Source organism: Podarcis liolepis (assembly GCF_965112155.1).
Source record: "Podarcis liolepis genome assembly, chromosome: 5".
NCBI classification, from domain to species: domain Eukaryota; kingdom Metazoa; phylum Chordata; class Lepidosauria; order Squamata; family Lacertidae; genus Podarcis; species Podarcis liolepis.
Window position 1 is genome coordinate 22,557,321 of NC_139556.1, and position 144,179 is coordinate 22,701,499.

Sequence of the window (144,179 nt, forward strand, 5' to 3'; positions counted from 1 at the left end):
TCCTGCTTGGGTCAGTTCAACCGACGATTCTAATGAGGAGGGGTTCTTGTAAATCACATAGAAGGAAAGTAAAAAAGGTCGCCCCCCCCCCATTCAGTCCCGTTGTGAACATACCCAGCCTTTGGTGTATCTTCATCGTAAAATATTCCTGTTTCTCCAACCCGTCGTCTTCTTTCGCAGAGGTCACTTAAATTAGCAGACTTCACTCCCCTTCTTCACTTGAAATATGTGCATTTGCTTCTTTTGTAATTAATTATTCCAAATTGCTGCAACTAGTGCGCGATCAGAGACAGCGTCCAGGAGAGCCGAGGTCCACACGGGGGCATTCTGCCTAGGGCCCTCACCCCCTTCTTTCGAATTAGGGGGTGATTTATGGGCACAGCAGGCAAGCGCAGTGTTCCCCATTTCCTTGGGGCAACAAGGGACGCTGCCTACTCCCATAACAGCCTCTTAATTACCCCGTGTGGGTCGGAGAGATGGTATTGTCGGCCATCTTCCAACGCGCCCCCTAGTGGCCCCCCTGGAGAAGCATTTCTTAGTGGACAATAGTGAGCTAGAAGGACTGGTTAAGGCAGTTTCATATGTTCATATATGTTGTGGCATCTGACTTCAGAACCAGCAATGCATTATCAATACTTGTAGATGGGGAATTAGCTTTTCTGCAGTGGACTATTTCCTTTTAGTGGGGCTGTTGGTTTGATTGATAGGTTGATTAACTAAGGAAGGAGCTAATTTAAGCAAGAGCATATTTTGGATGAGGGTAGACTTATTTGTTATGAGTGAGGGCACATTTAATTATTTTGTGGTATTTCTTCACGTATCCACTGTTTACTGAAGAGGCCATGTAGAATTTTTGGCTATGCCCAATACGATTTAGCAGCAGATTTAAAGATGCAAGTATTACACCAGGCTTCCTCAAACTTGGCCCTCCAGATGTTTTGGGACTACAACTCCCATCATCCCTAGCTAACAGGACCAGTGGTCAGGGATGATGGGAGTTGTAGTCCCAAAACATCTGGAGGGCCAAGTTTGCCTGTGCCTGTATTACACACATAACCCACAATGTTTCCGTTTTAATAATTTTGTTCCTGAATTTTTAATCTGAGATAACAGTTCCTGCACACTATTTCCACATGCATGACGGACATCTGGAAAAAGAGCAACTCAAACAATTCTAATTATGGAAAGCCCTGTTTGGTTATTTAGAGGGACAGAATGATTCTCATTCATTACTCTGGCATCTAAGAATAAATTATACTTGCTGAATGACAACATACGCAGCCACGCTGGAGTGGAACTTCATAAGCAGTGAAACTCCAGAGATTATTCTGCACCTCCTAGGAACGTTCTTAAGGCTAAACACAGTCCTTCAGACTGATACAGATGGATGGAATTTTTAAAATCTGGGAGTGACTTAGGGCAGCCTTCAAATTGTAACATGAGAAATGATCTTCATTGGTTGCCTTACAAAGGAAGTTCTGGGTTCACTGGCTAGGTCTGGTGGAAAGGAAACTGGCAACAATCTCTCTGTGTAAAACTAACAACCAGCATCTTATTTTTGTTCACTGATAAAGAATTCCTGTCAGGAACTTCAGCCCGACTCCAGACTGTTGCTTCCTTTTAAGATGTTGCTTCCATTGGCTGAACTCTCCTGCACCCCTCATAACTTACTGCCTTGCCTCTTAGGTTGTTTCCAATGTTACTTTATATTGATATTAGTCATGAGATAATATATAATGATGATGATGATGATTAGTCATGAAATCCAGTGTCGCATAGCAGTGTGTTCAAATTCCTGCTCACTGGGTGACCTGGGTCTGACACAGCCTCTCAGCCCAACTTATTTCACAGGGTGGTTTGGATAAAATGGGGAGGGAGAGACCCAGCTTTCTGAGGAAATGTGGGGTATAAATGTAAAAAACAACATAGTCATTTATCTTTAAAAGGGTTATATGCTGGAAGCATATCAGAGGGCCCAATGAATCACAGTCCCATGTTTTCGAACCGCATAAGGGTTTGCCTGAAGTGTAGTACAATTCATATTGCACATGATATAATGTTTATGTGTCACCGGGCTCCTTGGGTAGAAGGGAAGTATACAAATTTAATAAATGTCTACCTACCTAACTACTTACAGCTGTGTGGATAGTTTCATTATATATTCTAGTCACTAGCGGGTGGCGCTGTAGTCTAAACCACTGAGCCCCTTCAGCTTGCTGATCAGAAGGTCAGCAGTTCGAATCTGCATGACTGGGTGAGCTCCCTTTGCTCTGTCCTAGCTTCTGCCAACCTAGCAGTTCAAAGCATACCAGTGCAAGTAGATGAATAGGTGCCACTGTGGCAGGAAGGTAAACGGCGTTTCCGTGTGCTCTGGTTTCCACCATGGTGTTCCGTTGCGCCAGAAATGGTTTAGTCATGCTGACCACATGACTTGAAAAGCTGTCTGTAGACAAACGCCGGTTCCCTTGGCCTGAAAGCGAGATGAGCGCTGCACCCCATAGTCGCCTTTGACTGTACTTAACCATCCAGTGGTCCTTTACCTTTACCTTTTACTGGACTGAATGGTATCTGTGTGGAGTCTGGAGTTTTCTGTTGTTCTGTTCTTGTTGAAGAAAGACAATAAAATTCTGTGTAGGGGCAGATGGAACTCGTCAACCTGGGTAGCCCATCTAGCGGTAAGAAGAGTAAAACTCGGGTCTTATACCTCCGCTGCCTTGCCGGATAACTTTGAGATAATAAAGGGCTAAGGCAGGCTTCCTCAACCTCGGCCCTCCAGATGTTTTGAGACTACAATTCCCAGCATCCCTGACCACTGGTCCTGCTAGCTAGGGATCATGGGATTTGTAGGCCAAAAACATCTGGAGGAAACCTGGGTTAAGGAGTAAACCCTACACAAATCTGGAGTGGAGCCCCTAAAGCGGTTGGATTGTGCCTTGTACATGTACTTCCTAAGGACAGTCACCTAAAAGAAAGTTACTTGCCACTCTTGATTCCAGATTTGATTAATACTGTATTCATTTGATTTGCCCAGTTTGACTTCCAGGGTGGTTCAGTCATTATGTCACTAACTGATTTCATGAAAGAATGCATTTCTAAAAGTGAAAAAGACTTCAGCAGAAAAATAAAATAGTGAGGATTTTTCCATTTTGGAAAATCATTCACCCTGCATCACCGCTTATACACAGCTCCTCATAGTACAGTAACTAGAAATCTTCTTCTTTCAGTCCAAAGATGTTCCTGAAAGTGAGACATCTATATGTTGCACAATCTTATTTCTAAGGGAAAAAATGAAGGAACTGTTTAACATACAAATTTCAACAAATTCAGTCGTGGTCTTATTTAGCTCACACACTTTCTAGGGTGGGCCACTTGAAAAAATGCTATTCTTCCAAAAGAAGAAATTGCCCGGTTTGAATAGTGCTATATCCACTGATTGTGTTACAAATTAATTTCATGTAACTTTAATTATTAGAAATTGGAATTTTCCCTCAGAAAAATATAGCAGCTTTCCATTCTGGAAAATTTCCCGCTTCCTGTCACAGTATGAAAATCCTGCACTCACCCCAGACATTGTCCAGCTATTGTCTTCTCCACTATGTACAGAGTGAGAGTAGGGAGGAAAGTGCTTCATGGGTTCTCTTTTTGTTATTGCTGAATTCACTGGATAAGTATCTCCACATGTATCTACTTAAAAACTACATGTTATCTGATTTTGGCTAGTATTTCACTTCCCTGTGAAGGTAGCGGGCAAAGATAAGAGGCAGCAAAAACCGCAAATGCAACGAGTTATTAACTTAATTTCAAGCCCTAATTTTGCCTGCATAATTAACTTCAGGCTTCAAGATATATTCTTCTGTCCCACTTAGGAATGATGAGACCAAGCTGAGAGTGTAGTTGTGGATCCATTCAGCTGAGATTTAACAAACTCAGGGGTGTTAAAGCCTGATTTATTTATTGACAGTCCTAGATTGTATAGCCAGAGATTCAAGATGGGTTCAAGTGTTATATGTAAAAGAGCAAAAGCTGGAGGTTTGGTTTCTCTGTGTGCAGGTTCACATTGTGTGTGTGTGTGTGTGTGTGTGTGTGTGTGTGTGTGTGTAGATGAAAAAAGGGAGGGATGTACCTCTTTTTTTCTTTTTTTCTTTTTTGCAGAGAGTGCCCATGCACAATTCTTACTGTAGCACAACTGAATCCAATAGCCAGCATGGGCCAAGAGAAGTGTTGTGCTGTGTTAACCTATCCTATACTATTTTGTCCTGCTATGCTGCTTTTGCTTGTGCTGCCACTTGCACAACAAAAATAGCTTGCACAACATTGCAGACTCTCCCACTTTTTGCACTAAATGGTTCTTGCCAAGTGACCTCGGGGCTTCTTCCTCCAACTTGCACTCCAGGTCTGGATTCAGGCATGGTCCCAACGCATAAAAGATGTAAGAGGCACAGAAGGAAACAAACTGGAGAACACTATCGTTTGTTTTTGCAGTATTTTAATACAGCATTAAACTGCTATAATGCTAAAAGCAAGCCATATACTATTCAGCAAATAAGGCACATGTCGGAATGCCATTTTATGGACAATCCACAACAGAGGTTTGACAGTCTTTTAAACAACCCAGTTAACCAGTTATCACCTTCGTGGCTGAAATAAGCCTGGCACCCCTGAGGCCTATGTCCATAGAAATGTTATCATTATTATTATTATTAAGCTGTACAAATTAATTACCAGTTACAGAAGAGAAAAATTATACGACTGAAACTGAAAAGAAGTCTGTTGGTACAGCTATGGTGTTTTTTTCTTTAAATTTATAAGTAATTGAACTAATCTAAACTGGTAGGCGTTAATATGATAAAAGGGTTAGTTTTATACAATGTAGTGATTGCTGCTCTAAATAACCTTTGTAAAGGAAAAACAAGCCCAGTACAGGATTGAACCTATCTCCTATTTTAGCATGGTTTAAGAATCACACAAACAATCTTAATATAATGGAGCTATGTGAAACCATAAAGCGTAAAATGCATATAATACGTGCACATGCATATTGTATCATTTTATGAATTCTAAATAAAAAATAAACACAAAATGCTTGTGTCGCTCTAACTCTTTCTTGATTATGGCCACTGATTGATAGTACTGTATTGTTTTACTGCTAGCATGGCATCGCAAATCCCACAGAGTCTTTGCAAACTGCTGTGAGCCTTCCTTAGCAAAACAATGTCTCCCCCCTCCTACCCACCCACCCTGAAGAGATAGTGTGAAAATAATAATAATCAGATAATATAACCGTGTTACAGAATTTCTGAAAGCCAAATCTGGACTCTTTGGATCATTTCACACATTACATTGCAACAAAACCAGGGAGCTGCAGCAAACCCTGCTGTCGAATCTAAATGATGTTACATGTTTGTCACATTTACCCCCTTGCATGTTAAGGTATGCAGTAGGTTATTAAAAAAAAACTAGATGTACACCTGAAAAACATAATGTGTGAATAAGTCCTTTGAGCATTTGCACTTCAAATCTAACTCTTTGCACCGGAGTCCCTGCTATGCTACTATAAAACTGTGCCGACATAGAAGTCATTATAGCCCCATCCTAAGCATAAGTTTTGGGAGTGGGCTATACAGTGGTGCCTCGCAAGACGAAAATAATTCGTTCCGCAAGTCTTTTCGTCTTGCGATGTTTTTCGTCTTGCGAAGCACGGTCCGTCGCAACTGCGCCTCTTCAAGCGGCTTTAAGAAAAAAGCGCAAGACGTTTTCGTCTTGCGAAGCAAGCCCATAGGGAAATTTGTCTAGCGAAGCAACGCAAAACCGAAAAACCCTTTCGTCTAGCGAGTTTTTCGTCTTGTGAGGCATTCGACTTGCGGGGCACCACTGTAAACAAGTGTGTCTTTCACAAGGTCATAAAGTGATAGTGTAACATCTGATTCTTACCAAATCAGTTATAGCTTCTCTAAAAAGGCAATACTTTTCAAAATACACATATAAATAAACCAAATAAGCATATTAATATAAGTTCTAAACACCTGAATAATATACTGGTTACTTAATACTGATATTTTCATCCAAAGAAAAACAACAACAACAACAAAAACAATATGGCTTAAAGAATTGCAAGGTTTTTTTTTCTTCATGTCAGAATTATGTACCAACTTTCATATAATATTCTATGTAGACAATATTTCCTTCTTAATGTAGTTTTGTTGCATACTTTATACAGACAAAAGCATTGTAAAAAAAAGAAAAAAGCAAAAGCAAAAAAGCAAATTCCTTTCATAAATATTTTCTTGAGGATACACCCTTAATTTTGTATAATACTTAAGAAAACTCTTAGCTCTGTTAGTATTCTAGTAAAAAAATCCAAGGCCCTTTTTGAAAGCTTCAGAGTTGTAAAAACACTTTTTAAAAAACCCAAACATAACAAACGATAGTTTTTTTTTAAAAAAAAGGCCCTCAAATATATACAAAAAAGGTTACTGCAAAGAGTTTCCAGATAACAATTCAGTATTACAAAGAAATATTTGTAACCATTCAAAAATTTAAACACCTAAAAAGTATTTTCCCCAAAATACACACACAGTATTAAAAAGAAGAAAGGAACTCTATGTCAAGTATAACTCAAGATAAATACACATCTGCAAGTAAAACTGTAAAATATTTCATAACAGGGGTAAACAGTAATATCAATTGACTACATCTATTAACTGCACACGATTGTCCCTTTGATATTCATCCTAAGAAAACACAAACCTTCATTTGTATAGCTACAATTTCAGTCGTCTTACTGAGTGCTACAGCCATTCAACAATACTTCCAGAGGCAGTGGTTTTTGTAGACATAAAACAGATAGGCACTGAGATCATATATATATATACATACACACACTGCCTTAAAGAATGACAGTGTGGATCATTCCGTTAAGTCTGAATTAAAACCCGATATCTGCTTGCTTAAATTTTAACAAGGTTTACATGAGGATGACTTAGCACTTGCATGATCAGAAGCCTGAATAATGTGTAGAACAACGTAGTGGGCACCATGTAGCCAAAGGTAAGCACTTCTAAGTCCCACTGATTACAACAGGTTTTGGGAGTTGCCTCATACAAAACCAAATAGTTGGCCCACCAAGATAAGAGCTCTCTAGTCTGCCTGGCAGTAGTTCTCCAATGTGGTGGGTGAAGGCATTTCTCAGCCCTGCTATCAGAGAACCCTTTTTTAAAGGTGCCAGATATTTATCCTAGAATCTTAGGCATGCAACCCATAAAGTTTGCGCTCTGGCCTATCCCCTGATGTGCTTAACTTTCCCATTGAAATGGATGGGACCTAAAAAGTGCTTCGCTTTGGCTGGATCATGTTACAACTAGTTTGGGGGGGGGGGAATCTAACTCCATAATCCTAAACTCACATTTCATTTTCACTGGAATTTCCAGGTTCAATCAATTAGGCTCAAAAAGATTTTACACAAACAGGGGTTACATGGAACAGCAGGTGGTTCTGTGACACATAAAGCATGGCACTTTTCATGCATAGATCTCTATATTTTATTTTGTCGTTGGCACGTTTGTTGGAAAGCCAGTGGCCCCACATACCAGAGGTAAATATAACATTGGCACTGGTAGGAGAGTTGCTGGAGACCTGCGAGTTGCCAATTCACAGGGGTGAATATGCACAACATCTTTTCAGATGGGCCTTCCAAAATCAGCACTTAGTACTCCCTGAAAAGCCACTACTGAATATTAGAGGGGGCGGCAGCGGCTCCAGAGTGGTTTTTAAGACTGCTCTATGTGCTGCTGAAAGAAGTCAAATTTAGAAGCGTCTTTATATACCAGTCAAAATAATCCTGCACATGTACCTATAGGAATGGCTTATCTTCATATGTAAAAAAGAAGTGTGCAAACTGCCCATTATTTTTTAGCACATGCTGATAAACTTCTAGATTTTCCAGGTGTGTTGTTTACAAAGCGTATTTTTGGCATTTTCTGCAAGTGGATGTGATGTAAGAGCACTAAATTTGCACTAGAAATGTATTTCTTAAAAAGAGACAGATTGTTTTCTGAGAAAAGTTGGGCATTGCAATCCCAGTTACAAGCTATCTTAGTTCATATTTCACTTTTCCTTATTAGATATGGAGATATTACTGCTAACATTTTATAAATGGTCAAAGAGAAATACTGTATATGATATAACATATGGCTCTTTTGTAACCATATTGTTAACTCTCTTGCAAGAGTGAAACAGAATTAACACTAAGAGTTCAAGTTTTTAAATGCCACCACTCACCTCCACGTGCCCAAGATAATGAGCCCTGTACTGTTCTTTACACAGTCACTTAATCTGGCAATGAAATGGAAGGAAAGTTAGAACTTTTTATACAGGAGCAGTCTTCCTTGCTTTCTGCTTTTGATCAGCCCCTTGATCACGTAAACAAAGTAGATAAAGAAGTTCAGGGTTTTCTGCCTCAGGATAACTGCTCATGTAAACAATATCTGATGCAGAAATGGCCTGATCCCTTGCTTTTGTATAATCACAATATCTTCAAGTGGTCACTGAGTCACTCATAAGTCACTCAGGGAACCATATTTGAAAACAAAAGCCACACTGGCTCTACAGTTGCATTTGACAGAATCCATAATACCCACAGAAGGTAGGCATAGTGATTCATGTCACACCCATTTTATTGAGCCCTAGGGAGAATTCATGACTTGTCAAATTTGATAAAATCAGTCATTATTGCAGGATCTAGCCCAGAGATACTGAGGCACAGTCACATGCAGTGCTGCTAGATGGTGCTATAAACTATTTAAATTAAGTTAATTAATTTCTACGGATTCTGAATGAATACCACCTGCCATCCATATGAGACTTATTTGCTTAATGGAATTAGGAAAATAAAAGGAATTTATGTTTTCGGCAACAACATGACAGGTTCACAACGAAATTTGTTACTGGAATAGGGCTTCTACTATTAGAAAGAGTGCACCTGTTTCTTTAAAGAGCTCTGCAACATTCAGCTTCAGATTGGCTTGCGGCTGTACTTAAGTGCTGGTGTCCTCTGCTCCTAACCACTGTGGCATGGAACCAGGATACACAGCAATTATTTTCAGAGTGTTGGTGGCGGTATGAGAAGCATAATTTCTCATGGTGTATCCAGTTTTGTTAAAGAGGTTTGGCAGGTTTCATAGTGCTTCAGAAACCTGCAACATCTCTTTGGCCAAGGTAACAGTGAAAAAGACACCTCCACCGTAGCACTTTCAATGCTCTTCAAAACCACTGTCTGCCTTTAGGCCCACATCCCACAGGTGGGACCATAGCTCAGTGGTAGGGGATATGCAGAAGTCTGGAGGAAAGTGTTTACTGCCTGAGATCCTTGAGCGTTGCTGCCAGACTGACTCAGCAGAAGACAAACTCCTGTGTTTACCACGGGAATGGAAGGAGCCTGAGCTTCTGGACCACTGCAATGATGGTTGACGATCTGCCCAAACTCTCTTTGCCCTGCAGCCCACTATTACCCTACTGGGTTCCAGATGTGAAACATCTTTTAAGCATTGTTTTCTTATACATGATGATAATCAGTGAAGCACTTCACTGCTACTGCTGACAGAAATACTCACCGTGTTTATGGATAACATGGCATCATCCCTAGCTGATCTGACATGAGATGATTTGACACAGAAATGATCCTGCTTTGCCAGGAACCAAAACATCCCCGTTGAAGATCATCTCAAGTGAATATTACCCAGAGCCACAGTCCACCTGTGATTCTCTGTAGAAACAGGTTGTGTAGGCAAATGGTCCAGTCACTTGCTTTATCCCTGCTCTTAAATTTAATACATAATACAGAAAGGAGTTAGAGCAGCTCCAATAATTTATCTGCTTCACAAATAACACTTGAAAATTCTCTCACTTGGTGCAATTATTACATTTCCCCTAAACTAATATAGTAAAGTTTTAGAAGATAGGAAGAAGGGACAGCTTTGCAATGGAATTTCCTTTATGCATTCCTATGATATCCCTATGGCTACTTAGATATATTATTTGATATTTAATAGGAAATTGGTGTAGTTGTTTCCTGAAAGTGTCACTGAATACACAATAAGTAGGCCCAAGTATATATATATATTTTCAGTTAAGGTATGGAGAATATGTCTCCCATGATTCACAGTAAATTTACCTCTGCCCACCCTGGTCCTAAATATTTGTACTGGCATATATTCTGCAGTGATGTTGAAGTAGCAACCCTGTAATGGCATGCAGTATGGTTTGGGTATTCTAAACAGTTTGGGTGCTCAGTCTTGTGAGTGAGCTTTTTTTGGTCTTATGTGTAACAAAAAGTAGGCCACATAGAAGCTCATAAGCAGTGATGAAAGCAAGTGAATGAGGTGTTCCTTGTCCCAAACTCCCATCATGCTTTTTTGCTGGTCTAAGCTCAAGGCTGATTAAGGCGTTATGGCCCCCACCAAAAATCTTTGGCGTAGTGGCACATGAGGATTCTCCATAACCATTTTGCAAAATCATAGGGTCTGCTGTTGTGAACATGGAGAGCTTCTGAACTATTACATTGCTCTGCATGCGCCTTTTTGTGATGAGCTTGATTACAAACATGCTTTGTGCAGAGTACCACCATGCCACAACAATTTTCAGTGGACCCTATCTACTTGAGGGGTGTAACGTATGAAATTTCCTTCATTTATAATGTAGGCAAAATTGTTGGTGCCATATTGCTTGGCAAGTCCCAAGTGTATAGCCATTCCTGCCCTCCGCCATCACTGTCTTTAAGTCATGTGTGGCTCAAGCACAGTTCAAACAGAGCTCATAAATGAATACATCAACAATATTTTTTGTTTAGGAACCGCTGAAGGGTTATGGGGAAGCTCCCACTATCTATTGTTTAGGAGCTGATGTGTGTCTTTAGATGTGGAGAGTACGTACATCTTGAACATAGTGTGTGAGCAGATCAGTTAGTGACACCTCATTTCACTGCAGGAAAAATCTAACTGCACTACAGAGTATGTGAATGAGAATTATAATGGGGCAGGGAGGGCTTGGGATAGCCTGCTATGGTGAGACAAAGAAAGTTGAATTTATCGTGTTGGCTATATAAGGTGGTTGGTTATGTGGCATTCACAACAGTCGGAATTTCAGCCACCACTTGCATAGCAAGTACATAAAGAAAGGAAGGAGAAGCTTTAGAAATTGTGACAAGGGAACGGTATTGGTCAACAACGCCCTGAAACAACAAATGCATCCTAAGCGCATTTGCTCAAAAGTAGCCTTATAGATTTCAGTGGAACTTCTTCTGAGGAAGCATGCTTAAGACTACTGGCTAAGAAAGATGAATTCCTGATCGACCCTTCCTGTTCTACCATTATACTTCCATGCAAAACACTCCCTCAAACAATTATTCACTTGTTCTTTTTAACCCTCAAGATTCTATTAATCAAAAGCCTACCAAAAGTCTCATTTCAGTGGCCCTGGACTCTTGGAAAGCAAGCAATCAGATGCAACTCTCAGACCAACCCTAAAGTCAAGGAAAATGAACATTCCCCCCTCCCACACACACACACATGCACACCTTTTTCTAGCTTAGCCCTCTTTGTATTAGAAAAATATATCGTTTGTGGCATTGGCTAGAACCCACATTTAACATTTCCACCCATTTTGTCTAATGCCTGCAAAAGCCATGACGTTATTATATACCTCTCTTGACAAACAATACTGTTTCACCTGGGCAGGATATTGGAACTGTGTAAACAATCAACAGAAACCACGTCGGTGATTTCATCATGAACATGATGGGCACAGCCCAGCAAAAACTGCTACTGCACAACCACCCCCCCCACCTGTTTTAATCTGGCTTGTGTGAGGCTGTTATGCAAGACTCACAGGAAAGGATGACGGCAGTACAGCAGCAGCAGCGCTTGACAATTTGTGCCCTACATCAGTAACATCTGTTTCATATATATATATATATAAACACACCATAGTCCTATAAATACAACTTGCACGTATACACATACACAGGAAAAGGGTTACATTCTATTAAAGGTAAGGCGTATTATTAGTTTGTTGATAGGCAATATTGGTGATGTTTGGGGTTCTTGTCTGATGTTCTTTTTTCCTCCCCTCCTCTTTCCTTTTGACTGTTTGCTGCCAGAGGATGTAAAAACGTGGTGGCAGAGGTGATCCCTGTGTTGATTTATTGCACACGGCGGCAGTAGTACCCCAACACTTTACATTTCTCACAGAGATGCTGAGGGTGTTCTTTACTTTGATCAGAAACATCCAGGCCGTCGGGCTTTTCCAAGGGTCTCTGCATAAGGAAGGTAAGCACAGGCATAGATTCATGTTAATGTGAACTGAAATGCAGCTCTGTTCCAAAGACACATGAAACCATAGCAATATGCAGCCATTCTAAACATTGTAGGTTAGGAGATGAACAGAGAACTTTTATAGACGGCTGCCCACTGATTAAAGAACATTCAATGTTGATCATTGCCACAAATTCTTAAAACACATAGAATCACCGGGTACCACATACAAATTAAAAAGGCAAAGGGTGAATGTTTAACAGTAATCTGTCTCCCATGTGGTTTACCATTTAAAATATTTGCATATTGCCAGACTCTCAGGATAAGTGGGCTGTTGAAATACCAAAATTGTCAAGAGCCACCAAAGTTAGATCTGGGAATCCTCAGATGATGATATTATTATTATTATTATTATTATTATTATTATTATTATTATTATTATTACCCCAACTGACTGGGTTTTCTCAGCCACTCTAGGTGGCTTCCAACATATATGAAAACATAATAAAACTTTAAAAAGCTTCCCTATACAGGGCTGCCTATACAGAAGTCTTCTAAAGGTTATACAGTTACTCATCACCTTGACATCTGCTGGGAGGGTGTTCCACAGGGTGGGTGCCACTGCCAAGAAGGCCCCCTGTCTGGTTCCCTGTAACTTCACTTCACGCCAGAAGGCTCTTAGAGCTGGATCTCAATGTCTGGGCCAAACATGGGGGTGGAGATGCTTCTACATGTATACAGTGCCAAGGCCCTTTAGGGCTTTAAAGGTCAACACCAACACATTGAACTGTGCTCAGAAATGTACTGGGAGCCAATGTAGGTATTTCAGGACCCAGCGGCTGCTCCCAATCACCAGTCTAGCTTCCGCATTCTGGATTAGTTGCACTTTCTGAGTCACCTTCAAAGATAGCATGGCCTGCACAACAGCTTTCCCTACTTGGTGTCCTCAAGATGTTTTGGACTACAACTCCCATTAGTCCCTGCCAGTGTGGCCCAGTGGTCAGGGACAATGAGAATCCACAGAATCACAGAGTTGGAAGGGACCATGAGGCTCATTTAGTCCAACCCCCTGCATTGCAGGAATCTTTTGGCAAGGTGGGTCTTGAACCCACAACCCTGAGATTAAGGATTCTTAATCTCATGCTCTACCAACTGAGCTATCCCAGAAGGGTTCAAATCACCTGGAGAGCACCTTGTTGAGGTAGTCATTTGCACAAGAGTGCAGAGCACTCTCCTTTTCCTTGCTGACATTAACCCTGGATGTCCCCCATCTGCAGTGAACACTGGGAAGCTAACCATATTCCTTTACATGTAAAAGCATGATTCAAATCTTGCCTCAGCACAGAACACAGCACTAAGAAAAGGGGGAAAGGGATGTAGGAAAGGTTGTAGAAACCAATTTAAATGCTCTTTATGGCGTCAGAATTGCACATCTATCTCTCACTGCAAAGAATTATTGTCAGAGCAATGTATAGGTTTTTGGAGTACCACATATATTCTATGCAATCATCTGTTTCCTGCCTCCCCATCACCCCGAGCAATATGCTCACCATCCTCCCCCCCCCCCCGCCAAATATATGACCATGATTTTGGCTGCAGTACTTTAAACGTTTTTATTCTAGCGGAGCAAGAGTGTTTCAGATTGCAGCCTTCCTGCTCTTTCCTCACCAACCCTCCCCGAAGCAGCTTTAAAATCTTAACTACAAATAAGACATTTTTGAAGAGAGACATAATCCAGAAATGAAATCAGCTGTTTATTCCCCAGCAGTTCACTTCAAATGTCTATCATAAAAACAAAAGTGCTGTCTGAAATTACACACCGTGTAAGTGAGATGGAAACCAACCACTAGCTAAGAGTCGGAAAGAACAACCCTAAGGAAATGAGCAAAGGTCTACTACATTTTAAGATTTAAGCAAAAAATAAATACCCAGCTTGCTCTTGTACCTGAATAGCTGCACTGCCATATTTCTTGAAATAAGTTAAAATTATGAATGAACTTGATAAAATCTGAGGGTTTATATCTTTTCTTCCCGGCATTCACAAAGAGAGCCCCCCCCGCACCCCGCAAGGGCCTCCTTTATTCTGTGCTATGAAAGGTCTGCTTAGGAACTGAAGGTTTGTGCAATTTCCTTCTCCTTCCCACTGGCTCTGCTGCAATGGTAGCTCCACTGCTTTGGCCAAAGTGGCCTATGAGGTTCCCAGCCAGGGGGCAGAGGGGACCCTGCCCAGTCCATGATAGAGGGGGCCAAAGGGCTCTAGCTCAGGACACTGTGCGAAAGTGCCTGGGGGAGAAGCTGCCGTGACCTGACCCGAGAGAGACAAATGCAGCAGTTATCGTGTTTATTGATATAAACTAGCTTAAAGCAAATTAACACAAATACGCAGGAATAATTTTTTCCTGGAAGTAGAGCAAAGGATGTTGGGGGTGCCAAGAGTTTCTTGGACCGCAGTCAGAAACAATATCTTTCCCTGGTTTGCTTTTCCCAGGCATTGGTTGATTTCAGTTTTATTGGCCTGCAACCCATTTAGATCTCAGAAAATGTTATTGTTACCAGCACGTTATGACATACTTGCAGAGGACAGACGTTGCAAACACAGGAAATCAGGTTGTTATGGGCCAGTTGGAGGCCACAAAGCAGTGCTTGGGCTGCATGCATCTGGTGAAGTGCGGCTGAGGTTCAGGCTCCAGAAACAGCACAAAAGCAACAGGCATTAAACCAGTATGCAAACCAAAGCATAGTAAGCAAGCGCAGCATTTTGTGAGGGTAATGATGGCCATAGTCTAGAGCAGTAGTGGGGTGGCCCAGGTTTTCTAGTGGAAGGAAGCACTGTCCACATCAGTTCATTTGCCAACTACGTCCTAGCAGCTTGGATGAAGGGATGTACGCCATGGTGGAAGAGAATTTGGTGCAATGCAGTGGGTTCCAGGGCATGGTCAGTTCATGTGGGGCACCAGCCAGGATTTGGCTGTTGCCTGATGTGTATCAGAGGCGAAAGCTGACAGTGCAGATCCATGTGTTTAAATGTGGATCTCTCCCATCACATAAAAAATAAGGCATGGGAGCCCAACTTCAAGAGCAAAAGGGGTGAGGGACACTAAACCTTTTCCTTGCCTGCCGCCTCCCTTCTGGTATCACTGGAATAAAAGTGAAGCTGAGGAGCAGACCAAAAGTGGGCAGAGGGATTAGCATTCCTCAGAGGGAGTGCAGGACCAGTGTCAAGGGTTGGACTAACCACAGCCCAGCAGAGGGCCCCCTGCAGATGAGAGATGCGTAACCAGTCTTCCATTGAGAAGTCCCCAGCAGAAGTAGAACAAACACAAGGGGAGTGGTCATTGCAGGATTCCTTGCAATGATCACCTGTTTCTCTTATGGGAAGTGTTCCTGCAGGTTGCAGGGCAGGGATTGAAACAACATATGATTCTTTAGTACAGTGCTATTTTTCTAGAAAAAGAGATGCCAAAACTCACCACGAAACCTCCTTGTTCACTTATAATAGCAATGGTGCCCACCTGAGAGGTACTGGAACTGAGTTCTGGTGAGTTCTGGCTGAAAAAAACCTGCTTTATGTTGCTATATTCCCATAATAACTATTATATATCCTGTAATAATTGCCACAGCAAGAATGTGTATGTGTACACCAAGACTGAGGATGCCTATATCATACCACTCAAATTTAGTTCACATTTCTTCAAAATTATTGTTCATCCCCAACCAAAGTTTCTTATGGTTTTTTGTGATCAATTAGCAACTTTTATATGTGTTTATGTATCTGAGGCTTAAATCCCCCCAGTCCCTTTCATCTTGTTTGTATGAATAAATGTACACTGTTAATATGGAATGCAAATTGAGAGAGAGCTGTTCTTTGCACACATGTGCATTCTGACCAATGCACACTCGCATTACACACCAATTTAAGCCAGGGAAAGCACTTTAAGTCATGTGTGAAATGCCCCAAGTAATGGAAGGATTTGGCTCAACCCTGCATTTCATACACAGATGATTTCTCTGATAGTTTTCTGGATGCCAAGCAGGTAATGTTGCAGGTAGTTTATATGTATTTTTCCTTCTGGAACACAGGACAAGAATCTTTTAAAGGAGAGAAATATTTTTGGTGACACGTCTGGAATTCTGTGAGCAATTTATATGTTTCCAAAAACCCTTCACTCCCAATAAAACAGTATCCAGCAAAGCAAAGCAACTACCAACTGGCTGAATCTGAACCCAGTTCTGCAGCTGTCGTTACAGAAACAGCAGAGAAGGCCAAAATAACAACAGTTTTTTAAAAAGGAACTTGACAGGAGGCCAACCAGGAAGAAGCCACGGCATTGATGCTTCTCCTAGAAAGTGGCAGGAGGGAGTGGGGACATGACCATTCAGAGGCTGGCATCTGGGTGGCAACGCTGCCAAGAACACCCAAGGAAATGGATATACATGCCAGCTCAATCACGAACCCACTGTGACGTCAAACCAAAAGGGCAGCGAATAGCTAATTGAAACAAAAAGCAGCAGCCTCCTGGGAAGGAGACCTTGTTTCTTTTAGAGCACCACCACAGTGCTGTTGGTGGTGGGGTGGGGTGGGGGAAATACAGCCCTAACTAACCACACTGAGAAAGAACTATGTGTTAAAGGGCGACATGGAAACTTCCCTGGAGCTGTGTGAATGGTGAGCTGCGCTGATCTGAGGAATGAAGGCTGCAATCCTCAGCACACTAGCCTGGCAGTAAAGTCGCCTGAGCTGAGTAAAATGTGCACGACGTAAATGTATTGGAACATATTGTGTGAGAGAGGGCTACGGTTAATTAGCATTTGTGTTTGCATGTAGTCAAGAGTTCCAGATGAATAGATCAGGTGCCAAACCGCAACTGATTTGACATGCCACAATTAATTGCATGCTGGTTTGAATCATGCCTTGAAAAATATTGATACAGTCTTAGAAATAACAAATGTCAGTAGGAAACAATACTATAATGAATTTAAACTACATTTTACTAACTTCTTTGGGTTCAGATACATCCAGGTTTTTGTCATCTGATGACATCGAGGCGAAACAATTGATGGATGTGGATTCCAGAGGGAAGGGTGCCACTTTCCTGCCTCCAATGTCAGTCCCATGAGCTGCGTTTGCACATGGGTTGTTCCAACCAAACCATGGTTTAATCGGAAGGAAGAGTGCTACATAGAAGTTCCCGTAATGCTGACCCCTTGCTCCTGCCATGTCTCTGAACCTAAGCCCATGGTTTATGTTTCCCCCCCAAACAAACCACAAGTGAAGATCCAATTTTGGAATTTTGTGGGAGTTCCCATATGTCATCTTTTCCCAGGGCATGGCATCTTTTTCATTAAAAAAATGTCCAGTAGCACCTTAGAGACCAACTAAGTTTGTTCTGCTTTCATGTACATGCACACTTCTTCAGATACACTGAAACAGAAGTCACCAGACCCTTATATATAGTGGGAAGGTGGGGTGGGGGGTTTCTAAGAAGGGTAGTAGGAGATGGGTGATTGACTCAATGGGTATGGTAAACCTGTTGGCAACTGTTAAGGACTGCAGCTAGTCCTACAAGAAAAAGCAAGGGATAGTATGCAGATTACCAAAAATAGCTTTAGCTATTTATATTTGGATATATTGGATTAATGGATTAATGTGTGCAAAAGTGACTACTTTGCCCATCTCTGCCAAGATATATATGCAGACTGCTTTGCATATGCAGACTACTAAGATTTTGCCTTCCTGCCTCTGTCATCAGAGACTGTGTGTGTGTGTGTGTGTGTGAGAGAGAGAGAGAGAGAGAGAGAGAGAGAGAGAGAGAGAACTTGTGTGCTGTTGTTTCAGCTGTAGACGGGATGCACTTCCCTTCATATGGAGCAAGGAACAATGGAGAAAAGCCGTTTTCATATTTAACCCAGGTTCTCAGAATTTGATCTTAAATCATCAAGATGTCAAGCACAAATAAGCTGGGTAGGTTTCACAATTTCTGGGAAGATCATTTGAGAGGGGTCAGAGATTACAGTTAGAGAATGAGGAGAGCCATGTCCCCCATTTCTAAACTCTGCATGTGATTATCCGTCAGGATCAGCTATAGTTTTGGCTACCTTATGGTTCTACACACTATTTTTACATTATTATTTTTTTAAAAAGCTTACTATCCCTCCTATTTTTACAAGAAATTTAGTTGTTGACTTTTTTAAAAAAGAGCAACAAAATATAAAACAATCTACAATTCAACCAAATCATGTATAAAAACACAATACCGCAATATCAGTTCCAAAGCAACTACCTGAGTTAAGCATCAATATCAAAAGGAGGAAATATTAAGTGGAAGGGCTTTTTAATCAGCTAGGTATTTTACCAGTCATCCAAAAATATATATATTGCAGGGGCCTCGGGCAAGGCTTCTCGCAGGATGAGCACTGCTACTGAGGAGGCCGTAGCACTGGTAATTTCTTAGCATGCCTGGACCAGTACCTCAGATGACTATTGTAGCATGTGGGGAGGCTCATATGGAAGAAGATGGTCCTCAAGGTGCCCAGGTGCCAAGCCTTAAAGATTAACACCAGCACCTTGAATTGATGCTGAAAACAAACCTGCAGCCTATTCAAATCCTGGTATGATAGACTAAAAATTCCTAACACCCATCAACATCCTTGCTGTGACACCAGTTGCAGTTCCTGAATGCTTTTCAAAGGCATACCCACCTAGAGTGTTTTGCAGTAACCTAATCCATAGGTTACTGTGGCATGAATGACCATGGCAATATTCTACTCCGTCAGGAATGGAAAAGTCAGGTGCTACCTGAACATCTAATAATAGCATTGGATTCAAGGAGTACCCTCCCCCAAACCGTGAGCCTGATTTTTCAAGGGGTGTGTGACCCCATCCAGAACAAGCTGCGAACCCAGACTAAAAGTCGGACACTGTACCTACCAACAACATGTCTGTTTTGTGTGGATTATATTTCAGCATATTCTACCTCATCCAGTCTTTCACAGCTACCAAACAGCAGTTCAGCCATTCAACTGCCTCCCTAGGATCATATAAAACTAAGAGGTAGGGTTGAGTGACACACTAGGATACTGATGACTCCATGACCCACACCCCAACCAGCATTTTCATGTGCAGTGTATATTAAACAGCACGGGAGAGAGAAGGGAACCTTCCAGGACCCCAGGGCCCACAAGCAAAGGGAAAGAACAGCAGTCCCTTGGCACCATCTTCTGGGTCCAAATTCTCATGAATCAATGGAGTTGGTTCAATACTGTGCTCCTAATCCCCACCCTTTCAAGATGGTCCAGAAGGGTACCACAACTGATGGACTTGACCACCACTAAGAAATCCAGGAGAACCAGCAGAGAACCCTCCCAGTCCATTTTCCATTGCAGGTTATCCACCTGGATGACCAAGGCAATTTCCGTGACAAAACAGACAACATCGAGCAGATGCCATGCTGGTGGAAAATGAAGATTCCTTTGCTACCATCATTGTCACAAAACAGGCTCAATAACTAGTTCTAAGCTGTTTTGGTTGGGCTCGCTATGAATCTTCCTGTACTTTCACTCTAGTGGTCTGCTCACTTGTTTCATTGCTCCTCAGTAAACCAAAGAGTTTTATAATCTCCAGGGGAGAGCTAAGCTCCACCAGGGGCTTAGAAGCAATAGAATTGATAACTGGGCCACTTCTGTATTTCACAGACTGACCACGACAGTGGCAGAACTGCAATCTATTTCAGTGGGAATTCTCCCACCCACACAGGGAGCTATCAGGATTCTACCTGGATTCATCAGTCTCCAAGGATAGACAATTTCAATAGCTCCTTCCTGCAGAGTTGGGCAGTTGTCCAGAGACTAAACCTAACCAGGCAGTGATCTGTCAATGACAAGGGAAGCGCACCGACTTCCTCCGCCATCAGACCATATTGTCCCAGCCCAGGACAAAGCAGCAAGTCAAGCGCATGCCCTACAATTTGTGTGTGGGACCAGGTACCATTTGAGGCAGGCCCACAGTTGTCATGGTAGCCATGAAATCCTGAGCTACTCCAGTCAGGTATGAAACTCACCCAAGTTTGTAAACCCTGGAGAATCCAGCATCACTATGAAGATTATCATGGCCAGCTTTGGTAAGCAGTCTGTTAGATGGTCCACCAACAGAACTGCTATCATATCCTGTGTTTTCAACACCATATGCAGACACACAGACCTAGTGGGTTGCCTGGCAAGAATGATGGCATCATGGCAGACAGCAGCAATCCCTGCATAGTGTAGTAATGATGACTACTTGACTTGTGGTGATATAATTGCTAACAGTTATGAACCATTAAAAATCCAATTTCAAAATGTGTGGTATTTAAGGTTGAATATATCCAACAGCAGGCTTTTAAACCATGCTGAGAATCTTGCTGCCTTCTATTGTAATTGCTTAGCTCCCCCTCACATACGGAAATCTAAAATGGCAACTCTGACATGCAGGAGGAAAGGGTAAGTCGTCAAAATATACTACAATTCCCTTTCTGTATAAATATATATTCAAGGTGAGGACTACAACCCACAAGCAACTTTTTATTTATTTATTGAATTTATATACCATCCTATACCCGCCAGGTCTCATATCCTAAATTTGGTAAACAAGCCATTCATCAAAATGTCTGGTTTTACCTAATGGCTATAGCCCTTTTGCTGAACCCCAATAATCTTGGAGAACTACACAAGGGATTTCTTTCACTCTGTTTCTGCTGTTGCTGCCAGCAAAGGAGCAGAGACTGTGCTTTGGAATGGATTCTAAATTTCTGGCATGGTGTCATCATTTGCTAGTCACACAGCCTCCAGTCTCATTTGTAATGGATCAGTTTTCATTTTGACCTACTTTAAAATAATCTGAAAGCTTTATCTGAGCACTGAAATATTTTCTGTGGCTAGGGGAGGTCTTTGCTCTGCTCTTCCAAATGACCTTTTCTTCGTACTTAATGTCATACAATTTCCCCAACATTACCTCTTACAACTGACACTCTTCCACCCTTCACCTTCCCGATTAGACAAGCACAGATCCTTGTCAAGATTTAACGACTGCAATTGCATCAAGTATAACTCTCAAAGAGATTGGTAAATACACCCCACATTCTCTGCCCATGAAAGACACAAATATCATCATATTTTTTCAGTCACAGCATCCACACCGAAGTTGACTATCCTTAGGTAAAATGTCCCAATCTAGCAATGGAATTTCATACATGCAAATAATACATGTGAAAATGTATTGCAGTGCTCTCCAGTCCCCACTGAATGCAATGAATGTGTCTAATGGGATAGATAAATCAGTCAAATTCTGCTCCATGTCTGTCTCCCGTGTGTTTATTCATAAGTTATTCCTCCTCATTTTCATATCGCTCTGTGATGATTTTTTTAAAAAGGGAAAAACATGCATGGAAATTTGCATTATTTTTCAATGCATTTTATTATTTTCACAAAATGCAGAGTTGTGTGCACATTTTACCCAAAGCACACATTGGGGGGGGGGAGGCTGTATTATACCTAAAACACAAGTTTTCAAGACATTTCGGTATACTTCGTTTAGTCAAGAACTTGCAGAAGTGCAAAAACCAAAAGATACCTGTGTTCCAATCTATACATTAATCCAGGCCAGGAAATGTGAATCAGATTCATTCATTTTAAAAATACTATATGGACAAAACAAAACCCTCCACTCTCCCTACTAATGGGAAATTCTCATCCCCCCCATCCAGATTGCACATAAGAAAGCAAAAGCAGCACATTACAATAAAAATGAGTTCACTTTTCATTTTAAAAAATAATAAATGGGAAAAGTGTGTGAATAAAATCTCCTATAGGAAACCCTATAAGAATTAACAGAGTGTTATTTTAGACCCCAGTGTACCATAAAAAATAATCCCAAACATTTCTTATTCTTTGACATTAACTAGAAGTAATTGTCAAATACATCTAATTGTTTTTTAAACTAAACTATGACTGGGCTCAATATCAGATAACTGAAACAACTATAAGAGGATTAAAATGTTACTTAAATTCTTGACAGTTGTTTACAATTACTTTAGATATTCTGAATAAGAAGAAAATGTCTCTTGTTTGTTTGAAAAGTTTTGTTGTTGTTGGCTTTTTTAAAAATTAAAAAGTTTTGACATTGTTTCTAACATTCTTCATGTGCTTCCCATAATAACATATGAATAAGCATTACTGGAATATACAATTTTCAGTAATCATGTAAGCACTCTTGCTCATAGTCTCAGTCTTGCTATGTCTCAGTCTATTGCATTGAAACTTACTTGGCATTTCACTTCTTCCAATATATACGTTTAATTGAGGGGAGGGAAACCTTTTCTGTCTCTGAAAGGCCTAGTGTGATAGGTGGCTGGGGCTGCAAGAGCAGCATGGGGATGCTTGCCAAAGCCCTCTTGCAAACAGCCCATCATGCTGCACTCTGTATATCGAGTTTTTGGAGGCTCACTTGAACCATATGGAGGAGCACCTGTAACACCCCTACCTGCTTGTGAGGATACACATTGATGTGGCACTTGATACATTCTTGTCCCATGTTGGCCCAGGAGTTTCCACTCATCCATTTTCTCTTGCACTTGGGGCATTTGTATTCACCAAAGCAGCGTTTTTTCCCCTGGTACGGTGTCAGGCCTTCTCCTTTTGGACGTGCCTAAAATGTGAAGAGGAGAGAAATAAATGTAATCATAAATGAAGGGGAGAACAGGAAGTGGGAATGGATTGCACAGTGAGTTCTGCGTGCCCAAGGAGGCTTAGGCCCTCTCCCCTTCCTGCATAGCTCAGGTTCTCAGCTACTATGCTATACCAGTGTTTCCCAAACTTGGGTCTCCAGCTGTTACTGGACTACAACTCCCATCATCCCTAGCTGGCAAGACCAGTGGTCAGGGATGATGGGAACTGTAGCCTGAAAACAGCTGGAAACTAAAGTTTGGGAAAATCTGTGCTATACCATCTATTTCATAATCTAAACATAGTAATCTAAGGAACACTCAAATAACAAAAGACAATTGAACAAAAAAGAGCAGTGAGATTTTTAAGCACCTCTACAAGTAAGAACTTCCCCCCAACATTCTCTCCCCAAAAGATATCCCATCCTACCATGACCAAGACATGGAATCCAGGGCAGGACTACATAGATAGGGGCTGGGTTGGCTCTCAGTGGCTCCCACTGAGCTGTGTGGAATAATGCAAGCTGGCTACAGTAGGCAACATGATTCCCCCGGTGTCATTTTCCCCCCCTACTGTGCCACTACAACAGCTGGCATCTTGCTCATTAATAAATAGCAGAGTAAATGCAATCTTAAAATTCATTCCTTTATCCAGTACCAAAGGCCAGGTGACACTAAAACAGTGCAATCTACTTCCGAAGCATAGGGAGAAATAGAGAATGTTGGGCTTCCTTGGGAGGGAATTCCAAATATATGGTGCCACTATGAAGATGTCGCTTCCGTTTGCAGCTGTTGAAGGAAATTCCAGTATTGAATGTTCCCCGATGGGATTATATGGCCCAGACTGTTTAAGGCTTTTAATGAAAGATGGTAACCAGCACCCTGAATGGTGCCCAAATTAGTGCACCCACAGAGAGCATGTCAGTAGGAATTCCTTGTCCCAGAGGTGCTTAGCACTTTTGATTCTGTGCTTGGCTTCCTCTGTAACTACCCCCCCCCCCCATGACGATGGACTTGCTTGTGAATGCCTTCTCTCTGCTTTCATGGGTAGTAAGCATGCAGGGAAATGCCTGCTCTCAAAAACCCCAAGGCCCATATGGTTTTTGTTTCATGTGTTGTCATTCTATTATCCAACTCCTGGAAACTGTGAATCACGGCCCTTTGTGGGGCTGACTGTGCTATGATCCATTTATGTTGTTGTCTTCTGAGGTTGCTTAACATTCCCTGATGAAATCCTCAGTGTTTCTTAACTGTGCGGGGCGCCACTTTTCTCGGTCGGCAATATGCATGCACGATGATTTGTTTTTATTTGCGATACTTCAGCTGTTTTATACATACAGATGGCCTGTTAATGAGGACGTGAGTGGTGCCTTTTTCCTCACTTAGACAAATCTTTGGATTTTGCAAGCCACATAACTAAACAGAATATGGGACTGCTAATTATATGAGAAAATACATTGCAGTTGTGTTGATAAAATGCATGAAGAAGATAATCCAGATTTGCATTAAAACTAGGGGTACTAATACAGACGTCTGAATAAGTAGGCTATACTAAGTACCATGCTAGCACAGCAATGTTTAGGTACTGAAACAGATGCCACAGTTGGTGTCCATTTTTACAGGGTCTCCTGCTGTCTCCTCTTTCGCTCCCCTTCTCTTGTGCCCTGCTTCTTCCATACCTTTCCCATTCCATCCTTGTTTCATCAAGCAAATGCCACACTCACACTCTGGTCATAACAAGCTCCAGAGTATTTCATAATGATATTTCTAAACTCTCCCAACACTAAATATCAGAGTTACTGAGTAAGTTGCTCCATGACTGCTGCAGAACGAGTCTTAAGGTCCCAGCAGGCGTGAGATGGTTAAATTACAGTTAAGGCCATTTGGTTGCTTGGCAGTCTGTCGGTTCAGCTGACATGTCAGCTAGCACTGGGAATTGAAACTAGTTTTAAGAAAGAAAGAAAGAAAGAAAGAAAGAAAGAAAGAAAGAAAGAAAGAAAGAAAGCGTTGGCTCAGTTTCTTCGAAATGAGTCCAAATTACAAAATGGTATTTTGACATAATATGCATGTAAAGGTGGAGTTCCTGGCTGCAGAGGTGCTGGCAAATCTCCCATTCCCTGATAATAGCTGACCCCGATTCCCAGATAAGATTTGTGCCTGAACTTAAATGTTTCTAAAATTATCACACACACACACTTCTCTCTCCTGGAAGCCTGTAGGGATTAACTGTCTTTCCTCAAAGGCTGTTGGTAACCCACTGTGACCTGAGCAGGCCAAAGGCCTCTTTGTTACCCATTCATGTAACTACACTTCTGTTCTGCTGGAGACATTTTATAAGGCTCCCAGAATAAATTTAAGCTTTCCGAAAGCCAAGTGGGTCCTTAGCTTTAAGAAAATCTCTGCTTTGCTCTGGGAACTTGTGCACTATATCTTGGTGTAGAGGTCCAAATAGCTCTTGGTTGTTAAAACTGTGTAGAAGGAAAAGCAGGTGTTTGGCACGAAAACCCGAACTTGGCAGGGATGGGAGATCCCATGGCCAATGGCGATAGCTCGTGCTGTGTTGTGTGTATGTGAGAACTTCAGAAAAGTACATTCAGCGTATCTGGCCCTGTTAAAGGAGGCAATGAAACAAGGTGGGTATTTCCCTTGTTTTATTGCATGGGGATAAGGAAGGCCATAAATGCACAACTTCCAATGAGGAATGCTATATTTTCCACTTAAAGGAGCCAAAAAGCTTGCCAGAAGGGTAAGTTGGGCTACTGGGGTCAGGTGGGGCTGGGCTGCAATGGGGGTGTGAGTGAAGCCAGGCAGACAGGGATCAAGTGGAAATTCTGGAGTAGCAGAATTCAAGACTACTAACTGACATGTGCCATGAGCTAAGTCAGTGTTTCCCAGTGGTCAGGGATGATGGGTATTGTAGTTCGAAAACAGCTGAGACCCAAGTTTGGGAAACAATGCTAAGTGAAAGGATGAACAAGGCAAAAGAAGGAGAAAACAGGAAGCACAAGCAGGAGGTTCAACAGGCATAGCCAGATTCAAGTTCCTGATTTGAACTGTTGCTCATCCTTCCAGCAGCCACAGCCACTACAGCTTCTTTCTTAGCTCAAGAGCCAGATTGTGTTCTGGGCAATATTCTAAGGGCCATATGCCTGTGGTGGGGGGAAAGGAAGGACCTACTGACAAGAGAGCTTGGGGATCCACATTTGCACCCAGAATCTACCTTCCTTGGATGCCCGTGCAAGAATGCCACTTAGTGGTTTTTATTCACAATGAAGCGGTAGTATCAAATTGTTGTGAAATAAAAGTAAATAAATAATGACTTCTCCTTTGGGCAAAAATAGAAACTATTTGCAGAAGGTTGGTGACAGCACAAGAAACCCTGGACGTTTCTTGTGAGTTAAAATGGGCATTTATTGGGAGCTAAAATGGGGTGTTTCCTACCCTTCTGGTGAACCATCTTCCTGGTCCCCATGGCAGGCGCCCCGCTCCACATTGCCATGTTACTCTTACGCCAGGAAGACCCAGTGTGTGATCCTAGCTCTTCCCTGAGGTGCTAATTAAATCCAAGCTGAGGTGTACATGGAGAAGAGGAGCTCCTGTTCTTTATGCTGCATCTCTTTTACTTTGCTGAGAATCACCCTGCTTTAGCCAGACAATACAGATGAACCACTAATGGAGGCTTCCTGACCATGGTCCCCTCCTTTTCTTGACTGCAGCCAAGAAAGAGCTATTAAGATAAATAGTGACGTTTCTGCACAGGATGGACTGCAGGTTTTATATATATATATATATATATATTTCTGGCTCAAATCCTTCTTCCCTAGAGCAAGCTGGGAGTGTCATGGTGACCCTCACAGCTGTGCAGGGTTCTCAGTGAGATGGGTTATCCCACACCGCTAGTAAATTTGTTGCATCATCACCCCTACTTGGGGAATTGCTCCTGCTCCCTCCTGCCAAGCAATAAATACTCAGTGTAAATATGGAAGGAAACACGCACATAAAAATTGCGTCTCCCTTCCATTTAATAATAATCAGCATTTTATACAGTGCTTGAAGCTACACAATATCTTGTAATCCTTGCAGGAACCAAGTATTATTATAAGGTTGGTGTTACTATTCTGATATTGCAGAGGAAGGTTTGAGTCTGAGACAAGAGTGGGGTGAACAAGGTGACTTCGTGGCAAGAGACTAAATTTACACCAGGGATTTCCTGATTTGTAGTTTAGAAGTAACTGAATCTTACTTCAGCACTAATTATAGGACCAGGGCTCCCCCCCCCCAGCCAGAACTCACCAGAACTTAGTTCTGGCACCTCTCAGGTGGGCTCCATTGCCATTCTAAGAGAATGAGGGAGGTGTTCAGGGTTCATGTGCCTTGGGCACAAATATTTCCACATGCCTTCTCCTTCCCTGGCACAGGAAGATTTTGCTTCTCAATTACCTTAACCACAGTTTAGTGTGTCATCAAACCCACACTGGTAGTTAATATGTGTGTCGCTCTCTGGGTTCGTAGTGTGGCTATCCTTAAGTTCTCCACACTTCAGTTTATCTAAGGACATCTTGATCTATTTTATTACATTGTTTTTAATCCTGACCTTCATCCAAGAGGGTCACGGTGACATCTCCCCCCCCCCCCCACTCCTTCCTTCTGCTACAAGCAGCACTTTAAAAACAGCGAATAGAATGAGTTTTGGACTGAACCTCCACTATAGCCATAAATTCAGTGGGTGGACAAAGATAGGCCTCTCGCATTTCTTCATTCTAAGTTTCTCTGTGTTAAAGTAGGAACCCTTGACAGAGTTGTTGTGAGGATAGATAACAAAAACATTGAGAAAAATATACTCCAAAACCATCCTCAACTACACATTATGCAGACTTCCAAGATTCTTCCCTTCAGGTATGTGGACATGGCGGTGCTGGTGGTTGTTTTGCATTGTGAGCTCCAAGCAGATAAACAGATGGTCTGGCTTTGGGACAAGGCAGCTTCCTTTGTTATTTTCATATACCCCACCTACCCTTTCCCCTGTCAAACCACAAATGGGCTATAATAAGATTTCTGAAGCATCTAATCTCCCCCTGCCACTCCCCTCCCCCACTTTGGTGAGTGGCCAACTGGGGCCCAACTGGTCCGTGTATCTCATGGGACGGCTTTGCCAAGCATCTTGGCAGAATCAGGCATCATAAAGGATCTATTTGCTTCCCTTGGGACAATTCTCCAAAAGTATCCATTTGCAGAGTCTCAGTCATGCCTGGATTTGATGCTGGACTTTTACAAATGCAATAACGTGCACAAGCATCCTCTGAGGCTGGAAGGCAAATTGACCACTGAGGGTGTATCTTCTACTTCTGAAAGCTCCAGGGACAAAGCAGAGTACTGGAATATACAAGCATGTAGCCAGCAAGATGCTGGACTCACTCCACACAGAGATCTGCGTCGATGGGAATATTTAATAAGCAAATGCTTATCCCTCAAACGTCAGAATAAAATAAACGAATGATTTGAATTGCTGGATGACTGCTGGATAAACCCCCTGTGTACAAACACTGCCTTGAAATGTGACCATTTGCCATAGCATGAAGTTCAGTTGTCAAATGCTAATGGGATAAATGATAGGCTCCCCAAATCATGACAGATGTGTGGTCATCTCCAAAAGCAGTGGCGCCATGTCTCCTCTTCCTTTCTCTCTCCCGTAATATTTTGTGTTGGGATCATGATGCATGATATCTCACCCACCTACCCACCTGCACCAACTATACATTTTTTCACCCTACATGTTTTCGTGCAGGCTTCCTCAACCTTGGCCCTCCAGATGTTTTGAGACTACAATTCCCATCATCTCTGACCACTGGTCCTGCTAGCTAGGGAACATAGGAGTTGTAGGCCAAAAACATCTGGAGGGCCGAAGTTGAGGAAGCCTGTTTTAGTGGAACATCGTCTTCCGTGGTTTCGTGGGTGCAAAAGATTCTATGTCATCCATGGAAAAGAACCCATGCAGTCTTGAACTGGGAGAAGGAGACATTGGGGTGTTAAGCTTTGAACCTCTGCCTATGCTGAAGCCACATGTGTGTAAACATATGCAAATATTAGAAGACACCAATAAGCCTCCTGTGACCTTTTTCCGAAGGGGACCAAGCCCAAGAAAGTGCTGTACCCCTGAAATTTCTTAAGAGAATAGAGGTGTGCATATAACAGCTTAGTAAGGCAAAAATGTGTGACACGACATTGTGTTGAGGGTTTGCAACCCCTACACCACTTCACTGGCTGCACCATGAAAAATCTTAAGATGATGACCTCATAGCAAGCAATTTGTCCTGTGAAATACTAAGGGGAAGAGTGGAGGAAGAGATATTTTAACTGCGGTTGTGTGGTGAATGTAACTTGCAGAACCTGTCTTAGATTACCATATAAATAAGAACAAACCAGTCTATTAAAAGCAGCATTAATGTAACAAAAGAATATTAGTTTAAACTACTTTAAAACATTTGTTGGGAAAGCTATTACATTGCCACTTCAAGTCTAGTATGATTATGGTCTTGCAGGAGTCCCTTAAGAGGATATTCCACAGCTAGGGCACCATAACAGAAAGACTGCCTGGGCAGCCAATGATTTAAGTAGCTGAAAAGAAAGCACGGCAGCAGAGATCCTTTGGATCAGGGGTCTGCAACCTGCGGCTCCAGAGCCGCATGTGGCTCTTTTACATCTTTGCTGCGGCTCCGGGGCGGATACTAGCAAGGGGAGGAGGCGCATTATGCGCCCCAACACTCCTCACTGTGGCGGGCGCTGTACTGGCTGTGACGTCGCATGGGGGCAGTGCGTGCGTTAGTCACGCACCGTCCCGACGTCACCTTCCCGCCCGCTGTCAGATCGTGGCTCCGGAGATATATTTGTTTTAAATGTCGCAATGGTTTTGCGGCTCCCAGTTGTTGTTTTTTCTTCGGAAATGGGTCCAAGTGGCTCTTTTTGTCTTAAAGGTTGCAGACCCCTGCTTTGGATGTTCTTAGACTGTAGGGCAGCTCACAAAGGAGAAAAAGTTCTCTTGAGTACTGGCTGCAGAAGTTTTAATCTATTAGGGCGGCTTTCAATTTTGTTTTACTCAGATATGGTTGGCATCTGTCTATTTTGGGAGACAGTGGAATAGTGCGCTTTCGGAGACAAAGTCACACTGTTGATGAGTAGATCCATTGAAATCAATGAACATTTGGTCTATAGTTACCGGTAAGTGGGTCTACTCTGAGTAACACTCAGTTGAATACCACCTTTAGGATTTCAGTGGGTTTTCCTGGTGGTGTTGATTGCATTAATTAAAAGGTATTTAGATACAAATATTTGATCATATTCCCTATGTGATTCACAAGAAAGAATAAAACAACATAGTAACTACGAACAGAATATAATACAGCAGAAAGGCCACAAGTTCACAAAATGCTCATAAAACAGCAATTTTAAAATTGTATTTAAAAAGTGTTTGGGGGGAAATGGTTTTGCCTGGCAAAAAAAATATATTAAAATGGCACCAGGTGAAACTCTTTGGAGATAGTATTGTGTTATTGGGGAGCCATCAATAAGAAGGCCCTCTCACTCGTAGCCACTTGCCTCAACCCAGATGATGGGAGCACCTGAACAAGGCCCTTCTCTGAATATCTTAATATAATTTGGAAACATTATCCCAAAAGTTGTTTCAGAAGGGGGGGAAATATACATCTCTCTTTTTCTACAATGATGACTGAGTGGCACGATTTGGCAGTGCTAATCTGGAACTGCTAACACATGTTTCCAGATGCTGATTAAAGCTGCAAGAGATGAACTACTCAGGAGCCTATAAACCTAAAGTGCTGGCTTGGCAGATGCCTCAGTATTCAAATTAAGACCTGTGCTACAAATCTTGCAAATGCCTTGGCCACAATATTTTGGAAATAAACTATGTAGTATTTAATTGGGCTGATCATTAGGCTCATTTGAGGGTGAAAGACATAAATGCCAAAGCTGGGATTCTACTCACTATGCCAGCAGAAATGTCAAGAGAGCTGTTTCCCAATGCTTCAGTCAACGTGAAATGTCAGGAAATAGGTTGTTTTGACTGTACACAGGAATATTTTTGACAGCACCCTGTTCCATTACATCAGGGGTGGCTAACCCATTTCATGGCTTTATGCTAATGTGGGCATGGTCACAGCTAAACATTTGGTGCGATCAAGCTGGAAAGCGGACGTTGCCAAAACAGAAAATAAATGCCACTTTACATGCTGAACCATAGAATCATAGAACTGTACAGTTGGAAGGGACCACGATGGTCATCTAGTCCAATCCCCTGCAATGCAGGAATCTTTTGCTTACGTGGGGCTTGAACCCACAACACTGAGATTAAGAGTCTCTTGCTCTGGCAACTGAGCTATGTATCACAGCACATAGATAACACTGCATGACTAGGAAGAACCAGTATGGACCCTCCCCCAATTTCATCAAGTTATGTTTTCCCTAAGACAAGCCCCCTGCGAATTGGTTTGTTCACCCTCACAAGACCATCAATTCAGGTGTGTTACAAAGTCCTCCCGCAGCATGCTTTTATTACTAAGTGGTGAAGTGCTGGCTGCAATGCTTGTCCCACTATGATGCCGTTGGTAGCACTCAGGACAAATTGCTGAAGATCATTGGTCTTCAGTTGCTGACAGCATTGCAGGCAACTACTAATATTATTAATAACACTACCATTTTAACAACATGGATCTAAAAACTTGGGGAAAGGGAAGTGAGTTTTCTTGAGTTGTTCTGCTGTTGTAGAGAGGGGTCCTGAATATGTTTATGGCAGCTTTTGGAAAGGTGGAAACGGCTGTGGAATAACCACCAAATAATAGGCGGCATAATTTTCCCAGCATAAGCCCCCACTCGGACAAGTGATGGCCCAGGAAATAGATAGGCACCACATGTTTCCAGATGTGTGCCCCAGGATCTCTTGCAACCATGTGCATTGCTTTACTTTCTAAGACTAGAGATTCAATAAATGCCTTTAACAATTGGTAAGTGGCCAGCCTCTCTTTTAGAGCAAGACAGAGATCTACGTTATAATTGTACTTATTCAAGTAATGTTAATAATTGTACTTATCCAAAATACTTGGTTCCTGTTTTAATCATTCTGTTGACTGTATGCCCAAGGACCACTTAGAGACGGAATCATTTTAGACTTCTTTTTGAAGTAGTTTATCTTTTTGGAAACATTCTTGAAAAGGAAAGGAAAATCACTGCGATAAGAAGCACGGTTGTATTCAAAGGTAAAAAAAAATTCTGCTACAAGCTGGCCTTCTTAAAATATTTCAAAGCAAAGTGCCCATCTGTTACCAGACAAATAACTTGTCATAGAGTGGCAGGGTAGATTTAGAGGCAATGTAATTCTGCATTTAATTTTGCAAGTTATTAAATTTTGACTTAAGTGGAATGGGTGGAAAATACGGTAATTTATACAACACGTACATTGAATCAGCTGGGTCTGCTTCTCATTCAGCTGTAGAAACTCAAATGGCTGTAACCAAACAATCTCAGCAACAAACAAGATGGTGACAAAGCCCTCTGAAACACCTCACAACACAAAAGCCAGCATGGTTTAGTGGTTGGAGTGTTAGACTAGGACCTGGGAGCTCAAGGTCCAAATCCCACTAAACCACTACTCATTGGGTGATCTTGGGCCAATTGCAGTAGAGGACAGTGTGATATGGCAGCAATGTTCACCTGACCTCCTGACCATTGAGTCACCATTGGTTACCATGAAGAAAAAGAGGATGAAGAAGGAGTGGCAGGGAGGCCACTGTGGTGCAAACACACTGGCGGGAGCACTGCAATGGCTCCAATGATGTGTTTACACTATGCTGAGCTCCCTGCTGCCTCATCCTCTCCTTCCCAGTAAGGAGAAGGAGGTTCACTGTCCCTTTGCCTAACCTGCTTCACAGTACCATTGTGAGAATAAAATGGAGGAGAAAGACGTATGCCACCTTGATGTTCTTGAGGGAAAGTTGGCATATAAACTCAATAATAAAATAAAATGTTTGAAGAGGCACCATACCAAAGTTTCTTGTCTAAGGCAGAAGTCTGGTCTTTCTTGTGGATTTTTGGCCGGCCTGCCAAAAAAATATTAATCTGTAAACTCAAACAGGATCACCCGCATGCAAGTTCTCAGGTGTGTGTGAGAGAGAGATTGGGAGACAGAAATGGAGGGCATATTCAGGGCTGTTTACAGCCATGTTCAAAAGAATTAAAATTTGAGCACATTATTCTAAACATAAGGGCTAGAAACTTCAACTTTGTCCTTTTGTTAGAGAGAGAGAGACAGAGAGAGAGAGAGAGAGAGAGAGAGAGGATTACCCAGAAACTGAATTTTGTACATAGTGCCATGTACTATCTGCACTTTTCCCATGTTGCAGTAGAATCATGGTGCATTGTTGTAAAACCAGTGAGTGCTGGGCTGCTCTGGTTGTAGATTTAGCAGCAAAGCAGCAGGGTTACCCCTTCCAGCTGGATCTAGTCTTCGGGTTTCAGCTGCTAAGGAACAGAGAAAGGAAATGGAGACCAGATGAGCAATCTCCCCCATGCCTCCTTTTCTCTCTCTCCCTGAGATGATACATGAAAATACCAATTGAGTCGGTCAGCCTGCTTTAAATCATAGCAGGTTAAAAAAAAAAGCCTAAAAAACTAAAAAAGAAAATGCTTGCTGTGAACAGCCCAAGTATGAAAAATGATTTGGCCTGCCCCCAGCAGATTTAGAGGCAAAACATACACCACCAGCAGCCTCATGTGATGTATCTGTTGCTGGGCTGTGTGACCAAGCTGCAAGTTTCTGTTTTGTGTGTGTGCGCGTGTAAAATCTTCAAATGTTTTCCCATCTGAAAAAACTTCTTGCACATCCAAAATTCACATGCCAGGGAGAATGCTAGCCTAGCCTATTATTTTCAAGCAACTGTCTTGTTGTTTGTGACTGCAACTCCCCTCCTGCACAGCAACAGCAGACCTTTTGTGTTGGTGTGTGCATGCCCGTGTGTGGGGTGGTTACTAGAGGTGTGTAAAATCATTCCTTTTATTTTTACAGATATTTCTGCCCTCCTGTATACTGGTTGGCATTGCAAAAACAGATAGGTGAATTTTAAGCATGTTGTGGGCGGATGTTATCTGGGCCTTTTTGCTGTGTTGCTGCATTGCGGCCAAGGTTTGTCTTAGCATGCTTTCAGGAGTCAAGGATAAGTTCTGCACCAGACAATAGGACCTGCATGTCTATGACTCACTTTAGCCTTTTTACCACATTCACATATAGTAATGGGCACAACCACATTCCCAACAATTAATTCCTGTCTTGCTCTGAAATAGTTTGCAGTGCAGATAATGGAAGCATAAAGTCAAAGTTATCCTCACAATACTTTCTCTGTATCCATTTCCCCTCCAACTCACACATATTCTGCCCTAGACACTAGCTGAATGACATTTGCATGCTCTCACACGCATATGACAATCACATGCAGACAATCTAACAAGTGACTGTGCTGCTTTGATAGTTTTGCTTATGCTTTTCTCTGTCCCTAAGCCCAGGGCACTGATTCTTTTTAACCTCTGAAGTTGGGGTGCTTATAGGCATTCCATAGCACCACACAGGGTGAGCCAATGGCTAAAGAGGTACCCTTTCAAAATACTGAAACCGGAGCTCTTGCACTAGAGCACGGCTGTCCAGCTTCCAAGAGACTGTGATCTGCAACCACTGTGATCTATTGTTGCAACCACTAGCAGTGATCTATTGTTGAGCTTTTTTTTAGGGAAGTCAATGTTGTTGGGCTTTTTTGGGGCGGGGGGGGGGAGAATCCTGCAATCGACCAGGACATTGACCGGTAGATCGCGATCGACCTGTTGGACAGCCCGGCACTAGAGGTTTTGAGCACTGTTCTGTGCCATCTTCTTTCCACATCTCTCACCTGCAGTAGTGTAGATACTCCCACCCTGGCTCTCAACCAGAGGAACCTTATGTCTACTATTGTGGGTTCTCACTCCACATGGAAGCCAGTAACTTCCCTTCCATACTCTCCAATCAAGCAACATCCAGGGTGGGGGCCACAAACAAGGTCTTGAGGGTAGTGTCCTTGGCCTCATGGTGAGCTCCAAAGGTAAAATTATTTGTGCTTAAAGCCACATTGTAACTGCCACCACTTCTTCTGCACCAACACTTCATGTCATCATAGTACTGCTACATTGTTGGCAAAGCCCCAGTTGATGGCATGTCTCTTCAGTTCTCTTCCCAAATTACTGAAGTAAGCAATAATATGAGCTGTGAGCCAGGGTGTCTGTAGTTCATATCTTAGCTCAACCATAATCTGGCTGGGAGTCCTAGGTGAAGCACTATTCCCTTAGCCTCAACTACCAAATGCAAAATGGGAACAATGCAGTTTTGTTTGCAAATATTACTTGTGTTAATGCATGAGAAAACTATATAAAGCTGCTTTCTGATGAGTCGAACCTTTGGTCCATTCCCCCCACCAATATCTATGCTGTCTGGCAGTGGCCCTCCAAGTTCTCAGGCACAAGATTTCCCCCAGATCTACCTGACCCCACTTTCACAGGAAATACCAAGGATTCAACCTGGGGTGTTCTGCATGCAAAGCATTTCATGGTCCTCCACTATGATATAGCCTTTCCGCATTGTGTTTTGAACACTTGAAAAGTGCCACAGAAATGGTCTGTGTTATGTATGGAGAAGCACTCGCCACTCAACACAGGCAGTCCAAATCTCTAGATAAGGATGGATGGATGGATGGATGGATGGACAGATGATAGATAGATAGATAGATAGATAGATAGATAGATAGATGATAGATAGATAATAGATATAGATAAATAAAGTGCATTATCAAGTCAGCATCTGGCTTTAGAAGAAGATGCCATTCCCCCAGCATCATAAATGTGGTCACTTTCTGTATTGGGTTGACCCTCGGCTTCAGGGAGTGGTTCTGCATAGTCCTGAAATGAAGAAATGTACATCAAATTGGGGATGGTCCCGCCAATTGGCTTGCTCTCAGACTTTTTGCTGCCAGCTACACTTTCTGCTTTGGATAAAGAGAGGGCTTTGTTTCCTAAGCTTGTCATACGTCTGCTTTATACAAGCACTGGATTCTGTTTACTGTGAATGATGTAGCAAAGTTCTAAAATGACAAGGAATGGTAACTTGGCCGCAGGTACCTTTCTGTCCCGAGGGAGCCTGCAAGGTTCACTCTTTGTTGGTGATCTTCCCTGGTTACACTGTTGCTATGGTTGTAATGATATCACCCCAAACCAGCAAGGAAGATCTGCCCACACAATGAAGCAACTAATGCTGTGGGCCACTGGTGCAGCTATGCATCTGCAACAATGTGCAGATTATATGCATTGACTCCCACAGAGATGGCTGAATGAATCTCATTATGAATTAGGCATCCTTCGCCAGGCAGTCAGGGCACTTGACTGAACACACGGAGTGCCTTACATTGAACCAAAGGCCCTTTCCGACCCAACCCAGCAGCTCTTCAATATGTCAACGGTGATAATCAAAACCCTGGGACTGAACCTCAGCGTTTCTACTTGCAGCCCACTGAGCAGGGGTAGAAACATACCAATTTGTCTATTTTGGGTTGTCCCAGTTTCTCATTTTTCCACCCTTAATTTCAGTTGTTTGCATCACTGCTGCCACCCCCCAACAAGTCCTCATGAAAATCCAGCATAACTTTATTGCGGAGTTCTCCTTATATACATCTCTTCAAATGCAGACCCAACTTTCACCTTATAGAATACATTTTATCAGTGCTTCTTTTTCCTATAAAAATAGGTGCTGTTACTCACCATGAAATTGTTACAGTAAGTGTCGCACTTTTAAACAAACAAACAAACAAACAAACAAAAGTGCCGGTACTGTGTACCCTTGAGTATGCACATGACGTATATGTATTTTTGCACACATTTTCTTTACTGGAAAACTGCATTGCAAAATTCAGAGAAGAGAGAATTTCAAAGTGTGGTGCTCTGTATGGGTCAACATCCTGTTTCACAAAGTATGTAAGCTTAAGGGTATCAAAAAATAGTAGAGCTGGAAGAGATCCTGAGGGCCATCTGGTCTAACCCCCTGCAATGCAAGAATCTGAGCTAAAAGGCAAAAAAAAAAAAAAAAGGTAAAGGACCCGTGGACGGTCAAGTCCAGTAAGTCCAGTCAAAGGTGACTATGGGGTGAGGCACTTATCTCGCTTTCAGGCCGAGGGAGCCGGTGTTTGTCCACAGACAGCTTTCCAGGTCATGTTGCCAGCATGACTAAACCGCCTCTGGCGCAACGGAACACCGTAATGGAAACCAGAGCACATGGAAATGCTGTTTACCTTCCTGCCGCAGCAGTACCTGTTTATCTACTTGCACTGGCATGTTGAAGAACTACTAGGTTGGCTGAAGCTGGGACAGAGCAACGGGAGCTCACCCCGTCACGGGGATTTGAACCGCCGACCTTCTGATCGGCAAGCCCAAGAGGCTCAGTGGTTTACACTACAATGCCACCTGCGTCCCTCAGGAATCTCAACTAAAGCATCCATGACAGATTGCCATCCAACCTCTGCTTAAAAACCTCCAATGAAGGAATCCCAGGTACATCACCACTGTGACAAACACATTTGAAGAACACTCCCTTTCCCCCATGGCAGCAATCAGGGCCAACTGCAAAAATCTATTTATCCCCCACTTAGCACAACAGATGATGTTAATCCTGTCACAATTGCACAGAAGAAAGAACAGCATATTCTAAGACATGATATTGATTGTGACACCTACTAGTCAAGAACATGGTGAGCTTTCTTGATAGGGCTGAGGAGAGCAGGAGGACAACAGTTGGCTTCAGCCATCCAATGTTTTTACAGAGGTGTTTTTGTTTTTTAGTTTTTTAAAAAAGGGTTCCAGCTGTACTTTAAACTTAATCCACTTAAACTTGTTTCATGATAAGTGATTACAGCTCCCCTTCTGTTTCTTCTCCTCCTCCTTGAAACTCAAAAGCAACGGTCAAATGAATACATAATTAAAATTCCAACCAATATTTGCAAGATGAAAATAGATGTCAGGGTCTTGATTCAGGAATGTCCTGGTCTAGAGCTGCAACTGAGCCAGAGACAGGGTGTGCTCAAGTCTCAAAACCCTTCTCCTGGCACAGTGTGGTACAGTGCTTAGAGTCCTGGACTAGGACTGGGGGAGATTCTGGGTTCAAATTTCTACTCAGACCATGAAGCGCTCACTGAGTGACCTTCAGTCAGTCCTTGGGGCTGCATGTTTGGGCATGACCTGTGGCAGGGCCTTTTCAGGGGCCATTGTGGAATGCTGAATCCCATCCCTCATTACTGATATTCAGGAGGCATTTGAAAAAATTCCTATTTACCCAGGCATTTGATGGCTGAAGAACACTGTTCCTAGCAACCCTGAGATCACTGAATGAGATAATGTTTTTAGCTGCTTTCAGAATGCTTTTTGAAAAATGGTTCAATAATTAATAATAGTAATAATAATAATTTTAGTACACATTACAGGACCGGGGAATGCCACTGCCAAAATTGGAAAAGTGCAAACTACAAAGGGTGGGTTTGTTTCAGTTTGTGGATTGTTTTAGAAAGTGTGGATTAGGTGAGTTTGGCTTTAAATGCGGATTGAATTGAATTACCCCACCTTCCCTAACAAGTTCCAGGGTCAGCAGGGGACCCTTGCTGGAGTGTGGACCTCAGGGGAAGCCCAGAAAATGCAAATCCCTGGGATAAGCTCTGACTTCAGCTTGCCAAGTTGAGTTTAAAACAACGACAACACCCTGTTTATATATCACAGATCAGTATGCGGAGAAATAAGCTGTCATACATATTTAACATGAAGGATCATGCGATCTTTTTATTTGGTCTGCTATCTTATTGTTGCTCGGTTGCCTGCCCAAGTGATAAGGGTCTCATGGCTGCAGTGATAAGAGTGAAAATATGACGGCAAAAATGTGAAAGACAATGCAAAGGAAACCCACACACCACCAGCTGCCAATGCAATCTCTTCCACTATTAGCTGACACCAGGCTATAGATGTGCACACCTCCTGCACAACTTTCCCTTTTGTTTACAATTGGGTGCTGTGAGTTGAGTGCTGAAGAAGCGCATGCACTGGCACCTCTGGCTCGTTTCCCAGTGACGCAAGCCAGAGACATTGTAAACAAGCGGTATCACAGGCACCTGGGCAGTGTCATCAGCAGTTGGCTCATGGCACTTGATAGCAAAACTCAAAGGGAAATATTAGGCTTTATCCATATCTACTGCCTGCACAACTTTCCTACACAATATGCCTTCTGGATATGAACTGGGGTGGTGGCAAATCATACCATGCAAATTAATCTTTGGCAAATCATACCATGCAAATTTGCTCTGTCCCTGCATCTTCTTCTTGTCAAATTCAAGAGGTCTTGAACTGGAGACCCAGGTGACATCTCAGTGGATTATTCTCCCATGGAAACTTGCCCATTAGGGGTTGGTTGATACAATAAAGTTCCACCTGGTCTTGTAAACCTTTTCGGCTCCTCAGTCTGAGCTATTTATCACTTTGGTACTTCCCGTCCTTGTTTACCAGTATAGCTGCCTGCCTGCTTGATAACCACTTGCCTCCAGACTACTACCGTGACAATAACCTACTAATGTAGTTCGCAGTGCCAAGACCCTTCCCAGTTCCTGCCTCTGAGTTACAATGAGGCCATTTATTCTAACTCGGCGCTAGAAGCAGAAAACAAGCTCGTGAGCACGAAGGATCTTGTCCCCTCCTAGAAAAAAATAATGTTATACCTGACAGAGAACAGGCCACTGGAAACTGTCATCATGAGATGCCATTTCTCTTTTAATGTCTGCAGAGGTACCAGAAGCAGTCCTGTTGTTCATGTGAATGCTATGCAGAGTGTTGTTGACTCTGCAAAGCTCCCTGCAGCAATAGCAAATCAGAAAGATACCAGGGATGGGGGCGAAGGAGCAGACAGTTGGAGGGATGAAAGGTTACGTCTACCTCCTGTTTTGCTCTTCTTCCTATCCCACTTTCCCCTTTTCATTTTCCACATCCTACTCTCTGAATCAGAAACAAAGGCCAGGTGTTTGCCCTGTATTGCTCTGCCAGTCTTAATGGAGTCACACAGGGAGTTGATTTGCACCCCAGATATTAGTGCACCCCTTTCCCCCGTTGAAATCAACCCCCCATCTTCCACCAGCTGTCACATCAATAGAACTCTTATTCCACTGGAATGCTCTGGCCTATCAGGGGTAGGTGCTGGTAATACAAGTGGTAATAATATGACTGTAGATAGGATCTCTGGCCTAAGGTGGACAGGTTGCATCAGGAGTGAGAAAGGCTCATTGGGAGCCACATTCTCTCACTGGTAGCCTTCTGGGCACTGCATGTTGGTTGCGGGTGGGGCCAGAGGCAAAAGTGGGGAGGGGGTGCAATGGGTGTGACTCATTCAAAAGCCAGAGGTTTGTCCCCCAAGCTGGAGGCCTCTCCCTACCCCCCTTGGACTACATGGCTATCTGGAGGAAGGTAGAATGAGTCTTGCCTTCAGAAATTCTTGAGAAAGAAAAATAACAATTACTTCTTCTTTTTTCAGCTAGAGGTCTCTTTTTTCCCTTTAAACTATAGAATCAAAGAGAGTCAGTGAGTTCAGAGCCTTGCCTCAAAACCAGATAACTTGTTCATCATATGAAATGCCTGAAGGCACATCACTGCACCTCATCAGGTTTGGCCTGATAGAACTGCCTGGATCCAAGGCCACCCAGGAATCCTGTGTAAGCTGCCTTGAGGCATTCGAAGAAGTAGTGAGGTATGTATGTATGAATAAATAAATAAATATGAAATACATTTCCAATCTGCTGTACCTCATTTTTATAAACCCAATGGTTTTATTTTGGTTAGCATTAATACATGTATATCGAGAAAAGATTCAGCAGATTCACTAAGTGTAGCACAATAATAATGTATATAATATGCGATAAATATAAATTGATTCTAATGGCAAACATGATCCATTGTGACAGCAAAGACAGGAGTAAAGACAAGGGAAAGGACACATGCTGCTTGCTCTCTCAGTTTTTCTTAGCACTTGAGGCCCAAGGAGAATTACATCTGAATCCAATCCAGTATCATACCCTATCATCTGCTGAATTATTGGAACAACAATACCCAATCTCTCTCAATGGATGATATGAAGTCGTGTAAGTGTAAGAGTCTCGACACATTAACTTCCTCAGTCTGCTCCACAGGGTCTCCCAGCCCTCTGGAGAAGATTTTGGGAACTTCTAGGTGGCTGCAGTGGAGAGGAGAATAGGTGAAATCTCACTGCACACATGTAAATTCACTGCATGAGCAGGTAGCTGATCCAATTGGATGCCACCCTCTGGCTGTGCAAGGCCAATAGCAATGAAAAGACCTAGCAGATTACTTCCCATACACCCAGCTTTTGTCAGAGCACTGATATGGTCTTTAAAAGCATAACTGGCAAATGGCACCTGTAAAAACATTTTTAACAGTTCACTTTAAATTGGTGGCAAAAATTTCTTGTTCCCTCAAGCAGTGTTTTTTGTTGTTGTTGTTGTTTTTGAAAAATAGGTGCCGGTACTCACTATGAAGGTGTTACCATAAGTGTCACACTTTTGAACAACAACAAAAAAAGAGGTCATAAGCAATTGTTTCCAAATCCATTAACAAACTATTCTATTAAAATAAAATATTGCATTCAAAGCTTCAATTTTAATTAGCATCTTTTAAAATTTTAATTAGCATTTTAATTAGCCTTATTTGCATATATTGAGAAATGCATAAAATTGCCATCAATTTTCTGAGTGATATCTTGATATTATTACTTAAGAACTTATCTTGTTTTCAGAAAAATCATATCCCCAATACTTGAAATCACCCACTTGATCATTCCAATTAAACTTTTTATTATACAATATGGATATTAATGCATTTTAACATCTATTCAAGTACTTGACATGTAAAAATATTTGGTTTCAGAACTCTTGGCTTACTTTCTTATTGATCCACAACAGCATTAGGAGCAGTCTATAAAATTATTTCACCTCGTCTCAAAAGCAGCAATCCCTCTTGCTGTTCTGGCTTCTGGGATAGCTGCGCAGCCTGCATTCGCTCTGTAAGACGCACACACATTCCCCCTTACTTTTTAGGAGAGAAAAAGTGAGTCTTATAGAGCAAAAAATACGGTATATCACATACCTGACTTTCAATCAGCCCAGTTTTCTTGGGAGTGATCAGCTCTGGTTAATTAAGAAATCATACCCCACCCACACTTGTCTAATACGACATATGACTTTAACCATTCTGGATCCTGGAAGAGTTTCATGTGAATATAGAAACTGTCACAACATCTTTGCAATGCAATCCACACTTCTATGAGCCTGAGCATGGCTTTCATGTTCAGAGAGCAGGCCTACAGTTTCCAGGTCATCCCTAGCGCTAAGTTTACTCTTCCTGGCTTTGTGTTTTCAAGCACTGTTTCATTCCATGTCTCGCAGACCCAATTCTAATCAACCCTGTTTCTTCGTGTAAAAAAAAAAAGGAAGCAAACAAACACAAGCCCTTCTATGCTTCCGGACACTCTTGCTGAGCCAGCATTCCGGATTTCTTGGGCTCACACTACTCTTTTGCAAGTGCAGCTGTCCCCTTTCTATAGGTTCCCACTGTTTAACAAAAATAATAATGATGAAAAGGCTTAGAAGGAAACTGTCAAAGTAACAGGTGTGCTCTGAAGTGAGAAACTTGGCTGGAGACAATGCACTGAGTGTTTGTGGGTGTGAGTGTGCACACCAGGTCTTGTGTTGAGCTCCCTCCACGGCCTTCAAGGGCCTCCTTGTCAGAGCAGAGTCTCATCAGGCTGACTCCCTTTCTGCACTGTTTCTCATCCAGCTCTGGCCAGAATAATTCCTCATTCTACCCCCTCTCCCCAACTTTGACCCCCCGTGCCACACAGAAATGTCATCCATTATTCTGTACCATGGGTGTTTGTCAAACTAACAGGAACAAAGAGAGCATTCATTTAACCAGGAGGCAAAGGGGGGGGGGGGTTGTATGAGAGTGACAGAGCAAAAGAGAAAGAGAGAAAATTATCAAATTTTGAACACTAAAAGAGATGTCATTTGTCTTGGAAACTTGACTGGATTTATAAGACAGCAAAGTGTATGAAATGATGATGAGGCACTCTTAGATTTAGTTCTTTAGAGTATCCACCCAAATTATCTACCACCCATGGTTCCCAGGTTGCCACTTGGGTATCATCTTGAATTATTATTTGGCACATTCTCTCAAATTTTAGAGTATTCAAACCACATCATGCTGTATATCATGAACTCAATTATGACTGCAAAACTCCTGTAAGATTAGCATGGGCTAAAAGTGACTTGTCTGAAGGCTGAACAAGACATCATGCTCAGTGTGGGTCTGCTATTGACAACCAAAGTGCTGTGCTGAGGTCTCACCACTATGGCCTTAACATATATTATAGGAACATGTACCTGGGCTGTGCTGCCACAAAATTGTGCATTTTCTTGTTAACTAGCTACCACTGATGGTAGGAGACACACAGTGTGATGGTGTCATGATGTCAAGTAAGCGCCTCCAAGCTGCACAGGGAAAGAGAGGAGTGTAACGTGCAGCTCCTTTCTCACATCACCTAGTGAGTTTTCTGGCCGACATGACATTTGAACCAAGGCCCCCCTAACTCTTAACACTTCTTTAGCAGCTCTTGACAAATCTTGGCCATGATTTCATTCCATGGCAAAGCTTTGCTAAGTATATGCACTCCTTTTAAAGTGAGAGGTTGTTCGAAACACAACATGAAAAATTTCCCTTTGCCACAGCTGCTCTAGCAAAGACTCCATTCTGCTGGCTGTCCGTCCCCCCGTCCTTTACACCCAGTATATGTGCAGTGACAAACTGGTGAAGTGGTCTGCTACATGGAAACACCAGCTGCAAGAAGTTCCACCTACCATCTCCTCTGTCACTGCACTATGGCGCATAGAGGCATGGCCTGGCAAATTTGAATCCCTCCAAGTGCTAAGGGGAGCAAACAAATGGGCTCTTTTTTTAATCCTCAAAATGACCCACTGAGTGGCTTCAGGTGTGACTTGTCCAAGGTTGCCCAGTGAGCTTCATGGGTGAGTGGGGACTTATGCACATGTTTCCCTAACCTAAGATGGAATGCTATACACTGCTGCACTGGCTATTACCAACCAAGATAGAGAAGGTATGTTGTCAAGGTTCTAAACAACCAGGGCTGTTCAGCTTTCCACTTAAGAAGTGTAATATGTAGCTCAGTTCTATTTTTCCTAGAATCACAGAATTGTATAGTTGGAAGGGACCTTGAGGGTTTTCTAGTCCAACCCCCTCTTTGGTACTATATTGTCAATTTCATGACCACAGTGACACCCTAATGAGTTTCTCGGACAGTTGCATTCAGCTTTCTTTGGCAAGGAATGAAGGGTGGGAGAAAGCAAAGCTTAATTGGAATTATGAACAAACTACAACTACAACTTAGATTAGCCATTAGCGGCTGCAGAGTAAATGGCTTGCGGCCGAGACTCCTGGAGGAAGTTTTCCCTCCAGCTAACCCTATTTATTGGTTCAGCCTAATATCTCTCTCTTCAAGGGGGAAAAAAACAAGCTGTAAAAATGTATGCAAAATTCACATCACACTTCATTTTGAAAAGGAACATGCTCCAGCTGTTGTCAGATGTTAGCCAACAACACAGATGAAATCATGGCCTACCAATGTCATTGGGAACGTTTCCATCAACTTAAGCAGAGCAAGAGCATCATGCTCAGATTTGTATTGGAGCGCCATGCAGATTTATACTGGAGGACTCATACTCTCTCCCCCATGACCTGTGCACCTGCAGGGGGGCAGCGGGGCAGTTTCTTCCTCTCCTGGATCAGCCTTAATCCTCAAATTCCTTCCTTTCTTTCTAGTATCTAGCACTTGTGGAGCTCAAGATATGAGGCAAAACAGGGAAGCACTATTTTCATTTATTTTGTGAGAAGCTAGCCTGTTCCTGTCTTTTGGTGTTTTTAAGCCAATGAATGAAATCATAGCAGTGACTGACATTTAGGAAAGCAGATCTATTGAATTAGGGAAAAAGTCCAGAGGGAAACAGAGACATTGTTTAGACTGTAGAGGTGGTCTTTTCCCAATGAGGAAAGGTTATGGCGCTGAAGCTTTTTAGTCTAGAGAAAAGGTAAGTAAGAAGAGACACAATAGAGGTGTTTAAAATTAAGAACGGCATGGAGAAAGTAGATAGAGGAAAGTTTTTCTCCCTCTCTTATAACATTCATGGACAGCCAATGAATCAGAATTTTGGAAGATGCAGGACAGATGCAGCATGTAGCTAAACCAAATAAACTATGTTATTCGTTACTACAAGAGGCAATGACATGCACACAGCTGTCTACTCCACACATTGATAAGAGTGTTCTTTGTTAATTTAAATTTTCACATTAATCACCTTGAGGGATCTGTTGGTTAGTTTTTAGAATCGCCCATTTTTTTAATTAGCAATGGACTTTTGCACATACACATGCATGTTTCCATAGGACCATTATTTGCATATGTTTATGAAGAAAAGAAGTGATTTCCTCTTTAAAAAATAAGAATGGGTCACCTCTCTGCTTGATAGTATGTACATCATAAGATGATACAATTAGTTTATGTAAAACTGCTAAAATCAATATTAAAAACCATACTATCAGATCAAAACAACGATGCACAACTATAGAAAAATTGTGCCAAAATCCCTTGGCTGAATCTTTCTGGGCTTCTTTGTTCTAGTGACTCAGCCCCAGCCTTCATTTGATGACCTTTGATTGCCTAATTGCCTGTTGAGACTATCTGGCAAGTCTCCTCGGACTCAGGCAGGTTTCACACTAGAAGTACTAGGCTCTCAGGTAGTTGGGCTACTGGTAGAGACCACTAGGATGCTTATATTTGCTTGGCTCTACATTCACCCTTCCCTGCCAACCTAGCAGTTCGAAACCACGTGAAAGTGCAAGTAGATAAATAGGTACTGCTCCTGCGGGAAGGTAAACGGCATTTCCATGCGCTGCTCTGGTTCGTCAGAAGCGGCTTAGTCATGCTGGCCACATGACCCGGAAGCTGTACACAGGCTCCCTCGGCCAATAAAGTGAGATGAGCACGGCAACCCCAGAGTCGGTCACAAATGGACCTAATGGTCAGGGATCCCCTTTACCTTTACCTTTTACATTCACCCTTGCTTCCAAAATCATCACAGATCTGAAAGGGCTAAACAACTTCTTTGCCTGTTGTTCTCACTCGGGAATCATGTCTGCTGGGTTGTTCTCTGGTCTTGGTTGGGTTGCATAGAATTCCTGAAAAACCTTGCTACAAAGTCCATGGCCTTTGCGCCCATGAGTCTCCCTACCCCTGCAAACACTGTTAGGACAATTTGGAAAGACAATATTTTCAGCATGCAAAACGATGGGTGAACCTTTTAAAAAGAAAAGAAAAACTAGTTCCAGTGAAATGTTCTAGACCAGAAAGTTATTAGAAACGAATATAGTTCATTTCTCCTTTTTACTGAATGCTAGGAGAAGAAAGGCCATTAGGAAACCCAGTCAGGGCTAGGTTGGGATTATTTAATTTAGGGTCAGATGCCACATTTAGAGTTGCAATGCTGAAGAAATGCTAAGAGTATGCAAGAGGTTAAAGACAAAAATGAATGACTGGCTTTTTCAAACAGCTGTGTTTCATTGTGAAAGGGTCAGATGGTGCCAAGCCAAATAGAAAATAGGAAGGCACACAGATTTGTTAGTTTGAAGTAATTGACCACATGGTGTCCAATGGTTTGTGTTCTCATGTTTTCTGGAGTGGACTCCCACGAGAGCTGAGGTAGGGGTTCCAATTCCTAGCACTCTATTGTTTATACTGATGGTTTCCAGATGCTGGAGACAACTACAGTGAAATCTCTGGCTAAATGCCAAAGAACGGGGGAGACGAAAGGAAAACTGAGAGCTCCCCCCTCATTCTGTGTTTCAAAAGATTGCACAGTTCAGTTAGGAAATAAACCTCTAAACCCTTCCATTTATAGAACTATTCACCCCTCTTTGCTCATCCTAAGTGGCATTAAGTTGTCAATGCCATTGCAGAGAGATGAGGAGCGTTGGAAAATGTCGGTGTAGTGGGCAGGATTCATCTAACCAACTCCATCTGCGGAAATCCCACAAAAGGACTTCCGCTCACACAGTGGGGCTTTCCTCCGTCTCCTCCCCTCATGTCCCCCAAATTGGTTTGGTTTGGATGGGATGGTTTTGGCTGGCAAACTGCAATGCCTGCCTAGCTGAAACGTTCATCATAGAGCAACACTGAACTCCACCCTATGTATTTTATCAGCCCACATATTTCTTGTACGTGCCTTGAAACTGTACATCAAATACAGGTGTCCAGAACAAATATCTTGCACATTCCTAGCAAACTCTGTTTTCTGGAGTACAATCCTTATGTAGCCAAAATGGCTCCATCCATGCACAAAGGGGAGATTTCAGCAGGCTTGGGAGAACAACAAGGTTTGCAGAAGTACCAAAAAAAGGGGTTAAAGAAAACACTTCAAGAGAGAACGCCACTCCTAACAGCCCAATGATGACTGAGCATGCTCAGTGGCCACATAATGATTAACATGGGGTGGGGGGGACGACAGGAAACTGTGGGAAGGGAATATCCTGGAACATTCTGGAGAAGGGTCTGGGTGCTTGGCTAAAACCCTTAACAGGAGAATTCTACAGGGCAATATTTTGTTGCAAGTTCCACTTGCAAAATCTATTGTGTTTGGCTCTCAGGGCTTGATGGTTTGTGTGAATAAAGAAAATTTCCCTTGAGCCTCAGATTATACACATTATACCATCAAGACATGTCCATTAGAGTCTGCTTATTATTATAATGTCTTTCTGGAGAGAAGAAAGTCCATGCCCTGAGGAGTTTACAATCTAAATGTTGGCAGCAACAGAGATAACAGATGAGGTGTAAGGAAGGACAGAAATGGTTACAAACAGGGGGAGGAGTGAGAGGGATAAGGGATGTAAGACAGCAAATGCACCTGTCTGTGGTTGGGCTTTGTTTCAAGTTGGAGGATAAGGATTCAGATGTTAACCCAAAGGTGTTGTTAAAAAGTGGTCAATGGGAAGAGTCTTGTATGAGTTGGGACTGCAGATCAATATGAGTTCAGCAAGCTTCAAAACCCAGGTTTACTGACTTCATGCTGGACCTTTCCTGGTGCTCATGTTCACCTACTGTGAAAGGTAGTGGAAAACCCGTGTTAGGTTTGGCAATCTGGAATCCAAGTGGGGGTGAGAGGAGTCTGAGAGCATCTCGGTCATCACTCAAAAACAATGAGTTGCTCTGATTGAGGAACCAGGTCAGGGGACAAGAAGGAAGCCTGCTTGCCTCTTGTGTCGCCCGACAACTGCTAGAGTAGAAAGTGTGGTACTGCTCTTTCGCCAGCTGCAGCGGTGGCCCCTAAGCAGGCCAGCGGAGTCCTCTCATTCTGGCAAGCTGCTACAGTACAGTACAGATGGAGGTCTGGTTGCCAGAGCTCCCACTTCAAGACCCTGATGCCTTGCAGCCTGCACAACCACCTCCATAGCTACTTTTGCTTCTTGACTAATTGGATCTAGTCTCAGCCAGCACATCCTTTCAAATCCAACCGTACTTTACACTTGGTGGTGGTGGGGAGTTAAAACTGGCCCTCCTCTGTGGGTAAATACAGGATTCCATACCCCCAGAGCTGTCAAAATGACACATCTCAGCAACAAGAAATTAAGTTTTACAGGGAAGGAAAACTTTTGCTTTGATCCTCCTGCTTAAACAAATGCTAGGCGCTCCTTTACCTTACGGGAAAATAAAGCCGGAAATCAGACCATAACTGTTGCTTTAATTAACACAAAGCTAAGTCTGTTTAAACATTTGACTTCTCTCATATGTAAACATGGCTACAGATGGACATATGGCCCCACAGGGATTTTGTGGGACGTTCAAAGTATCTGAAAGGCCTCCCTCCCCAATGTTTTCCCCAATGTCAAAAATTAACTCGTTACATAATTTCAGGTGGGCTTTGATGCGCAATACAAGATAATCAAGCAGACAAGGTGCAGAACGTACAATAGAAAAGGGGGGTGTAAAGGGATTGAATTATAGAATCGTAGAGTTGGAAGGGGTCCTGAGTGTCATCTAGTCCAGCCCCCTGCAATGCAGGGATCTCAACTAAAGCATCCATGACAGGTGGCCATCCAACCTCTGCTTAAAAACCTCCAGGGAAGGAGAGACCACAACCTCCTTAGGGAGACTGTCCCACTGTCGAACAGCTCTTACTGTCAGAAAGTTTTTCCTGATGTTTAATTGGAATCTCCTTTCCTGTAACTCGAAATTGGTTCGAGTCCTACGCTTCGGAGCAGGAGAAAACAAGCTTGTTCCCTCTTCCATGTGACAGGATATATATCAGGGAGGTTTATTCAAAATGCTTCATGCACTGCCAGAACATGTCCATGGGCTATGAGAGATTGTGCTCCGTTGCTCCTCCCACCAGCAAAGAGGCCCACAGCTCCCAAATGCATGGGTGGGGAAAGGGGGCGAGGCTACATGAAATGCCCCTCTTCAAACGTACTTCCAACACATCAGAGGGTTCATGTGAACCTGTCCCAAACTAAAATGCCAACAGGCTGTAGAAAAATGACGAGATGGCATAAGGCACATCCTTCCTTCACTGTTAGTGAATCGTTGAAAACGGAGGATGAAGGCACGGAACAAAATTCCACAGTAAGGAAAGCCAACCTGCAGTTACTTACAGAATCGCAGAGTTAATTACAGCAATCAAATTACTGTAAATGTGCACTGCTTGTCCCTGTTCTGATTTTCCAATTAATCTGGAGTGGGGGACCTGGATTTATTACCCAGACATGAACTGGATCTTCCCCTCCTCACTGCTTCATGCTAATTACAGGAGGGGGGGACCACATTGAGATCCCATCCATTTTGTCAGGGTCACAGGGTCGAGGGATGCCTTAGATCCTCCTGCACATGTACAACATATTCACGGTGGCTCTGCACTGTCTGTTTTGTGGTTGAGATGTATTTCAACATTTATTTTAGAGTCCTTTTCATTTCACGGCTGCACCACCATAGGCTCCAAGAGGCCCCAAAAATAGTTTTCATAAAAATGTACACACATCAGTCTGAAGCTAGTTATTTTCATTGAGAGGAAATCTCCCACTGGTGCCAAGCCTGTGACAACTTCTAGTCACTTCATGCCACGATGAGCCAGCTATGTGGATGCAGCTGGTATGTGCTGAGAGCCATCTACACTCTGTTCTTTGGCAAATTAAAACCAATCCAGGTTTAATTTAATGCACTGACGCCAGCATATACTTGGGTGCCTCGCCATAGCTTGAAGCATGGACTTTGGTTTCTCCATCTCTGCATATATTAAAGAGGTTGTGCACATGGACGGGTTTTATTTTTTATTTTTGGTCACTGAGTGAAGCATGTGTGCGCGCATGTAAGGAATTTCCTATATCGCTCACCTGCAAAAGTAATTTCAAGTCTGCTTCAAAATGGATGGCACGATTCAGACCTGCTAGCGTTTTGCCACCTTTCATATGGATAATCTAAAATGAGTCACAGTCTAGTTTTAAGGAAAACCTGGCAAAATTTCAATTCTTTTATGCTTTCAACAGCTGCCAAAATACACAAGGTTTGAATTCAGAACTCTATTTTAGTTTTCTTTACTATGAAATGAGTCTGCAGTTTGGCAAATAGTTACATTCAATATTTCTCTTGCTTTCCTCTCTTTTCTGCTACTTGAAAGAGGATTAATCTCTCCACCCACCCCGTGCAGCGTAGAATAAACCCAAAGGTACTTGAAAGTGCTCCTTGTCTTCTCTTCCTGTTCTTGCTTACTATAGAAAGGGCTGACATTTTAAATGAAAAGCTCCTTCAGTCATTCTTTTACTATTAAAACGGAATATTGGGAAAGGGGGGTGCTGAGCTAAATGCTTTTTAACTGACACATTACTGGGAATTATTCCAGATAAAAGGATGCTGAAACCCAAGGGATCCTCTACCCCAGCCATAACCAACCTGGTGCCCCCCAGAAATTTCAGACTACAATGCGCCTCAGCCAGCACACCTGTAGTCAGTGTTTTTTTTGAGTGGGTACTCAAGGATACACGGTACCCTTTCTATCTTTCCAAGATGTTAAAAGTGTGGCACTGACTGTAACAACTTCATGGTGAGTACCTGCAACTTCCCCCCTTTTTAAAAAGGACTGCCTGTAGTCCATGGCTTTGGGAGGGCCCCAGGTTGGTCAAGGCTGCTCTACCCTCTCTAGGAAATCTGGTTTGCTTTTACAAATAATATTTTTGCCAAGCCAGAGTTCTTAATTTTTAACATTGCCCAGTGTTCAATACTGATAACTGGATCCTCTCTGATAAGTTCTGCTATAGAAGTCCTCCTGGCTGCTCTCAAAACTCTTTGTATGTTTCAGCCAATCAGGAGCTGCCAAATTCCAGGTTGAACTTGGTGGCTTTAGGTCTCAACAACTTCATGTGCTGCATGGGGAGATTTCTTAAGCAGCCCTGCAGTTGGAACAGCAGGACGTCTGGTGCTGGTGACTGGCAGATGACATACACACGGTGTAACTTAGCTTAGCAATGGCATCGATGCCTATTGTGAAACCCTGGTAGGGTGTGCGAAGCCTCTCCCACAAATTCCATTAGTCTTATCAAAGTTATTGCCTACTTTCAAAATCCCCCCCGCCCTTTCTCCAAAACAGTTATCCCAGCAAAGCACCCTGAAACTTTGCTTTAGGCAAAACTTGGTGTCATCTCTGCTTCTCTCCCTGACACCACCCACCACACCTGGAGTCTAAGTTAGAGGCAGAGTGGAATTCTCTAGCTGACAGTCTTGTCTAAGTTTAATTCTGCCATTTTAGGGAGGGGGGGTCCTTAAATTTAGGAGGCGCCTTCTCTATTCTTACTTAATTTCAAACAGAGCCCACATATTCTTCAGGCCAACCATCCCTTTACAGGAGATTCTTGCCTAATATGAAAAAGTTGCAAGCAGAAACTAGTCCGTTTCAGCTGCCTACTAGTACACTTTTTCGCAGGCAGGCCATACCTGCTGTCCTGATTAGAGCACACACACAGTATTTTTTAAAAGGAGGGAAGGTGGCAGCATCCATAGTTATCCCTCTAGCATGGCTCCCTGCCGATTCCAGGCTTGTACAGCTTGTGGTCTGCCCAGCCAAACAGAGCCCACCAGCCATGTTTGGCTGTTTGTGCTGCATGCACAACAGAGAGGTTTTCATGAAACCTGGCTGGCTGCAAAACATGGCTGCTGGGTTGCGTTTAGCTTTCTGGCCAGGAGCTGGGCAGGGTGTCTGTGGTAGGGGCACACTTTGAACTGACTTTGATAGGCTCCAGGCCAAGGACAAACACTCCAAAGAGCCAGGGCCAGTTAACTTTGCTATTATACTGACACTCAGCTTAACACATCCCTCTGAGGTCCACCCCCACTGGCTGTAAATACCAGACAGGAAATGGTTCCCAGAGCTAGATGGAGAGAGACAACATCTCATTTTTCTAAAGACAGCTGACAAGAGCAGGGTCAAGAAAAGCTTAAGACTGCAGCTAACAAAACCCAGGATATAATTTCTTCTTGTTTTTCTGTTTGTTTTGTGTGGGTTGTTGTTTTTTTTAAAAAAGCAATGGACAGGATGCAGCAAAGAGAAGCATCCCCCTGTCTTCCTTTTCCTTCGGTGACTGTCTCCTTGGGAGTTTCTCTTCTTTGAATCACACTCAGAGAGCCAGAGTTTGTGGTCAGAAGCTTTCTCTTGTTTAGTGTTGGGTGTTGGAGCTAAGAGGAGGCAGCTGCTTGCAGTCATGAACATCTCCAGCAGACTGGAGTCACAGGCCAAGGCTGAAGACAACCCATCCTATTCCTGTCCACACCAGGGATTATAAACTGTCTTCCTTCACAACAGCCCCTTGGAGTACAGTGCCCTGCATACCTTCACAACTAGTGACCCACCACCCATTATTGGAATTTGTTCTACAACAAAATGTATGTTGCTTTGAATATATTGATTCTGCTTCTGCTGGCTATGGGGAGAGGCAATGTGTGATGCTAAATAGTGAAGTCCCCATCTTCTGACCACTGAGAATCTTATGCAGCTGCACCCCTTTCTGGCTTCAAAGGCTTCCTGAGACATTTGTCTCACAGCACTTGCATGTGTATCTTCTCATCTCTAAGGACTAGAACAGGCAGAGGCAAACTCGGCCCTCCAGATGTTTTGGGACTACAACTCCCACCATCCCTAGCTAACAGGACCAGTGGTCAGGGATGATGGGAGTTGTAGTCCCAAAACATCTGGAGGGCCGAGTTTGCCTATGCCTGGACTAGAAAGTTGTTTCCTTTTGTAATGAAATGAAGCAGTAGTTGTAATTTTGTACCTGGTTGCGTATGTCCTATTAAATTCAGCAAGATTTACCTGTTCATACCTTCCTGCTACTCAAATGAAGTAGGAGGTCAGTTCAAGTAGTGAAAGGAATCGTGAGTTTGAATGGGTCCAGTCCATTTCCTTACTTTGATACTCTAAGATGGCAAGGGGAGCTATCCCGATTTAGAAAGTCACCTACATAACTCGCTGTCATGAGACTCCCAAGCTACTGATCTAGAACCATCTCTTTCCCTTGTGTTAAAGGACAGAGGCAAGTCTACTGTTTATTGTATTCTGGGGATCTGCTGGCTAGCTTTAAATTAAAATTATTGTGAGAACATCTCCCCCGGACCTTGACTGGAAGTCATAACTCCAGTTTCTTGGGAGGGGTCGCTGATCTCCGATTGCATCCAATGTAGATTTATAATTACTTTTAACTGGTAGAAGGGAGGAGACATAGAGTAGAATTGTGAGCAGTTGGGGTAAATAGTGGCTGGCTTAGGAAGTGTGCCAGCCCCTGCCACACTGATTTTGGAGATGAATGGATGATTCTATTCTGCACCTTAATCCAGTTAGACCACATATGTGGAATCAGGCAGGAGGTCACATGCCCACGTATTTTAAAAGGTGACTCCTTTCATGTAGAAAACTAGCAAATCAGGAAGAAGGTTTCTAGTCTAGCCAACTCCTTGGCATGCCCATTTTGTTTGCGCAAGGGAGTTTTAAAAATAACAATAATAATTAGAAACATTGAAACACCTGCCCCCCACCTTACAATCTGAAATGATATAGCTGAGCAATATATAAAAATGATCATATATTCCAGCTCTTGGCAAGTATTTACAGAGTCCTAGAATCCCTGGACAGCATGAACTACAGTTGCATTATTTTATTTTTATTTTTTTTACACAGGGAAAGTGGGAAGTATTTCTTATCTGAGGTCTTCTTTTTCTTTCTTTCTTTTCAATCTATTCTATCTGTGTGGGCTGGAAGTGATGGTGTGGTTTCTCTTTTTCTTTCCTCTCCCCCCCCACCCCCGCTTTTTTTACTTTTCCTGAACACTTGCTCTGTTTTTGATCAAACAAGAGAGAAAGGGGCCTGAGCTGAATAGAGCTCTGTTTCTGTCCTTCAAGATGGTTTCTCATCTTGCAGTAAGAGTATGTGTGGAGGCATTAAAGAGAAGACAGCTGCACCAGAAAACCCCAGTAACCCTCAAAGCTTCCTGCCTCTTTCTTTCCTGAGCAAGCATGTAGGGAGGTGGGAGCTCCCCAGACAAACGGACATCTATGTTCCCATTTAGCCAAGAAGACAACACAGCTGCCAAGTTTTAAGAATGCCACAGAGAGGCTGAGATAAACAGTGCTGGGAACTTCACAGCGGATGATCCTGTTTTCCCCCCTATTCTATGGCTAGGTCTTAAGGGACAAATGGATACTAGCAGCAGAGGGAAAAGTACCATGGGTTCAATGCTTCAGTTTTGAGAGAGATCCAGAAGCACATACAAACTGAAGTCTAAGCATGAGTTGTTGGCATGAAATCTTATTTGTACCATCCAACCTTGGGCTTAAAATAAGGTAAATAGGCTGTTTAGAGCCTTGGTCAGATGTACTGACAATTTCACTTGTTCCACGCCTCTCTTTCAATATGGATATGGGTTACAGGTTAGGGAGATCTTCAGTACATGGACTAAACTGGTGGATAGGAAGAAGAGAGACGATGTGAATGAGCTCAAGGCTCACCATGGCATTGAGTTCACCGAGTTGCATCTGACCAAGCACTAAAATGTCCAGAGAATCAAGGACATCTGGATGACACATTGAGCTGATAATTCTTCTCCGGCCTTGAGAACTGCAGAACTGGAAAAGAAGGTTGCAAGCTATGCCATTAAAAAAGTGACCGTCCAGTACTGAGAGACTGCTGTCATTTCTGACACATAGCTTCTCCTTCTTCCTGTAGAAGGAACCCCAGTTGAATCAGAAGCCTCATGGTCTGAGGCTGGGAACTAGTCTGTGTATCTGGATGCAGAGGGATCTGGGGGGAAGAGTAAAAGGGGCAACATTGTTTTCTGTGATTGGCAATATTGACTGACCAGGCTTGGAATAATATTGCGGTCAAACTAAGATTGGCAAATCTGTAGATCTCTGTTTCTTGTTCTTCCAGTCTTAAATTCAGTTATCTGCATTTCAGGATCATAAGAACATAAGAAAACCCTGCTAGGTCAAGCCAATGGCATCCTGCTCTCACAGTGGCCAACCATGCCTGTGGGAAACCTCATAGGCAGGACCTAAGGACAATAGCATTCTCCCTAACTGTGATTCTCAGCAGCTGGTATTCAGAGACATATTGTCTCCAACAGTGGAAATAAAACATAGCCATCAGGGTTAGCAGTCACTAATAGCCTTATTCTCGACGAATGTCTACTTTTTAAAAGCCATCTGAGCTGATTGTCCTCACTACATGTTGCAGAAGAGAATGCTACAGTTTTAACTATGCACCGTGGGGGAAAGTGCATTTTTTCTTTTGGTCTGTCCTGAATCTTCCAGCATTCAGCTTCATTAGTTGTCCCCAAATTCTGGTGTTATGAGAGAGGGAGAAAAACTTCAAGTTGCATAAACAAACAAACAAACTTCTCATGAAACGTTTGGCCCATGTAGCCAAAAAGGTTTCCCACCTTTTTGCACATAGGGCTCCTCTACATAAGGAGGCGGGGAAGTTCTGATTGTCCTTATTATGTTTTAAGTTTAGCCTCTGCAGCTAACTTATTGTACTTCAGTGCAACACATTTGGCCTGCAATAAACCTTTTCACCTCCTGGTTTTTGAATGTCTGCAACTGCTAGGGGAGTTGAGTTAGGGAACTCTGCATGGATCTGCCAAACAAACAAACACAGGATGTCAACTTTGCTTAATGACCTCTAATTGCTCCAGAGAGCCAGAATAGTGGCAGGAGGCTGATGTGCTTAATATGCATGCTTGCTATAATACTTAAGATGCCATATAGGTATTCATCCATTAAGCTATGAGAGGTCCAGAGAGTGTAAAATACATTGCACTGGTTTTTTTTGTTTTTAATGTTGGCCCTCTTTCATTTCTTGGATAAGCTTAAGCTAAGGGTCTTAGAGCCTTTGCTAGAGTTAGGAATCTCTCTTCGCCACAGGAAAGGGAGCGCCTTATTTGAGGTTATACAAGTAGGAATAGAAAGAAACCAGCAATGCATGGACTCCTCTGTCCAGCTTTAACCATAAAGCCAAGCATCCCAAGGTCTGCAGATGTGGGTTTTAGAAGAAAGCCTGTGGGATTTTGTTTTGATATTCTTAATATTCCCTTAGTTCTGTGGAGGAAGGGTGTGATATAGATGTGATTGACAGAAGAAAATCTGAGCAAAACACATGTGGAAGAGCAAATGCCCTGATTCTGTGAGAGAATTCTGCGCATGGAGTCAGGCTCCCATGCATCTGGCTGGCCACTGTGAGATCTTGTGATGCTGGATTAGATGGGTCCTATATTCTGATCTTATGGAAGAAATGGAAGAACCGTGATGACACAGGGGTGGTATAAGAATATAAGCAATATGTTAAGACCAGGAATGTGCAAAAAAGGGGGAAACCACTCCTTTGAAATTCAACTAGCCTCAACCAATTTAGCTTTTCTTGGTGTGCTCCATATGTATTACCTCCAGATTCACCTAAAGTTTGCTTTTAGGCAAACTTCAGTTGCATCTGTAATAAATATTGATGTGAACTGGCAGCAAGGGTGGGGGAGAATCTTCATAAGCTGGTTTATCTGAAACAGTTGTGCCATTGCCCTACACACATGCTTCTATTTTCATCCATCTCCAGGAACTTGTGGTTATTTACTGGAAACCCAGCCTGGAAGGCCCTGCTTGTGCAATGAGGTCCATTAAGGACCTTAGGGGATAAGTATTGCCAAACAACGTGATGCTGAGGAACAGGAAGAGAACCCAAACAAAATAGGCCTCTCCAAAGTCTCTCTGGCTAAATATTTATATCAGAGTCAATTTTTAAAAACAGAACATTTGTCCCACAAAGAGCTTGCGGGTAATCCTATAGATTCAACTAGCCTCCACTTACTGGAGTGGGAATTTATATTTGAACAAACAGATGTGAGTGTTTTTTAAGCCTGTGGGGACAATAAAGCAGGCTGGAAGGCCCTTAATTGTTCAGAAATTCCAACAGTTAAAAAAGGAAAGCTGGCCAACTTTTCATGGTAAGAAGCCAAGCAATGCCATATGGCTTTTGGTACCCAAAAACGGGCCACACCAGCAAAAATGCCAGAGAGCAGCCGTGTTTGGGGAAGATGTAGGAATGTGTATTTACCCAGGTGGCTGCCTAATGAAAATACTAATTAATTCCTCAGTCAAATTCCAACTGGCATTGCAGGGATCAGAATTCATTTTAGCTTAATTCAATTACCTTGCATAAACCTGAAGAGATCCCCCGCAGCCACCAGTTGCACCAGCAACCCTTTCCCCAAGCACTGCTGTTAGAGCTTTATTGTGCTTGACAATCTCTGACAGCCCTAGCAGTCGATCTTGCCCACCTTCTTTCCCAGAAAACTATGAGGAAGTTTAGGGGACCAGCTCCAATCCTCATCCCTACCCACCAAGAATTGCACAGGTAAATATAATTTATTTTCCCCAGCAGCACTCAGTGGGGCAGCGAAGGCAGGGCAGTGTTGCGCCCCTGGCTTCCTGATGCTGCGTGTTGCTGCCTCTTGCTAAGAGAGGGAAGCATGAGGCATGGGGAGTTCTGCTGCAGCACCTGCACTGCACTGAGCTCCAGGCACCTCATCACTTTCCCTCTTGGTAAGCTGTAGCAACACTTGGCGTCAGGAAGACAAGCATGCAATGCCAGCCTGTCCCGCCATCCGCTGCTCACTTCTATTTATATTCTAGCAATGAACATATAACTCCTAATAGTGGAGTAGGAGAGCTGGGGGGCGGAGATCACATCTGGCACCAATGTGCCCCTTTGCCTTCAGATAGTACATGGGTAGATGAGTCTAAAAAGCCCGGGGCACAAATTTTCACAGCCCTCATTTCATTTCATCTCATCTCATAGAAATTTTGGTTTCCATAAGAAAATGGTGGTGGATGAGTCTCACTTTCAGTCCATCAGGTCAAGCATTTTAATACTTTTTGACATGTCGACACTAGCCTGGAGCCCAGATACTTCCTTAAATAATGAACTGCTACCATCTGCATCATCTGCAAATGGACCATTATAGCTTTTTAATAAAGTATACATATCTCAAGAGCAGTGTGCTTCAAGGATTCTCTTGTTTCCTGAATGACTCTCCCTTTTAAAGTTTGGCAAACTATTGTCGGTATCTTTATTTAATGAAGAAACATGGAACCAATTGTCTATGTATGTGTGTCTGTAAATTATTACAGAACAGCTGGTCTAGGAGCTTGCTGGCTTTGTGACAGACATATTTTAACTATTTCTTTTTTTCTATTAAAAAAAAAGGCTTACAGTCAACCCAATCATATGCAGAGCTCGATACTCCTAAGCTGTCTGAAATCAATGGGCTTAGGTGATCTTCACTCTTCATAGCAGCAGGCAGTAAGTTTTCGATTGGCTTGTCCAAATGCTAAGCAAAATATCTTAAACAGTGGATATATAGATATATATATGCTGGAAAGTCTGCAATTATAAACAGACAAATCTGCACAGTACAAAAAAAAATGCTAGCAACAAGTTTAGATGCCATGCATGTAGCTGATTCAATGATGGCATATTTCAAGCACCCAAAACATGTTCACAAAGAAGATCTTTTGGAAGATATTGGTTTACAATTCCCCTGCACCACCGCATCACCAGCTGCTGCATATCCTATTGTATTTTCAGTTGCTGCCACTGCCACTGGCGGAGGAAGGGGGTGCGGTGGGTGTTGTCTGCCCCGGGTGTCATCCCTGAGGAGGGTGACATCACCCCCCCAGGACACTCTCCCCGCCCCCGCACACACAGTATGTGCGCCGCTCCGTGTGCTGGAGCAGCTAGCTCCGCCTCTGGCCACAGTGCATTACACTCAAAGTGCCATCATGGCAATTGTGGCAGCAGAGCAGTGGTAGAGGTAATGATAGGGGATTGGTCTAAGGCAACCCCGGGACAAGAAGGGAGCCAGTAGTCATCTTATCCAAAAGTATATTAGGAGGGTTTCTTTTAGTTTAGTGACATAATACATCCCATTGCTCCTCCCCAGCCTCTTTGAGGGGATTGTGATAAAGAGTTCACCATGCAATGCAATAGCTCTACGTATGAAACTAACATTGCTGCATAGAATTGTGAAATAAACCACTGCTGAATCCTTATAGGAAATCTACCCTTTCTTAACACCAAACTATGGATTGAGTTTAGGCAATGCTTTGGGAAATGTGAAAATGTCATTTATTCTTTTCTTCCATATATTGAGTCACTGAATTATTTGTTATGAAGTAATTCCCTTTCTTTTCCTCTCCCCTCACCTCCTCTCCCATGGAGTGATCTCAACTCCTTCTATACTGCTGACTCATCCAGTTAACACCAACAAGCTGGCAATATTTATTGAATATTGCACTTACGAAATGCTCTAAGCATCAAGGAGCTTCTACACAGTGAAGAAAAACCATTTATGTTTTATTTACTTATTTGCACAACTTATATCCTGCACTTTTAACACACTGGTATTGAGGACCGCCATACATCAAAGATTGCCTCTTCCCATATGAACCAACTCAGACCCTGCGATCATCATCTGAGGCCCTTATTTGTGTGTTTCCTCCACAAGAGGTCTGGAAGGTGGCAACCTGAGAAAGGGCCTTCTCTGTGGTGGCTCCTGGTTCGTGGAATGCTCTCCCAGGGAGGCTCACCTTGCATGTTCATTACATATCTTTAGGCATCAGGCGAAAACTTTCCTTTTCTCCCAGGGCTTTGGCTAGTTAAGTTATATACGGACTTCTAAACTGTGGGGGGTGTTGTCGTCCGCTACTCTGTTATATATTTTTGTGTTTTTATATTATAAACTGCCCTGTGATCCATGGTTGAAGGGCAGTACAGAAATTTAATATAAGTGCATAAATTTTTAAAAATCATGTCCTCAGGGCAGCTAACAGAAAATTAATAAAAACAATGCATAATATAATAATTAACAAGGGGGGAATTGCACTCCCCCCCGAAACAGCAGCAAATATTTAATTTTCTATTTAGAAATCTTAAATGGCAGATATTTATTTATTCATAGGAATAATTATAAACCACCAGCTCCTAAAAATCTCATGGTGGTTTGTGTACAATAAAATCATGAAAACATAAAATAATGAGCATGTATGTTAAAAATTGGATTGTTGCCCTTATTCCAGAGGGAAGATTAAAAAAGGGTGGTGACTGCAACAATTACATGTGATACGGCATTTACTGAGGAGTTATGGGATAAAGTAGGTAAAATTAATGCAGACACACAACAAGTGAAGACAAAATAGCCTTCTCCAGGTCTTTAAAGTACACACATGGACATCAGTGGAGGAGATCAGAGTTCCAGATCATGGTCAGAATTCTACACATGTTCAGCTGAATGCATGAATGTCTCCCTTTGGACCTTCCTACTCAACAGAGGAAGGCTTAGGGCGGAGCTGGTGGGATGATGGGCTGGCACACATTGGACCCTTCAACAGTTTATGCCCACACACATTCTTTAAATGTCTGAAGAGGGCTAGCATCAATGGAATTTCAGTGTTGGTTTCCGGAGTTCTCCATTTTTCAGTTCTAGATCCCACAGAGATAGAGATAATAGTCTTAGTATGATAGCAAAATTGACATTGGGTTGGAAACAAATCAACAAAATCCAAATTAACCACACTTTAGCTATTGTGAATTGTCACTCCATACAGTTCTTTTGATGTGCACCCCATTTTTCTGATTTTGTTAGAATTTGTAATTATGCTTCTAGGGGAAGGACATCAACAGTCCTATGTGTGCGCGCGCGCACACACACACACACACAAACAAACAAGCGTGCCAATTTCAACAATTGCATGCAGAAGGGTGTACACCTTGAAGACAAACATCCTGCCATTGTAGCCTCCATCCCAGCCTTTGCAATTGGGAGTTTCTGACCTCAAACTTCTATTCACTGTTCTGGAAATGCACAGAACAGCTATCGAGGCTTCTCAACAAAGGTGGCAGGCTTCTTAAGATTATATACAAAATGAGAGGGTAAACCACAAGGATGCAGTCGACAAATCGTTATAATAAATTGATTATGATGACTCCTTGTTATCAAAGTAACATGTAGCTTTTTAGTCAGACACTGTAAACAAACAAACAAACAAACAAACAAACAAAAACACCTCAACCCAATCTCCCCCAATCAATTCCTCACTAGAGTTTGTGATTTCCATCAGTATAGTGTGGTCTTCCCAAACTAAGAACTGTGCCACATGCTATGGTTACTCTGGGAAACATTAATGTTATAAAGGTGTGTCCCACCATGAATACACTACGTTTGAAACAAAACTGTTCACGTACATGCATACTGAAAAACCTGTGTGCATGTTTCTAGGAAACCTATGCCAATCAAGTTTGTGTGTGTGTGTATGTGCATACTGTATATATCATCTGTCTGACCGTCTATCTATCTGTCTCTTTAAAAAGGTAAAGGTAAAAGTAAAAGTACCCCTGACCATTAGGTCCAGTCGCGGACGACTCTGGAGTTGCGGCGCTCATCTCGCTCTATAGGCCGAGGAAGCCGGCGTTAGTCCGCAGACAGTTCGTCTGGGTCATGTGGCCAGCATGACTAAGCTGCTTCTGGTGAACCAGAGCAGCGCACAGAAATGCCGTTTCTATCTCTTACTTGCTTATTTTATGCTTTTCCAGAAAACACCAAACTATCACCAGAGTTTCTCATGGCAATTGTAATATGTGAATCCGCACTAGTTATGGAAACTCAAGCAAACCCCGCTAATGCAACATATGCAAAAATCTGATTGTGCTGGACCTCCGTGGAGGCTCCGTGCTCAGTAAGTTGCCCCTCTCACAGTAAGTGTGGATAAAGGAAATCCTTCATGATTCCCCATCCTATCGTAAGGCTCAGAACGACCATGCTATATATGATGACTTAACTGCAAGGAAGAAAGCACCAAAGAGAGAACAATTCACACACTACGGAAGAGACATTTATGCACAAGTGTGCTCCGAAAGTGCAGGGCTGAATAATCCCTTTCAGTTCTTCCTCCTGAGAGTATTAATATAGATTCCACTGTGTAAAACAAGATGCCAGCTGTGAAACCTGAGGAAATGATGCAATAAGCTTAATCTTCAGCCTCATTTACAACTGCAGAGGGATTGTAAACAGTGTTTTGTAGCTAAGAGGGCAGGTTGAGATCCAGAAATAATATCATGACAACGCACCACTCTTCCCCTCCCCTGCCCCCACCACCAGAAAAGAGAGAGAGAGAGAGAGAGAGAGAGAGAGAGAGAGAGAGAGACTGTGCTCTCTTCTGACATTCAGGCTGACAGAACTGAAGTGCAGAGCATCTGAAGAGATGCTATTATAGGCTGCTGAGAGGCCCATGTTATGTGTTAGCAGAACATATATCCTTCCAGGACTTCTCAAGGGTCCTGTGTGTAGATGTGTTTACATGGAAACCATGACCCCCAGGAGAAAAACAAAATTAGGGAGGGAATGTTTCTATCCACCTGCTACAGTATGATTTATAATCTCTTTCCAAAATAGCTTAACTCTTTGAGAGTCAAAGCGGAATGAAAGGGGAAGGTCATGCTTGATGACTAGTTAGAAGCAGCAGCAAACATTTGCCGAAACTGAATTTCGAAACAAATTGAGGTTTCTTCTCAGGTGAGTCATCCGAAGGAGTTCCAATGAAGGCAAAGAAGTTTTAACAAAACTATCAACATTTCTCAGGGGTGTCCTGCAGGTCACTAGGTTTTGCCTACAAAAGGATGTGAAGCTTCCTCCTCAGGTATAAGGAGTCTCAAGAGAAACCAAGAGAATATCAAAATCACTGGCGCGATTTTTCAAGGTGTGAAACAATTTTGACACATAGGTACTGTTGCAAAATATGCCTTATTTGACAAGACCACCATCAGTTGTTTGCCCATCATTAATATTAAGACCCCTTCATCAGTTGGAAACTAAGGGGAAATAATAGATTGCTGTCATATAATTTGAAGTAATTCAACTTCCATCCATGGCTAGGACTACCAACCATTCACAGTTCCAAAATAAGTGGGAAATATGGGAAGAACTTGCACTTATTTTTTGTGGCAAAACTGTATGATTATTTGAACCTTACTCAATTCTACCTTGACTTTCAGAAATATGAAGCACATTGGTGGAGCGGGGGTAGACATCTGAAGGCAGCAAGAAACAACAGTAAGTCTGCATTAAAACTTTTAAAAAAACAACCATGAATGCAAGCTGTTTTGTGAAAATAAAATACATATCAATTTTCTGCTTGTCACATCTGCTTGGAAAACTAAAATTTGCCATATATGCTAATTAGTGAATACGGTATACTGACCATTAGGCTTTGGTAACTTGTGTTCAAGCTCCCTATTTATTTAATTTGGGGAATACTCCAAGTGAGAGGTGAAGTGGTTTCTAGCTAGAAAGGTTGGATTTGTCTTTTTGGTGTTCTTCTTCTGTGTTTTACCACTACAATTAGAGGCAGGTTAGAGGAATCACGTGTCTTGGCAAAGGAAAAGGGAAGAGGCGGGAGTGCTGCCATCCCTCTGGTGGTTGGTAGGGGGCTGAATGAACCTGAACAAAGGCATATGGAGGGAGGAAGACTAGTTACATCAAAGCCCCCCCCCCATTTCATCCACTGTCCTGCTCTGATTTGATGACCGAGATGAAGTGTACATAGGATGTTCACGCAGGCAGGTGTTTTGCCTGTGGCTGCCATCACATTAGGTTGGGTTTTTTTCACGTGAAAGCTGGAAAACCATTGTGGTTTAATAGTGGTTGGTGTGTCAGAGTGTGATATGAAAATCTAGGTTCAAATACTCTGCTCCACCCCCACAAGCCATGAAGCTGAGTCACCATCTCTCAGCTAGGGATCAGCAAATCTCTCAGTTTTGGTTTCTCCATGTTCTTCAGTTTCCCAATCTTAAATTCAGTTCTCTACATTTGCATATCAGAAAGAACTATTGTTTTCTGTTTTGCTTTGTTGTTGTTGTTTTTTAAAAAGTCCTCCTGAAAATTCATCAGCATTTTAGTATGAATTCTTCCTAATACACGCATATTTGTATGGAATTTTGGCTAACGTGTAATTTATTTATTTTTTACAAAGCCATTTTCCCTAGCACAGCACATTTTAAAAATGTTATCTAATAGGAGGATTTCAGTGCAAAATTTGCCAGAGTATATGTATTTCTGGTAAAATTACTAGGCTGGGGAACTACACTGCAAAATTCAGAGAGGCGTGAATTTCAAAGGAATGGCTGTGTTTTGTCTTGGAAGGTGTGGATTAGGTAGGTTCACCTTTACATGTAAATTTATCCACCATGTAAAACTGCCATTGATTAAGCTGCAGGCTGATGGATAGAAAGAAAGAAAGAAAGAAAGAAAGAAAGAAAGAAAGAAAGAAAGAAAGAAAGAAAGACAGCAAAAAATAGTCAGGGCCAGTTTAAAGCAAACAGAGAGCAATCAATGCAACATTCATCTGAACACAAAGGAAGAAAGGTTAAAGCTAAGAAGGAGGTAGGTACTTGTTAGTAACGTGCACGAAGTGTCATTGATCTGTTGTATAAGGGCTGAGGGGGCCATTGCCAAAAGTGTCTGTTCCAGGATGTAAACTTTTTGGGTGAGCCATCATTAGATATTTATTTCCTCAGCCACAAGCCCATAGCTGACACAGCTGCTCTGTGGAAGATGACGGAATACTTTTTAACAATTCAAAACCAGCATTTTTGTGAGCCCACCTGCAGGACAAACCCCCCCAACACCCTGTCCAAAGCTAATAAATCATTTCTCATTATGGGCCTAGTCCACTGGGACCCTCTCCTGGACAAGCAAGCTTAAATGAATTGTGCAAGGGCACATTAGCGTTTGAGCACGTTTTAAATGGGTCTGCAAAAGGGAAGTTCCCAGCTTTAGTCTCCACCATTGTGCTCCCTCTCTTCCTCTCTCCGTCTATGGGAAATTTCAAGCTCATAGTGGCAAATTTACCAAATGGATTGTTTAGTGGCCAGAGCGACAACAAAACTAATTATTGATTAGTGTGCAGTGGAGAGTGTAGGAAAATAAATTAGCTGCATTTGCACTTAATGCTATGTCACAGAGAGGCTTGAAGGTTGCATTTGGCCCTGGGTCCCTGCCCTAAATGGTTTACAACTAGGTTACCTTCAGAATTGCCCAGGGATTAAGGTGGACTTCAGAGGCCTTGCACTGGGTGCTATTTCTGGATATCTGTCAAGTGAGCACAAAAGAATAGACCTTCTCTGGGGTGCCACGCCCTCTTTCCCATCAGAAACAAGGACAGCATTGCTTTGACAGACTCTGATGTGCAACATCTCCGCTTAATTGCTGGCTGCTTGTTGCTGTTTGTTTTCTAGTGTCTTAAAGGCAGCCAAAATGGTTTGGCTTTCATTTTCATTTTGTATGCTATTATGGTTTTGCTGTCTGCTGCCCTAGCAGAGGAAGGATGATGATGATGGTGGTGATGATTAATTAAATTTATAGACTGCTTTTCATCCGAATATCACTGCATTGCTTTGGTAGGGCTCACTCACTAACCCACAAATTATCTTTGCATAGCAATGGATCTGGGAGTTCTGCATTTTAATGGTTAAATATTCTTAACCAGATCCTTGTCTGTTCCAAATCCCATGGGTCAACTTTGACAGGTGGCAGGACAACTCCCTGACATCACCATGGCATCAGACAATTGACAGGTGGGTTGTCTCACCCACCTGTCAAAGTGCTTTGTGGAGCAGTGAGGAACAGCAGCCCAAGGAGCTTTGCCACCCCTATGCTTGGTACTTGAGAAGCACTGAGCATAGGGCTTGAGAAGTACTTTCTGCAGTGCTTCTTGAACACCTGACAACCAACCTAATGGCTGTGGTGTGTTTGGGGGAAAGTGACAAAAATGCTTTGCAAGCCCCATGCTTGCATCCAGCATAGGGCTTACAAAGCAACTTTAAGCATCAACTTTAAGTCCCAATCCAGCGGGTTCCCCACCCCTCTTTTAAGCCTTTTCCTGGTCCTTGTGACTAGGATGCTATCATCAGAGACTGTGGTGATGGAAACTGTCCCTCAGGACTTCAGAAGTCACCTTCCATGTCTGTCAGGTTTGGGGGAGAGACAAGAGCTCCACTTGCCATGGAACAATTTGCCTCCCCCCCCCATTGTCAGTTGGGGACCCTTTAACTCTCTTCTGTTGGTGTCAACATCAGTGTGGTGAGCAGTTAATGTGAGTGGCCCATTTGTTCATGGAGAAAATTCCCTGAGCGAGACATTGCACAGCTTGCTATGTAGAGGCAGCTGCTATTGAGACACATTTAAAATGCCCTCTGCATGGAGACAGCTTTGTTTGCCTGGGATGCAAGTCTCTGGATGCTAAATACATTATAATGAAGAAGTCGGAATGAATAAGGGCGAAAAGCCTTCTATTATGCAGGTGGGTGGGGGGGATCCAGCACAAAATCCTGCTTCTTGGAGCTGGCTTGATCCCAGGGCTTTTTGTGTGGGTGGGTAAGGCTTGGAAGAATTCCTCCAAGCATGTCTTGCATTGCAAAGAGCCTGCAGTCTATAAACACACAGCTCCAGCTCCGAGCTTTGATTCACTTTTCTTCTGTGCCTCTGACTCACTTGAATTATGGGGAGAAATGTGTGGGGAAGGGGGTCCCTCTCCCCAGCTTCAGTTCTCCAGCAGCTCTGGATGAATCCGAGCAACAGGGGGGTGTCAGGCTCCAACGTAGCACCCTGTAATTTGAGACTTCAATCCAAGCAAAATGCCCTTAAATGGAGGGATCATTTCTCCACCGTGTGAATGTGGGAAATGTCAGCTCTTAAAAAAAATTAAAAATACATGACACACACCACAAACTTGGAGGCTGGAGACCAATGGCTGGGTTCCCCTGCCCCCCCCCCCGAGTGATTAAAGTTGCATAGTACAGGCACAACTTGCCTATGGCATGCCTGTTCATTTCAGTAGAGTTCCTGGTTGGTGTCCAGCCAACTTTTACTCAGAGTAAACCTCTTGAAATGAATGGGTCTAACTTATTTCTATTCATGAAGTTCTATGTTTCCTATGGCAAAAGTGTGCTTAACAGCAGGCTTACACCAGGGTTAATCTGCCTCTGTCCAGAATCCTGAGGGCTGCCTGCTGCTGCAGTTACAGGCAAAGCTTTTGGAAAGGACCACAGAAATGAAGGGTGGTCAAATACATGGCTTTTGGAAGGAGGGAGGGCTCTAGCACCCTGCCAGAGCCTCGTGCCTCCTTCCCAAAGTGCAGTGCCTTGCTTACCCAGCTTTGGGAAGGCAGCATGAGAGCTGGGTGGGTGGGTGTCAAATTTTGACCTTGCTCCCTGATCCCCACCCCGTGACAAGACAGGGGTTCTGTGTCGAAGCACTCTTGCAGCCCACTTGGTATGAAAAGTTGAGCCGCCCTGCTTGATAGCATTCCCAGTCCATAAACAAGTCATCAGAACTCCTCCATTTTGTAAAGCTAAAATTTGGTTTCTGCCCATTGTTTACTTTTGGGGAAAGGTGGAGGGAAGATGGCAGGATGGGGAATAATCTCCTCATGCATTTGCACTGCCAGCTACTTAACACCCTAGCATGGGGGTGGGGGGCTTGCTTAAAAAAAAAAAAGATTTATGCAGCTGCATACTGGGATTGAGTTTCAGGAGATGTGAGCTGCAGGAGCAGGTGAGAGCCCCCCTGGGCAAGGAATGCAGACTTTGGAACAAAAAGGGCAAGAGTAATCTGCACTCTTTTTTTCCAAATTGGAAAAGAAGCTGACAAGACGGTGCTTTGTAGCTTAGTCTCTCTCTCTGGCACTAAGAATGGCCAGAAAGCCACCAGCTGCTGGGAGGTGTCCTGCATGGTAACACGAACCTTTAATAAAAATGGAAACTGGGAAGGCCCAAAATGCATTTAAAAAACCCACCAAGTAGTGAACTAAGCAGGCTGCATGGCCTTTTATCGACATGCTGCAGATCTGCTTAGAATCATAGGATCTGTGGGCCTCTCTGGTCTATGCTGCTTGGAGTTTAATGTCTTGAGAGAAGGAACTTTCCAGCATTATGTTTTGCCTGAGAATTCATTCCAGGGCTATATTCAGAAAGCCACCCACCCAAAGGTTGTCTGGGCAGCATCACACTGTGGATGGCCACAACCAGCTTCAAGGTCTTGCACTGGGCAAGATGGCACAGTGTCATGCTGCTGGAAGTCCTTAATCTTCCTTTGGTGGCTGGTCTCTCCAACATCAAGGAGTGTGGATAAGAAATGACACAATGATTCTTGGGTTGTTCAGAGAACTGCCCAAACTTGCCCAAGGCTACGGCCAACCATTGAGGAAACACTGCCCCAGCTTTAAATAAGAAGCATATATTTGGGAAGGGCTTTGAGTGGGCTGAAAATACCTTACAGAAATCCCCCTCAAATGCCTCTGATGTCTACTAACCTTCAAGAAAAAGGTGTGGCCAAACACAGTGATTATACAAACAATTTGCATGTGTTTGAGAGCAATGGGAGCTAGACAGAGAAAGGCCCAGTCCTCCATTCTTGCTGAATGTAAAGAGCTACATATACATGTTAAATTCATCTGGACAGACCTTTGGCAACATGGATACAGTTTGAGAGAATGACACTTTTCACTGTTTCTTTTTGAAAAGTGTAGCCAAAGGAAGGCAGTGTGTTTTCTGCTTTGTGCAATAAAGTGCAGAACAAAGCAGCCAGCGACCCACAATCCCAGGGGTCCTTATTAGGCAGTCTAAAGGAAGATAAAGGGTTAGGGCAAAAGGCACATTTTCTAAGGTCTGCCACCCACATCCTATATGTGTTTCTCCTAGGCTTGCCAACATATTTACCTACTTCCGCATCTGTAATATCCGCCTGATCAGAATACTTCAGTTCAGTTCAGTTCAATTTATTGCGTCTAGCAAACAGCCATTACACACAGATCTGAATACACCAGCAGGAGGCCATGCTTATTTCTAATGCTGGTTTCTGCAGACCAAGCAGCTATTACAGGCACATGAGTGGGCTGGTTCTGTGTCTGCTTTGGCCAGACTGAGGGAGACTTGCATGTTTAGGAAATTAACATTCTTTGGAAGGACCAAGTTCCCTGTGGCTGTGCCCCAAACCTCCTTATTCTAATGCCCAATAGCTGGAAATTTTGATCCTGAATTGAAAAGGAGTAATTGGAACTATGCAAGGGCAGGAGGGGTTTTGCTAGCTTCCTCCGCCCCGGGACGGTTGCAGCCTTACATGCAAAAATTAGCAGATGATTTTACCTTGCCAGGAAAAGTGTTAGCTTCTAAATTTCTGACTGTTCTGGGTTCATATTAAGTGAACATCCAACCCTTCTTGAGTTTCGCTGTTCAACCGGAAAAATCATGGGTGCCAGTGGGACTTGACTCTATGTTGCCAATGGTGCAGATAAGCTTGGTCAATGAAGTCTCAAGCACCTAGCAGGGCACAATTGTGATGTGTGTGAACAAAGTGACCGTTCCCACACTATGAGTTTCAACGTGGAATTCCCACTCTTTGTCCTTCAAAAAGTGAATGGGGAAAAACGTCGCTATGGAAGACAGGGGAGCATACCAGCTTGCAGTGTTGAAAGTTTACAGAGCTTGTAAGTGGGGAAATGAGGAGTGGGTGGTGCTAAAAACCCTCAGAGTGGAAGCACCCTAAAGTGTCGTGATGATAGGGGTGACACATCTGCAGTGCCACTACTGGACTTCAGCACCCTCTGAAGTCATTAGCACAGAATTAACACAGAGCAATGGAAAGGAATCAGAGAGCAGCCATTCTATCTGCAAAAAAAGCAATCCCTGTCTCAGATAAATCTGCAAACGCACTGCAAACTACATCTGCATCAGAGTCTTATTAGGGTAATTGCTAATAATGACTAAAATCTTCATATATCCCACCAGACTTTTGGACGCAACAAAGATGCGAGACCCTGAACAACCTAAATTTTACAAATCCAGTTCTCAACAGCTCTAGCATGATAATAAACAGAACCTGGAGCCAGGCAGAAAGGTACAGAGTTGAACAGACAGGACTAAAGGGAGCATGAGGAGCAGCCACCAATGTCACCCCTAAACACATTTCCTTAGCACCTACCGTATTTTTCGCCCTATAGGGCGCGCTGGCCCATAGGGCGCGCCTAGTTGTTTTTTTGGGGAGGGGGAATAAAGGAAAAAAAATTATTTCCCCCCCAGGTGCGGGGCTGAGGTGGGGGAAGCCTGAGCTTCCCCCGACCCCAGCTCCCAGAACAGGCTGCTATCCGCAAGCCTTGGGAGCCCGGCGGGAACTACCAACCTTACTATATGCTTGTGAAACATGGACCACTTATAAACGCCATCTCCAGCTCCTCGAAAGATTCCATCAACGGTGTCTCTGAAAAAATTTACACATCACTCGGGAAGACAGGCAAAGTAATATGTACTGGAAGAAGCAAAGATCACCAGTGTTGAAGCAATGATTCTTAAACATCCACTTTGTTGGACTGATCATGTTGTGCAGATGCCTGATTATCGTCTTCCAAAACAACTACTCTATTCTGAACTTAAAAAGTAAAAGCGTATTGCTGGTGGTTAACAAAAGAGGTTTAAAGACTATCTCAAGGCAAATCTTTAAAAAATGTAGTATAAACACTGACAACCGGGAACCACTGGCCTGCGAATGCTCCAGTTGGAGAACAGCCTTTACCAAAGGTGTCATGGGTTTTGAAGACACTCAAACTCAGGACGCAAGGGATAAATGCGCTAAGAGGAAGGCACACTTGGCAAATCCATACCGTGGTCAACTCCCACCCAGAAACAAATGTCCCCACTGTGGAAGGACGTGTGGATCCAGAATTGGCCTCCACAGTCACTTACAGACTCATTTTTAAAACCGTGTTTATGGAAGACAATCTTACTCGGCTACGAGTGATGGCCAAAGAAGAAGAAGAAGAAGAAGAAGAAAAAGAAGAAGAATAGTCAAGATTCAGATTTATCACCATATCTGCTGGGGACCTCAGAACTAGTTAACTAATCCAAAACCAACCAACCAATAAACCCTTCCATCTGGGTAGCTTGCAGGCACATTCAGAGGTTTATGTTCCATCTGGCAAGAAATCTGTGGAACCACTAAAGGAAAGTAGGTGAAGCAGCAGACATTTGGGAATCTCTGCCCCACACTTCAAACTGGGCATGACTGGGTGGGCATGATACAAAACAATCTGTGGCATTTTGCATCTGATGGTCATGTATTCCCTTGTTACCAAGGTCCAGCACAGCATCAGCTGCTGACATGTACAGACTTGTTTTAAAAGGCACAACATGATGGAAGTGGTACAGCCAGGGTTGTTGGGTCAATACCTCAACAACAAAATGTGTTATTTTTTCTTTGTTTCAGGCCAGATGGCATTCACCCAAGAGATGAATCCAAATGTGAAACTGTTGAGCTAAAATATGTAACATACATATTACAATCAGACACCTTAAAATCAACAGACATTTCAATGGTTGAAGAGTAACCCCTTAAATAATAATAATAATAAAGGGCCAAGAGGAGACTGAGAAGTTACAGATCCATTATCAGAATGTGTCTTCTAGTTAAATTGGTGGGAAGCAAAATTAAGGCTAGCGTGGTTAAAAATACAAAAGAGCAAGCCTTGTTGAGCAGGAATCAGCATGGCTTCTGAAAAGTGAAGCCTTTTCTCAATCGTCTTTTGTCAAAAAAAAAACAAACAAACCATGTAGGGGTGAACCAATCAACAATGTGTATTTGGATTTGGACAAAGTCCTCACCAAAGGCTGCTGAAGCAACTTAGCTATTGTAGTGATAAGTGGGCAGATCTTCTCACGGATTGGTAGCAGGTTAAAAATAGGAAGCAGAAGAAAATAATAAGTTGATAATGGAGGGAAGAGTGAGATTTCTCAAGGATTTCTATTATCCCAGGTTTCCCAGAACCTGGCTATTTCACTATTTAATGAGCTTCCCAGGAGTATCTGGCTAGCTACTGTTGGAGATGGAGCGCTGAACTGCATGGATCTTTGTTTTACTTACTTGCTGATGTTCTCATGACCTTAGCTCAGCACTTGAGAAACAATGATCAGTTCTGAAACTTGTCCGCACTATTTGATCTCGTATTAGGTTTCACAGCCAATTCTGGACCAAATACTCAGTTTTGATAACTTTTTCCAAACTCAGTGAAAATGATGCCAAGGAGAAAGCAGGAGAGCAAGTTAATGCATCTCTTGAAAATGTTCAATTTAATTATTTTGGCAGGAGATAGGACCACTCATTCTGAATCACCAAATAAGATTGCTGTCGGACTGCACAGAGTTTTCAGTAAGGATTGCCACATCCAAAACAAATACAAGAAAGCAATTTCTGGCCAACTGTTACTAAGAGGAGTTTCTCTGTTTATTATCAAAATATTTGTGCTTTATTCTGCGCGCCTTGATTGAATTTATAAGAAAACAGACATTGGAATTGGTAATGGAACCAGAGCACGTTTATTACAAAAGGGTACACTTGTATTTTATTTTACACTTCTCTATTAATGTTTTGATATATATAAGAAACAACTCAACCTCCCTCTTGGGTGGTGCCACCATTTGAGTTAAGCACTGAGTAATCTACTGAAATTTAGAAACAAATCAAGATTATGGGTAAAAACTGGAACTCCTACCAAGGACATTTGCAGACAATAGCCTTTTCCCTGTAACTTGTCTTAGAAACTCAGATACATAAGCTAGGTGTCAAATGGTCCCTGAAACCAGGGTTATAGTCACCATCTCAAAAGTCGTATTTTCCAATACGATTTTTGGTTCCTAAAATTCATTCTGATTATGCACATAAAAAATAATGGATAGAATTCTACATGATGTGTTGTTAGTGTGTAAAAACAGGAATATCCAAGGATCTCCAGGCATCGGTACAGTATACCTGAAGGAGCGTCTCCACTCCCACCATTCTGCCCGGACACTGAGGTCCAGTGGCAAGTGCCTTCTGGCGGTTCCCTCGCTGTGAGAAGCCAAGATACAGGGAACCAGGCAGGGGCCTGCTCGGTAGTGGCGCCCGCCCTGTGGAATGCCCTCCCACCAGATGTCAAAGAGAAAAACAACTACCAGACTTTTAGAAGACATCTGAAGGCAACCCTGTTTAGGGAAGCTTTTAATGTTTAATAGACTACAGTGGTACCTTGGGTTACATACACTTCAGGTTACAGACTCCGCTAACCCAGAAATAGTACCTTGGGTTAAGAACTTTGCTTAAGGATGAGAACAGAAATTGTGCTCCAACGGCGCAGCAGCAGGAGGAGGCCCCATTAGCTAAAGTGGTGCTTCAGGTTAAGAACAGTTTCAGGTTAAGTACGGACCTCCGGAACGAATTAAGTACTTAACCTGAGGTACCACTGTATTGTATTTTAATATTTTGTTGGAAGCCGCCCAGAGTGGCTGGGGAAACCCAGCCAGATGGGCGGGGTATAAATATTATTATTATTATTATATTATTATTATTATCATCATCATCATCATTTTTATTATTATGGCACCTCCAGGTAGTGGAGACATTGGGCACCGTCCTGGTGCTTGGGCATCTTCATGTGGTTGCAAGTGGCCAATAGACAGGTTCAAAATGCGCCAACAACAGATGAACTTGCTGCTTGTCTTCAAATGGAATCTGGCTGTTGAAATTTTCTAAGTAATCACTAATGGGGAGATGCAACCCTCCACTTCATTTCTCCCTGCTAGTGACCACTCCTCTTTCCAATCAGGCAGTGGGGATGAATCATGCTCAGCTCTGTGACCCAGCCACAGAGACACTGGGTTCCCAGTGTGTATGGGAGGAGGAAATTTTGCCTTCGGTAACAGAAGCAGCTAACAGACGAAGGCCACCAAAGGAAAGAATTTTAGTGTGGGTTTCCCAATACTTTTTATACAATCACTGTGCTGTACAAAGAAGTGAAGATCTTGCACAGAGGAAGTCTAAGTGAAAGGCACAGATTTGGACCTGCCTCCCAGTCAGGGTTTATGCCAGCCAAAAGTGACTTGTGCTGAAATAACAGGGGTGGGCTCCTGTGATGGTAGGTTGTTCTTAGCACATTCTAAAAGTAAGTATTTTTGGCTGTAAAATATTAATATTACTATTGAATCTAAAATGACTTAACTGTCCAACTGACTTCCATGATCAGAACCGTTGGGAAACATCTAGCTGCCTTTGCACTCCAATTGGTTGTATGAGTTCTTTTAAACTCAGCTCCGCCTTCTCCCTGGTCTGTTTGTGTGTTTACAAAGCACTTGTGCATGCATGCTTTTAATCTGCAAGCACAAGGTCCCCATTTTACCTCTATTTAGCAAAGTGAGAGGTGCCAAGGCAGATTTAGCAGCAGCCTATTTTTACCAACTGACAAGCAGCTGCATGGAGCAAAGTAAAATAAATAAATTCCAGGCCAAATGAACAGTGGCATGAGATGTCTGGCTGTCACCTGCCTGCAGAGTGCATCCCATGAAGGAAACACACAAAGTCCAGCAACTCAAGCACTTTTATGGCCCTACGTCAATCTAGTCAGACATGTGAGAGCAGGTATCTAACTGGGCCTACTTAGATCAGCTTAGGTGAAGACAGCTCTCTGGGCTACTCCAAATGAGAGGCCAAAAATTAGTGTGAAACAAGACAAAAGAACAGAACAAAGTGTCTACCACCATTTTCAGCCCAGATTGAAAAATCATTGGGAGAGAAACTGCAAACGAAAACCAGATTTAAAAAATCCTTCCAGTAGCACCTTAGAGACCAACTAAGTTTGTTATTGGTATGAGCTTTCATGTGCAAGCTCATACCAATAACAAACTTAGTTGGTCTCTGATACTGGAAGGAATTTTTTAATTTTGTTTTGACTACAGCGGACCAACACGGCTACCTACCTGTAATGAAAACCTGATAAACACACAGACATGCTAGCATGAATTGCCAGTCACAACAATGCTTCAAATAGCCATTGGCAAATTAGATATGATGATCACCTTAACATTTTTAACAGAGCTGAAGCTGGTGTGGCTTAGGCGTTGTTGCCTGTGGTCTTCGCTATAGTTCCCAATTCTTGTTTTCAAAAGTACAGGACTCCCTGAGCAAAGCCTGGCAGCTGATGGATGGATGGATACTATAGGAATCTTGATTCTCCAGCCTACTGAATCCTAATGCAGGTTACCTCACAGAACACTGCCTCACTTGTTGACCCAGGAAAATGCTGGCTGGTCAGCAGCCATCACATACATAGTCATGTTGCTGTCATAGCTGCTCAAACACCTTTTTTTCAGGTTTCCGAGGCATGACAAAAGCCTGCAAACCCTGTCTGAGCAGAGATTGCACTGGGACAGAAAAAATAAACATTATGCACAGGAGAGCATAGCTCAGTCACATCACCTTCAGTTCTCTTGCCTGTTTTGAGCTTCATACCCTTACCATGCCTACAATGCCTACATGCATTTTTTAGGATTTCAAAATCCATATTTCCAAGACAGTGAAACCCAGGTAAATGAAACCACACCAGCAGAATAGTTAAGTTTGGTAGAAACCTCCTTCGCCAGGTATAATACCTGTGTACTTGAAGTAGTATGCATAGGTTCTGATCAAACACACTTCAGCTTATTATGAGTGAACCTCAGGCTGTCAGGCTACACCCACTCACCTGGAGCAAAACCTTATTGGAATCAATGGGATTTCCTTCCAGGTAGATACTTTACATATAGGATTGAGCTGTCACTCTCAGTATGTATGGATATCAGGTTTTTTTTAATTATCTGATTTCTTCATTAATTTTATTAGTGTAAACTGAGTACCTGTTTTTGGTAGGAAAATGATAGGCAATACAGAGAAATGGGTGGATGGATGGATAGATGCAACTACTTTTCCACTTCTAGGGGTAATTCCTAAAATGAGCAAGCCTCGACTGATGGACTATTTAACTGGCTCTTTCTTCTGCCTCTGCAGTAGCTGGCTGGGTTGAGTTGGGGATGCTTGGCCAGGGATATTCATTTCCACCCACACAGCTGACTCTCTTTAAGATTTAGAACTCTCCTTATGGTTCCAATGAGGTTTCCACATACCTAAATGAGGACAAATGATTTGCTAAAACCTAAGCATGTAAATAAGGGCTGGGAATGGGCAAAATAGTAACATAATCCCTACAGCCGACAACTGAAGATCAAAGAATTTGGTAGACGCTGCTATTTTCCACACGGTTCGGTTCCTCCAGGTTGTAGGCAGAGCCAGAGAGCAAGGGGGGGTCCAAAATACCATGGGAAAGGCTTGCTCTGTTTTTCCCTTTCTCTTTTTTTTTTGGGGGGGGCGGAATGGCTGGTCTAGCCAGACACAGCAATAACTTGTTAAAGGGCCAGCTCTCCATTGCTTTCCAGTCCAGCTTGGCAGGCCCCAGGAGGTCAGATGAGGTTCAAAAGAGAAAGTTTGGAGTTTATGCTCCCTTTGAATACACAGCAGTTCATGGACCTCTTCATCATTCACTGTAATAGCATCTTAACTATCATGTATGCGGCTCATCAAAAGGGGCAATCCCTCCTCATTGTCTCCAGCATATTCTTAGTAATGCGTTGGAGACCACACAAGCACACAGCCTTCTTTGCCTTGATGTTGTTGCTGCACTAAATTCCAGATAAAACTAGAAGTCTGTGGTCAAAGGTTTGGCGGGTTATATCATTTCATTAACTTCAGCCTTCCTTACCTCTGCACTCTTGGCCATGTATGCCCCTTCATCCCTCTGCCCCTCCTCTTTTTTCTAGTTCCCCTTCCCCTCTCCTTTTAGCCTCCTCTTTCTCAATCCAAACTTCCATTCTTAGGTCCATCTTCTTCTATCCCTCCTTCCCTGTGACCTGCTTCCTGTCCTGTCCTGCTCTCTCCAGAGTCAAGGGCAATCAGTAACACTTAGGACAAGAGCAACTCGGTAAAACAGTTCGCAGTGGAAAATTGCTGTGGGGCTGCTTTTCATGGGCATCTTATGTGCATGCCTGTGCGTATGCCTTTTGTGCAAACATGCAGAATGTTGTAGTATCAATGTTTTGCTTAAAGTTGGCTTCTAGCCCTTACGGCTTTGAATAAAAACTTTGGAGGTGTGGGATCAACTTCATGGTGAAGCCTAATAAGCCTGAGGGGGTTGTGTTAGTGCAAGGATTTGTTTGTGCAATGGAGCTTCCCCCCTCCTGTCCTTCCCCACCTCCCCAAGGCATGCCCTGAATCCTCTCCAAATCTGCTTCAGAGGTTTGGGGGAAAGCCTAGAACAGATTTAGGGGGCACAAGGAAGGAAGGAGAGGAAAGTTCTGTTGCACAAGCAGATATCCTTGCGCTAACTGAACAAGTGACTTAGCGCTCCTTTGGATACCAGCTTCAAGTTCCACAGGTACTATGCATTTATTAAGAAAAGGGTATGGCTTTATAAAGCATCTTGTGCTCCTCTGGGAGAATATGTGGGAATCCTTCACCACTTCAGAGTATATGGTTATATTTCTGACTGCCCTGCAAAGATGACCTGTGCACAGTCTTGCTAATGAGACCACACACCCCATCGTGGCGGTGACAGGAGAAAGATGAAGAGCAAAGGGAACTGGGGTGGAATCATAATGAGACTGTAGTCCTATGTGCAACGGATAGGCATGTGGGTTCCTGAAGCCCAGTGGTCCCTGGAAGCCCTGACAGATGCTGAACCCCAGGCCTGGTTTCTCAAGCTGAGCATCCCTAGTTGAGAATCACTGAAAGAACATTGCGCATGAGCCACTTTTATTGCACCTGAGAAAATGCCCCGTGCAAACCAGAAACCTTCCACGTTCTTGGAGTTACTAACTAATACTCCACCAATCTTCCACACAAATTCTCTCCGCGCAATGAGTCAACAACTGCTTATAGTTTATCTGAAGCTCCCTGCTACAGATAAGAGGCTCAATCTCAGCTGTTGAACTTGAGCAAACGGAAGTTGTGGGACTGCTGGATCAGCAAACTATACTGAAAGCAACATCCCCTTTATGTAATTTGCCACATCTGGCAGGAAACCCCTCTCTTTTGATTTCCTTTTTGAAGAAAAGTGGACTCACTGTGTGGGTGTTAGTGCATCTTTTACACCAACCTCTTTTTGGCGTCCATCCCCACTCAGTAAACCAACCTAGTCTTTCCTAGGGTGTCACCTATTTTCTGAATTTACATTAAAACCACGTAGGCTTTCACCAGACATATAAAGAGACCAGGACTGCAGAATTGTGCAGCTAAGGCTTGAATTGCTGGTGTGATGTGACCATGGTGGTTTCTGTTTACTTTAGATATGACAGAGCTTACTCTTCAGAGCCATATAAGCAATTAAGATTCATAAAATTGCAAGCTGTATTGTTAAGGAGCCATATTTTCCTCTCTTAAACACACTAAACTAGTATTATTTTCTCTTCAAGTTTTAATGTCCAGTGTAGCAAAGAATTAAAGCAGAAGGAACTGTGCCATTCAACATAAAATGTCAGGGCTAGACTGAACAACATACTAAAGATCTTATGGTGTATTTATCTAGGAGTTGCCAAAGCTGTAAGGGATTGAGGGGAGGTGGTCTGTCCTGCTTCCTGTATCTCAAAATAGTTTGATACCAGAGGAAGGATTGTCTGTGTTCCAGATGCTGATAAACTTAAAATCTATCCAGCCTATCCAGGTTGCCATCAGGGATAGACAGTTCCTGCTCTGCATCAATTTCGCATGAACTTCTTCATCTGTGATAAAATTGCATTTGAATTTATGTTTGAATGTGTATTCTATCACATGACACTTACACAGATTTCTTGGGAAGAGCCATGGTGGTTTAACTGATATAAAACAAATCAAGTATATAGCATAGATATTCCTTAGGTGGTTTTTCATTGAGTTGGGATTGCTTATTTAGTGCTTGCAAATTTCTGCATGAAATTTCATTTACGGAATTGGTAAAGAAAGAGTTTTAAGGAAGCAAAAAACAACAACAACCAACCTCTCACAGGGAGCTGCATCACACTGTGGCACAAGAAATGTGGTCTCTAGTGCAGACTCTGAAATCTTGAGAACGTGTGATTTTGTTATTGAGCCCTAAGTGCATTTCTAGTTCTTACTATTGTGCAAAGCATGCGTGTGGTTTCTGCTAAATAGTGCTACGACTCAAGCCTGCCATGCTCTTGAACCTGAAGATCCATGGCTTGAGGAATGTCAAGCAAGGAAGAGCTTTGCACCACCACTAAACTCTGGCTAGAGGAGGAAACTAGAGGATATTAATCAGCCAGACCAGCAAACAAATGATTACATAATGACTTCCTGTCCTTCACCATATGCTCCAACCCACAGCCTACTGCACCTCAATCTCTGCTGAAGTCTAACCTTCCTTCTGGGACAAACATTAGAATACAGTACATTTTTTCCCTCCAAATGCCACATAAGATATATCAAGCAAGTTGTGGATCCAGATCAAAATATACACACTTGCATAACTGATTTAAGAACTGTTGATTTTCTGCAGAGTGTGGGCTTCTGGATTGTTTCATGTGGTATTGAATGTGTGTTATGATCAGACTATGTGAGGGTGGAGGAAGCCTTGGCTTGGCCCAGAGGAGATTAGTTTAAGCAGTTGTTCTGAAGCGAGGGCAGGTCTCTGACCTTACAAAAGCATCTAAGATTTTGTGTTCTATTGAGGAGGGAAAACATGGTTTTAAGGGTCTCATCTGAACAACCATCACAAAGGAGAAGTTACATAATACTTGGATTATTTACTTAGCAAAATTGAAGGGCACAATCAACCCAGCTACGATTTAAACTAATTACAAAGGGATCCAAAAAAACAGAGCATTTGGACCTCTCAGTTGAAACCGCTGCCAATCAACCCTGCCTCTGAGTATGCAGCTCCAAACCCTGAATGTTATCTCGTGTGAAACATCTAGGAACAAAGGAAGCTGCTGTATACTAAATTAGACTATTGGTTCATCCAGCTGATTTTTTTGTCTGCACAGATTGTCAACAGCTTTCCAGTGTTTCAGACAACCCTACCTGAAGATGCCACCAAGTGAAGCCGGGTCCTTTTGCATGTGTTCCTCCACTGAGCTGCAGTACAGCCTTTTCCAGCAGCACTTCTACTGGAGCAAACAGGCAGCAGAACTTGTCAAGTTATTGGCTTAGCCCAGTGTGAGACTCTTAATCTCAGGGTCTTGGGCTCGAACCCCACATTGGGCAAAAGATTCCTGCACTGCAGGGGTTGGACTAGATGACCCTTGAGGTCCCTTCCAACACCATGATTCTATTCTCCAAGTCAACCAGGGAGATCCACAGGTGAAAGCAAAGATCCACATGCACAACTTGTTTGCTGGACCAGGAACTGTGTCCACAGATCAATTTTGGACATATGTTTGGACACACATCCTTACTGTGATGCACATCTGGATGGAAGGTGCACAGAAAGATTTCCAATCACTGCAGTGGGTGAGTAGGGGTGGCTTTCTATGTGTCTTGCAATGCTCAGAGCAGTGCACACCCACATTCCCTGGCAACACACAACTGGAAACAGCCCCTGTTCCTTACCAGTGCTGTCTATTCGATGCAGAAACAAACAGCATCTTAACTGCTCTCCCCCATCTAAAAGAAAGGTGAGCATGTACCAAGATGAAGACCAAGGCACTAGAACAGTTTAATTAAGATTCCTGATTGAGCCGCTTTTATGGAGATAGATGAGTTAAACATTTGATCAAAAAGGTGCTGCTGGTTTTGTAAAATAAAAATCCCCAAAATCCATTGGGTTATGTGCTGCTCTGCCACCAAAAGAGAAAAGAATTGTCAAGGGAGGTGAGGTGTATGAAGGCCTTCCTGAAACAGCAATCAAGTACAACTATAAGTAACAATGAATCTAGTCCCTGGGTGCTTCCAGACTGTTACCAGATTTATTTATTATTATTTGTTTATTAAATTTGTGTACCGCCCTTCGTCCATAGATCTCAGAGAGGTTCACAACATTAAAAATTTAAGATAAAAACCCAAAATACATAATAAAAACTAGAACAAAAAACAATCCTCACATACCAATTAACACCCCCCCCACTCGAAGTACACATGTTTGCTCTAGGGGTGGAGTGGGGGGGATCATGAAAAGCCCATGCCTGTCATGAATAAATCTTATGAGAGGACCTGTAACACTTGGGATATTAAATCTAATAAACAACCAATGGACCTGCCAGTCCAAGTCTTAAAAGTAATAAGAACGGCAGGACTTGCTTTTTTTCTTTTCAGGAACTTCAAGGTGAGCAGTTGGGAAGATTCATACTTATAAAGGTAAAGGTAAATGGACCCCTGACCATTAGGTCCAGTCGTGGCCGACTCTGGAGTTGCGGTGCTCATCTCGCTTTATTGGCCGAGGGAGCTGGTGTACAGCTTCCGGGTCATGTGGCCAGCATGACTAAGCCATTTCTGGTGAACCAGAGCAGTGCACAGAAACACCATTTACCTTCCCGCCAGAGTGGTACCTATTTATCTACTTGCACTTTGACATGCTTTCAAACTGCTAGGTTGGCAGGAGCAGGGACCAAGCAACAGGAGCTCACCCCGTCGTGGGGATTTGAACCGCCGACCTTCTGATTGGCAAGTTCTAGGCTCTGTGGTTTAACCCACAATGCCACCTGCATCCCTTCGTACTTGTAGCCTCCTTTAAAAATTTAAATTTATGTTTAAACAGTAAATTAGATTGGGGCAGCTAACGTGGTGCTTTTGAGGTGTTGTTGGGAGTGAAACACCCATCACCCTTGATCATTCGCCATTCTGGATGGGGCTGATGGGAGTAGACTCCCACAGCTTCTGGAGGGCATCATGTGATGAGAGAGACATATAAGATAGATAGATGATAGATGATAGATGATAGATAGATGATAGATAGATAGATAGATAGATAGATAGATAGATAGATGATAGATAGATGAGAGATAGATAGATAGAGGTGGGAAGGAGGGATAAATACATGGTGCCCCCAACACTGCACATTGCATGAGCCAGAACTGTATTTCTGCCTCTGAAATAACCTGCAATCATGTACATCCATCGGTGCATGAAGGGAGGGGAAGAGAAAAGAAGTACTGAATTCAGCCTTCAGCTTTCTCTCCTGATTGGCACTTCTGTACCAGCTGCTGGATCAGGGTGGAGAATTGCACACAATTGTCCCCAGTTGTGCTTCAGCCCTGCCCTGTCTTGGAATGCATGTTCCCTGCCTTCTGTGGTTCCCACAGCCCCTCTAAAAGGAAGCAAGAAGGGGCTGCTGGCAGGCTGGTCAACTGCTCCTTAGCTGTGCCTTCAGCCTTATTTGCACCGCCTGCTGTTTCTGCTTTCATTTGCTCTGCCCTTACCCTCCCTGAATCCCACTTGGGCCTTTCTGCCTCTTCCCCATCTCTTTGTTCTCAGCTTTTGTCATCCTGACCTCAGTTTTGGAGCCTGCGTCCCAGCATGGCCCTCAACAAGGCATCATATTTTTTTCGTCTCTGGTAAATTTGTTCCTGACAATTACAAAATAAAGGCAAATTTGCTTTTCCAGCTGTGGAATTTGTTTGGCTGGAATGAAAAGCATGGCCCACAGGTTTTGACTCTTATTTTGAATGAGAGTTCCTGATTTTGCAAGTCTGTCAGCGAGTGAGATTTGTGCTTTAGCCATCTATACTGTATGCTATACGTAGGCCCAGGAGTAGCTCCCAGAACTGCGGAAGAAGGGTCTGAATGGGACGTTAAGAGTAGTGGTAGGCAGATTGAGAGGGAAACTGTTAAGAAAGAAAAATAACTTATGTCATTAACAGGATTGCGAGAGCAAAGTCTGCTGATAAGAGAATATCCTGGGGATGGGATTAAAGCTATCAACACAAAAAAACAGATCATATGATAAAACTACTTCAGATTGCAAGTGGGTGATCTTATGACTGAATGCTGCCCAATATAAAAGCTTACACATAGAAAATTAGCACATTTGGGTGAAAGTAACTTAGAACGCTTCTCTCTAACACACAAGTTTTCTATTGACAGAGTTGTTATTTTTAACTGAGGGAGCATTCAACCACACAGTCTCCCAAACGGCAGTCTGAAATTATACTCTCCGGGATAAGTTTTTCTTTAAATTTAATGAAGGAAGATTTGCACCCTCATTCATTGCTATACCACAGGGAAATTGCCCTTTGGGTACATGCCACTTTTCCTTCAAAGGAAATTTATAAACAAGGGATTCTGGACACTAGGTAAGTTGTCATGAAAGGCATTGCCTCCTTGATGTGGAAAATCCTGACAACAAAAGAAAGAAAAAGGGAGAAGAGAGAGGGATTTTGGAATTTGATGGTTAACCACATGGGGTGTTTTTGCCCTTTTAGAGAGAAAATTGTTTATATGCGTTTATTTTCTAAAGATGTAAATAAACAGAACTGAGATTGAAGATAGGGAAATGGAGAAGATTGGGTGGTGTATTTTTGCAGCGAATTGTTAGTTTTCTTCCTAGCCAAAGATCTTTACAATGCCAGCAGGTAGAAATAAACGAGATGTCAATGGCTACTACAAGGAAAGTCACTGCCATCCCCCCCCCACTGGTCTAAATGGGAGTTGGATACACCGCATGTTGAGGTAACATTTGGGGAATGCAAAGGCATGGTTCCTCATTGGCTGGCTGGCTTTAGCTCTCATATCACTTACACCAGATGGGAGATGTCAAACAGGCAGCTGCATTCTCTCACCGACACCATCTCTCATTCGCCCCCACCTCTCTTCTCAAACACTTCAGACTTTTATTCACAGTGGTTGCTAAACTTAGCTCATCCTAAACATCAAATGCAATAGGGATGGACATGGGGAAAATATAAGGGTATGTAATGAGAAGCTCATATATATATATGAGAGAATGAGCAGGGGGGCGGGGAGCCTGACGACACAAAGATCTAAGGGGCAAAAAGTTATAAGCATTCAAAACCTGCCCAGATGTTCTTTGCTAATTTCCCTAGAAGTTGCAGTACGGTCCCAGCTCGGTGGCAGGTTTAACCCAATCTCCTCAAATGAAAGGGATACACAGCAACAGACAAAGAAGTGTGGCTCAAATAGTGTGACCTACATTACAGAACAGTCCTCAATTGGAAGGGCTATCAGAGGAGAGTCTCTTCGAAGGAGTCCTCTGTTCGAAGGTATGCCCAGTCCAAATCTGGTTTAAATATAAACGAACCATAAGAAGAGGGGGGTGGGCCTTGAAGTAACTGATCAGCTGTTATGAGAGGCATACTCTTGGTCACAGGCTTTCCTACTATGAGATGTGTTGTATTTTGTATACATAATTATCATAGGCAATTTTATGCAAATCACTAATCTCTTTTTTACCTTCCTTTTGATGATGTAGTTCCTCTTTTATGGCAATGCACAAGTGACCACCATAGACTCATTGCACACTGATCTGCCTACAGTTGTTAGGGCTAAACATAAATCACGCTTAAATTCAAATAAATTATAATGGAGCAGATTCTGGAACTCAACAGAATTGAGCAGGTCTTCTTGGATGGACACAAAACAAACAGGCCAGATAGTAGATTTACCTCAAGTTTTTGCTTAGAAGCAGACCAAACATTTCCTATCTTTGATTTTGAGATCCCAACTCATTACAGTGGTATCTCGGGTTAAGAACTTAATTCGTTCTGGAGGCCCATTCTTAACCTGAGGTACCACTTTAGCTAATGGGGCCACGTGTTGCCGCCGTGCGATTTCTGTTCTCATCCTGAAGCAACGTTCTTAACCTGAGGTACTATTCCTGGGTTAGCGGAGTCTGTAACCTGAAGCATCTGTAACCCGAGGTACCACTGTATTTCCTTAGGATATAAATTTCTCCTGAAAATAATACTGTGCACATATCCACTTTTCTTCAGTGCTGAATATACTTGTGGGAAACAGGGAGATGCTTTTGCTTGGCCCTAATTTTGCTATATTTTTTGCTCCAAATCACCATCCAGGTTTAGAGCTTTTGCAGTTTATAGTACCCACAACTCTATCCCTGGTAATCTTAACAACAACGAAAAGGAAATCACTCTGAGGACTGGAACACAAAGAGCAACCACACACAGTCCATTACCTCTCTCCCTTGGGGAATTATGTGGCTGGAGAAGCCTCAATTTGCTATCACTGTTTACCTCCTCCACCTCCCTTAGAAACAGTCTTGCAGTTTCAGTTTCAGCTGTTCTAGGAATCTCTCCTGGTCTCCTCTCCCTCCTCCTTTCTAAATCACCAAGAAATCTGATGCACCAAATGGGTGGGAGTGCATATTGAGTTTTTGAGGGTGGGGGGTGGGGGTCTGACATCTGGTTCCCATTAGCACTCTCATGCATGCTGAATCAGGAATGGAAGCTCAGAGTGGAGCAGATGGGAGTTTTAAAGTTTATTTCAGCACCAGAAAGAAAATCTTTGCCTCCCTGGTAGCCCGCCCATGAAATGTTTAGACCCAATGAGCCAGTTTCACTCAAACATCTACTCCTGGACTGGAATTAGCCCTGTTCCATATTTTTAGAGGTGCATCGGCAGGTATTATGAGGAGAAGGGCATGCCCCCTGAAGATCTTTGTTGAACTCGCAAAAGGATTTGGGGCAGAGGCAGGAGGAGCTGTGTTGTTCATTAGTGGTGTCAACTGCTGGTCAATATGGCAACTGACACGCCATATTGCAGAAACAACTGGGGTTTTTTTTAGTGACAAAGGGTGACTAAAAATGAACAGATGACTTCTGCTTGTACAATGGAACTTCCCCAACTCTGCACCCCATGTGCCCTTGCACCCCCACATCTACTCTGAGAGTTCCCCTAACCCTCTGGAGAATATGGAGGATTTGCAGGGGCTTCCCCTACCACTACACCACTACACCCCTTGAGCCCCTCACACCTCCCTCATCTGCACCAGAGGTTTATGGGTACCCACAGAGTGCAGAGGAGAGGGGTGCAGAGGAGAAAGCAGGAGGGAAAGTTTTGTTGTGCAAGCAAGAAATAATTTCACTTATACAATAACTTCATTGGGTGCAGGCCAAGTAGGTATAGCTACACCACATGATGCCAGTTTTATATCACGTTTAATATCATGGAGTTCCCCAATCAATTCTGGAAATTATAGTTCGGTGGGAGTATAAAAACTTCTTGCAGATCCCAGGGAGACAAAATGTAAACTAGTAAACCCTTTTGATGTGGCATGTGCCCAGGATGACTGCAGTTTCACTATTAGAAAAATGAATACTACCACAACAGAATCCATGGCTTGAGAGTGGACATGTGGATGTCTCCAAAGCTACTTAGGAAGACCTGTTTAATTCATTGTGGTAGTGTAAACTTTTGATAGTGTTATACCACTTTAACTGCCATGACGTCCCCAAAAGTGGCTTCAGATTTGTAGCTCGGAAAAGTGCTGACATTTGTCTTTTAGAGGCCCGCTTGCAGAATGATGGATTCTAGGATTTTCTGAAAAGACAGCCTGATTATTAAACCAGGTATAGATATGCCCGAATTCAGCCTTCCCTACTTGGTGCCCTCTAGATGGTTTTGGGCTACAAATGGTTTGGGGCCATCAATGGCCACAGATGATGGGAGCTAATAGTTCAAAACATCTTGAGGGCACCAGATCAAATAAGGCTTCCCTAAATCATGTTATCTTACTGGTAAACCCAGTGAAGTGACTTTTTCCTCCTTCCTTCCAATATAACATTTACATGGCTGCAAATTAACTGAAAGCAATGGAATTCTCTTGTGACTATTATAGTAAGGATAGAGGTGTCGATGCTAGAATGGCTCCCTTAAACAATTTGGCCCAGACTGAGGGTGGCGGGGGGAGGCAACAACAGTTCTTACTGAGCCCTTAAAACCATCTGCCCATGTTTGGCTTGTAGGATTTGAATGACAAGCCTTGCATATGTTCTCTCTTTACGGGAAAAAAAGTCTCAAGGTGTATGGAGAAGGGTTAGAAAGCCATGAGACAGAGGGAGAGCCTGGAAGCAGACTTTGGCAGAAGCTGGAGACAAATGCTTTGGCAAGGATGTTTGCTCTTTTGCTGGAGGTTTTCCCTCTCTGTCAACAACCCTGCTGCTACCTTCAGTATGGATCCATCTTAGCTCAGGGCAATGAGAAGAGCTAATCTTATTGGAGCAAGAAACAACAACACAAGATTCCCTATAGAGTTGAATTTTTAAAACTTAGCATTTCCAGAGAGCATTTAAGGTTCTTCATCCACAGTGCAAATGGAGGCCTGGGGCTGGAAGACAGTTACTGCATTTTTACAATCACCCAAGGCTTCAGAAACCATGCTTTATGAAGATGTGGGCACGTGCTATCGCCCCACTCTTCTCCCTTGCCCACTCCGACCCCCCGTCATGCACTGGCTCCACCACAATCTCCTAGCTTGCATTAAACCAGAATTTCCCATTTCATCCAAACCAGGGAACCCTAGTGGTTGACAAATCTGAAAGGTAAGTCAGGATTGTAAACCATGGCCCAAATTGTTTCTTACTGCATCTGTGTCCTGGCTCACATACATGTTAATGTTCAGGTCATTTTTCCCCTCTCTGTTGGTTTTTTGAAGGGAAGAAAAAAAGGATACCCATCTATTCCCTTCCTCCACCTGGTAAAATGGAGAGAGAAAGTTGTGTGGTGGTGGTGGAGGGGTGGCCTAGGGCTTCCTCAAACCTTGCAGCTGATATTTCAGACCAGGGACTAATTCCCAAGATCCAAATGTGTTGTTGATGCTTTTTCTGCTTCCTATGTCTTTTTATTTTAAATTTCGCTTGAAATGTACATTACTTAGTTGTTCTAAATGAAGTGTCCCATTCAATAACTGCCGCTGAACGATCATGGAAATGCATTTAGCAAAGAGGGTGGAAATATATCTGATGCATTCTTCAAAACAGATAAAGCACAAAGAGGCAACATTAAATGTTTTCAAAGATCTCTCAGCTGGGGTAAGAGAGAGAAACTCCTTTTGGCGGGGGAGTGGGATAAGTAAGATACCAGTATGTTTTCTTTTCCGGCATCATCAGTCCAGAGACTGCTAAAGCTAGCAAATAATCCCCAAGAAGATTATTGTGAGATATCACATTAGCTTATGTTCTCAAGGAAGGTAACAATCCACTTCTTTCTTAGCGGGTGGCACAGCCAAACATTCTGGTGAGCCTTTTGTTGTCCTTACCTGTGGGCAGTCCTTGATGTAGTGTCCCTTGTTGAAGCAAAGATGGCACAGGTAGTTGGGTGGTGGTCTCTTGCTGGGCTTTCTGGCTTCTGAGGAGAGGGATATGTCGGAGAAATGTTCCGTGAGGGAGCTCAAGCCGTCTACTATGTTATTAAGGGAGCCATAGGGAGAGGCACTCTTATAGAGGCTGCTGCTCAGCGCCTGCCGAAGGGGAAAAGAAAGAAATGAAACAGGGTGATTTTCAGTGGGAATAGAAGCAAGATCCACATCTGAAATTGCACTGCCTTTGCTGGTGACCATATGACTGGACTGAACAACAATGCTAATTTTTTTATTAAAAAAAAACCCCAAAAAGGGGTGGAAAGCAGTATTAGACTATGCTTCCCTTCACAAAAATCATTTCTCTGACTTGCTGCAAAAGTTAATGACAGGAAACCAAGGCTCATACTTAGAGGTCTAGATGGGATTTAAGCAGCCAGACAATGCACACGGTTGCAGCCCTGATGAAGAGAAAGTTACCAGAGTATATTTTACAGATCCCTTTCTCCCTGATCTCAGCACCACATGGATTATTTGAATAAGCACTCTTTCCCCACCTTTTGTTGGACTATAAAGTTGTCTGCAATCAATAAATGGTGCCAAACACCCCACAGCCTCTCAATGGTAAACAAAATTACTAACGGGTCTATTTTTAAAAACAGATCAGCATCACACAACTGCTCGAGACCCCATGGCGTATATATTCCACATGCAATGTTTGTTTCCTAAGATGGTAACTGTGGGGAAGCAAAGAATCATTGATCACAAATTCCAATACCAACTAGAACCTGTTGTCAGACTGTTCTATGTTCTACTGAAAGATTGCTTCATATAGAAGGTCTACTACCCTAGACACTGTGCTCCCATCAGCACTTTAAACAGTCATGGCTTCCGTAAAAAAATGCTGGGACGTGTAGTTTGTTATGGGTACTGAGAGTTGTTAGGAGACCGCCCCTCCATCCCTATTCACCTTACAGAGTTAAAAATTCCCAGAGTTCCCTGGGAAGAGGGATTGATGGTTAACCCACACTGGAAATTGTAGCCTTTTGAGGAGGAATAAAAAGGTAAAGGGACCCCTGACCATTAGGGCCAGTCGTGACCGACTCTGGGGTTGCGGCGCTCATCTCGCTTTATTGGCCGAGGGAGCCGGCGTACAGGTTCCAGATCATGTGGCCAGCAGGACTAAGCCGCTTCTGGCGAACCAGAGCAGCACATGGAAACGCCATTTACCTTCCAGCCAGAGCGGTACCTATTTATCTACTTGCACTTTGACATGCTTTCGAACTGTTAGGTTGGCAGGAGCAGGGACCAAGCAACGGGAGCTCACCGCGTCATGGGGATTCGAACCGCCGACCTTCTGATCGGCAAGTCCTAGGCTCTGTGGTTTAACCCACAGCGCCACCCGCGTCCCTTTGAGAAGGAATAGGGGTCTACCAATAACGCTCAGCACTCTTAAGAAACTACAGTTCCCAGGACTCTTTTTGGGAAGGAATGATTGTTTGAAGTTGCATACTACTGCTTTAGATATATAGTGCAGGTGGGATTTGTGCCTTTGGAATGCAATAGGTACAACTCTTCTTGGCATGTTCATATGTCAATAGGAATTGCCATGCCTGTGGCCTTTTTGCCTGCCTTAGAGCTGTTAAAGGCATAGAGCTTGCATCAAATAAAAAGTAGCAGCCCTCTCATGTGCTGCTTTTAATCTTTTGCTTCCCCATAGCATTTGCCACACGTTTATCCTCTGAAGTATTGCAGGACATGCCTCCCACACTTTTTATTTTTTTTAAAAAAAATCCTTTTTAAGGTTAGCTCCACCTCATTCTATGTAGGGATGGGCATATTGCTAAAATGGCCAGTGTCAGTAGTGGGGCTAACCATCTGTGACATTGCCATCAATCTGGGAAACCCAACTGTTATGTCATCATCTCCTAAATTTGGAGAGGCTGAAACAGTTGTTTCCTTGACAAATGAAAGCATCTTATGGCCTTTGTTTGTGAGACCTAAGATAATCAAGCTGAGCAAATCACCCCCTCAGTTCAAGAAACAAAAACTAACCCTATTTTGTTCAACATATACTCAAAGACACTAAGGGTTTGTCTTTGGATGCTATAGCTTCCCACAATCATTGTGTGGTATAACTTTGAAGGAAAATTTCAAAGAGTCCACACACACACACAAATGTAAGAGAAAATATTTGGCATCCAAGGCTATCCAAGAGGGAAAATTTAAAATCTGGAAAAAGGAAGAACAATAAAAAAAATCAAAAGTAATTGTTCATTTGTGACTGGTTAAAGAGGCCTTAAACACAGTGTTCTGGATTTTATAGTCAAATGGTAACAAGGAGAACTCAGACCTACATCTGTCTTAGATTTTTCTGTGGGAAACCTGCAGCTGTTTTAACTGTTCCCTGGCGAATGGCCCCTTGGTGTCTCTCACCTCCTTGGGATGGCTGCTCTCTCTAGAGCGAAGGTCATACCCAGCAAACACAAGGGGCTTGCTATTCCGAAGCCTCAAACCAGCAGGAAGCACATAATCACTGGGATGGAATTAATGTTCTTAATAGTGGGAGAGAGTCTGTATTCCTTCAGGTGCCCTTAGATGTTAATAAATGGGTGGACCACCCTTATTTAAACTTTTCTGAGGTAAAATGCTATGGAGAACATTCCCCCTGAGGATAAGGTGGAATGCCTTTGGCAGAGAAATTTTTGTAAAAATCATTCTTGGATGACTAAGAAAGAGTTCCTTCAACTTTTCACAGGGACCATCCATAATGTACGTTACACAAAACTGGAGCAAGGATTGGGAAGGATACTTCCTTCTCTTCCTTTTCCTGCCTTTATTTCCTCTCTGTCTCCCCTATGCCATCTCCCAGTCAAATGCCTATCGCTCTATAGTCGAGGCCATCCCTCCTTGCCCTTAGAAAACTCTAAAGAACAGAGCTGGATTTTTCTTGCACATCAGTTGCATAATTTGTTTAACAAAGCCTTTCATGTATTAAGGACTAACTAGGCCTGCTTTCAAAGGGTTAGGATTGCCAACAAGATGGTATTTTACTGCTCTTTCCAATAAAACCGTGTTGTATCAGGTAACCCACACTGGAGTCTGAAAAGCCAGTCAATTCCTTATCCTCCAAGGTTCCATCTATGACCCACCATATTTTGCAAAGGCCCACAACATTCTACTACATCTCTTCCACTTGCAATCCAGGATGCATCCAAGCTCTACCCCTGACTCAGGAGGTTCTGATAGGCTCTGTCTCCTGCGCCCACCGAAGAGGATAGTAGTTGTTTTTTTAAACTGAAATTTAATTAAAAATAGTAAATCCATAGCTTTCAAATGCAGCGGCCTCCATTGCTAGGCAGACAACAGCAGGGTCTAGGCAAGAGGTTGACCAAGATGCCTTGTCCCAAATCAGTTCATGTTAGAGCTGCAGTCCATTCTCAAATATCACAAACTAACCATCTCCTTCCACTTTGTCTAACTTTGTAATTGGAGAATGTTTAGAAACATGTTTCCTTTTTTTATTTGCAAAGTTTGCTGCAGCATTATTATTATTATTTACAAATGTATGCAATATAAAAACTGACAGAATGTGTGAATGCCTACTACAAGGTTGTAACAAAGCTCTCTCTCTCTTTCTTTCTCTCTCTCTCTCTCTCTCTCTCACACACACACACACACACACACACATTCATATAAACATCAAGGTCTCTCACGGTGAAACCTATTGTACAGGCCAGAAACAGTAACTCTGTTAAAAACAGAAGTACAGTGGTACCTCGGGTTAAGAGCTTAATTCGTTCCAGAGGTCCGTTCTTAACCTGAAACTGTTCTTAACCTGAGGTACCACTTTAGTTAATGGGGCCTCCCATTGCCGCCGCACCACCGCCGCACGATTTCTGTTCTCATCCTGAGGTAAAGTTCTTAACCCAAGGTACTACTTCCAGGTTAGCAGATTCTGTAACCTGAAGCGTCTGTAAGCCAAGGTACCATTACAGCTGAAATGAAACAAGTTTTTGAAAAGAACCTTTAAGTTGTACAAATCCTAGAGAACTGGTTGAGGCTTTGTGCATTGCTGAGACAATAGGGACAAGTAATGTAGAGGCACTGGTGGACGAAAAGGAGTGCGGGGGGAGCGCACCGCCCCCAGCAGTGCAATCCCAGTGGGGTGCCATCATGGCTGCCTCCCGCCCACGCTGGGCGCCACGCCCCTGCAGGTGGCGCATCACACCCCCAGGACACACGCCAGCCCCGCCCCCGCCTGCTCTCCGCCCCCCCCCAGTGCTGGAGCATGAAGCTCCGCCACTGTGTAGAGGTACTTGTGGAACATGAGGGATGCCCCGATGCTGGTATCTGAATTGGTAATGGCTCGGAATTGATCTGGCTCTAGGTAGTTTTACATCGCATATGAAATATTAAAATAAAATGTTTGCTTGCTGACACACATTCTTTACTCCTTCGCCTGGTGTCATCCAGTTGGCCCATGTTGTTGGAGGACTTAGGTGACTGCCACTTCCGTTTCACACCCGCAACTGAGACATGAACCACAACTTGTGAAAGGTGAGGTGTCCATGCTGCACAACTTGCTCCAGGCTCACTGGATGCCACTCCCCACTACCACAATTCAAGTCCACAACTGGAGTCCACATTATTTTCCTCTGATGACTTAGTTCTCACTAAACTCTTTCCAACTACTGCAGTCTTGGAACAGCCTCCAGTTGGCTTGAGAGGAAACCCCTATATTCCTGCAGCCTGAAATCGCAAGAGGAGAAACCTTATTCCACTTCATAGAATCATAGAGTTGGAAGGGTCCACAGAGTCATCTAGTCCAACCCCCTGCAATACAGGAATCCTGACCACAGCTGTCCCTGGGTGGTCTTGAACCACCAACCTTCTGGTTAATAGCAAGATGCACTGACCCACTGCACCACTGGCAGATGGTCTCACTTGAAGCTGCTGACTGTAAAGGAGGACCAAGCTACTCACGGCACACCTTTGCATCTAACGTGTGAGCATTAAAGAAAGAAATGCAAACAGCACCAACTATTTCTCTGTGTGTGGTGATAATGATCTAGATCACAGCAGACAGGAAGGGAAAATTGAGCCCCTTTCTCCTCATACTTTCTCAGAAGCTCGTATTTGCATTGGGAGGAAGCTCCCCAGTTGCTGTGGAGGCATCTGAAGCAAGCTCGCCTGCTCTTCTGTTACTGTTCCCCTTCAGTCCTACTCTCTCCCTATCACAGTCTGCATCCTTGGCAATTTCCCCATCGCCCTCCAGATGAACCTAACTCCTAGCCCTTCCTGCTGCTCGCCTGGCTTCGCCTACTTCCTTCCCCCTTCCCGACAAACTGCTCTCCTGGATTTTGGATTCTGACCTGTGCGCTGGAAAATATAACCATGGACTCAGCTTCTTCCTCTGGCCCAGGTTAGGCCTTCCTGATCAAAAGATAAAATAAACAAAACATATATATGTATTTTTTAAAAAAACCAACCCTAACCAGTCTGACTACACTTTCGACCAGCCTATAAGCAGATCTGGATTCAGATTCTTTTTTACTTATAGGTTCTAGTGGAACTGAAGGGACACACTCCCAAGGACAGAACATCAGGATTGCACCCTTGCTGACTGAAGTAGCCTGAGTCATCCAGTTGTTTCATATGATTCATGAGGATTCCATTGGGATGAACATTCCTGAAGGCCCATTACCGAAGGGAAATAATCCTGGCAACAAGTTGCTAAGAGGAAGTGCTACGAATGTCAAACTAATGTTGCAGCCTTCCAAAAAACCTTTCCCCACATCTGGAAACTGCTTTCATTTACACACTCTTAGTCTTGCATGTTCCTGTATGCACACACACGCAAAACAGAAACCTTTGCATTACAGTGCTATATTTCAACAGAGGAAGCTCTAGCATCAAACAGCACATGACTGGAAGAAGCACATTTTTTTATTCATGTGTGTGACGTGAGTTGCCACGTCTCTTTGTTTACCAAAAAGAAAGCTGGGGTGGGGGGTTGATTCAGATCTGGATTGTGGCCATGGCATGCAGAGCCTGTTAACCCTTTCCCCACCAACATTTCCCCACTGTTTTCTCATTCAAAGGCAAATCTATCAAATTTGCACTTTTCAGAACGATATGAGAATTGAAACACAGCCATCTTTTGAAAATTCAACACTTCGTTGAATTTTGCAGCGGAGTTCTCCAAGCAAATGATGGTTACAAAATCATCTATTTTAGGGGGAAGTTTGCTTCAATATTAATATAACAGTGAAAATAGCATACAAAATGCATTACGTTGGGGGAAGTTGCTTGCAAAAATAAGCACACTCGTCAAAACTGCACACAAAATTTGGAAGAAATTTGCACTAAAATGCTGGTGAATTTTCATGAGAATTTTTTATTTAATGAAATTGCTGCAGAAATGTGGAGAAATGGATTTAAAACTGGAAGAATGAGAAACTGAGAGGACCAAAATTGGTAGATCCTTCCACCCCTACTTGAGAGCAAGCTCCATTGGACTCAATGGGGCTTACTTTTGAGTAGAGTGGCATAGGCTTGAGTTGTAGATGCCCACAGCCATACTAAGACATAAGAGTAGATCCCACATATAGAAGGACCCTATAATTGGCTGGGCACATTGCAGCATACCTGGAACACAGCAGCACAAACACAGACAGAGCTGAACTAGCAGGAGAGCTCTAATGGTTTGGGATGTCTCCATGTTCTTTGTCCCCCCCCCCCCACAAAATAACCATTCCTTAAGATCCCTTGTTTACTGTTGCCATGTTTGTTTCTTGATATATATATATATTTAAAGAACACAGTAAACATGTTCTTGCTGATGTGATGAATTGCCTCAAAGTACTTTATCTTGGCACACAAAAGCGTGTACGTGTATTACTTTTATTCCAAAGGCACATCCAGTGGGACCTGTTTGTGAGCCAGAAAAATGGCATTTATTTTTGGGAGGGGGCAGTTGTAAAGGGTGGAGGGATAGGGATAAATAGAACTTGATGCACTGCATCTACATGTTTATAAAAATGGTCAGATAGCTTCATCTTTCGGTGCCAATTTTCAGCACAGTGAACATTTTTTATAGCCAAAGTTATAAGCCCCTCTGAAACCAAGGGGTTTCGGTGGAAATTATGACATCACCTGGACTACAAACCAGAATAATGAAAATAGGGCATGTTAACTTCTGCGGCCAAAAAAATGCTCCTTTGGGAAGGGAGGAGGTGAGGATTCCAGTTTCAACCAGCGCTGCAAATATAGTAGTATAAAATCTACAAGGAATTGGGTAAGAGGTCATCTAATTGCGCAGAGCTGTATCAGCATATTAGCATTTAAGACAGGATGAAGCAACTGCTGCACTGGGGTTATAGCCCCATCCGCTGTGTTTCACTAGGGTAGCAAGCTGATGTGGAAAAGTATCATGGTAGGTTGTGACAACTGTTGCAAAAAAATGGCAGAGGCATCATTACACAGAATGATAGAATCACAGAGATAAAAGGGACCTCAAGGGTCATCTAGTCCGACCCTCTACAATGCAGGAATCTCAACTAAAGTATCCATGACAGATGGACATCCAACTTCTGCTTTAAAACCCCCAAGGAAGGAATTTGTTGAGCTAGGGTGACAGTGTGCTTTATTCCACTTCAATTGGGCAAACCTAAAGTTCTGGCATGAGACTGAATCCCTTGTGCAAAATACTGAGACTGGAACACTCAGAATCTGGGCTTTTAGGCGGCTTGAATTGAATTTTAGGCTGTCAAAGGTGACACAGTGACAAACCTTGAAAGTCCCTTATACGAGGGGCATATAGCTTAAAATAAAATAAAAACCCCAGGGAAGTTGAGAGTTCAGTTAATGAGACGCAGTCTTAGAGGAACTTTCTAATTCTTGTCCAAAGCTCTGCAGGGAGCCTTTTCATCCGCTGAATGCTAAACAACCGGCTACTTATACTAAAGAGCAGCCCTACACACATGAGCACTATATTAGGGACAAGGGTGGCCATTCACTCTGCAAATAACATTTCACGCATGCGCACACACACAGCCTTCCCATTTCTTGTCAGTGAATAACCTCCAGCCGAAATGTCCCTGCAGTTTCAGACTACTAACCTCCCTGACCTTTTTTCCTCACAAAGGGGAGGTGCACAAGTTAAAATTTGGTTGGCCGACCAATCAACCCAACACTTGCTTTTGTTTTTGAGTTTAAAAATAGGCACATAATTTTATGGGTGTTAGCTGGGATCGCCAATGAGGGAAGGGTGGAGGAAAGGTATACAGTATAGGGAAGCGGGAAATGAGCAAGGACTTTGTAACTCCAGCCCATCAATAGTTGTTGTCGGATTCTGCTTCAAGCCTCTGCTTCCTGCAGGAAACGTCATGTCAATCTGACCTATGGCTTGAAGCAGCAGCAGCAGGGAGGGGAAAGCAGGGGCCAGCTTTCGTTCTGCTGGGCCTTTAAATGCTCCAAATGGGAGGGAAATAGCAATGTGGAGAAATACTTCTTTTTAAAGAGCGGCACACTTAAGAATTAGATTTTGCCTCCTGCAGAGCTCCTTGGGGATTAAATGTTTGGCTAAGAAACTTTTATTGCAATTCCATTTTAAGCTGTAGATCTGAAACCATTTTGTTTGTGTGTATGTGTGCATACATATATTGTTCCAATGCAGTCCAGCGCACTTGGCAGAGCAACGGACATAACTGCCAGAATTTAAAAGAGATCAATCTTGAGGTCACTGTCGGAAGTAGAAGGAATGCTGAATCTACCAAGCATATGGTGTAGGCGCCCTGATAGAGTATCTCTGAAGTAAATATATCCATACGCAGGAAAACAGAAAAGGGCCAAAAAAAGTTGACTTTTCTTTTCAAGATTGTGATCCAGAATGTTAATTTTTCAAATGATTCTTTCCCAGATGAATTTGTTGTAACTGTGGTAAACAGCAGCGGTATCATCTGAATGATGCTGATTGCTTGAACCGTCACTGCAACTTATTTTAAAATGAACAGAACAAATAAATAAATGAGGTTTAGTTTTCAAGTGAGGCTTACAAATTCTTGGAAGCCGGGTTTATTTTCCACCATAATATATGTCAAGAGGAACAGGCTTATTGCTCAATAAAATGGAAATTAATTGGCCTTTAGAAAGAAACATGTCCTCATACTTCATAACTTCTAGACTGGGGATTAATGGAACAAACAAAATAGGCTTCTGCAAAGCCATAGCTCCATGTAAGAGATGTAAATCTGCCCCACATGTGGATAGGCCCTTTCATTTGGAACACCATGAAAGCAGAATTGCCAAGCAACTAGCTTTCTTTTCTGCTTCAGACCGTCAAACCAAGAGACAAACATTTTTCAAATAAAAAGTTGGGAATAATAAGCAACAGTTGCTGTCAATAAAATACAAGACTGGAGTCAGGCTTCTTCATGTGTTGCTGCAATTCCTACACTAACAGTGCAATCCAAACCCAAGATCCACCGGGATGAGAGAGTTTGGATATGGTAGGCCCTGGGCTTTCCCTGCTGAGTCAGAAATATATTGGAGTAAGTCCCTCATGCCAGCTCAGTGGACAGAACTTAAGCCAGTGGAATTTACAGTGGCGTATTTCTAGAAAAAGGGGGGGTGCATGTGTCAGAGCAGGACAAGACAACTCAGGGTACTCTTGGGCAGGAATTTACTGCGGAATTTGTGCTGCTCATAGATAAAAGTTTGTTTGCGGCATCCTTTATTGATTGATTGATTGATTGATTGATTGATCGCCCATCCGGCTGGGTTTCCCCAGCCACTCTGGGCAGCTCCCAGCAGATTAAAAACAGAATAAAACATCAAATATTTAAAACATCCCTAAACAGGGCTGCCTTCAAATGTCTTCTAAGTTAGTTGTTTATTTCCTTGACACCTGATGGAAGGGCGTTCCACAGGGCGAACACCACCACCAAGAAGGCCTTCTACCTGGTTCCCTGTAACCTCACATCTTGCAGTGAGGGAACCGCCAGAAGTCCCTCAGAGCCGGACCAGGCAGAACGATGGGGGTGCCAGCCCTTATTTTGTTCTACCCTTAATCCCACACATTATGACATGCCACACACAAATCCTATGAAGCGGGAAGAGGGGAAACTTATAAAATCAGACCACAGGTGTGGAAGTCAGCCTGCCTTACCCACTGTTGTCTGCTCTGGCTGGCTGTTGCTCTCCCAACTTTTGGGTCAAGGTCTTACCTAGCTTTGTTAACTAACCAGGTGGTGTTCATAGTTCATTCCCTCTCCACTGGACCCTCACAACAACCCTGTGAGGTAGGTTAGGCTGAGAGATCGTAACTGGCCCAAGATCACCCACTGAACTTCGTGGCTGAGCAAGGTTGGAAGTGTGGTCTCCAACTCTTTAACCACTATGCCACACTGGCTCTAACTTACCTAGATATTTCTGCCCTACATATTCTATTTTCTTTCCAATCCTTGGTTTATAATTTTACTCCCCAGGAGCATGCATACCAAAGGTGGAAGAATCCCTTCATGATACGGTTTCATTATCAGTTTGTTTAAAATGTTTCACAGTGCAAAGTAATACAGAAAGAAAATGTAGCCACAGTTAGCCAGGATTTTCTCTTAGGCCACATTAAATTCAAGGACTGGTTGTGCATCTCCTTAAACCAAGTACATTGTGAAAGGGTTTTTATTTTATTTTTAGAAAAGGGGTGACTTTTCTTTCATTTTGAGTCAGAGGTGACTTTAATTTGGCATTTAACTGAGAGATAGTACTGAAAAGACTTAGCAGGAAATCCCTGCTTCAGACTTTACTTCTGCTTTGAATTCAATCTGTGGCTTTAGACCAGCCACAATACTGCAGCTTCATCCTCCATTTACAATATGACAAAATGTTGGGAACTAAGAGAGACAGAATCTAGGATGTTAGCATAGTGGGGTTCTTGAATTAAAATGAATAAATAAATCCATTTTATATAGCAGACAAATAGTCTGACTAATCAGAAGAAAAACATGCATAGCTGGCCAAGTGGGAATGATTATATTACTGCAATAGTAAACACCATGTAACTGCAAATTATTTCTTCCATTTTATTCCTCTGGGATTTTAATTAGTAGTTGCAATTAGCTTTGTTCTAATTCCTGCATGTTTTCAAAATGTGAATTATTTGCTTTTGATGTCATTTTAAGAGGCCATGAAATACTATAACTCTCTGCTGAAATGATATAAATGCCTGGGCATAAATAAACATACTTAGATTGGACAGAGTGTGTTTCTTGTCTAAGCACAGCAGCATGTATTTCATGAGTGGGGATGATAAAAGTGTCAGAGGAAAGAGACTGAAATTACTGATAATTCATTTACCATTAAGTGAGCCAATTCTAGTATTGATTTTGGTAGTAAGCACTTAATCTGGATTGGCAGTGGAAATTACCAATCAGGTTGATTGTAAAGCTGCTGCAGTGCTAGACCACCCAACCAGAACTGTCAGATACATTCAAAATGGTACCCCTGCCATCGGCAACCATTATTGCAGGAATTCACACTCTGTGTCCTCACGAACCCTCATAAGAAGAGCTTCGTAAAGGATGGCATTCATTTTTTAAATATTATTAAATGCACTGTGTTTGTTTAAATCGAGGAAGCTCAAAATTTGATGGCTGTGACATTTTGACTATTATGTTTCTGGTTTTTCTTTAATTTTATAGCCATTGTGCATATATATATATATATATATATATATATATATATATATATATATGCATGCTTCTTTGTATATTGTAAGATACTTTGAAACCCAGTTCAGTCCCCAAAATTGGAAATCAGTTAAGTAACACCTGTGCTAATAAGTAATGAAACGGGCAACCTGCAACAAAATGTTACAGTGTATTTTCACTTGGTTATAAGAATACTTCTCTTAGCTGGTTGGCTGGAACTCTTATGTCCTCTTCCATTCCATTCTATTCCACCTCCCTGTTTTCAAATTTTCTTTTCCAGCTGAAAATCAATGTCTAGTGAGCTTGCTCCATCCTTCGGGTTTTTCCAGAGTTTTCTTTTTCTTTTTAAGCTGCGAAACTCAGGGTTTCCCCCCAATTTTAGGGGTGCAAGGGGCACACCAGGGGAGGAGAGGGAGGAAAGCCCTGCTGTGCTAGTGAAAGTCCTTGTGTGGGCTTCCATTAGAGGGACTCATTAGGTGGAACCAGCCCCAAGTTTCCTGATTTTCAAAAACCAGTGAATTTTAGGTCACATCCACTTCGTGGAATCTTCGGGACTGTAGTTTGTTAAGGGTGCTTGGAAGTGCAGTTCTGTGAGGGATAGACTACAGTTCCCAGGATTCTTGGGGGGGGGGTGTGCCATGCTTGCTAAAGCAGTATTAATGTGCTTTAAATGCATTATGTATGTGATCTTAGTTTGATCTGCAGACCAGCCTTCTCCAGTCAGATACTCTCCAGGTATCATTTGACTACAGCTCCCATAATCCCTCACTGCTGTTAGTGTAGTCTAAAAATAGACTATACAAGTGGTCTTTGTATAGTTTTGCTCCTAGCAAGAAATTTTCTCCAAGCAACAGGTCCCCCCAGGAACAGGGATTCCATAGCAACAGACTTCTTTATTAGACGTGCTCTGAAGGGGAGAAAGAAAGAGGCTGTTGCTCTGTACAGATGAGCAGGGAGGAGGCATGATTCTCTGTATATACTTTATTTTCCTTAGACCAGTAGTTGTATAATAATAATAATAATAAATACATTTCTATTTATACCCCGCCCTTCCCAGTTCAGAAAACCGGGCTCAGGGCGGCTAACAACAAATTTAAAACACTTAATTGATGTTGCAATGTTAATTGTTCAATTAATACTTTAAGCAGAACTGGAATGGGCGAGGTGTTTATTCCCAAATGGGAAATCACCAATAAATGAGTTGAAGTGAGAAAGAAGATTCTGGAAGCTTTTCTGGGTGAGTCTGCTGACTGAAAAAGGATCCCCAAATGATTGGCATAGTGCACTGACAGTCTATGGTTCCTGGGACTGATGGCACTTGGTGTCCAACAGCATCTAGAGGAGACCAAGTTGGGAAATGCTGCTCCTGTCCATGAGACGCCACCAGTGTGATGAAGAAATGGAAATGAAGGCGTTGGATAATTGGATGTATTCTGGATTTCAAATATGTGCCATAGACAGTCTACTTGGGGCATAGCTGATGGAGGAGTAAAAACCTACCCCCTCCCCAGATACCAGGGGTGAATTTAGCCTACTCTGTCCCTTGGCGAACCTTATTTCTATCTCTCGCTTTAGTGAAAGGTTGCCATTCACCTACATGCCATTCATTCCTTTGCAATATACTTGGGGACAGGCGTTGGGTGGTCCACCAACAGGACTCCCATGGGAGAAGGCAATGCACATTTTGCTACTATTCTAGAACATCCCTCAGTGTTAAAGTAGGCAAAAAGCTGTGCTAGAACTCCACTTCCCACCTTAGCATTCTACCACTTCATTCCCACCTCATGTTGCTGAATATGTAGACCCAGCCTGAATCTCCCACCTATTTTGATTTTTCAGTCTTCCTTTAGGCTTATTTAGGAAGGTATTATTTATCTCTGTGTGCTATCAGAATTTTCTTGGATAGTGCACTGCAATGGAAAAGCTTTTCTGCTGTTCTCTTTGGGAGTAGGAGTTGATTTATGCAACAGAAGTTCTAAAGACTTTGGTTTCGCTGTAATATAACGGTGCAGCGTTTTTACCCCACTAAAGGATTTTTTCTAAATTATCAGCATTGTACCACGGGCCTACATAACTCAACACAGTCGATGCAAATTAAGTGCCTTTATTGTGAAAAGAGGAATGAATTGCTTGACTTTGGATGCGCAACCTAACGTTTATTTTTCATCGCTGAAAAGACCTCTTAAAAACCAACTGCTCAGTTTTGCCACTATGGTAAGGCCAAATACTATGTGTACAGAACGGAGACGTTTGGCTTTTATACATTGGCATACAACCCAACTCTTTAAATCTAAAGCATGTGAATAATTTAAAATTCCTTCCTTGCACAGTAAGGCAAAAAATTGCTGCAACCTGACAGACAAGGCTAAAAATTTACAAAGGATGTGATGAAGAACAGACGAGGGGGCTTATGCCAGAACACATGGCTTGATAACGCCAAACTTAGTTTTATGGCTTACCTTTACTCTGAAGCAGGGCCATTAATGTCTCATTGCTGCTGAAGCCTTTGCTTCTTTTATTAAGGGCGAGTAAAATTCCCGTCACATCAGGAGAGGAAGGCCCAGATATTGTGCACACAAACACACACCTGAGAGACCCAATGGTTGTGGTGGACAACAATGGCAGCATGCTGGCGACATTTATTCTAGAATCAAGGGAGGAAGAGTTTTTTCACTGTAGCCTACAACAGCCTACATCTGATGCTCTTTCCCCCCTCTATTTTTGAAAAGCACTTATTGAGAAACAGGATTCATTTGAAAATAAAAGCAACTGTGTCATAAGCTGTGATATCTAAAGTTAACTTTTTTAAAAGAGAAAGAGATCAGACAAAATTTTGTATTTACTGCAACTTTTTGTGCAGGTGTGATGGGGCACAGACATTCATTCAAAGGCTCTAAACACAGATACACACACACACACACACACACACACACACACAAATCCTGACTTTCTCCATTATTTTCAATGGGTAGCTCTCACTTCTGCTCAGGGGTTGGGGGCGGGGAATAACTTCAGAAAGAACCAGGAAGTTGCATTCCCAGACAATTAATCTGCGACTCTAATTTTCCTATCTCTACTCATATCACTTTCCTTACATGCCAGTCACAGCCATGCAAGAGGTCCCGGATTCAATCCCTGACGTCTCCAAATACGGGTGGGAAGGACTCCTGCCTGGAACCAGTAGAGCCACTATCAGTTTACTTCAATGAAAGCTGAGCTAGATGGGCCAATGGTATTGCCTTTGAATAAGGCAACGGCTTATGTTCCAGTGTGACTTCACTTGTCCCCTACAATAATACGAGTGGGGGTCCCACACAAAATGATTCTGCAGATTGCTGCCTGCATAGTTCAACTTGCACCTCTGCTTCTGTAAGAGCTAGAGACTTGCCTTTTCTTCCTTTTCTTTCAATGAAAGCTGGGGATCTGAAAAAAGCTCCTGAGCCAAAGGGGCACCAGGGACACAGCCAGAATCCTGGCAAAACCTGGCCAACTGGGACATATGTCAACCCTAATAAGAGTCTAATAATCCGTAAGCCCTTTCAGTCACTGGCTTCAGTGATCACTAACCCAAAGCACTAGTTAATTGGCTTGATTCAAGAACATTAAATCCCTTCTAAAACGTCAAGCTCTAAAAGCAGTGGCTGAATAAGAGTTGGGGATATTAATGAACTTCAAGCACCAGTTTAATACATCTTGATGTCCTAGAATCCATTCTATATTCCAGGTATTAAGCACTGCCATGTTAACAATAAACCCACTGCAGCTAATATTGCTATTAGTAGTAGCAGCAGTATTCTGAAAGGGGCACTTTAAAAATAAAGTAGAACAAAACATGAACTCATTTTATGTTTGCTATCATTCTACCTCTTTGATGGCACAATTGGCTTTTATGCACCAAGCCACTATAGCCATCAGGGTTTTATTCAGAAGGCAGCTACTGTGATGAGAAAAGCTAGAGGGACAAAAATATTGGTTAAACACAAAAGCATTTTGTGGGTGGTGGTGCTTTTTTATTTTTTCCTGTCCAGTTTCTTTGGTCAGCATGCTGGTCACATCCACAGGCACCACCATGCAGCCTTGCAAGCCCTCTCTAATAACAACTCTTCAGAGGCTGTCTGTTTCCCCCTCCCGCAGACAGATCCCTCCTTTGCCGTTTCTTTTCAGCCACGCAGCAACACATTTCCAGCTTGCTTATTTTGCTCCCTTAACCTGTTGCTATTTTTGCTCCTTGTTCAGTCACTTTCCAAATATTATACCTAGCTATGTGTCAGTCGTCGTCACTGCTTGGACTTGGGCAATGCCAAGATAGGACAAAACTGGAAGGCGAAAGGAATCCGCAAGCAAAGCAAGCAACCCTCCTCCTTTTTTTCTCTCCAAGTCCACAGATGAACGGGGAGAAGCTCTCTGAATTGCAAAGGCATGCTGTCCTGGAGGGGGGAAGGGGGAATTGTATCCACGTCCACATAGACACACACCATCCCTTGTTTCAGACTAGGGGAGGGGGGGTGTCATAGCTCAGTGGAAGAGCGAATGCTTTGCATACAGGAGTTCCTAGGTGCCATCCAGTTAAAAAGGATCTCCACCTGAAAAGGGATGCCCACCTGAAAAGAAATATGATGGAAGCCCACCCCACAAGCATGCGAAAGGCACAAATCATCCTGCAGAAGTTAGGATGTCAAGAAACAGGAATATACAACATCACAAGCCACTTTCCTTGGGTGGGGTAAGGCGATTGGGCATCCCTGATGGCTGAACCAAGGGTGCTATATATGTGTGTGTGTGTTTGTGTGTGTGTGTGTGTGTGTGTGTGTGTGTGTATTTATAATATGAATACAATGAGAGCAGTCCAAAATTAAGCGTTTTAAAACTTGTTCCCTGGGAGTGTTAAGCATGGGAGTGTTAAGCAAGCACCTATATTATACCCACTGAAATCAATGGGATGTAATAGTGTGTAAACTTGGACGGATCATGCCCTATATAGTTACTTTGTTTTCCAACTTTATTCTATTCCCCCATCCTGAACGCTTACACTCAATTCAACAGAACATCATCATCATCATCATCATTATTATTATTATTATTATTATTATTATTATTATTATTAGAGGCTGCAGCGCTGGTGGTCAAACCTTCTGTGCTTTAAAGAACCCCTTCTGTGTTGATTTGTCTGCTGAGCAATGTTTGCATGTCTGCCACAAACCTCCTGCATGTTACGGAGGGTTCAGGAATGCATAGTTAGATGTGCACAATCAGTTCAAATAGGAACCTGACCAGACCTGAGGGGGTCTCACCATTGCTAAAGGCAATCAATCCCAGAACATATTCAACATCAAACCTCTGATAAGCTTCTAAGGAGCCACAGGGAACCTGGGAACAAGAGTTAGGCTAGATCTATACTGACCTGTTTAACATTATTTCCCCCTATTAGGACGATATTAGATATTCCGTTCTAAAACATCACAGGGCATACTTGTTAATTAAAACATTTTTTACCTTGGTATTTTTCATCAAATATAAGTAATACTCAGCCACACCATTTTTCAAAACCCTGTTTCTTTCTGTGGGTTGCTGGTTGCTCTGCTCCATCCTCTGGTGTCAAGTTTTAATTCTTCCTCCCTCCCTCTATGTCCTTTATTATTTGCACATGTCAAATAATTTCAAAATTATTTCTTTATGTATTTATTTGGAGAAGCAAAGTTAGCATTTTAATCAAGGCATCCAAGAGTGTATGACAGCAGATTAGGAAAAAGGAAAACAACTAGGATTTAGTCCTTGTGGCCTGACCTTCTTCGTAGGTAAGTAGGCTTTAAATTAAAATAAAGCGATAAAAACGACAAGGTAATAATGCATTATGAATGTAAAAAGTAGGAAGTCGTGTCCATCTATGTTATCAAAAGCCTTCCCTAACCCTTACTTAACATTAAAAACCATGAGTGTAGATATGCCCTTCCAAATAACTCCATGACTTCAAAGCCTTTTGAAGCCATGAATGAAAGTATACCATAGAAATACTCCAGAGTATTCATGCCATCTTTGGCAAGGGAAAGCCCAGCTGACCACCCTTCCTTAGTCCAAATATGGCGTCCTGGCCCAAGGAGTTCCTTAGCTGCTAACTCGGCCTGCTTTGGGAACCAGGATGCACCCAACTAATCAGCAAAGTGACATCACCACGCAGCATGGGTAAGATGTTTCCCCAACAAGCGTTCCTTATTCCATCTGGTGTCATCATCACATTCCACATGTGGGCAGGCAGTGTGCTAAAAATGGATGGGGTCAACTGCTAAAGAACACCTTGGGCCAGAACAGACACCTGTTTTGGGGGTGGGGGGAAGGGATGCCTCTTGTGAGTCAGCTCTGGACTAGGCTTCGCTTCCTTGCTTGTTTTCAAGGTTTCCTGAGGCAGGCAATGAAATCCATGGCCAAGTTCAGTCAGCAGCATATTTGCAGAATTCTTCATGGGCCAATGTTATTCCAACAGAGTCAAAGAACTGCCCTGCTCCAACCTTTACATTTGCTATAAGATCTGACCCACCCAACTGATGTCATTTTAAATGCATCGTGAAGAGGCAATGGGAATAAAGCAATTTTAGATCCACATACCCCACGCCAAGGAAATGTGCTTTGTTTCCTCTTCCACTGCACAAGGACATTATTCATGTTTTCAACTTCCAGCTAAAAGCAGGGATTGTGATTATTCCTAGTATTTATATGGCACTTTCTGAGCACAGTGGTATCTCGGTTTAAGAACAGCCCTGTTTATGAACTATTCGGTTTACAAACTCTGCAAAACCGGAAATAGTGTCTTGGTTTGAGAACTTTACCTCGGTCTAAGAATAGAATCTGAACAGTGGAGGGGCACCTCATTAGGGAAAGCATGCCTCAGTTTAAGAACGGTTTTGGTTTAAGAATGGACTTCCAGAATGGATTAAGTTAGTAAACCGAGGTACCACTGTATTCATAGCATGTTACATGCATGATCGCCATTATAGCCCCCATATTGCAGCTGGGGTTGGAGGTGTCTGAGGCTGGCAGGATAGAGGCTTGCTTAGTTTCCCACTGAGTAGCAAATTTTGAACCAGGGATCCCCTATTTCATGTTTTTATAGTCCAATCTCATGCATTAAATCCTGTAGTGTCGATGGGGCATTCTTCAAAGAATGCTGACACACGTTTGCAGCCTTTACCACTCAACCACACCAGCATTTAAAATGATTTTACCTCACTTGAGGATGGACAGATCAGTCCATTTCCAGGCTATATCAAGTGCGCATGTATTCATAAGTCTGTTCCACCATTTCCACATGAATCTGCAATTCTTTTCAGCCACATGAAAATTCATATTTAAATTTGCGTTTCAATACATCACAAGCTATGTAAATATGTGTTTTATGTACACGTTTCTAAATAATACATTTATCTTAAAATATTCATTTGAATAACTTTTGGGTCATTTTGAGCTGAGCACTCTATCACAAAGCTCTGGAGGGTATTTATGTCCCCATCCACACTTCAATCAATCAATCAATCACATTAGTCCAGGAGGCTCAGACTGGGTCAGTTCACGTTGGAATGCGCAGAGATCGAATGCCTCAAGAATCTCTAGACTCATTACTCAGATAGACACACACACACACACACACACACACACACACACACACAAATGCAGCAGCAGTTATTTGGCCTTCAAACACCTACAATCTAAGGGCTAAACATAATTACAAATGAGACTTGTTTTACATATCTGTATACTGACAAATTGAGACTGGTTTTGTACATGGACGCAAAGGGGGGGAGTACAGCTGACAATTACAAATGCGACAGAAATGTGATTTTTGTGTTTTGTTTTGTTTTGTTCATGGAAACTTGCCTGAAGAGCCCAAAAACATAACCTTGTCAAAAAATGTGAGTTGGGAGGTCCCCCAATTCTCAATTTTGTCCCGTTAATATTTATCAGTTTAAGAGGTTAAGAGGTTCGAATGCCTAAGTTTTCCAACAGAAGAGGGTTGGGTTAAAAGTGTTAAAGGAAAGAACACACAATACAGTGGTACCTCGGGTTAAGAACTTGATTTGTTCTGGAGGTCCGTTCTTAACCTGAAACTGTTCTTAACCTGAAGCACCACTTTAGCTTATGGGGCCTCCCACTGCTGCCGCCACCACGCGATTTCTGTTCTCATCCTGAAGCGAAGTTCTTAACCCGAGGTACTATTTCTGGGTTAGCGGAGTCTGTAACCTGAAGCGTCTGTAACCCAAGGTACCATTGTATTGCAACTAACGGTGTGAATACAGGAAGGACAGTGAAAGCAAAATATCCCACACAAACAATGGTTGAATTAGAACATCCTGCCTTAGTTTAATATGACAAGAATAAGTCTCAGTGAGGTTCACCATCTCCCCCAGTGTGGCTATAAGGAAGAGTTTGGAGCCTTTTACCTGTAATTAACTAAAGCTTAACATTACATCAGAACATTAAACTTTGCTTAATCTTAACTGTGGTTTGTTTAAACAAGGCTGCTTCTTAAACCATGGCGTGAAGTTGACTTGATGTAAACAAACCATTGCTAAGATTTACCACAGTGTATCAGGCCTGGACGACACAGAATGCTGCAGTTACCAAAAAAAAAAAAAAAAATTAACTGGCTGATGAACATAAGGGACAAGGTTATTGCTATTATTTCCCCAATAATAAATGAAATAGGTTATAATTTCAATTAGACTGAGATGGTTTCCCAATGAAGTCAATGTTAAGTTTAGAGGTCCTACCAATGGAGGCATAGGGTCAACAAGGGTCAAGATGGGCATCAACAGAATGAATTCTACATATTGACTGGAACTATTCACTGCAGATTTCTAGTAGATATTATTGTACTGACCATTTATAGTATATTCCCTATCACTATGCATGGCTACATATTGGATGAAGAACATGGCTGCTGATCTCTCAGTTATCTCTCTCCATGATGTCACTGTTTGTCCCACTTATAGACTTTCAGCCAGATTTGTGATCTTGTAGAAGAGCTAAATTGCTACTAGTTAATCCATCGCATTTCCATCTCTCCCAGTCTCCCATTTTGGTCTTCTCATATTGGCCCTTGTCAGCTCCTGAAATGTGCCCTACTGTATAAAGCCCTGGTGTACAGATACACCAAAACTGCTGGAAGCAGAAAAAGATCTCTGAGTAGTCAGGTTGATAATGATTGATGTGTATGAGAAAGTATTTGTCACAAACTAGCAAAAAAAAAAAAAAATCATTCTGAAAGCAAGTGAGCTGAATGTAGCCAGAACAACCAAGTCCTTTTGGAACTGTGTTGCAATTAGCTGTTGGTAGAACGAGTCCCTGTGGTATCAAGAGAGCTGGTGTACCATAGTGTCTAAGAGACAGGTCTGGGAATCAGGCAGTTTCTGGTTAATATATCATCTCTGCCATGAACCTGTTCACAATAGTGGCTGGGGCAGAGGCACTCACCTGTCCTCCCAGTACATGAGTCCTACTGCTTACCAGGAGGGGTGAGATGGTGGGGAGGTCAGCCTGGTACAAATGCACTAGCAGGAATGTCAGATTGGCTCTGCTGGTGCATTGCATTCACACCACACTGACTCAACTGCTGCCTCACTCTTCCCACCCAAGATAAGCAGCAGTGACTTGCCTGCCAGATGGTCAGGTAAGTGCCTCTGTTCCATCATGCTGTCTGCCACTGCCTATTCATTCATTCACCTATATTCATCACAGCCCTGGGAGGCAGGTTATGCTAAGAGAGAACCAGTGACCCAAGGTCACTCAAAAAGTTTCGTGACTTGACAATTACTACCCTGGCAGCTGTTGTTGCATATAAAAAGATTGTAAATGGAAACCTCAGGGCACACCAACAAAGGAAGAGTGGATTTGTAAATTAAGTGAGTATATAGAATTGGCAAAATTAACTTCAATTATAAGATATCAATCAAATCAAAAGTTAAGAATGGAGTGGAAGTATTTAGAAGATTATACTGTATGTCAAAGTATTGTTCTAAAAATGACATGCTAATAGGCTAAGAATAAAAAATGTAAGCAATAACAAAACCAATAAAGAAAGAAGGAAAAATCAGAATGTAACAAAAATAATTTATTGTAGAATGCAAGGAAAAAAGGTAGAAAGAAATATAAAGAAGTCGAATTGCTGTGGAGGGAAGTAGGGGGTGGATGGTGAGTTTTATAATTAAGTGTATAATCAAGTAGCTGTTGTAATTTACCGTATTTTTTGCACCATAACACTCACTTTTTTCCTCCTAGAAAGTAAGGGGAAATGTCTGTGCGTGTTATGGAGGAAATGCCTATGGGTGGCATGCCTACGGATTTTCCTCCTCTAAAAACTACGTGTGTGTTATGGTCGGGTGCGTGTTATAGAGCGAAAAATACGGTAGATATGATATTTTATGTGAGGGAATCATTGGGAATTTTGGTTATTATGTATATATGTTAAGTTTCAATAAAGATCTTTGGGGTGGGGGAAGTTTCTTGACTTGAGTGGAGATCTCAACCACGGTCTCCCTTGCATACAACATTCTAACCACTAAACCACAATGGCTCACCAACTAGCCTTAGTCCACTAGTGATGGTATCTTTCAGCCTCAGTTTGCCATCTGCAACAAGGGATAGTAAAATTGATGGACCTTATGAGATTGTAACACTTGAAAGCTAAGTAGCATCGTGAAGACCTGTCCTATCACTTAAGTAGCGTGTTCAGGGGAGCAGACCATAATGGCATCCAAGCAGGGAGGGGCAAATATTCAAGTTATTTCTAGTATACCTTTCCATGCATGTGTTGAAGGCAATTCAGATAAAAGGAAATATCAGTAACAATAATGAAAATTAGTAAAGCAAACCAAAGTATAAAGAAATTTCAAAGACATCAGTTTCATAAAACATCTTCAGTGGAATATCCAAGCAAAGAAAAGCTTTCCTCCAACACCTAAAAGAAAGCGCCAAGCAGACTTCTCTGGGGAAAGTTCCATAATCATTGTGCCAAAACAGAAAAGGCCTTGTCTCCAGTAGTCACCCACCAAACTCAGGCTGTAAACATCTAGGGCTGGGTTTCTGATGATCTAATGGGCAGATTCATAAGCAAAGAGGGTGGTCCTTCAGACTGCCAGATCCCTTGGCACACTTACAGTTCCACGTAGATCAACAGGATTCACTTCCAAATAAACATGTTCAGACTTAGTTGTTAAAGACAGCAAGGAATCAGCAGAAACACAAACTCATCAGAAATCTTTCCTGGGATGAAGTAAAAAAAAAATGGGAAAGGAAAGGAAACAGGAAGAAAGCCCCTAAAAGACTGCAAAATGCTAAGGCTTCAGTTTAGGGAAGGTACTGTAGAAGACAACTTTCACAGATTACATGCAAGGATTGGATTAGCATTTTATTCACAATGCAGAGGAAAAAGTAATGTCAGTGTACTTTGCACTGGGTTTGTTTTAAAATAACAGTTTGCCTTCATAGTAACTTGATCACAGGGGGGGGTGGATAGGAAGAACCTCAAACTTAATAAGCAGTTGAAGGATGCATGACTTAAAAGAAGAAAACAACGAAAGAGCCTAGCTGGGATCAACAGACATGCAGTTCTGTGTTCTTTGGAAAGTAGCAGGCCCTAAACTTGCGAGCTGGCATTCTTCAAAGAAGTTGCAGAATTATGAAAAAGAAAATTTCTGTCACATTCCTGCATTGATAAGACTAACAAACTAAACAATTCCCAAATAAGTAGCCATGTTAGCCTGCTGAAGCCCACAAAGAATCCTGTGGTACTTTAAATAATAACCTATTTATTGTGGCATAAGCTTTCAGACTAATCAAAAGCTTTTGATCTGGCAAATAGCTTTTTAAGATGGGTGGTGTAGGAGGATAACACATAGCTCTGTTCCACTGAACTGGCATTGCAACCTGGACCAAAACTTCATTTCTCTTTCAAAGCAGCTCCCAGGAATGCTTTGATAAGTTCACAAAAGTTGCTAGACTACACAAAAAGATTTACTAGTCTGCCTGCTCACACATGCCTGCACTGGGGGCCTAAAATTTAAAAAGAACCAACTTTCGTAAAGTTCCTTACCTGCTTAGCTGGGGACCATTCTTACTCTACACAAGCAGCTACTTACAAACCACACCACTAATTGGCACTGGTATGCCAGTGAAAGCTACTATAAGATGATGTCAAATAGTAATATCAAGCACACAAGTCCAAGACATGGCCATATTTAACAGATGGAATGGCATGGCAGGGGTATCACAGGGTGATGTCGTTGCAGCATCACTAAGGGTTACATTGGGAAAGGTACCATTAGGGGGGGGCGGGTAGGGAGAGCGATCTGACTGTGGCAGGGTGCAGATTCACAGCAAAGGTTGGCCCAAGATTCAACAATATTTTTTTCAAAAGCAGTGTAACTTGAGAGCATGTTCTGGGTATTTACATATCTCATAATCACAGAAATATTATTTATTTGTGTGTATCCCATCTTATTTCCTCAAGTTCAGAAGGTGTATCATGCACCATCACAGTTCCACATATACAGAGGACAACAGATATCCAGCTACTTTGTTTTAACCAATTTGCACTATGAGAATATTTACAAATGGCTCTGAAGTCACTTCTTTTTGAAAGCAATCAATATGATTGCCTGGTGTTTACAACAGACTCTGCCAGGTTCAAACCCCTTCTTTCTTTGATTATTCTGCAAACTGCATCACAAATAAAATGACCCCACACAGAATGATACTGGGATAAGTAATGGCAGATTTATTAACAAGAAGCTCCCTAAACTTGTTTTCTAAATAAGACCCATTTTACACATGCCACTTAAAAATCCTTGGGACCTCTCTTCTGCTGTTAGCATGCATGTTTGAAATGCGGAGATGAAGTTCTAAATAACTGCTGTCCTGGTAGGAACTTAGATGCACAATTTAATTTCAATCCTTTGGCAGATGCTGGTGCCACCTATGTGAACTGAAGTAAAGTACCTGAAGCACATTTTAAACCCTCCATATGACACTTTCCCCCATAGCTATATACATTTGGTGGGGAGTGTAGCAGTTTATTTCCAAGTTCTGCAGCAGGAAAAGAGGTCATAATACCTGTGGCAGAAGTCACCATGCCTCTGGCACTGGTTTTGCCTTCTTGACAAAAATTCTTTCCTCCCCCCCTTACACACACCCTACATGCAGATAAACATCCTAACTGAAACACACATGCCAAACACACAAAGCCAAATGAGTGCCCCATTTTCTGCCATACCCATGATCACTTAATGGCATCTATTAAGTCTCCTTTCCCTTCATATCCCTCAATCCATTTTTTTTTAAAAAAAGATGAAAAGACCACATGTTTTTAAAAGAAAAGATAAGGCACTCCATAAAGGTGAAACTGCCAACCTTGCCTTGCTGGGGCAGAGAGACTGCTGGAAAGATAATTTAGGCAGGTAAAGTTACACACCATACAGTGGGATTGTATCCAAGTTTGGTCCCAGGCCCAACCTACTATAGACCAGCATCCTGGCTAGCTAAGTAGGGGAGTGTCTTCCTTTTGCAGTAGCTGAAGGGGGATACAGTGACATTTGAAGAAAGTATAACCACAGACAGTGACAATGCCCACTAACTGAAACAGAGGAAGATGGAAGATCCCCCACCTGATGAAGTATTTTAACATGCATATGTGACTTTGCTCCAAGTCTGAAAAACCAGTCTGGGGCTTTTCTGTTTGTTAATAACATAATACTGTATATGGCGATTCAGAGAGGTACTTAAGAAGATACAGTCCCCTTCTCCCCAGGAAACTTACCATGTAAATGTAGGAGACACCAGAGAGAATGAAAATGCAAGAACACTTCTTAGAAACTTTCCTGGGCTAGAAAAGCCCAGTTGTCTTTTGAAGTTAATAATAGCATAATACTGGTCAGCTTAACTCTCTCGCTTTTTAAAGCGATGGTGCTAAAAGTGATTGCTGACTTGTTGAAGATCATAGAATCATAAATCTATAGAGTTGGAAGGGATCCCAAGGGTCATCTAGTTCAATGCCGTGAAATGCAGGAATCTTTTACCCAACCAACGAGGGGCTCAAACCTAGGACCCTGAGATTGAGTCTACCCAGATATCTCCGTCTTCCTTCCCCACCTCCAGCCCCAGCGACCCTATCAGTATTTATATCACCGAAGTTTAGGATATAGGTAGGCAATTCAATCAGCCTTACTCTGATCAGCCCATGTAATCATTGACCACAATGTCAACAGGAACTAAACCCACGAGCGCGAGCGCACCTTCCCGCACACTCTCAAACGCGTGGGCAAGGGAGGGAAGGTAGTTTCCAACTGCAGAATTTTCACTGGACGGCAAATCCAAAGTAAACCCCCACATACACACCAGAGAGAGAGAGAGAGAGAGAGAAATCTAGATGGGAAACTGAAATCAACTTTGTTCCAACTCGAAGCGCATTCCAATATGAACACCCTGTTCGGAATGCTTCGTTTGTAACAGCCTAAGAACCATCAAGCAAGCAGTAAGCAACGCGTAAAAACCAGTTTTCCCAACGTTTCTATAGGACAAAATTCTGAACCGTTGCAACGAAGAGTGCGCCTGGGTTCTTTAGATCTCCTGCATCTCTGACGCGGAAGAGAAACGTCTCTCCAGAGGCCGCCTACCTACCCCCTTCTGCATAAATCTGCTAACTCGATTACCAAGCGCTCCACGTTTCAAAGGAGCAAGCTGTTAAAAAAAGAGAAGGAATAAAAAAAAAGAAAAGCGCATTGGAGAGAGTCAAAGGGCGCCGAGGACGGGGGAGAAAATACTTGCAAAGCATCATGGCGGTGCAAAAGTTTTCAGAGGGAGCAACTTTCCGCAAACTTTTCCCAGTTGTTCCCTCCGCCGCCCCCCGTCCAAGCAATGGTCGCTCGGCTCTTCCTTCCCCCAGCCGAGCAAAGTCCAGCCCTTTCCAGCTCCATTTCAGAGGCCAAAACCACAACCAACCAGCTTATTTCCAAGTGGGGGGTCAAAAATCGGTATTTATCATCATCATTTTTTTAAGCGCTCCTTTCAGCTGGGGCTGAGTTGCAGAGGAAGGGATCGCGTTACCTCGTTCCTTTGGAGCTGGAAGAAGCTGTTAAGATAGCTGGAGCTGAGGGAGGAGCCCAGCTCGGCGCTGCTCTTGCTGGGGTAGCTCAGCTCCGGGTGCTGAGACGACGAAGGCTCCGGTCGGAAGGCATCGAAGGCGCTGGCCTGGTGCGTGTCTTGCAGGGACAGATAGACCCAGTTGAGCAGCTGCGCGGGCTGGTAGACGGAGGCAGCGCTGGTGTCGATGGCTGACAACAGGCTCATCCTTGCCCACCCGAAGCTGCCCCACTCGGAGATGGTCTTTCCCCCTCCCCTCCCCTCCCTCGCTGGATCAACTTTCCTCCTCCTCCCCGCGGGGGACTTTTGCTACCCTGGACGGCTTCCTCGTGGGCCCCGACCAGAGGGGGTGGGGGAGAAGGGAGGGAGGGGGCTCCTCTCCGTTTTCCTTGCGCCCTAAATCTTCCCAGCTCCCTTTCCCCCCCCTTCCTGCCTTTCCTAAGGCGATCTGAGCCCTCCAAGCTCCAGCACGCCGTCCACCCCCAGCATAGCTGCTGATCTACGGTGGCAGCAGCAATAGCAAAGTTAGGCAGAAACTTTCTTTGGCTTTCCGCCCCCCCTCCCTCCTTCCTCTCCTTCTCGCGGCTCGATCCGCTATCTGTCTTTATTCTCACTCCCTTAGTCTCCCTGCTGGAGGGGAAGGGCGCCTTGAGTTATTCAGCAAACTCGTCGGGGCTGCCTGTAGGAACGCGACCATTGGGGAGCGGGGATTGGGGGGGACGGGCGGGGAGCGAAAAGGGCATTGGCTCGCGAAAGTTCCGTGCAGCGACCAAATTTAAATACGGGGGTTGCAGCGGGCCAATCAAAAGAGGGACCGCGCCTCCTTCCCTCTGTTTCACCCCGCCCCCCTCGCTCCCGCCCCCGTAAGAACACAGCGGAATCCACTCTGAAAGGCCGGCTTCCTACGTGACTGGAGCTATAGCATCATAGTATCGCAGAGCGGGAAGGGACCCCAGCGGTCATCTAGCTGTTTGCAAGAGCTTTGCTGGATCAAACTGAATAATCCATCTCGTCCAGTGTCCTGACTCCAGCAGAGCCAGCTCAGGAGATCTCCAAAGGCATGCAAAATATTCTCGCATGGCAAGGGGTTGGACTAGATGACCCTCATTGTCCCTTCCAACTCTGCCATTCTGTGCCTGCTTGCCATCATGTTTTGTGCCTGCTTTGGAAGCCGGGAGCTGCCATTGGCCTCCCTTTTGCTTACCGACCTTCCAGTAACGGGCTCCCTTTGGGGTCTCCTTCAAACACTAGCGCTGTCAAAGGTTTATTCCTTATCTTCTAAGTTTGCCGCCAGTGTGGGGAAGTCCATCCATTGGCACAGTTGTGGTACAATGGGTGCAAGCCGTGGCACAGAATCAGGCCTATTACACCAGGACCACAGCCTTAACTCATACCAAACTTGCCAAAAAGGCTGGCCAACAATGCTGTTTTTTCATTCACCATTAATAAAAAGCAAAAGAATGTTTTGTCTAAAGCCTCTCTCAAACCTGGGCTCCTTGAGGGGAACTTGGCTCATCTGCAAAGTAACCATGTGAACTTTACAAAACTTCAGATGCAAGAATTGCAACAAAAAACAGGAACACACACACATGCACACACATGGCAAAATAAAGAGTTGCCCTCTTTTAACTGACACCATGCCCCTCCCCAGATTTGCTTTCATATTGCTGTAAGGTACATCAGCTGGAGCTCTGGAGCTGAAAGGTCCACTATACGTGAAGTTAATCAATAAACTAAATAAATAAATTGTGTCACAAGGCCAGTGGGCATGCAAAACCATGCAGCTTTTTCCTGCCTTGCCTCTGAAGTTTTAATCACAACACACACATTATCTGCAATTGTTAGCTAACTTAAAATTGTTTCAATCTTGCAATGCAGCCAAAGCTCCATCTCATGTCTGCTCCATACCCTAAGACCCAAAGTGGGCAGCAAGATGTAGTTGGATTCTAATGCCCATCAGCTTCATCCATATGGAGAGCAACCATGAATTGTGGGAGCTGTAGTCTAGCAAGATCTGGAGGGCTGCAGGTTCCCCATCCTTGCCCTAAGGGAGTAAGACTGTGGTTCTCAAACTTTTTTTGCTGGGCCAAACTTCCAGAAGAAACATTTTCTTGCACCACACCATATATTTTTATTGGTAAGAAATACATTGGGAATTAAAAAGAAACAACTCCTAGCAGTACTTTATTTATAACGTAGAATACAACTGCTTTATAATATGATCATGGCACATCCAAAAAGTATAAAACAATGCAGCTACATAAGAACATGAAACATTCCCAAAATCTAATTATAAACGAGCCTCTTACAGATGTACCTTAAATGTGTATACAAACTCAATGAGAGGTGTGAGCTTGCTTTTGCAGGGTAATCTCATATATGTTGGGTCCAGTTTGAGACAGACAAACTCTCATTTCCTCATCAACTCCTCAAAGAACGCAAAAGATTTATCTTTTGTGATCTTTCATATTTGTCAGGGCTGAAAATCTCTGTTCACAACAGTATCTCATGGAGAACTGCAGAAGAATAGCCAACACTCTTGAAGAGAGGCATGGATACTGTTTCTGGTTGTATATCCCACCCATGTTATTTGGATACTATACTATACCCAGGGATCAGCAAACATTTTCAGCAAGGGGCCGGTCCACTATCCCTCAGACCTTGAGGGGGCCAGGCTATATTTTGGGGGGAATGAACTAATTCCTATGCCCCCACAAATAACCCAGAGATGTATTTTAAATAAAAGGACACATTCTACTTATGTAAAAACATGCTGATTCCCAGACCGTCTGCAGGCCAGATTTAGAAGGCAATTGGGCCAGATCCGGCCCCCGGACCTTAGTTTGCCTACCCATGAACTATACTACAGTGGCACCTCTGGATTCGAACGGGATCCATTCTGGAGTCCCGTTTGCAACATGAGCAGAACGCAACCCGCGTCTGCGTATGCGTGGGTTGCGATTCACCGCATCTGCGCATGTGCGTGATGTCATCTTGCTCGCCTGCGCATGCACAAGCGGCAAAACCCAGAAGTAACCCTTTCCGGTACTTCCGGGTCGCCGTAGGACGCAACCTGAAAACGCGCAACCTGAAGCAAACGCAACACAAGGTATGACTGTATACTGAAATGTTTAAATGTGTTGTTCTTTTCTTGTCCTTGAATCTTCTCGCCACACTTGCCATCATCTCATGCCACACCAGTTTTGCATGCTACACCCTTTGAGAACTACTAGCATAAGACCTCCCCAAAAGCAGTTTAGCCCAAGATGCAAAGCATAGAATTGTACCAATGCTAGGAGCCTTCTGCTCAGTTGTGCTCTATTGTCACTGTGCAGCAGAGTATTGGATCAGGCTGAGTGTGATGATATCACCTGGATTAATGCACTTAGTCCAGTGTCTGAGTTCACTTTCATCAAGGGCAACACATTACATTATTTAGGGGTAGGCTTAACCTTTTCGTTAGCTTGAAGGAAAAGGACTGCTCAAAAAAAGGTAAAATTCCTGCATATGTTTGGTTTGGGGGTTAAAACTTGCTGAACCTGACCTGTCCAGGAATCACACTGAAAGTGGGTAAAATAACTGAGAAAGGTGCTGATCACATGTCTGCTGTTAAAAAAGAAAGAAAGAATTTAGCTTCCTTGAGTTTGTGGATTACTGTAGGTGTCATGTAGCCAGAGGGAATCTGATGAAGGGATGAGCATATTTAGGTGTGATCTCAGGATATGAAGGAAGCACGCACCAGGATGGAGTGTTTAAGAAACTGGAATACTGTACTGCAATTAAATCTCTGTTTATTTGTCTGTGCCTTTGCTTCATTGGGAGGAATGCTTTTGTGTGCATGCAACCATTCTTATGTTTAAAACTTTTTCTTAAGAATTTTTTTCATCCTTTTAGTAAACTTTTAAACTTGTTTCATAAAACCTTTTGTGGTTCCCTTTAATGTACCGCCCCTACGTCTATTGCCAAGTTCTACACATGTTCTTCAAGTGTTCTTGAGGAGACACAGGGGAATTTTAGGCTGGTTGGTGAAAGGCAGCCTTGTAGAAAAATGAACTCTTTCACCTGGTGGCAGCGAGAGTCCAATGGGAAGAGTGAGCAAGCAGAGTGGAATGCTCTGGTTTGGCCAAATCTCCTTTTCCGTCATGATACAGGGCCCAGGGTGCAGCTGCAGAGCTGCAAAAGATAGGGTATGTCTAAAACCACAAAATACAAATGTATCAAACAAGTCTGCAAACATGCATATCCTATGGGTACACTTGCCAGAGAGCAGGGATTGGCTGTAACTCAACCAAGTATTTACTGTGGCAAAGGTGGGTTTAGTAATACATAATGTGTGAAATGGCCTGATTCTGTGTCGGGGGGAGGGACTTTGGACCAGAGGGTGGAGGTTTCTGTATATGGTGTGTCCTATTTATCACTCCACCTGTCTGGATCTGTTCCTGCGGCTCCCCCTTTTGAATTTCAGAAAGCTTTCTTGGTTTCATTTTGAGAGGAAGCTTTTCACAGGCTCATACAAAAAATGGAGACTTCTTTTTTTAAGCCTTTTAGGTTTACTTGTGTTAGAAAACTCTTTGCAGAGATAATGCGTTCACCATGATTTGGCACATACACAAAGAGATGCAGATTTGGGTTCTGTTCCTTGCCTTACCAGAGCTCAGGTTCGTAACCTAAGGCTTGTTAAAACCTTTGAGAGCAGCACAGATTTGCAAGAGTCTGTGCCAAGGCCTTGCATTATTAAGATCCAAAAGGGGCAAGAAAGGAGTGCATATATGATAAAATTTTATATCCCTTTTAGAAACCCTTATGCATGGATTGCAACAGGATTTTTTTGAGGCAGAATGTGGCAGTGGAGGTGGTGGTGAGTTTGTTTAGAATCAGGATCTGGTTGAGCTATACTTAGTAGGGTTAGGAAACTGGAGGTTGGGGCAGTGACATAGCAGGGGTGGCCAGCACCCAGGGCTGCAGGGATGCAGTGGTTGGGAGGGATGGAAACTGACCATCTCTCACAGCCACAGAGATAAGAAAAGAAGAGTCATTCTGTTGTCTGGAAAAGTCACTTCCTGGTTCGCATGGAGAAGCCATTTACAACGGAGACCATGGAAGTGCGCAGCTGTACTGAGGCAGCACCAGGATTTAAATCCCCCCCCCATTCCCTTAACCAGTGCTATTTTTTCTAGAAAAAGAGGTGCTGGAATGCCTCCCTTGTTCTCTTATAATGGCAATGGCGTCTACTTGAGAGGTGCCAGAACTGAGTGAGTTCCAGCCGGAAAAATAGTCCTGCCCATAACCTTTTCTCAATGGGAAGATGCATCAAGTCTACAATTATCACTGGAATCCATCTTTTCCAGATCGTATTTCAGATCTATATTATTTAACCTTAGGGCTTCCACAACATTCACCTAGCCTCTCACGGCACACTCGTATGAATGACCCATATGGTATCCGTATCAAATGAAAGGTGTAGCGATACGCATGTGTGAACCCCACTCCCTGGATGTTGCAAGTTCGGCATCAGTCTGAAAGGGGTCCTACGCAAGTACAAATACATGTGCACATGTGCATAAGGCTCCTTCCTGTGGGACAAGGACACTCACCAGTCTTTCCATTTCCACAGAAGGGGTTCTCTGTGTGCACATTTGTACTCATTTAGGCCTCCTTCCGACTAATCCTGAACAGGGAATGGCAGGGTGTGTGGTCAACACATCCTCAGCGTCTAGGGCCAGGGTTGTGCTGTGGGTTCTCTCTATTGCCTTCATGCCTTCAATACTCACAGGTACCTAAGCCTGAATAGGGCTTAAAACTCATCACAGCTGCCTGGGTCACACCTAGCACTAAGCCACGGTTTATAAACTATGGTTTACTAAACCATGATTTATGTTGATTGTCTGGACTGGGCCCACATTGTGTTTCTCTCTGCATCATAAGCAAAAATGTAGAACATTTTTCCTGTTTCAAAATAAGGCATTATAATTCCAAAGCATTTTTTTTCTTAAAGAGTGGGCTTCTTTTTTTGCTTGGCTTACTGGATAAGTTTGAGACTTTCTCAATGGTATGTGAGATGCATTTAATGGCATGGATGGGAAAAGAGTGAAGAAAAATACTTTCTAAGAAAGTAAAGCTATGCATATTTATATATATATATGTGTATATATATATATATATATATATATATATATATATATATATATATATATACAAAGGAAAAAGAAAAAGAAAGAAAGAAAACCTGAGAATACCCTGTAGGAAATATTATTGAGCCATCCGCTATAAATTTGGAAGATGGATGGATGCGTTTCTCATATGTGAACAGGTTGTTAACTGCTTGCCTATCTGGTTACAGGATTTTAGAAACTGAGAATGTAATGAGGGTTGGCGAAAAACATGGTGGGGCTTGTAATATTAGTATGCTGCCCATTGCCATACCGCAAAGCTTGCAATACTTTTGAGATCCCACAAATATGCTTATTGTGAAGTGAAAAAGGTTGTGCTGGTAAGGATTTGAAAGAAGCAGCTTCTGCTCTCACAGTAATAAAAAGGTAAAGGGACGCCTGACCGTTAGGTCCAGTCGCAGACGACTCAGGGATTGCAGTGCTCATCTCACTTTATTGGCCAAGGGAGCTTCCAGGTCATGTGGCCAGCATGACTAAGCTGCTTCTGGCGAACCAGAGCAGTGCACGGAAATGCAGTTTACGTTCCCGCTGGAGTGGTACCTATTTATCTACTTGCACTTGGCATGCTTTCAAATTGCTAGGTTGGCAGGAGCTGGGACCGAGCAACAGGAGCTCACCCCGTTGCAGGGATTCAAACATTCTGATCGGCAAGCCCTAGGCTCTGTGGTTTAACCCACAGCGCCACCCGGAGCCCTCTAACAATAATACCTTTTCATAATAGTCAGAAACTGTTAGAATTTCATAAGCTGGGGGGGACATGAAGGAAGCAGCGTTGTTGATCTGCTTCATTATCCTCTCTGTTCATTTAAATTTACTTTCATATATAAACCAGTTCATGTTTCGGAAGTATGAGGGTAGGTGACAGCAGTATAAATGTACCGCATATAGTGTGTGGCTACATTTAGAAATCTGCTGTTGTATACAATTCTGGCCACACTATAAGAATAGTGTGAAACCATGAAGGCGCAAAAGAAAAAATATTTTAAAATGATTTCTGGGTTGCAGAGCTTCCCATATGTGAAAAGGCTAAAGAATTGTTAGAAAAGTGGGGGAGAGTGAAAAAAATATTACAGGCTTGTTTAAAAGGACTTCTAACTTTTTCATTTCGAACATTTTACAACCCACCTCTTTCCATCTTAAAACTCAAGGTGACATCCATGGAATTGCCTTGTGGTCTCCCATCAAGACACTAGCCAGGCCCAAACCTGCTTAGTTTCAACAAGGTCTGCATCCAGACCATACCCTGAAACTTTATTGTATGCCCCAGCCCTACCCATTTTTTAAAACACTTATTTTGCAACACTGACAACACTAACATATATACACATATATAGCTCCTAGTACTATCCAAGTCACCAGTCCCATGCTGTGGAACACTTTTCCAGCAAAGGATCAGTAAGGCATCCTCCCTTTTGACAATTAGGTATCTCTTGAATATTTGTGCCCGTTTCTTTGTGTGTGCTGACAGGCTTTTGCAATTGTTCAGATTTTAATCAGTCAGTCCCCTTGAATTATTACCTGTATTTTTTATTATTTTAAAAACAAACAAACAAATATGGACACTTTATGTTTTATAGCCTTGCTAAATTTTACGCCATGGTGCTGTAGAAATATTTTATAAATAAAAATATCAGCGTCTGTGCAGAAGGTTCTATTGAGTTAAAGGGGCTTTCTACAGGGTAGGTATGCACAGGATTGTACCACTTTAAAATGCTTGGGCTAACCTACACAAAACACACACATGTGTACAGTATAACAAAGTCTGGACAAGCGTTTGTTACGGTGTTTAAAATGAAAAGCAGTTGATTTCTCAGGCTGCTTTTCTGAGCAAAGGAGTCATGGGAGGATGGTGTGCTTAAACCTTTCCCCACTGTCTATTTTTCTGCTCGAAAACTCTTAAAACCTGCTTTTCACTTTAATGCTCCCTATGTGCCAACAAGTGCCCTTTCACTACAATTGCGTTTGTCCAATTCCCCACTATGTGCTGAACATTCTCTAGAAATCAGGCCAAACATATAGCCCTGTGCTAAGTATCCTATTATCTGAATTATATGTTTCCTGTCTGGCGTTTATCTATTAATTGATATTGGCTGCAGTTAGTTGGTATGCTCTGCTCTGCTCCGTTGGTGAGATGGACGGAGAGAATTGGAGGGAGTGGCTTTCCGCTCTCCATGAGTTCAGCATGTCTTTCTCTTTTTTTGCCAGCATAATATAATACCTCCGGTGGGTCAAGAGAACACAAGATACGAATGGAAATCATAGAATCATGGAACGGAAACATGGGAAGGAACCCCCAGGGTCATGTGGTCCAAACCTCTGCAATGCAGGAATCTCAACTAAAGCATACATGACAGATAACCATCCAACCTCTGCTTTAAAACCTCTGTTCTTGCCCTGATGCACCCCTGATGTTTCCCATTTCTGGTTCCTTTCACAGGGATAGTTGTAACAGTGGTGTTATTACACTAATGTAAAGTTACACAGGCACAATTATGGCATTACGTAGGTGTCGATCCCCAATGCAGGCGTACCTTCAGGATCCTTTAATACAACGGTACAGTGGTACCTTGGGCTAAGTACTTAATTCATTCCAGAGGTCCGTTCTTAACCTGAAACTGTTCTTAACCTGAAGCACCACTTTAGCTAATGGGGCCTCCTGCTGCTGCCACGCCGCTGGAGCACGATTTCTGTTCTCATCCTGAAGCAAAGTTCTTAACCCAAGGTACTATTTCTGGGTTAGCGGAGTCTGTAACCTGAAGCGTATGTAACCTGAAGCATATGTAACCTGAGGTACCACTGTACTTGGTTGATATCCTTTATGCTTCCAGTATATGTAAGTGAAGCGTAGGACTGCATGGTCAGAAACATAATCAGATTTGACGGGAAGGGGAGATGCTATAAGCAAACATGAAGTGTCTTGTTTCCAGAATACATAACTAGCTGTTATCATTGCAAAATTCCACAACTATACGCTAGGCTGGTAGCAAGATCTCTCCATTTTGATACACATGAAAACAAGGCAACTATTTCTTTTGTGCACTGACATAAGAAAATTGTTTGAATATTACTCCAAAGGACTTGCATAAACCAACAAGTACATAAAAGAGATGGCAGTTGTTTCCTTATGCTCTCTAATTGCCCACTAGCAAAGAAATTAAGAAGGCAATTAAGGGGATAGCCACAGACTCTCCAAGTATCCCTATTTTCTAGGGACAGCCCCGGATTTACTACTGCAAAGGCCATGCAAACTATTATTTATATAACAGCTGCCAGAATAAGTTATGCAAGGTCAGTGGCAAAGCACGTGTTTTCCATCTGGACGTTCCTAGGTTTAATCTCAGGATTTTCAGGCAGGGTTGGAAACAGCGCTTGCCTACCCATGAAGCAAGGTGAGGCAGTCCCCTCAGGCATAAGTTCTGGGCCAACCGCTCACTGCCTCCTCTGCACTGCACCCCTGCCATGATTCCTCTGCACTGCAGGCACATCCCCTTGCTTTTGCAGATATTCTCCTGCCATGGGCACATCACTCATCCACCCTGACTGCTCTGTGCTGTCACCACACTCCCGCCTCCTCTGCCATGGGTGCACACCTGCTACTGTGGACATCAACCCCTGTCAGCAGGGCCAATGAACAGGGAGCATGGGAGTTGGAGTTGAACCGCATCAAAAGGGCACCATGTTTTGCTACCCCAGGTGAGCCAAATGGAGCAAACAACTAACTAGCTATATGGTGGTTTCCTATATTCATTTGCAACGCTGGTTCTGTCAACGGTTGAATGGGAGACTAAATTTAATCAATATACCATGATGTCAAAATTTGCAAAGGAGGGAAAGAAAGCACAAATATCACAATTCTGTTCTGAAATGGACACTTTTGTTTATTATTGACAAAATACAACATAAGCCTCACTACAAGAAGGACTTGGGTATTTGATTTACTGCAGTGCCATTGAATTACATTGTAAAAATATATACAGGGGTGCACTTTGCATATAAAGCTTATATATTTTATTTTAAAAATCAACAGCCTGTGAATGATGGTGTTTATAAACTACTACCATACTTTGAATGCATTTCAATAAAGCAACCCAATTGTGATTCCACAGTTCCAGCAAAGTTGCTGAGCATCAAGCTGTGAGGAAGGGTTGTACCCAGTCACTCGGGGAAACTCTGCACAAATCCTGCTGCCTCTTGCATTCCGGACAGTCTCGCAAAATTGCTTCGACATCTGACTTCAAACTGTACAGAAACTATAGAGTATCAAGTTCCAGGGCTGCTCCACATGCTTGTCATAAATATGCCTGTGTATTCACTTTACAACTGCCACGAGAGGCTAAAACAAGGAATATAAATAGCTCTTTACAAGCCCCCCTCCTGGTTCTGGGCTCATGCAGACTTTGCAGACCTTGTGGCAGCTCTTGAGCCTCCTTCAGCTGACCCTCCAGCTGCAGCGATTTGCCTTGCTTGGTAAGCAATCTCCTGCTTATAACTCTCTGGGCATTAAATATTACAAGCTGCAAAGTGCCACTGGATCATACCAAGGGTTTATCTCAGGGGTGGGGAGCCACAGGTCCAGTCCAAGAATGGCTCTCTGGGCCTGTCTCTCTGCGGCCCTCAGGATTTTCCAGGGTTTTTTTTTTCAGACTGGCAAGCTTCCTTCAACTGTAATAATGTGTCTTGCTTACCTGGGGTGGATCTACACACAGGGGCGGGGGGGGGGGGAAACGCTGTAAATAAGTCAGAAATTAAATTGTTATAACAAAATTTTAAAAAATCACGTAAAAATCACATAGATTTTTTTTTGCTCTCTGGCACCATCTGGTTTGCATATTTATAATACAGTCAAAACATTGTTTTGGACTAATATAGCTGAGTCCCTGGATAGAGAGATGTACATGTAGAAACCTTTGGCTGTTATGTAGCTGAGCCTTCTGTGCAAAGCTAACAGCAACACCCAGTCCATACCCTCCAACATTTCTCCAGTGAAAACAGGAGCATCCTCTTTAATAACAACAACAACACTCTGGCCATCTGTTGCCCCGGCCACTCTGGGCAGCTTCCATCATATATAAAAACATAATAAAACATTAAACATTAAAAACTTCTCTATATAGGGATGCCTTTATACGTCTTCTAAAGGTTGTATAGTTATTTATTTCCTTGGCTCATGGGTTGCATAACTCCATACCCTCCAAGATTTCTCCGATGAAAATAGGTACATCCTAAGGAAAAGTGGTACATTCCAGGATCAAATCAGAAACAGAGATGGCTTCTGTAAATTCGGGAGTGTCCCTGGAAAACAGGGATACTTGGAGAGCCTGCCAGTCTGATGACCTATGCAGTGGCGTAGCGTGGGGGGTGCAGGGGGGGCCGGCCGCACTGGGCGCAACATCTGGGGGTTAGGGTTAGGGGGCGCAAATCCACGGGTTAGGGGGCACAAATTACTTGCCTTGCCCCGGGTGCTGACAACCCACGCTACGCCACTGGACCTATGCACATGTTTTAGGACTCACAAACCTGCCATTTTGACTCAAAACGTGAAGCAACTGGTTGCTTAACATTTCACATTTCAGTATACACTCACACTGCATTGGTGTTCTGCAAATTACAGTCAGCCCCAGAACAATGTATTGGGCCTCACCATAAGAGCTTTTGGCATCAGCCTGAATAAAGAGACAATGGAAGAGTCCACCATTGGAGGTAAAGTCAAACCAATGGAGAGTTACAGCGCCTGCTGTGGCTGTAGTGACCAATATGGGAGAGAGGTGTTTTATTGCAGCTGGGGCAGATGAAAGAGCAACCCTGGTGGAGGCTTGTGTTTGGAGCCTATCCTGTTGTCCCAAGCATATTTTATTCAGCGTACCTGATGTTCAGTATCAGAGCTATATATAACCCTGTCAATAATCCTATTACTGAGAGGTAGGTACTCATAAAAACGTAATAAATTGATTCTGAAAATGAGTGGGAAGATGGACAGTCATCTTTCAGTGGTGCTCATGGAAGAGACTTGCATTTTAAAGATTCCCATGCCGCTATGTTGCACCTACTGCACCAACAGGTGGCACCCTCAAGCTCCAAAAAACTCAAGTTTGAGCTTTAGAAGATCTGGCAACAATCATGCCAGGATGACTGGTGCCACAGTTACCAATTTTACTTTCAAGTGTATTGGTGGAGTAAAGACAGAATCTGGAGCTTCCTGGCATTTCAGATCTGGTTACCTGAATGTGGTTTTACTGGTTGGAACAATAAAGGACTGGCTGATTGGCAAAGATCACTGGGTTGTCATTCCTAACTGACACCTTGTTTCTTCCATTGAAATATATACATTTTTTCACCTCCCCCAGTATCCTGCTCTTTTTTATGCTGGAATGATGTGTCTCCAAGTTTATCCATTCTTGGAACTGGACCATTTGGAGTAACTGGCTGTGTTGCCGGAATGGTGAAGGATTCTACACGAGCTTGTGATTTATTTTCTCACACTTGCTTTTAAAAATAAAAAAAAATTCTTACAAGAATGAAACTTTAAACTTGGTTGCCTTTTGGACCTCACCCAGTTGCCTATATTTGTAAGTTTATTCTTTCCATGTTTATACATTAGATGTTCGAAGAGAACAAAAATAATGTTTGCTCCCTTTCCAGCGGACGGAGTGAATTGTGGCGGTTAAAGTAAAAATCTCTCTATAGTGTGCCAAGATGTTCAGAATGAACGTCGTTAAGCTTAAGGTAATGAAAACCAAAACTTTAAACAGCGGCCAGAGAGCTTTAAGATCTTTTGGGTTTGCTTGGCCATGTAGTTGCTAGTGGTTTTTAAGTGTCTGTCCAAGCCTTGAAGTTCCAATTTACCACTAGCTTAAGCTTTGAAACATATTTTCAATGAAAAACACTGCACAGAGTCCACTTTTTCTGTTTTTTTCTGTGTTTTTTCCCCCCCTCCATGTTGATTCAGGATGGATTTCAACTATTAGGATCATTATTAGCTCTGTGAAATGCTGAGATTTAAAAACTTCTGCAGTTTTACGCTGCTCTAGAAGTCAGCTCATTTGTATATTTAGGGCTGATGGTACAAATGCACATAAATTAGAATAATAGAATCATAGAATCGTGGAGTTGAAAGGGACCCCAAGGGTAATCTAGTCCAACCCCCTGCAATACAGGAAATTGATAGGTGTGTCTCTGTGCGTGTTGATAATTGATCTTTTTTGTCTAATCCAGGAACTTTCTGGTAGAATTATTAAAGATTTCAAAAAAGAGGGGGAAAGGAGTGCAAAGAAGTATTATTTATTAAATGTGTTAGTCACCATATTGTGAAGCCATTGGGCAATTTAGAATCTCTAGCAATTTACAACGCTGTGGCCCTTAACCCCTTCATTTACTAACTAGCATAGATAGGCATTGTTCGGTTTGACTGCAAAAACTCCCACACCCATTGCACTTGGTTGGATGTGTAGGGATTTGATAGCAGGTCTGATCATCATCTTAATCAGCCTGAAGACTCGCCTCATGTGCAGGCACCAGTATCTCCACTTTCCCTTATGGTTTCTAATTCTTGCAGTTTGATGCTCAAAAACAGAGAGGGGACCTGTCTGATTGATCATCATCACTCTGCAAAAGGTGTGATTGCCTCAACATGATGCTCTCATCAGCCAAAAGTGGGAAGCAAATGGCTTTGTTTGTTTGTTTACTCCCTGCCTAACCAAGATAACATGCTCATCCCTCTCTCATCAGTGTGTTCTCCAACAACCACTCTCTGCCCTGGTTCTTGTGTAGACAGTTGGAACTTGCTCCTGAAATTATTTCCATCACTCTTTGTGCAAGGAGGTAGATACGCCTTTCTTCATTCGACAGCAGCTGGAGAATTTGCCCAGTTTTCAAATTCAGGGATAATCGCTTATGATAATCATTGCATTAGTTTAAAAACAAACATTTATTTTCAATAGTCTCCCCTCCCCCACCAAAAAAAAAAACCCCTTAGCATAGGGTGATATACACATTACCCAAACTGGTACTGCTGAAAATGGCAGTCCTTCCACTGTACAATGTTTTCTTCATTTTCTCCATCTCCTGATGCAGTTGAGATGTGCCTATCACCCTAGCAAGAGCCAATGATGCAGAGTGAGGGGGGGCGGGGAGAAACACACACTGTAATCTTTGTAAGGAGGGGAAGAAGGAACTTGACACATTTTCAGCAGCCAATGTATGTTCTTTGTAATCTATCGTTCCACATGAGGTTGGCTATCACACTTTATCCTCACACAATAATCTTGTAGGTTTGGCTGAGGGACAGTGACTTGCCCAAGGCCAAACAGTGGTTTTCATAGCTAAGCTTTGGACATTTCCCAAGAGTGGTGAAGGAGGATGGATAAGTGCCTCACATACAGAAGGGGGAAGGCATGTCTGTCCCCATACAAGGAGATTGCAGTCTTTCAGTGCATACACCTCTCCCATGGGGTATATAGTCATCTTTCTTCTTCAGGCATGACCCAGAAGTGTGCGAGAAAAGTGGCTATTTTGAAACAAGGGAAGGTCTGCTGGTTGCGGCATGAATCGGGGCAAAATTAAGTACTGATGTGCTCTGTTCTCATTAACAAAACCCATGGGTCCTGATGCCACATATGTATGCTCAACAGTTCAACAGGGGAACCAGGCTATAAGCTCTACCACTGAGCTATGGCCCTCCCCTTTGCAAAAATTATGTTGCAAGGACTCCCACAAAACGCATACTGTATTTTATTTTCTTCCCAAGGCAGTCGGCACTGACCATCTCCTTCCCAGTCTATTTTGGCTTCCACTCCTGTTCCTGCCACTCTTTCTCTCTCCCAGAGCATTTGGTGCATGTACACCAAGCAATTTGAAATATTTTGCTAGCTGGAGTGTCTTGATTGAAATGAAACCATGAAAAGCATGTTTCTGCTGGGATGAAGAAGGGCTGCCTTGTTTCCTGGAGAGATCCGATAAATCTTGTGTCACACCATCTCGGAGCACAATGAATTACAGGGAAGGCATGGAACAATGACCCATTGACAGCCACCACACTTCTGAACTTTCTATGCCTTTTCAGTCCCCAGATACAGGACAAAGAATGATGACGACAACTGTCATTTGCAAGGCATGGCTTAGCAGACTGGGTAACAGAAATGACTTAAAGGAAAGTCTGTGCCTTCTCTTCTACTAACTTTCTGTGTGACCCTGGTTGTGTCACTTTGCTTCATGTTGCTTTATTTATGTACATGCAATCTTAATGCACTGGGAAGGATTAATTTAGAAACCAACAAAAACCAAATGTTTCACAAGGCCCTTTGTTGGGAGAATATGTGCCAAGCAAATAAGCAAAATAAGTGATCACATGGAATCAATTAAGAAGGTATGGATTACATGTGTTTATCGCAATTATCCTAAAAGGTGTATTTTATTCTCTTACTATAAAGAACAATATGAAATGGAGAACATAAAATGCTAACATTCTAAAACAGGCAATATACATCTTTTAATGCTCTTTTAATTTTTTTGTTTTTAAATACAAGCTATCCCCTTCCCCCAAATACTGCCAGGAATAACAATATTATTTTGCTATAACTGCCTCAGATGACAAAAATACAAACATACATCTTAAAAAATTAAAGGCATTACTTGAAGAAACCCTTAAAAATAAATAATGCCAATATAACAACAAAAATGGCACTTGTCGAATTGTGTCATCTCTGAATTTATTTCTAAAAAAGGAAAGTTACTTAATGCCAACCTATTCTGTCTTGCCTTTACATTTTCAAAACATCACTGATGTGTCAATTTCTCCAAATCTCTTTTCTACCCATTCTTTCACAATAATACAAGATTGCCTTTCTAATGTGCCACTTCAAGAATAGAGGGTCTGTGCCACTTCAGAATAGAGGTGAGGTTCAAACATTCCCCACCTATATGTTTATTAGAGGTAATAATGAGGGGCTCACTCCATCATTTGCCATCCCCATTGTTCCTTATAGCTCTGAAAGTTTCTCCGAGGCAGTTTCTCCTACGTACATTCCTTGCCTTCAAGTCCAAAGCTTGATTCACACATGCAGCCGGCACTCAATGTATGATGGTCTATGAAGTTAAGATTTACATGTGTGAATGAGACACCGCAAATTAAACACCAGAGACACAGCTTTTGTTTTACCCAAAACACATTTTACTTCAGACATTCATCCGAGATTCATCAAGTGTTAAGTAATCAAGTAACGAAAGATCAAGCAATCTACATGCGTATGTAAATGAGACCTTCACCCAAGCCTTTTTTATACTTTGGCTTACATTTCCAAATGGTACATTTCACAAGAAATCCAATGAGATAGCATGCCTTTTTTTTAAGCCCTTGGGATTTAGGATTGCCTTCTGCATATACTGCAAAGTGGCAAGGAAGAGACTGTGGAGAATGCGTTAGTTGAAGAAATCTGTAACAGAGCAAAGAAAGCTTATTCTGGAGTAGATGAACTCTGCACCCTTTGACCTCTTCCATCTTGTTTTCATTTCCATATCTCTCTTTTACACACACCCCTTCTCAGCATGGTTACCTCTCCCCCCCCCACCAAAAAGCTATTAATCATGCCAGCTCAGAGCCAAACATTAGCTAACAGTGATACATTTGCCAGAGATCAGAAAGATGAGTGGTGCTGATTTAAATAAAATGTGATTGTTGACTTTTGAAACAGCCATGTTTAGGATCAGGGGATTTCTTCCAGCTGAAATCAGTCAGCATTTGTGAGGTCAGGACGGAGAGCTCTCCACTTCTGGTTCAAAGCCAGTTGTTGGAAAGCAATAAAATGGAGAGGAGTGAGATTAGGTGTGACATTTTGCACCTTAGATGAATATGCAGCCAGTGAGGATTTCCCCACCTGTCTATGTCCTACTCATACTTTCCACTGCGTCCTTTCTTTGCACTTCTCCTGGCACCCTCTGAGCTCCCCTTCCTGTCATCTCTATTTGGCTGCATTTTATGATCCTCGGGGATTGCTGCTGCCACCCTGAGTAGAGGAGATACCGCGAGGTGGCATGTGTGAGCAGTGTGGAGTGAAAATATATTATCAACTGCTTCACTTGATGGGGGGGGGGTGCTCCATTTCTTTTGTTTGGGAGGAAGTCAACGTCATATTATTATGATAGCTCCATCAACGCCAGCAATTCTGCTGTCAGACAGAGCAATCTCCTCCCTGTGCTGTTCTGCGGGTTCTCCTGACTGTCCATCTGCCCCCCCCCCAGCTGACACAGGGAGGGAAAGTGGGGGCAGGGAAAGCCCCGTTGTGTTAGCAGGACTCATTACACTGGCTTTCACTAGCACAATTGTCCAGCTGAATCTAGCAGGCACACACACACACACACCCCAACACTTGCATTAGCATTAACACTTCCTTCACCTACAAAATGAGACAGCCCAGCAGGAGAAAAGACATCCCACCCTGCCTCAATTGAAAATGCCTAAGCTGGGCCAGCCCTACCATTAGACAAAGTCACATAGCCAAAATCAGCTGCCTGGAATGGCTGTCATGAAAGGAAAGGAAATTGTTAGCTATTTAATTTACCGTTGTTGCATTTTTACTCACACAGAGATGTGCTTGCATGATTTTCTGTCTCAGGAGAGCAATAATAACTTTGCCAATCTTGGTGCTACATGCCTTGACTTGTGGTGGGGGGCACCATTTTCTGTTCCATCCCAGGGAGTCAATTCTCTTGGACTGGCCCTATGCACAATCACACCCCGCCCTCTTAGAAAAGAATCAAGATGCCTCATTCAGCATAATCTTGCTTGAAAACTGAGCCAAGCGGTTCTAAGAAGAATGCTTCCCTATGCTTGGTGTGGGACAACTGGAAAGTAGACGTGACTTCTGATTGTTTCCTTCTGCTGCAATAAAGCCCACAATTCCTGAATGGAATGGGAATAGATGATGGAGATGACTGCATACTTCTCCTCCTCAGTCCAGGCAGATTCCAATGGGCATGTCAAAATCCTAGTTGCATTATGCTTATCCTCTGTGCCTCTGGCCAGTGACATTTTGCTATGTAGAAAGGAACACTTAAAAGACTGGGACTGCTAGCTATGACACCTGAAAACAGAACATCCTTATACAGAGGCAACATTTTTCTGATTTCCAAATGCTAAACGGGTAGAAGCAGAGGAAATGGTCATGTTTGTTTGTTTGTTTGTTTGTTTATAAGGGTCTAGCCTTCCATTACAGTGAAATATGATGACACTGTAGGACTTTGCTAGGGAGAAAGTAGACACTGTGCTTCCTAAGGCAGTGTTTCCCAACCGGTGTTCCGCGGCACACTAGTGTGCCGCGAGACGTTGCTGCCGTGGGAGGGAGGCGGGCGAGTCGGGCGGCGAGAGGCGGGGCGGCGGCGGCGAGGAGAGGCCGCCCAGCGCAGGGCTCTCGCCGTCTGCCTGCCTGGCTGCCTGCGTGGCGCTGACGTCACGGGGCTGTAACGTGCCCCACATAGGCACACGCGGGGTGGCGAGCTCCCTCCCTCCCACATCCCATCGCCGCTCGCTTCGGCCGGCCTACTGGGCTGTCGCAGGCGGAAGGCCTGCACATGCGCGAGGTTTTCGCGCCTTCGGGATTCCCTTCATGCCTTCCTCCTCCCGGGTCCTTGAGAGCGCGGGAAGCGGCAGCGCGAGACCGGCGTTGAGCCTGGTAGGTATTGCGCTTGCCAAGGCAGTCATTTGGGAAATGAAAACTTGCAAAGCAAGCAACCAGTTCAATCTGAAGTACGTATATGCTTAATATCCTGTATCTGAAACCTGTTCTGCCCCCTCCCCCACACTTGGTGCCATTTTCATCTACACATGCAGCAGAGTAAGTTGACCCAGAATAGTACCAATTCAGATGGCAGATGGGAGAATGACAGTGCTGAATGCTTTCCCATGTAGAACAGTCCCTGCAAATAAAAACCTAGCATATTTGGAAGAGGGATGCTAGCCTAACCATTACCTTCTATGCTGTTACTATTTTTTTATTTTTTTTTTTACATAAGTAAAAAGTGACCTTTCCCCATCTGGCATGGTGGTGTGCCTCGAGATTTTTTTCATGAAACAAGTGTGCCTTTGCCCAAAAAAGGTTGGGAAACACTGTCCTAAGGTGGGTAACATTAGGTACAATGTGGGTACACTGGGAGCCAGTGTAGATCCTTTAGGACCATTGTTACATGATCCTGGCGGCCACTTCCAGTCACCAGTCTAGCTGCTGCATTCTGCATTAGTCGTCGTTTTCAAGTCACCATCAAAGGTAGCCCCACGTAGAGCGCATTGCAGTAGACCAAGCGGGAGATAACCAGAGCATGTACCACACTGGTGAGACAGTACTTCAGCAGGTAGGATCTCAGCCGGCGTACCAGGTGGAGCTGGTAGACAGCCATCCTGGGCACAGCTCAGGAGGGGTGAGGGACTTAGGTGGGCTCAGTCAGGAAAGCTTGCAATCTGCCAAATCCAAACTGTCATCCTGATGGATCTTGGGTTTGGATTGCACTGTCAATTTATGCAGGACCTAAAATAATTATATATATATATATATATATATATATATATATATATATATATATGCTTTCGTAGATTTTCACGGGTACAGGAATGCAGGTTTTGGTGTCTTCGGGTGTCTTCCCGTGTAAGAGTTGGGGTGTCTAGGCGACGTTTCGACGAGGTCTCACTCGTCATCTTCAGGCTGGTGCTTTCGGCTTCTTGTTACTGGAACAGAGCAGGATCTCAGTGTTTGAGTTCCTATAAATACTGTTGAGGGGGTGTGGTGTATAGCCTCCAACGTTCTGGGCAGAGAGGAAGTTCCCAGGTTAGTGTGCCTTTTCTTCTTTTGTTCCTTAATTACTTGAGGGATATCTTGAGTGATTTCTTGAGTGATATTCTGAGTACCACTTAGGTGGGTCATTAAGTGTGGATTAGTTGCTAAAGCTTTCGTGTCTTGACCTCTTGAGCTTGTGAAGAGTTTTTCTGAGAAGATGGCTGTACTGCACTTAGTTGTGCTCTGGCTTGGCTTCGTGTATAGGGGCGAGCTGTGGTTTTGTGCCCTGTGCCAGCCAGATCTGTGTAGGGATTGCAGGGGGGTGCAGCATCCGGAGGTGCCACTATGGTTTGGCTACTGGATGGTGTCTGTAATTTATCTGTGGAGAGGGTCTGGGTTTGGGTCTGGTGTGGTTGATTGGTGATGGCGTTCTGTGTGCCTCTGGTTCTGGTGTCGGTTTTTGTGGGGAGGGCTAATTTCCAGATGTCTGGCAGGCGGGACGTGTCGTCACGCTTGTTCATGTTGTGAGGGTGTTTCTCTATCTCGACAGATAAATTACAGACACCATCCAGTAGCCAAACCATAGTGGCACCTCCGGATGCTGCACCCCCCTGCAATCCCTACACAGATCTGGCTGGCACAGGGCACAAAACCACAGCTCGCCCCTATACACGAAGCCAAGCCAGAGCACAACTAAGTGCAGTACAGCCATCTTCTCAGAAAAACTCTTCACAAGCTCAAGAGGTCAAGACACGAAAGCTTTAGCAACTAATCCACACTTAATGACCCACCTAAGTGGTACTCAGAATATCACTCAAGAAATCACTCAAGATATCCCTCAAGTAATTAAGGAACAAAAGAAGAAAAGGCACACTAACCTGGGAACTTCCTCTCTGCCCAGAACGTTGGAGGCTATACACCACACCCCCTCAACAGTATTTATAGGAACTCAAACACTGAGATCCTGCTCTGTTCCAGTAACAAGAAGCCGAAAGCACCAGCCTGAAGATGACGAGTGAGACCTCGTCGAAACGTCGCCTAGACACCCCAACTCTTACACGGGAAGACACCCGAAGACACCAAAACCTGCATATATATATATATATATATCCAGTTCTTCAGATGAGGAATTTCATGCTGGTGCTAACCTGGGAAGTGGAATAAGGGTCTGTCTGTATCTCTCCCCCACCATTTTTTATTTGCTAAAACAGCTTGGAATTCAGTCACTGTTCTGATTTCAATTCACTTGCAAACTTAAATGAATAAACTGGGAATTTATCAAGCTTATACCACAATAAACTTTATGTCCCTAGCTGCATATCATGTTTCCAAACAAGACTTCTTGTGAGAGGGTAATCTCTGGAGGAGATCTTACTGTCTGAGCAGGCTAGATTGAAGCAATAAGGTTAAGCACATTTTAAAAGATATATCCTATTAAGGCTGAAACCATATGCCCACTTCCATGGGAGTAAGCACCGCTGCTCTCACGGAGACGTATTTCTGAATAAATATGCACAGGAATGGGCATAATTTCTCCTTTTATTTTGACAGTTCCCGAAACCTCAATTTCTCCCACTTCAGACAAAGCATGTTCTACCACATTGCTCTGAAGGATTATTACTATAAAATGTTATTATGGTAATAATGCCTCCCATTATGCTAGTGTGATCTGAAAATGCCTCACTCAATTGCCATTTTCTCTTTCAGAGAATTCTGGTTCTAAGAAGACTAAGATCAGAGCTCCTTGATTCTCTCGTTTCATTTAATTACGAGCGAGACTTTTAATTTGTCGCAGATGGGAAGGGAATGCCTCTTCGAGCTGCCATTACTTGGATTGCATTGGTTCAGCGATAAGCTTCAAAAAGCTGCAAAGGAAAACAAAACGCCGCAAGAGAAAGTCTAATCTCTGCCTTTACAATAATAGATTGAAACGGCAAGGAACCCTGAGAGATAACAAATGGAAAACATTTCTCTTTAGCGCCAATACCACACAATGATAAGCTTTGGTTGAGAAGCAAAGGGAGGTAAAATACAGTTACTCTGTCTTGTAAAGGAAACAGGAGCAGATCATAGTAGGATTCTGGGGTAGGGAGGGTTTGCAGCCGTCACTGCAGAGCGTGATAAATGAGCCAAAGAGATAGAGTGAAATTAAGGGTGTGCCCATGCCAGGTATTTCCCCCATGTTTCATTTCAGTATTTCCCCTCATTGTCCTGGAAAAATGGAGTGGCGGAAGCCAGTCTCTTGATTTCCTTTGAGTGGTATGTACGTTCACAGTTAGGAGCGCCAACTGACAGGCACCCATCAGTCTGTTTACCAGGGACTGAGCATTTTGCATAGCAGCCACTGCCCTGTGGAACTCTATTTATTGACATGTTGGGGGTTTTTAAGCAGGGGTTGGATGGCCATCTGTCACGGATGCTTTAGCTGAGAAACCTGCATTGCTGGGGGTTGGACTAGATGACACTCAGGACCCCTGCCAACTCTATACTTCTGTGACTCTACGATTTTACATTACAGGTGCTTTTACCAACGTTGTCATTTTTCTCTGTTGTATTCCGCAGTCCTATTATTTCCTATGAACATGCAGCTTTTGTAAACATATAAACACATGAAATGATCATGTTAATGCTTATTCTCAGCCCCCTCTGCCACCCCCCCCTTCAATCTCTAGTACAGTTAGGGTCAATAATTCTGGCCTACCTTACAATGTGTCCCAGTTGAAGCAATGGTACAGTTCTCTCCGCACAGAGTTCCTCCATGGAGCTGCACTGAGGAAATCATAAGGCGCTGCTTCCAGGTGGGGAGTTGTGAGAAAGATCTCTACCAGGAAGATCCATGTGGCAGTATTATCTTTCAGGATCAGGTACTACTGCCCCCCATGAGGCCATCTCCAAGAGACACTCCATGCAGAAAGGTTTTAGAGCACTGGTCTTCAACTGGTGGGTCGAGACCCCTAGTGGGTCATGGTCTGATCCTATGCAAATATATGGTTGCTGGCATCTGTTTATCTCGAGAGTCAATGGAGTGTGTTTCTGGGGGTGAACTCGAACTGCTGGAGAATCACAGTGCCTGCTGTAGCTGCAGAAACTCGTAACTGCTGCCTCCTGCATTGTTTTTGCTGTGTTAGCAACATCTTTGTGACCTCCCCAGGGCACAAGCCTGGAGAGTGTGTATGGAGGTCCTGGGCTGCCTGGACAACAGGGCATCCCTCTCGGCCTACTGACATAATCCAAAGGAAAGCAGAGCAATCAGCTTAACTGAAGGATTTGCTGGAAGGAGGTGCACAACGCACCATCCAACCATCTTAGGGACTCCACTCTGGATTTCCCCCTTAGCTTTTTCCTCTCAAAAAGATGTCCTTCAAAGCAGCAGGTACAGATTTTCCCTCAGGATTTGCTCCCAAAGCCTTTTTCAAGAATGAGTACAGCTGCAAGGCAGCGGAGGTTTCAATTCAGAATTGACAAGCCCCATCTGCCCCCCCCCATTTCCCTCGACAGTATGTGCAAACCACCTTCTTGACCACTAGACTCAATATCAGCCTTGTCCTCTCAATCCGCCAGAGCCTGTCTTCGCATGCAAGGGAAGGCCCTGACTCCCTGAGGGTTCGAGGGTAGCCACCCTCCCCTGGTTTAAGTAGCCAGTCAAAGCCATGGGATGTGGCCGCTGTCGCTTCTAGGATTAAGAACTGGGTTCGCAAATGCATGTTTAAGTTAAGAGTGGGTCCTGGGTCTTGAAAAGGTTTGAGTGTACTAGTTTAGAGCATCTAAACCTGGTTGATGATAATATGGGCGATGTATTTTGAGAATTTAGGAAAAGGACTGTATACGGTGCTTATTTTTCTAGACAAAAAGCTGCCAGAACACACCTCCCTCAGAAGACCCACCCCAGAGCCCAAAGAGAATCTCTTCAGGCTGAGGGTCAGGTCTCCTTGCCAGCCAGAAGCTTGCTGAGGCTGTTCCGCTGAGGTGAGGTGAGCCTTCTGCAGCTTAACAAGCCTCACGTGAGCCAGACCAGCTGGTGACTTACTCAGCTGAGGCGCCGCTTTCCCACGCATCTGCTATTTTCTGGGGGCTGAAGAGCCTCAGCAAAGCTCTGCTGCGCCTCCGGCTTGTGAGGAAACCCTCTCTAGAGCCCATAGAGAATGTCGCCTTTGGGTACTCCTCGTGACCCGGAGGCACAACAGGGCTTTGCTGAAGCTGGTCAAGTCTCTTCCTCCACTTCTGGGGCCCAGCTGAGAGGTGCTGTTCCGGCACGTTCCGGCTGGAAAAAAAGCCTTGTCCGTATACATAATAACTGCCATTGTCTTCCTCAGGAGACAGGCAGATGGAGTGGCATGGCATGCACATCTTTTCTTTAGATGGAAAAGGTGTGCTTCTAGAGAGATGGAAACACAGAGAACAAACTGCTTGCCTTCCAGATCCCTCTCCATCATCGCTCTCCACTCTGTGAGAGTGACAAAGCATCAGACTGCCTCCATGTGCCAAGGAACTACAGCTCCCACAGTCTCACCAAACATTTGTTCCAGAGAGAAATAAAATGTGTGTAAGATGCAGGACCGTGGGAAGAAACGGATGCTACAAGGAAACCATACTAATAGTAACATGGGACAAATGCTATATATCTGGGGTCGCTCAAAGCAGGCCCCAGAGGAAATAGAGCTTGCTCCCAATTTGCAATGCAGCAAAGATGTGCACACAGGATACCTTTTGCCCAACTTGGCTGTGGAAATCAGAGAATCCACAGCTGCCTGCCAAATATCCATTCCCCTCCAAGTTGTCTGCAAACGACTGAGAAACTTTTCTCCCCCTGCTGGCCTTTCCTTGGTTGTGCTGCATTTCCGTTAATGATGAAGGGCTTTTGTCAGATGGTTTCAATTAGATCCATAAGGATTTCACTAAGAGAAATGGTCCAGTTTTTTGGTGTGTTTTTTGGTAGATTCACACTTCATGAATTCCTTGGCAGGCTTGCCTTATGTAACACTGATGTTGCTTTGGATTGCGACATTGCGTCATTGGGCCTGAAATGCGTTGGGGACACACTATCTTACTCTCCAACGCTTCACGGGTGAAACTGAGGACACATATCCTTGTCACAACTTAAGTGTGGGGTTTGCTGCAAGGTACCCTGCGAATATCGGCTTTAAGGGCAGGGCTGAAACGTCAGTGACAATAACATCTGCAGCCACATTAAAAATAACTATCTTAACCCACATCTCTGCTACACATTGCCAAAAGTTCTTCTGAGCCTATTGTATTGAGAATTGTAGTCCAAACATCTGGAGGGTCACAGGTTCCTCGCCGCTGATGTGAAGGATTGCAGTATAAGGAAATTAAGGAACAATATCCTCTCTGTGGACCCATGGGTTTAAACTGTTCGGCTGCCTAATGGCTGTGGCCATGCTGGCTATGGATTTCAGACAAACAGATTAACTATCTTTTGAAACAATGTACAAACAGGAAAGTAACCATCCAGATTTCTCTCTCTCTCAGCTCTGATAGGTTCCTCCTTATCTTCAACAAATGTGGTATGGACTGTATCCAATATTCCTTTTAGCTTAAAAGGCAGTTGCCAAAAGAACCCGCTAGGAATTCCACCACCAATACATTTCTGCCACACATACAAATTTTATTGACAATAAGGAATATAGATTGAAAAAAATCTATATGGGCTGATAGCACTAAACATACGCACAAAATGCTCAACAGGGAGAGGTCAAATCATGAATCGGAAGAAAGGGAGAACAGGAAAAGGAACCACAAGACATAGTTTGATGGAGCTTCCTTGAGTGTTGGAGACTTCCTTTTGGCTGTCTGAAGTGTTTGGCACCAGCTGTCCAGTGGAAGGGAGTTCTATCTGATCTAGTCCAACCCCTGTGGTACCTTGACAGAACTATCAGGCCCTTCCAATCCTTGGGAAGCTGTCTCTCGATCCTCCATCCCCTCCACCAAGGTGATGTAGAACTTGCTCTCAATCTTTTCAGACACGTCCTCCTGAAGTTAGCCACAGGAATAAGGTGCACAATAAAGCCCTCTCCACGTTGCAAAGGTATCTTACTCAGGGACCAGTTTCAGAAATGACTTTTTTTCCAGCACTCTGCACTATGAAGGGAGAAGGGAGAATCCTCCATTCAGGAGCGCATCAGAAATAGTTACTATCAAAGCTAGAAAATAAATTACTGCACCGAGGAGACAGTGGGCATGGAAAAAGGAGGAGCAGAATGTGACAATTGATCCACCCATCCCAAAACACTGAAACAAATTGCGTGTGAACCTGAGTGAAACATTTGGAGCCTGATTTCCTCCCACTTATTGAATTATTCCCATACTAGATAAAGCCACATTTTTCAGGGGGAAGCATCAACTGATTGATTGGAGCTCCCTGTCTATAATATATTTACAGGCACACACATTCCCTTTGCACGTAGGGTGCGCACAAAAAAGTATGCATAGTTCCTTTATCATTCACATAATGATGGTGTTATTTCAGGGGTCATAATGTGCATTCAAGAAACTAATGATATTTCTTTTGTCTGCTTCAAAATGGCTGAGTAGCCACTCTGTGTTCTTTCATTCTACAAACTTTTTTTCCTTTTTTAGTCGTTGCTGAACTGCAGTCATTGGCACCGGTGAAACAAAAGGTTTGGGATTTCTCCTATCTGACCAACACTATTGTCTGCAAACTCTTGATGAAGGGCTCCCTCTGTTGGGAAACTGGAGCAAACTAAATATGAGCTCTTTTTGTTCATTGAGTTGTACTTCCAGGTGGATAACAGTAGTAAAATCACTAGACTGGCCAGTCTGTAGTTACATAATTCATCATTTTCTTTGGTGGTTGGGACAACAATATGCCCAGCAAGTATATTACACATGAAGGATAGCAAAGCTATGGATATTTAGGTTTAGATTTAGATTTAGATTGGCTGTGTGTGTGTGTGTGTGTATGCTGTGTACACACTATACATTTAAAACACCCCCAAAGGAATCCTGGGAACTGTAGTTTGTTAAGAATGCTGGGAACTGTAACTCTGGGAGGACAAACTACAGTTCTCAGGATACTTTAGTGTGGAAATGTGCTTGTAATGCTCTCTACATGTATGGTGTATATGGTGTATACACAGCCGAAATCCTTCCCCCTAGACTAATTAACCAACAAGCAAGTCTCCACATGATGGCAGCAGAGTGTTGAATGAGTCATCCTATCCAGCAGTATGTTACAGACACAGCCATATGCTGTTTCATTCGAATCCTCTTTGGGACCACAGAACCTATTTTCACACCTGGATGATGTTCCAAAAATGACCATAGGAATCAGGGCTCACGCCTCCTCCAACAAGTCCTGATCTTGCAACCTAAAGGATATTACGTGAGGATTCATCCTGTGGCACAACCCAGCTGTGACTTAAGAGAGGAAGACTGCACAGAGATCTGCCCGACACATAAGGAAGCTGGAGATTTCCCATGCAATCTCTGTGGCTGCTGGCACTGGTATGAAGATGTTATGCTCGTTTGGTAAGTGGGTTACAATTATTCCATCTGCATAAAACTGTTCTTACTGGGCTGAATGCTGTTTGCGACTAGTGTTCTTGCTTTGCATCCGTTGCATTTTTAGGATGTTTTGTGGTTTTAAATTAATACCGATTTGATTCTGTAAATTTGTATGTTAAATCACAAAATTTTAAAACAAATGGATCAAAAATTGAAAGTCATCAATAATAAAAAGAGATTAAAGCGGAAAAAGTTACTAGCTACAAAAACGTATACTGTCCAACTTGCCCAAACATACGTATGTAGATAATTTTTGGTTCTTTGCAGAAAGAGGGAAAGAAAGGAACCACTTTGTGTTCCAATATACAAAGGCTTTCCTGCCTTGCATAGTCATGGCAACCAGGAAATGAGTAAACCTCTTCCCTTTCATTTAGAACACAAATCTAGAAACAGAGTATCGCCCAGACAAATATTTATTTTGTATTTTCTTCCATATTGTACTTTTCTCCATTTAAGATGCATGTGTTTTCTTTTAACCCCACCCCACTGATTTTGGAACCATGATATAGCAGTGAGTGCTTGTACAGAGAATCATAGAATCGTGGAGTTAGAAGGGACCGTGAGGGTCATCTAGTTCAACCCCCTGCAATGCAGGAATCTTTAAGAGGGGGGAGGAACTAGGAAAAATTATAAAAAAAGAAACTGTTCCTAAATTATGTAGAATGTACAGACAAAAATATTTGCGATAGCCAGCTCTGCTTCAGAGGTTTCTAGGTGTTTTTGATATTCTGAAATTACTCCTACATGCCACAAGAGGGCTATGTATATATTGGTCTAGTTTTCAGACTGTTATTTCTGCAGTAAGTTCTACACGCAAAAAACCCCCACATAAATATAAAAAATATAAAATAATACATTTCTTACCCACCTTTCACCACCAGTTCCCAGCGCAGGATACAATAATTAAAAATTTAGAATTAAAAGCGG

At 43.0% G+C, this 144,179-nt stretch overlaps 1 protein-coding gene across 2 annotated transcripts; it reads right to left on the reverse strand.

Annotated features, from left to right (window-relative positions):
* Positions 1 to 4,473: 4,473 nt before the first annotated feature.
* ZCCHC24 (zinc finger CCHC-type containing 24) lies at positions 4,474 to 116,526 on the reverse strand. 2 transcript variants are annotated; one of them, XR_014525934.1, is made up of 5 exons: positions 115,745 to 116,526; positions 88,908 to 89,108; positions 22,819 to 22,983; positions 8,084 to 12,307; positions 4,474 to 7,918 (listed from the first exon to the last, which is right to left on the reverse strand). XR_014525934.1 is itself a non-coding variant. In XM_083502906.1 (4 exons), the coding sequence occupies exons 1-4, from the start codon at positions 115,985 to 115,987 to the stop codon at positions 12,194 to 12,196; spliced, it is 723 nt and encodes a 240-aa protein (XP_083359032.1). In that variant the 5' UTR covers positions 115,988 to 116,466; the 3' UTR covers positions 4,474 to 12,193. The 2 variants fall into 2 exon arrangements, 1 of the variants encoding a protein (XP_083359032.1); XM_083502906.1 differs by having other exon boundaries at positions 4,474 to 12,307; positions 115,745 to 116,466.
* Positions 116,527 to 144,179: the final 27,653 nt, after the last annotated feature.

Bases quoted from the DNA above. Each gene is read 5' to 3' on its own strand.
- ZCCHC24 (XM_083502906.1), bottom strand. From the start codon at position 115,987: ATGAGCCTGTTGTCAGCCATCGACACCAGCGCTGCCTCCGTCTACCAG. The intron at 22,984-88,907 runs GTAAGGACAACA...TTCACATTTTAG, and splicing joins ACATCAAGGACTGCCCACAG to GCACGTCCAAAAGGAGAAGG. The intron at 12,308-22,818 runs GTAGGGGTGTTA...TTCCTTATGCAG, and splicing joins ATGTGTATCCTCACAAGCAG to AGACCCTTGGAAAAGCCCGA.